Source organism: Ambystoma mexicanum, chromosome 3q (assembly GCF_040938575.1).
Source record: "Ambystoma mexicanum isolate Mex_15411 chromosome 3q, UKY_AmexF1_1, whole genome shotgun sequence".
In the NCBI taxonomy this organism is placed as follows: Eukaryota; Metazoa; Chordata; class Amphibia; order Caudata; family Ambystomatidae; genus Ambystoma; species Ambystoma mexicanum.
This window is the reverse complement of record NC_090926.1, coordinates 72,950,212-73,094,390: the sequence shown is the minus strand read 5'-3', so window position 1 is coordinate 73,094,390 and position 144,179 is coordinate 72,950,212. Positions and strand designations below refer to the sequence as shown.

At 46.5% G+C, this 144,179-nt stretch overlaps 1 protein-coding gene across 2 annotated transcripts; it reads right to left on the bottom strand.

The window, feature by feature from the left end:
• Positions 1-44,102: 44,102 nt before the first annotated feature.
• Positions 44,103-116,465, bottom strand: COL2A1 (collagen type II alpha 1 chain). Of its 2 annotated transcripts, XM_069653178.1 has the most exons (54): positions 116,238-116,465; positions 109,466-109,675; positions 107,306-107,322; positions 105,607-105,639; positions 104,594-104,626; positions 104,370-104,423; positions 104,123-104,215; positions 99,406-99,483; positions 98,711-98,755; positions 97,320-97,373; positions 95,166-95,219; positions 94,853-94,906; positions 93,697-93,750; positions 93,528-93,581; positions 92,280-92,324; positions 91,987-92,040; positions 89,840-89,884; positions 89,513-89,566; positions 80,962-81,060; positions 79,390-79,434; positions 79,055-79,153; positions 76,655-76,708; positions 74,472-74,579; positions 74,048-74,101; positions 73,310-73,408; positions 72,889-72,942; positions 71,864-71,962; positions 70,727-70,780; positions 70,396-70,449; positions 69,575-69,628; positions 69,022-69,075; positions 68,340-68,384; positions 67,745-67,843; positions 66,114-66,221; positions 64,637-64,690; positions 63,638-63,691; positions 62,134-62,187; positions 61,017-61,070; positions 60,554-60,661; positions 59,665-59,718; positions 58,486-58,539; positions 57,366-57,527; positions 56,178-56,285; positions 54,849-54,956; positions 54,358-54,411; positions 52,829-52,936; positions 51,764-51,817; positions 50,985-51,092; positions 49,514-49,567; positions 48,732-48,839; positions 47,255-47,543; positions 46,902-47,089; positions 46,425-46,667; positions 44,103-45,603 (listed from the first exon to the last, which is right to left on the bottom strand). In XM_069653178.1, exons 1-54 carry the CDS (start codon positions 116,329-116,331, stop codon positions 45,457-45,459), a joined length of 4,467 nt encoding a protein of 1,488 aa, XP_069509279.1. In that variant the 5' UTR covers positions 116,332-116,465; the 3' UTR covers positions 44,103-45,456. The 2 variants fall into 2 exon arrangements, with proteins under 2 accessions (XP_069509279.1, XP_069509280.1); XM_069653179.1 differs by lacking the exon at positions 109,466-109,675.
• Positions 116,466-144,179: the final 27,714 nt, after the last annotated feature.

Genomic DNA, 144,179 nt, shown 5'->3' with positions numbered 1-144,179 from the left:
AATATACAAGTAAACTGCTGCAACCAATTCATCCTAGGCACCTTGTACAATCACCAACAAATCGTTAGAGTATGTTGAGGGCCAAAAAACAAAAGGACCCCTTTGTGCAGTACTGTAACATAGATAAAAAGTTACCAAGAAATGGCAACATAGTCAAAGACTAAGGGAAACATAGTTTCCCAGTACTGACAGTCTGAAGTACCTGTCAGTTTCCCCATAACAGATGAGCAAAAGCTCAGAGGAGGGCAGCTGAAGGCTGTGCTCCACTGGAAAAGTCAGGTTAGGTTAGCCAAACAAAAGCAACAAGTTTGGGGGGGTTTATAACTGAAGGGAAAATTGCACCTAAGGGAAATCTTTCCTAACAACCGTTGTACCAAATTGCCATCCGTCCTTGCTCTCCTTTCCTCTTCAACATGAGCATTGTCGATCACTGCTGGCTCCCGCACACCTACGTCAGGTATCGGGCCCCTCAGGCATCGCTGAAACATTGCCTCTGCTGGTGCCACCCCGGTCGACGCATTAGGAATTGGTATAGTGCCTGATGAAGGCACTGACCTTGTCCATGGGCAATTCTGAAGATCTTCCTGAGAGCCACTGTGACCCTGTCAAATGACACCGACTCGACAAACTCCACTTCAGGGTACTATGACAATTCGTCCATCACCATGAGGAAATGAACATCCCTGCCAGTGGTCCCAAAGTCAGCATGTACGATTTCCCAGGTCCCTCTGGGCATGGCTTCACTTATGGGCTCCCGCTGTGCTGGGGATGCTGCCTTGGCACCACACACAGGCCAAGACAAAGTCTTTCACCCACTTCTCGAGGTCAGGTAACCAAACCCTCGGCCACAGTCTGGCTTTAGTCTTGGCCATGCCCTGGTGTCCCTGTTGTGCCTGCTGGATAATCTGCTGAATTTAGCTTGCTGGTACCACAATGTGGTCTCCGTGGAGGAGAAGCCCCGACTCCACAAACGTTATTTCATCCCTCAATCGCTGTAGATGTTCCAACGTCATCCGCATTTCTTGGGTCCTTCTCCTGAGGATTTCCACCACCGACCTCCATTCACCCTTTTTAAGAGCCCCTTTGAGCACCTGGAATCACTGATCTGCTGCCGCCGCACCCTCCAATTCGTGGACAGGTAGGGTGTTCGGGGTCACTGATTCAACGAGCAACTGCACATGCTCCTCAGCCTCGTCCTCACTGATTTGCTCCCCCTCTTCATTCTGGCTCCACGGATGTCGTGACAGGTAATCAGCACATTGTTGGTCCCAGGACGATACACCAACGACACGCCGTATTCAAGGAGTGCCAGCATCCACCTTTTAATAAGTGGCGGGGGTTTTGAGAAGGATCCAGCCATGATCAGCAGCAGCGTTTTGTGGTCTGTCATGACTGTCACCGGCCGGCCCAACACATAGAGCCAAAAATGGCAACATCCACACACCACTACCAGGACTTCACGCTCTATCTGAGAATAACATTGCTCAGTCTCTGACAGGGCTCTGCTCGCATAGGCAATAGGCCTGACCTCCCCTTGGGCATCTATCTGGGTGAGGACTGCACCTAAACTGAATTGGCTGGCATCCACTACCCCCTCAGATGTGAGAGAGGGGTCAAACAAAGCCATGGTATCATCTGCTGTGAGTACTACCTTTACGTTCTTGAACGCAGCCTGCTTTAGCGTGCCCCACTTCCATGTGACAGCCTTCCTGGTGAAGCTCCACAGGGGCTCTGACCTGGAAGTCAAATTGTTGATAAACCGACCACAGTAGGTCACCATCCTTTAGAAGCTGTGGACCTCAGTCATGTTCTCCAGGGCTTTTTGCCTCCATAATGTCTTTGACTTTGTGATGATCTGGCGACACCCCTCCTTCTGGTCCACCACGGCTATGTTGGGCCTGTGTTGTAGAAAGAATCCTGCCTGGGCTGGTCCTCTCTGTACCACCACCGGTGCCATCATCCTGCACATGTGTGCATAGTGATCAGCTGTTCCACGCCTGCCACATGCCTTTCCGTTTGCAGAGCACTTCACAGAATGCAGGAGATTGTATCCACATTTCAGGCACGGCCCAGGTGATCTGCCCCGTCTGTCTCGTGGGGCGCCAGTCGGCCAACATTTGGCCAACGGCGCACACTTCCTCTGCCTTTCCTGGCTGAACAGCCATGTCCATCTTCAACACCCTCACTTCTGCTACCTTATGGGACCGACCCAACTCCAGTATGCGGGGTAGTGCGAGGCGATGTTTACGCAGCACCTGACATCTGAGCTTCCCCAATGAACAGCCCTGAATACACTGATTCCTAATCATGGATTGTTTGTTGTCACACGAGACTGCCATGCACCGGAGGCGGCCAAAAAACGTGTCCAGGGACTCATCATCTTTTTGTTCTGCACTGCACATGATGAAACGCTCATAGTCCGCGTTGGCAAGGGGCATAAAGTGTTTGTGCATTCTTGGCCTCCACATAGGAGCCATTTGCTGGTTGCAAGGACTGGAAAATGTGATGAACTGCTGGGCCTGCAGAGTAGTGCAGAGTAGTGCAACATGGCCACCTTGCTCTCCTCGTCTGTCTCACCCGTGGCCCTGAAATAGATGTCTAGGCAGTCAATCCACTGCTTCCACCTTGGTCGTAGGCTTGATGGTGCCCACATCTCGCCAGTGCTCCGCTGACTCCACTGGCTCCCAGTGGTTCAGCGAGTTAAGTTTAAGTCACTGCGTATTGTCCATCGGGCAATCCATGGCTTAGGAGCTGAGTTCCTTCAATCCAAATTCTTTCGATATATTCCGGAACGTAATCTCTGCTCCTCGGCCTTCAATTTACTTATTGTTCCTAGGTTTAACTGGGAAAAGACCTGGCGGCAGAGCCTTTTCCATTGCTGCGGCCAAGCTTTGGAACACCCTCCCACTGCCACTCAAATCTACCTCCAACCATTTGGTCTCCAGAAAAGCTTTGAAAACCACTTTATTCTAATTCTCTGGCTCTCTACTGATTTCCTTTAGCCATCAGCTTCCTCACCAGCGCCATGATGCCTTTGGGCGACCGTGCGCTTTACAAATTCAGGTAACATAACATAACATAACATAACATAACATAACATAACAGGGCATCTCTTGTGGTAGGTGTCCATTGGGGAAGCAGTGGGGATAGGTGTAAGCTTGTACAATTGGTGGCCATATTATCTTTGGTGCTTCTTCCTGTTCGAGGGTCTTCTGGGACAGGTGGCGCATTCTGACCTTCCCTCTTCAGACCGGGCTTCAATTTTGTGCTCTAGCTCTCGACAACTAGCACCTAAATTGATCTTTCCCATTTCTGACCTCTTGCGCGTTTTCACCTTTTTTAGGACGTGCATGTCAACTGTCTGTACTTTTTTCCAGTACAGCCCTGCTCTGGTTGTTTATTGGAGTAGCTCATGGCAGAAATAGTATCAAAAGGAGACTTTGATTGCAAAGGGTGTTTAAAAGATACAGGTTTATAATGCACGCAAGTAGTTAGGTTGGGAGAAGGGGCTACATCAAAATGGTTGCTTTTCTTTAGAAGAGGGTGAGGAAAAGAGCATGGAGTGTTCCTAACGTTCTATGCTACACTTTGTCATGGTTGTCCCATAAGTGGAAGTACTAAGTCCAACAGTTCTAGAGAAGAGTGACAAATATGCACAGTTCCTTCGGTCTTGATCTCTGAAAGCAGAGGTTTCCACTAAGGCACTCGATTTCATGGGTTCAGAGGTCAAGGTGCTGCATTAGCCTTTTCTCATTCCTGAGCCCGATCAATGCAATCCCAATCATTGGGCAACAAAGGTTTTGTTAATTCTGCTGTCGCTGACAGTATTTTTGCTTTTTGAAACCATACCTTGAACTCTCCTACTGCTAATACATATTCTTTCCGTGTTCTCTCCCCATTCCTGATTCCCTCTGTCCTTCCACTTCATGTCCTGGTTTTAACATCCTTCATTTTTCTTTCTGTTTTTACCTTCTCTTATCCATTATTTTTCTTACTCGCCCTTTGTTTCTCCAATCTTCAGCGTTGCTCCACTTTCCTTCCTTTCTCCTGCTCTCCATCGCTCTCCTAGCTTCCTCTTTCCTCCTAACCTTTATCTCCTAATACACCTTCTTCACCATGTTCTTCTCTCTCTTGCTTGACTTCTCTCTCCTGCACACTCTTTCTTCATCTCCAAACTCCCATACCTTCTTCAAGACCTGGCACCTTTTTATTCTTGGGGCCATTGGATAATGGATGTGATGATAGATTTACTTGGTATTCCTTCGGGTAATCACCAATCTTAATTTCAGTGGTGGTCAGCACTGCCCCCAATCCCAGTTTAGCTAATGACTAATTGAGTGGTGGTACACCAGGTGACCATCTTCGGGATTTGAGTGGCCCATTCATCGTGGCTTCCCGATTCTGCCATGGGCCTCTCTACTCCCAGTGTATGCGCTCTCCTTTACGGTGTCTGATATCCGCTGTCCTTGCCACTTTCACTATCGCAACATTTTTCAGATAAGAAGTGGAGCATAAACATATGCAGGGCACCTTTCTGTGACGCAGGATCAAGCTTGCAGGCTACAGCTGCCACCTGGCTTTGGGCACAACTGGAGTCTTCTGCGGCATAAGCTACGTCTGCTTTGTTAATGGGAGAATGCTTGCCAGTCCCCATACAGACGCCTGGAATGGAGGAGATGCAACGCCTCGAAGTTGGCCTCCTCGACTGCCTCAGGCTCACTCTCTCCCCACTTCCCAATCTGAGAGACCATGCTTCGGTACTCAGTGGTTTTTTCCACTTTCTCTTGAGCCACGAGTCAGTGAGGCTGAAAAGGTGGGAAGCTGTTTTCTGTAGACTTCCTTCAGAGGAATTGAAAATGTTGTGGAGGAAAGGGCGCAGGAGTGTGGCAGCAACTGGACTCCAGCCAGCAACGTCCAGGGAAGCTGCCAAGGAAACACCCCCACACCTTCTTCAGTCCCGGACTCCCCCGCATGGTGAAGCCTGTTGGGGAAAGGGCACAGAAGTTTGGCATCCAGCACAGAGTTTGGTAGTTGTAGGAGGAGGTGGCACATTTCCTTTAAGTAGCGGAAGTCAACAGTAGAACCTGACCCCCAGGTGCGAAGCTTCTAACACTGTATCATGTTCACCAGCCTAAATGGAACCTTGCCACCCTGCAACATTACTAACATGGGGGAAGAGCAAGTATAAGGAAAGTGCAACATTTTGAAAGTCAAGAGACAGCAGGCACCACTTTTGAAAAGAAAACATTGCAGAATCCCACAATGCAGCATAGTGGCGGCCAGTGACTCAGAGCAGCAGAAATGGAATACCTGTGAGAATAGAGACCATGTGAATGTGGGAAAGATTGAAGGTTCACCCCAAGACCTCCCCGTTTGTGAGAATAGAGAACATGAGGCTGTGGGAAAGACAGTAGATTTGTCCAAAACCTCCCTGTTAAATTAGGGTGCTTTGGCAGTGGGGCAGGCGGACTACGGACAGAATTAGTCCTGTTGTTATTTTACCCACTTCAAATTATGAGGCCCCAAGTACTGACATAATGGCTAAAACTAGCCTTGAACTTCTGGGGATTTTTTTTTAGCAAACATGCACTACGACGGGTCAGGTGGTGGCACTGTTGGAGCTGCAACAATCTCGACCCCTAAAGTGCTGAGGTCCAAAGAATGGCTCCAAACCAGCTCTCCTATTATCTCCAGCAACATCAGTTTTAATAGCCCTCTTAGGACCTCAAGAAATGTAGTGCCCACGTCTGCTCCAGAATCTGTGCTTGCAGACTGGAACCACCCTGTTAGTCTATCTTTGAATTTGTAAGAGCCCATGAGGGGAGAGTTGTTATCCAGGAAAACTGTAACTAATGACCAAACCAATTTGGTGGCCTCAAAGGATGAGGATACCATGACTCAAACACCAGAGAATTCTAAAACAGACCTGAATCTATCAGAATTATCCTGAGATTTGGAGAGGGTCCCAGTATTAATGGACGCAATGGAACCTGAAGGTGTGGATCTCAACCATCATTCTGTTAATAACACTGTGCCCGTTACTAACCCTTTCCTTACAGGTTATAATCAAAATGCGAACCACTATGGTAGTAATTCTATGTTGAGCACCAATGACCTTTGTACCCAGACATCACCTAACCCACAAATCCAGCACAATATTGTTCCAATTGTTGAGGGAGCATGCACACCTTGTGGATGTAATTGTAGTGCTGTTTTGTAGGAATTAAGGGATGTAAAGTGGTTGTTATTGGTCCTCATTGAGAGTCAGAGAAGAGAGGAATCACTGGGGGTGGGATCAAACAGGTCTGATGGGGATTTTGGAGGGGGCAATCAACCAACCCACTCCTTAGCTACTTTTAAGTCGGATGTTGGTACAAATACCATAGGTCTGGGTTTAACTAGGAAGGCCCCATGTGCCAAAATAGCAATCTCGTTGGCTCTGATGGGACCTTGTTCCCATCTCCCAGCTCCAACTGCTCCAACTGAATGCACTGTGTTGATTCCAAGATCTCTGTGCCAAGATGCCCAATTGCTCAAGGAGCCTATATTCATGGGGGCAGAACAAATATCTGGATACACAACATCAAATGTCAAGTTAGCCCCTGGGACTGGCTATGTAGCACATAATCAAGCCAGAATTAGAGCCCGTCTTGGGGTTCGTAGAGCACAGTATGGGTAGTGCTCAAAGAGAGGAACGCTATACTTGTACCAGGTCCCCAAATTTTCCCATAATCAGTACGCACCCAAGCAAGCATTGATCAACAAAAGACTGCACTGGTTGTGCACGGTGCATGTTTGTTTGTTTGTATCCCAGGAGGACATTTTGAACTGCACCAGGATGCCTTACCAGGGGGAGAGTGTGCATGATTTCATCAGGATTGAATTCAGGGACCAGAAAACAGCTAATGGCATTTTGAGTATTTACATGAACACACCACCCCCATCAACCAGTAATGTCTGGATTGGCCCCCATCTTGCTTGTAATACTGATTTGCAACTAGGGCATCATATTCTGTGTTATCTGGGGCAAACACATTACCATTGGAGAAATGGCCTATGGGGAATCACAGCTGGACATGGGCATGTGTAATGTATTAGACTGATGGCTGTCAGCCCTGATGAATCCCAGGGGTGAATGTAAATGTGACCCCACATGATGGGAGGATGCACAGTTTGTAAATGTATTTCTGTCATGCTTTCCTGTGTTTAGGATATCATATATCTGTAGGGAAAACTATTATGATACTGTAGAGGAGCAGCCAAATGCCTCTGCAGGAAGTCCCGCCCCCCCATCCCACCTATATGTTGGAGGCCTGCGATTTTGCCATGCTTGACACCAGCAGTTGTGACCATTCAGCAGCGAATCTTCAAGAAAAGGTTTCCACTAAGAAAACCCTATCAGATGTACTCCTGAAGAGAAGCCAATCTAATGGAGGAAATCCCAGAAGGAATATGAAAAAGAGCAAGAAGAGGAGCTGGTGGCATCACAAAAAGCGAGGGTGACGCACAGAGAAGACTAGGTGAAGAAGATGTATGACCTTTATAGAAACTGATGAGGAAATAAAGAATCGAGTGAACTTTCATATGCAAAAAGAAGATTTCACGTGAGAAGAGCACTGCAGAAAATCTAAGTCGTTCAATAAATGTACAGATACTGTAATGCAAGTAGATCAAGCAATCTTAAAAGCTGGCTATGAGTAGTGAATAGACTGCAGGCAAAGCCGCCATTATATAGAAACTGGACATCAGTGACACAACTTTAGTAAGCTTAAACCCATGGAGAGAAGAGTCAAGCGCTGTGTCTCTGCAAAGAATTAACAGAGATCATGGATGAATCTGGAACGGCTGTCTGGCCTGGTGTCAAGTCTGAAGCAGCCAAGACTGGTTATCTATTCTTGAAGGCAGTGAACGCGAGATGCTGAATCATCCCTTGTTAAGGTGCAAAGAAAGAACACCATGGGTGTCAAGTTTTATTCATTTAAGACAAATAAATGCAGCAACATGGACCAGATCGTGGTCTCCTGGCACATGAGCCAAAGATGGAAATAGAAGTGGCCGAAGAATTTGAGAACAACAATAGTGCATGCTCGCACTCCCTTATATTCCCAGAGTCAAGGATACTTTGCAAGGCCAGGTTCAAAGACAATCTTCATGGCAGAAGTCATGGGTGATGAGAGACGTTTGCTTAATTGGGTGGGGAGGTACAGTCAAGTCCAATTCCTACCACCTGGGTTATGAGCTTACATGCTGCTAGTGAACTGAATGTTCCACACTGTCACAAACGTGCCAACCAATTGTAGAGGGCTTTATAACGAAGGGCCTTATAGTTTGAGAGCCAATTATATACTCTGTACTTAATAATGATGAAGTAGACTTGCACTAGAGGTGGAAATAAGATGTCCACCTGACAGTACAGACCCAATCACAACCCAAACCCTTATAGAAAGTATACTTAGATGTTCCCCTTGAGCGTATCACAACCCCCCGTAGGTTTCCCTTATTTGCCACGTAGTATGATGTCACGTATGACAAATTTTTGCACTATAAATGCAATTTTTTGTATGATGTGCTGCAAGAGCTTGTGCAACGTCCATTGATGTCCGTTGTAACTCCCTGTTTTAGACAATTGATATTAAAACAGAAAAACCTTTGCCATCTTCCTGAGTTGGTTCCGTTATTTGGTGTAAGAGTTACTCTGATTCCCATTCACTGCATGACATGCTACCCAAAGGGCCTTACGTTCAATATTTATGCATTCTCCATAATTGTCCTTACACTGTTGGGTTGTATATATGTGTTTTATCGTATTTTATATGCTTTGATGACAATGTGCTGAATGAAGGCTGTGTCGAAAACCTTGCTGTTATTTTAACAGATGAGTAGATTTCAATTCTTCCAGACATCATAGTGAAGTGACATGTTCCTTGTATGTCACTTGAACGGGTGGGGTGAGACTCCAGAATCCTTCCGTCACTGCAACTCAATTCACACTGAGGTTGGCCATGAAGTGTTTAATGGGCCTAAGGCCAGTATGTCTACTGAGGGGATTTGGTTATCTGTTATGGGACTTGTCCTGGAGTCTCATGCAAGCAGACTAACACTGGCCAAAAGGGACAAAAGGCTGATGGCCCCATCTCACTGCCAGTAGTAACCAGGCATACACCCAATAGTGCATAATATCACCAAACCGAATGTTTTATGTCAAAAGGCTATAAACCAGACAAACTCAAGCTCCCCTTAGAGAATTGGTCTCTGATGCACCTTCTCCCCCCTACCACAAGGCCACGCAGTTGCACAACATCTTCCCTTTTTGTCAGAGGGAGCTATCCATGACAAGACATCAGAGCACGTCAGAATGTGCAGCAAGATAAAGACCAGCATGCATGAGCACATTGGGAAGGAAGGTTCCTCTGAGCCAACCTCTATGCTGGGGAAGGGTACGGCCCCCCCATTCCTTCGAAGAACAAGCATGCGTCACCGGACTGATCATCTCCCTGTCTCCTGATGAGATTACATCACCTCCGCTAGAGAAGACGTCTTCAGGATAGGACCTTCATGACAATTCATGGGAGTAGGGAACAGGTTTTTTCTCCACAAGTCTGTAGTTGACACTGTGTGTGGCTTACTAAGGGACCTCTACTTCTCATCATTCTGTTTTGCCATGATGTACAAGTTGCTGGATCTGGGCCTGTGGAGGTAAAATGAGGTCCCCTTCTAGCTACTTGAGCAGGGAGCCCTCAAGGCGCTAAGGAAGAATCTCTACTGGCAATGTTCCTCTCCTTTAGGACATTGCTTATAAGTTTTTTTTCCAAGACATTTTAAAGGTGGTGATGCTGTCACCACCTCCTCCACCATCGAGACTATCACCTTCCCTGTTAATGAAGCCCTCTCCAACTCCTCATTTGGCCATGCAGTCTCCAGTACAGCAATGAGGCCCAGCCATCCCTCCTCTGCAGCCTCATCACAAACTCTTATGGCCGATATAGAGAACCTGCCATTGTCAATCACATTTTTTCACAATACGTTTTTGGGAATAATTCACTTTCTCTAGCTTCCTACCCTCTGTTGAATGTGAAGTCCTAGCGGCAGGGCTGACTTTTAAGTTGTATAAGACAGAACTGTACGCCACGAAGGTTTGTGGCACACCTCAGCAATTCAGATTAGGGTGAGAAATTATTAATGACATTGTGCAGAGAATGGGTAAACAAAAATATGCATTGTGCCTAAAGCAGATAAATACCATGTTCTATTCCAGAAGCTGCACATGCCTACACAGGGATTGACATTGTGCCATATGCCAATAAGTATGGTATAATTCGTGTTTTTTTTGTGTATCAGTGCTCAATTTCATTCATCTAAAATCCTGGCTGTCATTGCATACACAGTATATTCAATATTATTGAAATTGTAAATCAATATCTTTAAATTATTAGGATTATCTTCATACCTTTTGTGTCATGCACAAGTCTGCCAATGTCTTCAATACTGTTCAAATTTCTTACACTATTCAGTGTAAGTCACTAGCCTTGTATAACTAAGATGTCACAATATATCCAACATTATTCACTAGCCTGCTAACACGTGTTTCGATGTAACAGTTGTTTTTTGAAGGCTTTGGATATAGTAATGTCATGTCCTATTGATCATTTTACACCCAATAATATGCGATTAGAGATTGTTCCACAATTTATTTCATGAGTGACGCTCCTCAGTCAATGCGTAGAAACACTTAGAGGCCGATTCGTGGAATTAATGTGCGCTGAAATTTTCGGTGCAAGAGCGGAAATCGCAGCGAAACCCGCGCACAGCGATTCACTGAAGTCCGTGTGCGTGCTAAAATTCTGTGTGGCGCACGCTGGTGCACACGTCTCCAAACAGCGTGCGCTAAGCGTACAGCGAAAGCGCACATAGCGCAGTGCACACAACAAAAGTAGGCGGAACAGGGGGCGTAACATGCGGAATGGGGAACAATGTGTGAAAATGTGGGCGTCACGGGGGAAGTACAGGAGGCAAATGCGCGGAACGCCCACACGCGCGTCTACAACACGTATTCATGGAATTTAACGGGGCTAATGCGTGCGCCAAAAAAGACACGCTAATCCGGAAATACGTACGCCAGCAGGAGGCAGGCGTACGTGGACCCCCGCAGCATAAAAGTGCGCGCAAACAACAAACAAGCTCAGACGCCAAGATGAATATACCATTCCTAGAAGCAGTGGTCGTGGGATAACGCAGGAGGAGGATAGTTAGGCCCAGAATTTTTGCACCCAGAACCAGCCTTTTTGGGATGCCTGATTACCAGGTGTATGGGAGGTACAGGTTTCCACCTCACATAATACTCGACCTGGTGAGTGAATGGGAGGATGACCTCACATCACCCACCCTGTGCTCCCAAGCACTCAGCCCCCTGGAGAAGGTCCTCAATGTATTGCACTTCTTGGCTACTGGATCATTTCAGCGGACAAGTGCTATAGTGGGGGGGGGGGTGTCACAGGCCACGCAGTCACGCTGCCTACACCAGGTGTTGGCTATCATGACTGCACGCCCATCAGTCCGCAGGCACATATACATGCCCAGAACACCTGCAGAAAGGCAGGCTACCGTCCAGGATTTCTATGGGGTGGCACAATTTCCCAAAGTGCTATGTGCCATTGACTGCACCCATGTGGCTCTACATCCCCCCAGGGCATCAGAGCACATCTATAGAAACCGCAAGCACTGGCATTCCATCAACGTGCAGGTAGTATGTGATGCTAAGGGAATCATCACCTCAGTATATGCCAACTATCCAGGGTCCTCCCACGACAGTTTCATTTACAGAATGTCAACCCTAAACCGGGACCTAGAAGCTTGGCGGCATGGCGATACATGGCTGCTTGGTGAATATAAATGCCACTGCACCTGCATGCATGTCAGATACTGAATAATGTCACAACCCCACTAATGATACCCATCATCACCTCCCCAGGGGACAGTGCCTACCCTCTGAGCACCCACATGATGCCGCCAATTCGGAACCCCACCACGCCACCCGAGGTAAGATACAACACAGCCCATATTGCAACCCGGGGCATAGTGGAGTGCACATTCGGAGTGCTCAAGTCACGCTTTCGCTCCCTTGACTGCTCTGGTGGGCAGATGTTATATGCTCCCCTAGTAGTGTGCAGGATCATAGTGGCAGCATGTGTCCTGCACAACGTTGCAACATGCCGCGGCCTGCCCCTGGACATGGTGGTGCCCCCACATGCCCAACCACATGCACGCCCGCTGCGCATGGGAGGGGAAAGGGCAGTGGTGAGGCAGCCCGTACGCAGCTGGTGGCTAATTACTTCACATGAAATCACACCCCTGTGGAGTGCACACAGCCCTGGCACATACCAGGTGACAATCAATGATGATGACATAAGGGACACTCAACTGTCACAACCATACCATCCTGAGATTGGTCACCTGGAAGTGTTACATTGTGTGCATCCCTACCTACCCAAACACCACCAATGCTGTGTCATCAAAAGACATAAATCTATGCTGCTTAATTCATTACCCCCTTGCTAAATACAACATGAGAACAGTGCCATGTCACCCAACCCCTCCCCAGCTCCACCACCAAACACATCATGGCATGTCATGCAATGTGAAAGCAAACAAAGCAATGCACACGATCTGACACAAGTGTCACAAAGTACACTGTCCCTAATGGAAACTGCCCACACACAATATGCTACCAGTAATGTATAACTAACAGCACACCTTACCAAATAATTACCACCAAAACAATGCTGCAACACACCATGGAAAAATGCAAAAACATGACAGTACTAAGTTCAAGTAGTGGTAGCCTTACAACCTGAATACGCCAGCACATCGACCCCTTACAACTTTAGAGTGTTGCTGCCACGCAAATGTCTCAGTGTACTGCATACAACATGAACTGCATCTGCAAAGTAGACGGCCTTGTGAAGACATGAGGAAGGAACCTGCACATTAGGAGAAAGACATGGATGCATAAGCACATATCAATACACCATGCAGTGTACAATACAACAACAATATCCACTAGGGATGTCTACACAGTATTGACTACAGACTGCCCACACAGCTCATGGGAGCCCAACGTCACTGTGTAATTCACTGTCACTTGGTCACACCCTTTGCAAGCCCATGGAAATGGGAAGCAGGAGGGGTGTGTGTCTCATGAACCCAAGCATCTAACCCAAACTCAGGACAAGCCTGCATGTGCCCAGCCGGAATACAGTGGATGCCCACGGGAGCCACACAAGGCAACACACTGTACAAAAAATAAAAAAAATAAAAAATGGCCATGTGGGGGGGAAGGGGGATGGGGGAGGCCACCCAGGAGGTTCGAGGACAGGGTGCACACCAACAGCCACCTGCGTGGATGTTGCGGAAAAATAATACCTCCTTGGGCTCATGGCCTGCACGGCTATGCCATTGTGGGAGAACTACTGTCACTCTGCTCATCCTCTGCTGCTGCATCAGGAGGTGGTGGCACTATGGGAGGCATCCCACGCAAAGCCCTGGTATGGTCCTCCATGGCAGCAAGCATGCAGGTCTGGAAGGTCTGATTCTGGAGGATTAAAGTGCGGAGATCCCCATGCAGCACATCCCGGGTTGCCTGCATTTCTGCATGCATGGCCTCACGTGATGCCCGGATCTCCTCACGTGTTGTATGCAGCTCAGCTGAGAGCGAATGTGTGAGCTGCTCCAGCTGCTGTTCTGCCCTAACATTTCGGGAAGCCTCAAGTTCAAGCAGACTCTGCCTGAGGTTATGGAGTTCTACCCTCAGGGCTTCCCTGTGGCCCTGGGACTCTATTGATATGGACTTGCGCAGAGTCTCCAGTGCCACCCGTCTGTCCCTGTTGGACGCCAACATGTCTTCCCTGTGCGATTGGCAAATGGAGTCTGTTGCCTGCTGTTGTTGCTCCATCTGCCTTGCTGAGGGGATAATGGAAGTGGCACCCTCTCCATTCCCTGAGCCATCATTTCTACTGATGCTGCCTGTTGGGTTGCCATACCGTACAGGGAGTTTTCCCATACAGTATTGCCTGGTGGTGCACGGCCACCGCGTCGACGGGCACCACACCTGTTTGGGGCAAGGCGATCTGCACCTTGCTGTGCTGGTACTGCCTGAGGCTGCAGTACTGCATTCTCCCTCTGATCTGCTGGCCCAGGAACAGGATCAGATGCTGTGGAGTGTGGCCCTGCATCCGTAACCGCCAAAGGCGGACTTACCAACACTGACATCCCCATACAGGGTTCTACCCCTGGTGCAGGTGGGTTGGACAGAACAGAATCCCTGCCAGAAACACTTACCTGCGACGGCACATAAGTCTCATCATTCGACTCAGCACCTGAATAGAGGTCTGCAGTAACATTGGTCTGCAGTAACATTGGGTTTTCACCCACCACCACACCACGTCCCCCACTGGAGCCCGGTCGTGCCTGAGATTCCTCCTGGGTCTGCACCATCTCCTCAACCTCAACAGCACCAAGTGCGTCATCACCTGCAAAAACATGAAAGACAACAAATGGAAACAGGCATGAGCACCATGGCACACACATAGGCCGTGACAAGCCAGAGATTCAGTACATGATTTACACATGTCCCACATGACTATAACCCTGCCATGCATGCACTGTCAAAGAATTGGAAGTGGAGTCAAAAAGGCAGGCACTGGGGAGAGCAAGATGGAAATGCAACACATTTGCAGCATGTTGGGTAGCACTGGCATCACACATCAGGCTGTGAGTGGCATCTCCAATACACATACATGACACATGCCACCACACAGATGTCATGTAGCATAGCCACGGTAAATTACAAAACTACAGCAATATGTCAGTGAATGAGTACTATCACACATCCATGTCACATCGACATAATGCGAAGATTGATGCTGAATAGTGTTGCAAAATATGCATGTGCCACACACTGAAACACATCCAGTGTCCAATAACACAGTCATTGTGGGCTGATCAATGGTTGGTCACTTTAACATTACATGAAACATCTGTCATCTTCCACATGCAAACAGGCCCTAATAAAAAATGTCTGCAGCCCAATACTCTATCGGCCTGAACGGTGTAATCATTAACATAACCAGGTAAAAGTAGTGGCCCAGTGTGGGCTGTAAACAATGACCGAAGCATATAACATATGTTGCAATAGGGCAGAGTAATGTGTACTAAAAATGGGAGAGTGGAAACGTTCAGCCTGAATGAACACTTACAAAATCTGACCAATGTAGTTGCAAGATGACAGTTCAAGGTAAAGTGCACTAATCTGGGCGTAATTGGCAACTGTGGGCAGAAGGGATACAGTCAAACCCAGCTCCGAGGCACGTGAATGTATGGGAGGAAGCAAATGGGTGACCCATAACACTCAGGAGTACACACCCTCACCTGGCACTCAATCAGAACCCGTCACCCAAACAACATACACATGGATTACACACACACGCATGGGCACTCACCAGACAATGCCTCGTAATCAGGTAGTTCTCCCACACCTTGGATCTGTTCCTCTGTGATGAAGGTCCCAGCAACAGACTCATGTTCAGTGAGTTTGTTGTCCTCTTGTGGAGACCCACCGCCAGTCACCAGAGTAGCAGCATGATTTGAGGCCAGCTTGTTCTTTGCTCTGCGTTTCAGGTCATTCCACTGCTTGTGGCAATCATCAGCTGTGCGCCTCACAAATCCAAGGGCACTTATGCGGTACGCGATGGTCTGCCAGTGTGCCCTACGTTGACCAGGTGTGGTCTTGCACCCTGCAGTCACCAACATTTAGTGGCTATGTGCCGACACATAGGTCACAAGTGCATCCGACACATAGGTCACAAGTGCATCCGGGTCATTAAAGCTAGGCTTCCTTGACATGCCGGAGTGTGTAGCCGTGTCTGGGGTCTCAGCCTGTTGTGCCAGAGCACCCTTCTTCCTCTTTTTCAAAGGTGGAGCAGAGCCTGAGTGGCTTACTCCGCTCTGGTCAGTAGGGGCAGAAGCACCGGTGGACTGGGTAGTAGGAGTGTGCATATGCACAATGACCATAGGCTTTGGTGCAGGCATTGGCAGAAGTGTGATGTTGGCAGGGGGAACTTCAGTTTGATAGACATGGACCGACACTGTCCTGGCTGGGAGACTCAGAGCTGGGGTGGATGGAGCTGCAGCTGCCCCTGCAGCCTCCCCACCCTGCCTACTTGGGGCAGCAGATGACATAGCTGCCCCAGATCCACGTGGCTTGGTGACACCAACTTGCACTGCCACACGTGGCCTAGACTTGCTGAACTGGAAGTCAGCCTGGGAGTCATCCTGTGCCAGGTCAGGTGCCACAATGGGCTGGTCCAACAAGGGCTGAGCTGGGATGGTGTCAGCCATGTTTCCCTCAACCATGCGGGGGCATGGGTGTCCCTGATTGGTCCTCCACACATGGGGGTCTAGGGGCACCCTTCCAATCCCGGCCATGTCCCTTACCACGCCCACCATGCCCGCCTTTTGAAGGTCGGCCACCTTTGCCTCCCTTACCGCTTGGTCGCCTCCCAACCATGGCACTGATGTTGTTGTGCGTATGGGAGTAGCAGTAAACTATTGTCCTGGGCAATTGGGGGTAAAAGGGGTAGGGTACTAGATGGAATTCGTACCCTAGTGCTCTAACAAGGCTGTCTGTGACTCCTGGGGGAAGATGACAGGTCACGCAACGCACAGGCAACCCAAAATCAAAAAATAACGTACACGCAACCTCTCGTAGACCACGTGTGTGAAAAAATGAACCCGCACTACGCTGTGGCACCCAGAAACACAAAAATAAGCGTACGCATAATACACACAGCCTACAATGACCTCTGAAGGGGTACATGACACACGGGGCAAGCACAGTTGGTAAATATGTGCGCGACTCACTGTCTGCCTGGAAAAGAACGTGAAAAAGACACGCGTGTGCGCGTTGGCAACACCCTCACCAAAAGAAGAATTGTACGCTGTCTGAGGAGACAGGACAAAAGAAGAAGTGAATGCTGTTTGAGGAAACAGGCCCAAAAAAGAATAAAGAACGCTGTCAGAGGTAACAGGGAGTACGAACGCTGTGAAGTAATCGCGTGTGAACCGACAAGAAGAACAGAATTCACCCACTCGCTCTCCACGAAAAGCACGTACAAGGGAATGGGGTCCTAGACGTACCTTTTAAAGCAGCCCACACATACAGCGTCACTTACGTGTGTACGCGCTAAGGCCCTTTCCTCCAATTACACGAGCTGACACTCGGACGTGCAGTTTTTGGACGTGTACGATGAACATGGACCCGTGTTGATGGAAACGCCCGCGCGCGTCACGTCACAGAAGCGCTTACGCACTAAGGGCCTTTGGTCCAATGAAACCACGTAAGTGTGCTTATGCGCTTACGCGCGTATGGCCTTTCCTCGAATTACATGCTGACGTGCAAGATTTTCACGTGCCAAATCACTCCGTATCAAGCTGGCCACGCAACAACACACAGAAGACCATGCTCCTGCCCAGAAGGCCAAATTACTGCCCCCCAGAGCCCCGAGCACGCTCCCACCTGCCATCTGCTGCTGCTTGTCTGCCTGCTGCCCACGTGCCCTGCTATTTGGTGCCTGCACGTCAGTCAGGGTTCCAGTTTCTGTGTCCACCGCTGCTGGAACAGAAGACTCCCGACTGGGATACCATCGCTCCACAGCCCAGCCCCAGGACCCAGTTGCCCACCCACGCCTGCCTCGGGGGTCGCCATGTTGGGACAAACACCATCTGAGATCACTGGTGACCCCCAGACAGAGAGGCAGAGGGTCACAATCTTCAGTGTGAAAGAAGTTGCTGTCCTGGTGGAGCATGTCCTGGGGCATTTTGATGCCCTCTTCGGAACATCACGCGCCAACAAGGAAGGATGGGAGAGGATCTGGGACGACGTAGTGGTTGCCATCAACACAGAGGGGGTGGCAACCCGCGACATCAAGCACGTCAAGAAGCGCTGGGAGGACTTGAGGTCCAAGACCCTCTACAAGGCCCGGCGCCTCGCGGAGGGGGGCCGGGTCAGCATGAGTGACATCCAGATGAGGGTCCTGGAACGTGTAGGCCCAGCGCTCCACGCCCAGATCCTGCCGAGGAAGACCGGTCTGGAGTTGAGCGGTAAGTGGCCAAGCACTGGTGTGTGAGACAGGGCATGTTGCAGTGTGCTGGTAGTCTGATACTTGCCTGTATGTGTGACATAGGCCATGTATGGATGTGTGTGTGCAGGGACATCATGGTCATGCATGTGAGATCAGTAATGTGTGATCCACATGGTTGGTGCATGAGTTACAATGCAACATGGGTAGCTGTATGGCAAATGCACACATGAAAGCATGCCAGTGTCTGTTCTTGCACATGGTGGGGGTGTGAGGGATGGGTGCTGCTGTCATGTACAGTATGGTGCACATGTGTGTGTGTCTGAGAATTGGTACACCATGTATTCATGACACATGTATGTGATGATGTGTACATTCACTCATGCAGTGCGGTCACCGTTGTATGCACTGTGTCTATCCACTGTGTCTGTGGTGTGCAAGGCATGATGCATGACCCTCCGGTGATGTGTGTGCATGGGATCAATGTGAGCCATGATGCATGTGAGTTTGAAGGCAAGATTTTGGTTAATAGAGGCCCTTGTATATGGATGCTGGTGTTGATTGCAGGCGCCGTGCCTGTTCATGCATGTGTGTTGCGTGCATTCACCCACGTGTTGTGGAGGGACAGGATGGAAGTGACGTTAGACAATGCAACTCATGTGTTATTGCTTCCTGTCTAGGGGAATGTTGTACTGTTCCCTGATGCTTGTGTTCTATGTCTCCCTCTACGCAGTGTCAAGTGAAGAAGAGGGCGGAGACGGCGCTGTGGAGGCAAGCGGCGGGGATGCCTCCACCGGGCGACAACGCAAGGCCCAGCCACCCTCCCAGGACTTGCCATCATCTGGGAGCAAGGGGGCTGGTGCCGCGTCTGCCACTGCGGCTGTGGCGGAAGGGCCGGGTGAGCCCCCACAGGGGCTTGCAATGGCGGAAGATGGTACGGAGACATCCAGGTTGGTGGTCTCTACAGAGGAGGAGGAGCCCGCTTCTGAGCCGCACATGGGGCCTGGTGGGGGTAGTACCACTGGTGCAAGTGGTGCAGTCCAGGGCCAGGGTCAGGAGGCAGCACAGGTCACCGCGGAGGGGCCTGTGGATGTCCCTGTCCTTGATCCTGTGACTGCACCACCATGCACCAGCAGGGATGCCCCGTCCCAGGCCCGTCCGCAGGTAGGGGAGAGTGCCATGCCATCTGCCTCTCCACTACCTGCGGACGAGGGGTCCCATGAACGTATGGGCTCCGTCCTGATTGGTGTCGCGTTGCGCACGCGTGACATTCGTGATGACGTGCGTTCGTCCTGGGCGGAGAACGCACGCCATCACGAACAGCAGCGTCGCGACGTGGCACTGTTGGGAGGGGCCCTGGTCGATGGCTTCCTACATGTGTTGTGCACTCTGGTGGACCTCTCCTCCTCTGTGTAGACTATGCGCCCGTTGTTCTGCCTGCCGACTTCCGGCCCAGATTCCACCAGGGCCCCCTATGGACCTGGCCCGACCAACACAGCCAGATTGGTGGTGCTCACATCCCTGCCACAGTCGGGAGTTGGCGGTCCAGCAGGGGTGGACACCACAAATAGAGACCAGCTGATGGAGGATGTGCAGGCATCATCGGACAGGGCACATGGACAGCAGCAGCAGGAGCAGGCTGTAGGTGGGAGCAATGATGGCTCGGGGCAATCAACATCGGAGGGGCAGGCATCGGCTAGAGGGCAGGAGGACCCAGGAATGGGAGTGTCTTCCGTGTGGCAGCGGTTGGGCCAGCGGATAGATGCAGAGCGGCGGCAGGTGGAAGAGGCGCAGCTCACCAGGGTCAGGGCAGAGTTCTCCATGTGTCGGGCGTTGAGGCGGGCAGAGTGCCTCGAGGCAACTCACAGGGAGTTGGAACAGGCCATGAGTGCCTCCCTTCAAGACCTCGGGGCCAGGGCAGAGGCCCGCCTCCGGGACATGGACATGGAGTTTGATGAGGCCCTGGCCCGGGACAGAACAGAGTGAGACGCAGGACTTGCCCGCCGCCATTGTATATAGTTAGATAGTGTTAGGTTTCCTTTCTGTTTTTGTTTATTTTGGGGCGATTGGACAATGCACCACTTTATTAGGTAGTCTTTTTAGATGGTTTCATTTCATTTGTTGGGCTCCTGGACCCTGGATTGGTTATTTGTATATAGTCGAACAGTGGATTTATTATTATTTTTTTTTCATTTCACCATGGAGTAATGGATTTCACTTATTTTTTTTCCCTTGGATTTGCTTTGTTGGACTGAGACTTTGGACACATTTCATTTGGATTTCTTTGAATTCTTGATTTCATGTTTTTGATTATTTTCTGGACATGCTGCGTTTTATTTCTTCTTCACATTATTGTGTGTTTTCTTTTCATTACATTCATTTTGGGTTCAATACATTCTTGTTTCATACTTCGATGTGTGGTATTCTCTCATTGATTTCATGCATGTCATGATGTGGTTTTTCACATTCACTTGCATCCATTGTGTGTGTGAAACGGACATGTGTTCATTTACAAACTTGGGTTGTATCATGTAATGGGCATTTCTATGTGGGTGGATGCAATACTTGGTTGGGTCTTTGGGCTTGGGTGGCGTGGGGTGTGATGTGGCTGGCCATTAGGCCATTAGGCCCATGATTGAGGATCGTCATGCCGTGGGGGCGGGGGCACATGTGTGGAGGCCTGCTGGCAGGTGCCCCTGAAGGCTGGGGGGTGGGGGTGCTGGGGGACATGAGTGGGACATGATTGGGGGCCTGCTGGCAGGTGCCCCTGACTGCTGGGGGGTGGGGGTGCTGGAGGACATGAGTGGGGGCCTGCTGGCAGGTGCCCCTGACTGCTTGGGGGTGGGGGTGCTGGGGGACATGAGTGCGACATGAGTGGGGGCCTGCTGGCAGGTGCCCCTGACTGCTGGGGCGTGGGGGTGCTGGGAGACATGATTGTGGGCCTGCTGTCAGGTGCCCCTAACTGTTGGGGGGTGGGGTGCTGGGGGACATGAGTTGGTGATCAGTAGTGCAAGTTGACATGTGGCTTGGCTGGGGGGCATGCCCATGGTGGATGGGCTGCCTGTGGGAGATGACGTGGGGTGCAGGGTAGTCCCCTGTGGTGTGGGCTGCCTGCAGGGGCCGTGGAAGGTGTAGAGGGAACACCTGGGAGGACCCAAACTGCCAATTCACGTGTAGGACTCCCAGCGCACCCCCGAAAATCACGTACCCCACTCTGACAGCAAAATCACGTGTGAAACTTCCCGTGCACCCCAGGAATACACGTACCCCACTAACACAGGCCATATCGCATGTGAAACTTCCTGCGAACCCCCGATTTACACGTACCCCACTCCGATCCCATGTGAAACCTCCCCCGCACTCCAGGAATACACGTACCCCACTCGCACAGGGCCAATCGCGTGTGAAACTTCCCGCGCACCCCCGATTTACATGTACCCTGCTCCGATCGCGTGTGAAACCTCCCGCGCACCCCAGGAATACACGTACCCCACTCGCACAGGGCCAATTGCATGTGAAACATCCCACGCACACCCGATTTACACGTACCCCGCTCCGATCGCGTGTGAAACCTCCTGCGCACCCCAGGAATACACGGACCCCACTCGCACAGGGCCAATCGCGTGTGAAACTTCCCGTGCACCCCGATTTACACGTACCCCTCTCCGATTGCGTGTGAAACCTCCCGCCCACCCCAGGAATACACGTACCCCACTTGCACAGGGCCAATCGCATGTGAAACTTCCCGCGAACCCCAGTAATCCACGTACCCCACTCGCACAGGGCCAATCGCATGTGAAACTTCCCACGCACCCCAGGAATACACGTACCCCACTCGCACAGGGCCAATCGCGTGTGAAACTTCCCGTGAACCCCAGTAATCCACGTACCCCACTCACACGGGGCCAATCGCGTGTGAAACTTACCACGCACCCCCATTTTACACATACCCCGCTCCGATCGCGTGTGAAACCTCCCGCGCACCCCAGGAATACATGTACCCCACTCGCACAGGGCCAGTCTCGTGTGAATCTTCCCATGCACCCACGAATTACATGTACCCCGCTCCGATCGCATGTGAAACCTCCCGCGAACCCCAGTAATCCACGTACCCCACTCGGACAGGGCCAATCGCGTGTGAAACTTCCTGCGCACCCCCGAATTACATGTACCCTGCTCCGATCGCGTGTGAAACCTCCTGCGCACCCCAGGAATACACACATCCAACTCGCACAGGGCCTATCGCGTGTGAAACTTCCCACGCACCCCCGAATTACACGTACCCTGCTCCGATCGCGTGTGAAAACTCCCACGCACCCCAGGAATACACGCATCCCACTCGCACAGGGCCTATCGCGTGTGAAACTTCCCACACACCCCCAAATTACATGTACCCTGCTCCGATGGCGTGTGAAACTTCCCGCCCACACCCGAAATACATGTACCCTGCATTGATCGCATGTGAAACTTCCTGCGAACCCCAGTAATACACGTTCCCTGCTTGCCGTGTGCTGTGTGGCGGCCCTGTATACTGGTACAGGGTTAGTGCAGCCCTTTGCGCTAGATTGGGGATTTGGATGGCTTTTCCTTGCGCGAGGGGCGTTCTTGGGGGCGTAACTGGCGTTGCTGCAGGGTCGCTGCGCCACTGTGAGCCACGCCTGGTTTTGGTAGCTAAAATCCATGAATACGCTGTGCGCGGAAATGGATTTTAGTGCACGCGGCTGGCGCAGAGATTCGCACGCGCACACTGTGCGCCAGCTGCGTGCGCCACTTGTGCGCTAAATTCTATGAATTACCCTGTTAGTTTCATAATGAGGTGTGCTTCCGATAGATGTTTCAATTGATACCTTGGACTTTTGTCAGGAGTTTCCAGAATGCCCACATTCATATTTTTTACCCAATATGTGTTCCCTTCTGTCCTTGCCCCAGGTTGCTTTAGATTAGATTGTCATTTTCCTAGGAGCATTCGCTCCAATTCCTTACTTACAGCTAAAATTAGAAGCTGAACACAGCGAATGTTTATCATCCCATGATGAATAATCAACAATTACATGAGTAATCACTGTAAATTAAGGAACTGAGGAGACTAATTATAGAACAATTATACCAAAGGTATGTTGCTGGTTGAGGCCTGCCTGAGCCTTTGAAGGTGCACATGTATCTTTATTTGGAACTGGCTGAGTCAATCCTTTTTTCCAGAAGAAGCAGACGCTGGATTTGGTGTTTGCACTGGGCCGATGTCTCGAGGTCAAGAAATCTCAAATGCTCAGAAATCTCAATTACTTATGACCCAACATCTTCTGTACATTCTGTTAGTTTGAGACACCAATCTGAGGACATTCGTGGCCAGATGTGCAAGCTGACTAATGTGCTAGCAGTGACTTTTGAGAGGGCCTTAGTAAAAAAAAGTTGCTGTTGGCAAATCATTGGTCCCGACCATTTTGGGGACTGTTCAGGTTTTCAACCTGGAGACTTCCCTCATCGGTTTGTCACACAGAAGAGTCTGTGCGACAAGACAAATCATTGGTCCCAGGATACCAAAACCTCTGTTTTTCATTCCAATATCAGCTCAGGTCAAAAGAACTTGGGCTGAAAGACGGACAGCCAAAACCACCCAATGGCAGAACCCTTTCTTTTATTCTAGATCCTGCCCATTCGATTGCTACAGACTGATTCCTTTCGGGTTGGGCCACAACTCTAGGGGTTCCGCAGATACCAGATACACAATTTGAGGGACTATCAGGACATGGAAGCTCACATCATTATGCTGGAGCGTAAAGCAATCTCTCTGCCTGTAAAAAGCATTCCTTTCACCGTAGTTGCAGAATTGTCATTCTCATGTACTATACAACGCTCTGTTTTATGTGAGCAAATGGGGTACAGGATCCTCGCCTCTATGCCCTTTTTTCTCTTCTCATTTTGCATCGCTGTGTAACATATGACATATTTTCCCTTGCAATGTACACAATTAGTTCCATTTAAAGGTGGATTCGCTCAGCAGACAAATCTTTGTTCTTCATGAATAGGAGTTATTCTTGCTTGTTGCGAAACAGAGTTTTGTCATTTGGTAATCTCCCCTGCTGGGTCTTTTTGCCATTCAGAACAACAGAAAGCACCTCTTTTATGTTTTGCAGGGAGGCAAAGGAATGAATTCACAGGAAGATACAATGCTGCTTCCTTGGGAATAGTTTCTCTATTCTTTCCTCTTCTATCTCTATTGTTCACAAACTGAGACGCAGCTCCATTTATCACCGCTTTTTCACAGCCCCTCATTGGCCAAAACGGTTCTTGTTTCTGGACCTTCTGGAGCTGTTGATGGCCCCTTTTCAACCGCTTCCATTGATGAGATAACTGCTCTGTTAAAGGGATTGGCAACATTCTCCTTGCATTCTGTTCTTATTAGCCAGGTTCCTGAAGACACGGGGTCATTATGAGTCGGGCGGTAAGGGATACCGCGCACCGGTAAGGAGACCGGTTTCAGTAATCCCTTACCGCCCAATTCCGAGGTCCCTTAGCGGGAACCGTAAAGGACACGTCCTTTACGGGTCGCGCTAAGGGACCAGGGTGCTAATAACGGGCCTGCTATTCGCAGGCCCGTTATTTGCGCCTTTCCCATGGGAATGGGGAATGGTTGGTTGGATGGGGTCTTACCGGGTTCGCACAGGTCCGAATGTCCCGGTAAATCCCCTTTCAACCAGACCTGTGCCCGACCCGGTATTGGAGGCAACCATGGCGCAAATAGCGCTATTGGGCTGCCTCCAATCTCGGAATGAGGGTCTTTGGACGTTTTTGTTGAGGACCTAGATGTCATTGGGCTTGCCAGGAAACGATAAGCCAGGTTGAGCAACTGGATAAGGAACCTCTTGACAAGGTTGCTGGTAAGAAAATACTGCATTGCCGGTGCTACAGTGTCCGTGTGGCACAGCTGCTGGAATCTACAGTTGATTCCGAGTCAGCGTGCAAGCACATACCGGCATGCCGGTAACACCATCAAATGGCCCCAAAACCCCCCATACTGGCATCCTCGCTGACGCTGACTCCGAATCTGGCTCCGCGCACACAGACCTACCGGCACCGCTGTGACATGATCGCCGGAACAGGAAATGTACCGTCGGCTATTAAAAAAAACACAAACATTATGCTTTTGGCAAAGAGTTTATGAAAGGGGAATTTGAGTAGCAGATCGCCCTTACTGAGATGTAATTCCCTGCACCATCGTGTACTTAATACAAATCAAATAATCCAGGGCTTCTACACCTTTGCCAGATGGCAATTCCTCCCAGGGCCTTCATCTGTTCAGATTGCTAGGTTACTTCTCTGATGGTGAAGGTCCCCTCTCTGGAGTCACTGGACGAGGAGGAGGACCCAGGAGATTATACAGAATGAGTAACTTGTGGTTGCCCTTGTTCTTCCACACTACTACAGTGTTTTCCAAGCAGATGTAAAAGCACTTTTTTTCAAATATATGTATTCTCTTTTCACCCAACTCAGTGCAGGGAATGGACTGGAACAAGATGCAGTGGCGCTCTGGCAAAGAAATGTCTTTCCGGAGTGCTGCTCCATCACCCAGACCCAGGGGTCAGCACATGACTCGCTGGCACATCTCTCCTAGGTGCTGCGCCTTAATGACCAGACAGCCCTCAGAAGACTCAGCACAGGGCGCTGCATAGTCTTCTGAAAGCAGTCTGGTCGTGAAGGCTCAGGCTATGCCTGCTATAACTCCACCACGCGCTGCTTTTTCCTAGGGCCCAGGGGCTCCCACAGTCTTCCAAGCAGATCTGAAGCTGCATTCTCGCATGCAGAAGACCAGCTATTCAAAGAGTTTCAGCAGTCTGGGCACTGGAAACTGCAAAAGCCCCACAAACAGTGCTGCAGCTGTCCAAACTGATGTACATGTCCCGCAATTTAAAGACATGAATATGTGACCAATCAAATTAGGAGAGTCCATTATTCACCTAAAAGGGATTCTTGCTGAATGCATGTTTAACATTTATAATTGTGATGTTTCCATAATGCTCTTTGCTTTTATGCAAATCCCTAGGATTGGGTTGATGAGGAGATACTGTGCTGAGCAACCTGGCTGGGGGCCATGCCGCTTGGCCCCACCCCCACCTTCCCACAGCCCCGCCCTTCCAAAAAGGTGATGATTTCCCCAAAAATGGTTTCCATTTCCAGCACTGACCCAAGGTTTGAAGGGGGACAAAGTGAAGCAGTGGCTTCTGCAGGGAAACTATTATTAACATCACGGGAGCTTACAATCCACACAAGCATGCAGAGTATATGGGGGCAAAGGTGCCAACTGCCCTATTGTTCTGGAGCAAGGGGTATAAGAACATAATGTTGCCCTCGAGCAGATATTGAATGTTTCAGGGAGAATTCTGTTCAGGCACCACTTTGGCGAGAAATTAGCCCTTTTGGAGCTGTATATGGGGTTTTCAGTATCGGCATTTAGGTGGCTCCACACCCGTAAGAAGAAAGTATTGCACTTGAGAACAGCAGCTCCCTGGGCACACCTGACAAGTGATATCATGCAACGTTGGGCTTCTTTGTTTATTTCTGTGCGGTGCGCAGCAGCATTTATTTTAATTTGAAAAAATCATCCAAATTCGAAAATCCATCATTGCCCGCGCTGAAGATTTCCTGCAACGTTCCTCTGCTGCTGCTTGTGGGGCATAGGGGTGTTTGAATGCATTCCGCTCATGTTGAGCAGTACTCGGCCAGGCCTCCATCATGGCCGCCTTCTTCGCAGACACCGGAGTGCCTGTTTCAACATCTACTTCACTGCTCTGATTGGGCCAGAGGTAGTTGTATACCGCAGTAATATCAAACCTTGAAATAAAACTGGCAAGCACTTCAAGCACAAAGTAGTCTTCTCAGGGTTACTGGCTTTGTTTGAGCTGTAAATATGCTACTGGAGTAATAAAAATGCCTTACATAAGTGTGCCTTCAGCCACCTGATATGAGCCATATGCATGTAATTCACTGGAGGCCTCTTAAAACAAGCATTGACAAAGCCAGCAGTTTAGATAGGGATTTGCCAGGCACTGTTATATTCCCAGGTAATCCCACCATTGTGCAGATGCTGCCATTAGACGCAAGTTAATATCATTACTGCAGTGCCTGGCAAATGCCTACACAAAGGTCCAAGCTGCCAGCATTGCAAATGCTGGTTTATCCCAGCTGCTGCCTGCCCCTGAGACTCATCTGGAAGGCCAGGGATGTGTTGTGAAGTGTCTCGCCTGCTCTGCCTGCAGGCCTCTTGAACAGAATAAACTTTATTTTTCACACTCTGTGTTTCCAGTGGTGTTTGACTAATGGCCAGAAGTTAATTAATAGCTGCGGCAAACATCATGTGTAGGAGTGCTCTAACCTCTGAAATGTATTGGGTTAAGTGCTAATACAGATTGTATGTTGTGGAAAGGCTATGCACGCGTCACATAAAAAGATGCATGCTATGTCAAATGGTGACTTACAAGCAGAAATGTTAATCACAAAGGCCTTTCTAAACATTGTCTACTTTTTGAACTTTGTAAGAGCTTCAGGGTGGTTTAATGCGATCTGAAGTTTTGCACTGTCTGGTGTAAAATAATCAATCATCCTAGCTTTTAGGCTCTATCATGTTGCATTCTGGTACTTCTAGTCTAGCATTTCTAATGTGAAAAGCAATGCAAAATGAAATGCCACTGTTTACAGAGAACTACCTAAAGGCTGTTTCCACATATGTGTTATATTCAAGAGTGTGAATAATGTAGTGGCCCCAGATGACAGAAAGTGGGCAGTGATTGATTTGCTTTTCTAGCTTTGGTGCCTTTAGAATTCTGACATTGCTGAGATTACTTTGCATGTCAATTACTGTGTGAAACAGAAGGGAAAACATGACCTCTTCCAATCAAAATGGCTCATCCCATGGGGCTTATGTTCACATATATGTAGATTCCCAGAGATCTTTGTGCAACTTGCATGTATGTTAGAATTCATGGAGGGTCATCTTTGCACTTTTGTGATATTAACCCTTATTGTGCGGTATGCTCCTTTGGCACACTAAAAAGATGTCAATGATTTAACTACCCACTTTAAGGTTTTCAAATTGGTGCAGTTCATGATCATTTTACAGAATGGGTTCAGTTTGTGAACTGCATTAACAAATGTCACTCCCACAGTGAGAATCAACAGCCAGCACCCAGGCACCCACGTATACATATGTCAAATGGTCAAATCCCTCTGATCTCAGGAGATTGTAATTCCCATGAACAAGTAATTACCTTGGCAGAAGACGACTTTTTCACAGCGTGGGCAGTGGTTTGCGCAAAAGAGAAAAACAGCTCAGACATGCTGTTTCACGTCATGCTCTGCCACTGATAACCTGACGTCCTCTGCACTCCGTACACAGGTTTGAGAGAGACACATCAGGTCAGTCACAGGAGTGCAAGTGCCACAACCCATCAATCAAAACAAATTACTTAAGTTGACAGACCAGCCCAGAGGACAATCGCACACAGACTGATACCTATTTCACTGCGATCAGCGGTGTGTCCTGGGCCAGGCTCCTAGCAGCAGCCGGTGGAGCCATAAACCTGCCATTGTAAATCGGTAGGATGAGACCCTCCACTCGGTAGGGGGTAGGACTGCAAAAAAAGCAGTAGCCTACCACCTAAATCCGTAGGGTTGGCAAGTATGCATTCATTTACCTGTTGGTGGTACTGACCTTTATTGCACCAGGTATCTTGATGCTCCTGACACAGGCAACATGAGGGGACCTCCGGCTGACATGAGTATCACCATACTTCACCTGCCAGAGTCTTCCCTCCATGCAAGAGGCATAAAGAATACCCACCTAGGTTTCAGGCACATGCTGTAACAGAGAAAAATGCTATAGCTGGTATTTCAGAGAGATGGTCTCTACCCTTATGGCAAGGGTACCTCTACCCTGGATCACCCAACAGGCTTACCATTAATAAGCGATAGTGTCATAGGCCTACCAGCAGAACTCCTGAGATGCTGCTCTTTTCCCCCGTTTGTAACTGATGAACATTACATTTCATCACAGTTTCTCATATAACATAGGAACACATAGCAAATGCTCTCACATTCTATTTAGCGTATAGGTATTTCTCGTCTCATGTGAAGATAATATATGAGCATTAAAAAATGAGATAATCCAACAATAAGCAGTTCCCAATATATATGAATGTAATCCTAACATCTTATTCTATTATAAAATCTTAAAGTCTCAGAGCCAATCAATTGCTGTCTTTCCCTTCTCTAACTTAATTCTTTCATTTCTCCTTTCTGCCCCTGTCTTTCTCTTTCCTTGCTTTCTTCACATGCCTCTGTGCTGCCAAACTGTCTCCAGATGCCCTCACACAGGGATGGTCCCTGGCCGATTTTATACCCATGCTCTGTTGGTATTTGGGACCATGAGGGCTTTAGTATTGTGTTGTATTGTACTTGTCATTTGTATAGTGCCAATTTTACCATTGTTCTAGTTTCAATACGCTGTTAGTGGGAACGCCCTCGGAGGACCGAAGACCAGAGTGTTGGAGGTCATGGGTCATTATTATAATGCGTGTGTGCATTTGGCCGAAAAAGGCTAAGCAGGTCTGGCCAGGCTCTGGTAGAAATGCAACCCATGTAGTCAGGCATGTGGATGGGTGCGAGAAGAATGGGGGTGGCATTGGTGCTATTGACTCACTATGTGCCCAGTGTGCCCCAAATTATCATAGGACTGCACTGCATTCTGCTGTCAGGTGTTGAGACCACATTTTTTGTTGTAGTCCTGGCAGACCCTATTCTAGAAATAATAAACTCTAGAAATTGAGGAACAATGTATGCAAGACATCCATGGGGATGCAAATGAAAAATAAAAAATAAAACTATTGAAAAACACAGATAGTGAAGCGAAACATTGGATTGTATATCTTATTTCCTTATATTTCCTTATGGTTTATCCCACTTTCTGATTGAAACAAGGTAGTATGTTCCGAAGTCAATATGAACAGTAGGATAAAACCCAAAATCAACAAATTAGGATATATGAGTTGAGGTGGAATTGCTGAGAAACAAGGAAACAAGCTCCTTTGTATTCTATTGTACCACCGACTAAGTGATCCCTCTGTCTTCTCATGTCCGATTTCTTCTTTATTTTTTCTTTGCATTAATCTTGGCACCAAGCAAAATTTGCCAAGACTAAGGCCAATCACACACTGTGGGCTTTCTATCTATCTTTATGTAACACTCAAATACCCATGGTACTGGCCAATTTTGATACACATGTTCTATGCTGATCATGAGAATAAATAGTTTCTATTTTTATGGATTGCCGAACCAGTTATTGTTCGTGATGCATTTGTGTTTTAGGTGGTCATGCCAGGTTCCATGAGGTGTAGGTACCTAACCTTATGGAATTAAAATGATAAAAAAGTAAACTAAGTATGCCCAACAGTGGAATTTCCCCCTTTTTTGTACAAGCAGCCCTTGCTGTATACTAATGTGTGTGGTTAGCCATGCCTGGTGCCCGTGGGGTGGTGTATTATAAATTTCATTGCCTCCAATTGGAGGCGCTTTGATGTTAGGGCACCCGCTCAGGTTTGTGGCTTCTTCTGTTGGTTTATGCGGCTGTGAAAGAAAGGTGTCCCGTCAAAGTTTCGAAAAACATAGTTTCGAAATACAAAATTTGAATGCATTTTTTTTAATGTAATTTTCTTTTTTTGGTTCGTATAGTAAAATTAGTGGCTTTTCCCCAAAAAACAGGGGTTTGGGGGAAACCCCCCCCAAAAAAAAACATGCATAAAAAAAAATGCCATCCTTTTGTTTCGAAACACTATGACTGTCGAACAAATGAATATATACCGAAAGAAATGTTAAGCAGCAAACAACAGTCTATGTTCCAACTGATCGCCACAGGAGGCGAGATTCTTCTATATGGGTTAGGTGTTCAAATGCAGTGGAGGAGGCATTAGTTCTATGTCAAACCACTGTGCTGTGTTTTTTTGTCCATTTGCCGGGTGTGGTTGTTCCTGAATTTTGTGACTTTACATCTGAGAACGATGCTTTGAAGGAAGATGGGGTTGTGATAGGTGTATGAGAGTGTGTGTGTGTGTGTGTGTGTGTGTGGTCCAGGCAGCCGCAAACAAGGTGAGCACCGTCAGGTGTTTAGAGCGAAAAAAGGTCGGAGATTCCACAAACGTAGTCGGCCCTGCTTGGGGAGACAGTTCATACACTTCAGGTTGGGGTTTTCAGGATAGAGCGGTAAAGAGCCAAGTTTTGAGGGCTTTTTTAAAGGAGGGGTAGTTTTCGGTGCAGTAGATGTGTAGAGGAAGATTGTTCCAGATGGTGGCGATAGGATGGAGAAAGCTATGCCGGCAACTCTAGTGGAGTTGTGCGGTGGGATAGCTAGGAGCGGAGCTGAGCCCCATGGAGGTTTCTGAGGGGCTGGTAGTGGATGATTTGTTTCTGAATGAACCCAGGTCCCGATTGATGGAGCGCACGGTGTGATGCACATGGCTTTGAAGGTTGCTCTTATGCTAACTGGGAACCAGTGCAGGATTCTGAGTGTGGGGATGATGTGTTCTCTGGGTGAAAGGGCGAGGAGCAGTCTGGCTGCTGCATTTTGGATTTGTTGAAGTTTCTTTAGCTGGCATGCTGGGATGCCGAGATAGAGAGAGTTTGCGTAGTCCAGGCTGGAGGTGACAATCGGCAGTGTAGCGGAAACATTTTGAGGGTAGGTAAGGTATGGAAGATTTGTTTTAGGATGCGTAGGTGGAAGTTGCAGGTTCTGGACACAGAGTTGATGTGCTTGGAGAGGGAAATGTCTGTGTCCATGGTGCATCAGAGATGTTTGATGTTGGTAAAGGGGGGGCAACTGGGGCTCCCAGGGCAGGTGGCCACGGTAGAGGTTGTGGGATCAGAGCGGTTTTGCCACATATGAGGATCTCTGATTTGCCCTGATGGTCTAATTTGTAACTGCATATTGCCTGTGGGTCTGGGCTTGGGGGCCAAAGTAAGGGATTGCCCCGCTAAATGGATGGCCAGCCCCCAGAGGGGGCACTAGAGGGCCAGCCAGCATAGTGGGCCGCCCCCCTCCCTCTCTGGGGTACTCATCGCCTCACCACTCCCGAGGGCACGGCTTGGTTTTTGCCTTTAACTCAGTCTTAGAAGGAGGTCCCATGTACCTCCCACTATCCATATGGGGCCATGCTGTCTGTATGCCTTGTTGCCAGCCTATGCCTTCATATGTCAAGTATTCATAAGGGGGGCTGCCATATTGGAATCAAGCAACCCTGTCATGGCGGCCACCTGATTTTCCCATTGTTCCCTCTGGCTGGTGTGTGGATCACTCTCTCTCCCTGAATTTCTGCCCATGCTTTTTCATAGTTTTGCTGTGTTTCTTGCCACTGCAAGAGAAATGTGAGATTGGGTCAGCAGTTCAGGTTAAGGACTTCACTCATAAACCTTCCCTCTTCCCACTGTTCTTCACTATAACCTCGATCAGAGCTTGTGCATCGTGAGCATGACGGAAAACTTTAATTTCTATGTCCCCCTTGCATACATTGTCTGGTATCTGGCTTGGCAGAGTATGTGTTTTCCTAATGGTGAGTCTGGTATGGTGGGATTGTTATGGGGTATTCTCCATAAATCCGCAGGGTTTCTCGCTCCCTATTTCCTGGCCACACTATTTGGATTTTGTAATACTCACCACTTTACAAAAATAGCACATATTGTCTTGACACACACCAACTAAACCATGATGTCAACTACCATGACGCTATTCTGAATTATGAATCAAACGCTCTTGTTACTTCTCACAACTCGCACCTCTTCCCTATCCTCATATTGCACAATCTCTCTGACACCTTCAACACTGTGGCACATTCTTCAGTCAACCAAACCTTCCTCACTTGGCTTTGAGCACAATGTACAAGTGTGGCCTCATAGCTCTAGAGCCATCTCCATCTCCAGGAACTCTGATAGCTCTTCTGCGTTGCCACTGAGCATACAGGAAGGACCAGTCCTGGGCCCATTCCTCTTTTCTAAGTCTGCCTCTTCCTAGAGCAAACCCATGCCATCCTTTGGCTTCTTAAATCGTCACTTTGCTGATGATACCCAAATCTTCCTCTCCTTTTCCTTCCTGCACCTCTGACATCTCTGAGTGCATCAGACCCTAGCTTTCCATCATCCGATATTGGATGACATTGTGTTGTCTGATGCTAAACTTGCTTGAGATGAAAGTCGTCTTTCTCCGGTATTCAGTGCAAAACACTCTCCCCTCTCTCATCTATTTTCAAATTGATCTCTTCACACCATATACAAAGGTATCTGACCTTGGTGTTCCCATTGACACTGAACTCAAGCTAAATTTCTTCGTTGTTGCCACTGTCCTTTGGCTAAGTGCAAGCCTATAAATGTAAAGAAGCTGTGCCTGCACCCCCGCCCACCACACTGCCAAAGCTGTGATCTCCACTCAGATTCTCAGTAAACCGGACTACTACTCTAGCCTACTCACGGGAATCCCTCTCCCCTCTTTCACTCCCTGCCACATGCACACTCTGCAACCTACATAGATCGTCTCCCAACTCAGCATATCCCCCAGCATGTTGGGAGTCTCTCTATGCAGAATCACCCCATTTTAAAGTTTCTGTTCCTTTTTTCAAATCCATCCATCAATGGCCTCCACTGCCTGGTGGAATCCATATCTCTCTACTCTCCTCCTCAGCAAGCTCACTGTCCCACATCTACATTGCACTTCCTCCCATTTCTGCTCTTTTATTTTACTGGTCCTTCACCAATTTGAAAATGCACCTTCTAGCCAGAGAAGGTGCACCAACTATCCTGCTCTTCCCCCAGGTGACTTTGCCATCCAAACTTGATGGACAAATGTAGATAGGCTATGAACACACACCTCAAAATTGACTACCCATCTCTTTGTCCCCAAGTGGTCAACAAAACAGTGACATGTGTATCTATTTTCTTTCAATTTCATGAATACATCTTAAAACACATAAAACATATGATCAATCACATAATAAACACGTTAACCATGAATGTACAAAAATATTCTATATACAAGCAAAGTGTATTGTACGAAATATTATTTGAAAACAAAATTAGGGTAAATAAGTGACAGATTTTTCAACTTTTGAGGAAGTAGCAACATCCAGCTTCCTACATCTTGGTTGGAACACCATATTAGCGGTTTCCATAAAATGTCATCTGACACTGACTTGATTGAAAAGTGGGAATGGTAATTAGGAGAGTTGCTAATAAGTATTCTCTAATTGCATCCCCATCAACATTTATTAAAAATGGAGGGGACAAATCTATGTCACTTAGTTACCCTCATTTTTCTTTTCGAAAAATGGTGTGCCTGTGTCTCATTGGTATGTGGTCATTGGTATGTGGTCCCTGGTGTTCATGGGGGCCTTCCCACTGCTAGAGGTGAGTACATTTTTGTGTAGTGAAATAACATTCAGGTTTGTGGGATTGAGAATGTGACTCACTATTGGCTTGTCTCTGTGGCAGAGGGTGTAAATGCAGTTAAAGTTTAAGTTTGTGATTTAGTACTGCCTTGACTCACTGACTCTCCTATATTCTCGTATACTTGTGCTTTAGTAGCACTCAGTTGAAAAGTTCTTATTCACTGCAGCATGTAGTTTCTTGTCTTGTTGTTAGTCCTGGTATTATACTGTGAACTGCTGTCATTTCTCACGGTCTCCAGGCACTCAGGTGGATCTGAAAAGCAAGGGGGTTGGGAAGGTTAGTGCGGTTATGAGGGTAAAGCACAAGAGAGTTATTGGTAACTCCAGTTAAAAAAAAAACAGTCAATGTGTGCTGGTATGATTTGGTCGATTGGCATTTCTGTGTGGTTTGCAAGTATTCCTTTGTGTGTTGGGTGTTGTGGAGAGATGGAAGTGTTTGTAGTTTCTGTGTTTTGTGTCTGAGGTTTGTGTCAAGTCGGGTATGTACTGAGGTGGATATGCTGAGCCTTAGAGGGTTAGAGATTTATTAGAAGGGTTGGTTGTTTTTTTTTCAGTTGGTTGCAATGCGTTGGCCCTTTCGCTTAGTTTTGTTCGTGATTAGTTCGTGGTTGGCATCGGAGAGGTCCAGTCTCATGGAGTTATCTTGTGTTGTGGTGTGTGGTTTATTTGTTGCTCCAATGTTTTTCTTCAGCTCGGAGTGTTAAAGAGCCACATTTTGAATAATTTCCTGAACTTCAGGTAATCCACTGTTGTTTATATTTCCTTCAGGGCCGGGTTCCAGAGTTTCACCACTATTCAGGAAAATGTTTGTGCCCCAAATATTTTCTTTGAGTATCGTTTGTGTTCGAGGTGGATGTCGTTGCTGGATCTTAGTATTCATGTTGGTTTGTAGATGGTGATTTTCTGCTATATGCATTCCGCTCCATGGCTATGGATCACTCTGTGTGTTATGCAGAGCGCTTTGACGAACATTCATTTTTTGACTGACAGCCAATGCAATGTTCTAAGTAATGGTGTGATGTGTTTTCTTCGTGTGAGTTTAAGCAGTCTTGCAGCTGTGTTCTGTATTCGTTGTAGCTTCCTCTACAGGAATTCTGACATTCCAACGTAGGTGCTGTGGGTGTAGTTTGTTCTTGACATGACAAGAGAGATGATGGCAAGCGTTTTATGTGTAATGGAGAAGAAGGGAAGTCTTTTCTTTATTGTGTGTAGGTGGAAGACGCATTTCTTAACTACTTTGTTTACCTGTGGTTTTAGTGTTAGCTCATTGTCCAATAGGATCCCAAGGTTTTTGACCACTTCTGATGGTTCTGGTGGGTTGCCTAGTTTGGCGGGCCATGGAATGTGCTGTTTTTTTGCCAGGTTGTTGGTTGTAATCATGTTGTTGGGTTTGTCCGGGTGTAGTTTAGAGCTGTTGATGCTCATCCATTGTTTTAGTTCAATGAGGCAGTTGGTTAGTGTTAGGTTTTGCTTTTCATTGATGTTGATTTTATAGATGATTTGGGTGTTGTCTGTGTAGTTGTAGCAGGCGAGGCCATGTTTTTGGATGCGGTTTCTCAGTGGAGTCATGTAGATGTTAGAGTAATGGTGAAAGTGATAAGCCCTGTGGGACTGCACATGTTGTTTTCCGAGGTAATGATTTGAATAGCTCAAGGCAGATTGTTTCGGTTCTTTATGTCAGGAAGGATTTTAACCATAGGAAAGCAGTGTTTCCAATCCCAATATTTTCTAGTCTTTTGATGAGTGTCGTGGTTGAATGTGTCAAAGGCTTCTGAGAGATCGAGAAGTATTAATGCAGACTTAGTGTTGGAGTCTGCGTTGGCCTTTAGGTCGTAGCAGATAGATAGTAGTGCAGTTTCCAAAACTCTCATGGGTCTGAATCCTACTTGTGCATGCTCCAGCAGTTGGTTGTTTTCAACACATTCCAAGATTTGCTAGTAAATATAGCTTTCTAGTATCTTTGGCATATTTACTTCACTTTAATCCATTTATATTGTGCACCACGTGACCCGCATGCTTATGGGCACAGACAAATAACAAAATCAGCCAGAAATTATCTAAACAGTAGGGTCTTCAGTTTCTTTCTCAGTTGCTCAGTTGATGTCACTTTTCTAATATCTGGGGGTAGAGCATTCCATGCCTTAGGTGCAGCAAGATAAAAAGCTCCTTTCATGGCCTTTGTGAGATTGTGAGCTGGTATTACCAGCTGATTAGTATGATTGGACCTCAGAGATCTTGCACATGATTTGTGGATCAGTGATTCCCTCCGGTATAAAGGGCACACACCAGTCAAACATTTATGGGTCATAACTAGTAAGCAAAAGTGTAGTCTTGCTTCAATGGAAAGCCACTGCAGACTGTGCCTTGCATCAGAGACATGATCTCATTTTTGTAGCCAGTGATCACCCTGACTATGTTATTTTGTATAGTTTGTAATCTTGCACACTCAGAATTTGCTATGCTCACCAAGAGACTACTGCAGTGATCTATTTATGAGCCCACAATAGCCCTACCTAAAGTCTCACAGTTTACACACGATATATAAGGGCAAATCTGTACCAGCAATTGAATATAGTATGCTGTGGAGGAGTCCAAGCTACTGACCTGGGCTTTCATATTCAAATTCTAATCCAGATATATACCAAGGGTCTTTACTTTTTTTGTGTTTTAATACTACAACCTGCTACATTGAAGTAGTTGCATTGCACACTCAAATTCTGTATATTCAGATATATTCATTGCCTCCAATCATCAATTCTGTTTTTAATTTAAGTGCCAAGTCATTGGTCAACATCCAAGTTTGAATGAGTTCATAGGTTTATTTACAATATGTTCATCTTCAGTATGATTACCAGACAATGGGCCTCATTACGGGTCTGGCTGTAACCGTGTCGGTGCTACCAGCGGGTTGCTGGTGGACCCGTAAAATTGTACCAGCGCCTGTCTTCCTGGTGCCACCGGATCATTACAAGTCTGGCGGCCGGTAAATCAGGCACCAGTAATGTTGTTAATCCCCATTCCCATAGAGCCTACAGGATTCTATGGGAGTGGGGACATGGAAGAACCGGCACCGATGTTAACGGTGCCGGTGCTTCCGTGGCAGCTTTGCTTACCATGACCGATGCACCCGGCAGGGTCAGACCTGTAAGGCCAGTGTCTCCGGCAGGCAAACCCGTAGTCTGGAAATAAGGGTGCCGGTGAGCTTACCGGCACTCTTGTTTCCGGACCGGCAAACTTGTCACGAAGCCCAAAGTGACGACACGTTGTGTGTCATCTGCATAGTTGGTATTCGCTTCCAGAAGATCAAAAACTGGAACAGTGAAAATATTGAATAATGAAAAAGACAAGCAAGCTCCTTGAGGTACACCAAATTTGAGACAAGAGGGTTGAGCTTTGGCTTCCTTACTACACGATTACTTAGGAAGGAACCAATTCACAGTGCAGCATTGTCTGAGAAATGGGCTACTTCTTTTAGCCTGGTGACCAACAGTGAGTGGTCGACCAGATCAAAGGCTGCGGATACCTCTAGTAGCATGAGTAAAGCCAATTGACCCTTATCCATTGTCTTTAACAGTCTAGACTTTAGATCAAGAAGTGCAGTCTCTGTGCCATGCCCCTGTCTAAAACCTGATTGCCATTTATTTAAAATCACATGTGTATTCAAATAATATGACATTTGCAGGTAGGCTATCCGATCTAAAATTTTTAAAAGAAATGGCGCATTGGTGATCAGCTTATAATTTGTAGGTATGTCAGGGGATAGGCTGTTTTTTTTTTAAACGGGGGTGATCCAGGCATTCTTCAGAATATCTGGAACATGAATTTTCTTAAATGAGGCATTTATAAATTTACAGAGAACAGAGAGCCCCTATCAACCGTCGAGTACAGGCCTTAATGATAACTGCCGGGCCTATATCACCTTTACAGCTAGTTGGCTAATCCTTATCTCTGAAAATATGTCCCCCTGAAGATCTCAAGTAACATACCCACACTGTAGGGTCGATATAAAGCGCCCCTGCAAAGTGAGATAGGATACAGACAATTGGGTTGACTGTTATATCCTCACCCTGTTCCTGCTGTACCCTTTTGTTTACTAGGCTGGTTGAGGTAGCCTATGGGGTATTGCGTTTATTTTCCGACGTTGGAATTACTTCGAAAAAAACTCATCAAAATATATGGGGGGAGGGTAATAATGGGTGGGGAGGGGGATGATGAAGTCAATGGTTTTCTTTCGTAGTAATTCTGATGTCTGTATCCTGAGGCAAATGCACCTAAGAAACAGACTAAGGTTTTAATTACAATGAAAACCTACTATAATTATAATGTTAGTCCGTACAATTGTGTGTAGTTTCAAAGCACTAAGTCACATGATAAAATAACCTGAACAAATATAAGAGAAGTAGTAATTGAAACATATGTTCATAAAGCAAGTATGCATCACTTAGAAAAAAGAAATGGGGTGGAGCCAGTCCCACAATCAGGTCAGACATAGGTCTCAGCAACCCGCTTAGCTACCATTCCAAATGTGTACCTCTGTCTCATTTATCCTATATTCCTTATCAATTATCCTCTGGAGTTATTCCCTTGCACCACATTCTCAATGCCCCCTGTTTCTTGCTATTAACTTTCAGACCTTTGTTCCCCTTTTGCTCCACCCGTTAACTATTAACTCAATCCCCTTCTCTTAGCATGCCCACACTACTTTCCCATGACCAAGTTGCCCAGTCACCAATTGCTTGTCACTCATGCTTTTTAATTGCCCATTACACCACGCCTGTTCCTTGCCCTTCAACCATTCCTAATTTCCTCGCTTACAGTCAGACAGTAGACTACAATGATTTACCAGCCAGCCTCTGCAAACCACGACAAGAAGCCAAGGACGGGGTTTTGCTGGCAAATGTGGGAATAGGGTATGCGGAAGGACAATGCAGAGCGAAAAAGAGAGTAAGGGGATGTAGATTTATTTGTGCTCCCAAGTTGCAATTTCTTAGAAAGTTAACTGCATTTTGAACTCACAGAAGCAGAGAGAACTGCAAGGGGAATTCGCCTTGGACCTGTTGATGGAGAGGGAGCAAGAGCTGCCTATTATATGGATGTGTGTTTTGAAATAAGGTGGTGTGTGTTTCTATCAGTTTCTGTGACTGGGTTAATGTGTTTGAGTGTATTTGTGAGAGTGTAGTGTATACGTGGAAGCGTGAATTAGTGTCGAAATATCTGAATCTGGTGTTGATTTGCATGTGTGTTTTTTGTTGCTCACATATGAGAAGAGTATTCTGGACAAGGCAATGAAAAACATTCACAAACTTAGGGGGTCATTCAGAGTTGGAGGTAACAGTTAGATCATCATTATTTTGCAAATACTGTTGATTTTACCGTCCACCCAATACAGGATTTGATCAAATACCATCGGTGGTATTCCATGGGAATACTAGCGGTGGTATTTTAGGTGGGCTTTTGCAGTAATTCCACCTATTTTTTCTCCACCAAAATCTAAACTGGCCCCGTATTTATTAAATCTTTCTTTTTACTGTACAGAACCAAATCACAGGTGCTTCCCTTCAATGGAGTTAAAACAGGTTTTTATAAAGGGCCTTGTTGAGGGGGTAAAAAGGTGGACATCTCTGATTGCCTCCTTTCACCAATGTTCCCACATAATGCATAGAAGGGCCAGAATATAACCTTTTGTGCATTACAAAAATGAACAGTAGTGATATGAGCCACTACTGTGCATAATCTGCTATTTAAATGCATACATTGGCTGGTATGAACATGTCCCTGCGGTCTAGACTCTTCACCCCCTCACTCACTGTGTAGGCCCATGTGTGGGGGCCACCCAGGCACATCTGCAGCATTGCTGAAATCCAGACGTATGCCTTGCCCCATTTACACAGAATCTGAACCGGCTTTGCAGTACTCACTACCTCTGTAGCAATCTAGATTCTGAAGGATTTCGTCTTTTTCTATGATTTTTTACATTTTGGAGCTGTGGCCTCTGGGGTAACAGCCCAGCTAGCCTGTGGGAAATTGCCCCTTTGTCCCTCCGCCCCTCAGCCCCTGAGTATTGGATAGCAATTGCACAAGTCACTAGCTTCTGTTTGAAAGTCCTAGAGCCTAGTTGAGGCCAAAATGACGGAGCATGAGCGTGAGGGGTTAAATTAAAGGCCACAAAGGCGCTGTAAAATGTGATGGGATTTCTTATACATAAGAACTTACTATAGGTTACTCATTTTTAGTGAGGCTATTGTGAGCCCAAGAGATGTGAAAGCTATCATGCTACCTGGCAAGGTGGGAAGATGGTGGGTAGGACATAATTGAGCGCATAAATGACTTCATCTCTCTTCGTCCACAGATGCTTTCTGTTCAGTCTCCCAGGGCACATGTCATTCTAAGGATAGGATGTCTGCCTGCCTAACAAGATCAAGAAATTGATCTACTTTCCCATAACTTAGTGAAAAGGGAATCTGACCCTACCTACTCACAACCATGTTTAACTAGGTTGACTTGGGGTTGCATAGTACTGGGGCACAAATCATAAAAATCAGAATGCACCATCTTGGTCCTACCATCAAAGAAATCTGAATGCTGCATTCCGGTGGCTCCGGCTCCTACTGCAAATGGAAGCGTCTTCACCTGCACCCAACTTTTATCTGAGTCAGCTCACTTAGCCGCATGATACTCAAAGAGAAGAACATTCTGCTTTAGTGAATTTACACCGTACAAGAAATTCACGGATCTCCTGCCCAGAATGTGTACAGTCCTTTCCATTTTCTGCAGAAAAACGCCTGCTCATGTTGACTTTTCATTATTAAGTATCTTAGCATAAGGCAAACTAACATGGCTTCCAAAGTATTAGTGGAGCAAATTAAGGTTCTCGTGAACTGAATGTCCTCACCTTCTTTATAGTGTGGAAAGAGTTGAGGTGTTAAATGATGACCTGCCCATTACTAGACAGAGTGCCATGCAGTGGTGAGGCGCGCGAAGGAGAGGAAATAAAGTGAGTAGGTCTGAGCATAGGAGCAGAGATTAGGGGATCAAGCAGGGACACACTCTACAGAGATTTGGAGTCATGAATATAGAATGCACTCTACTATGTATTCAGAGCAATTACAGAGCCATGAGAAAGAAGTCGCAACATTTGACAGGAACAAAGGACAAGAACTTGTCACTCAGTTGAAGTATGAATTAGTACTAAGCAAAGAATTCGAGAATTGTGTCATGTACAGAGAAAACATGTTCAGTGACAAGAATTGTGGTTGTGGAGAGGAAATCAAGAGATGGGTGGTAGGAAGTTAGAAGCAGGCAGCTCTCATAATGTCAATGAGAATAGTAAAATAAATGTGGGTCATCGTCAATCAATATCAGCTGATCATTTGCAGAGAAAGCAGAGAATACATGTCTGGACAGAGATCACCGAAAGACCAGGAAGTCCTGATGGGGCGCAGGGAACATATGATTAAGTAACAATTGACCAGGAAGCCTAGAGTAGTGGATCCACTGTAGCAGGCAGGTCATCTATGTGTGGGGCGAGATGAAAGAGTAAACATTGTTCTAACGTTGACAAAATGGCATATGAAAACCCAAAAGAAGAAATGAGAGATCAGTAAAGGATTTTTATAAGGAGGGCATGAATGAGCCAGCCCTGAGCCCAGGTTAACCCCCACACTTTGAGTGATGCAAGAACGGGGGTAGGGATGTGTTACTCTGCCGAACACTTCTACGAAATGGTGGCAACAGGACGATTTCCACATGTTTTCCCCAGGTGTGGGCCATAGCTGTTTGTATTACCTATCTAATCAAGTTGGAATTGCGTGGAAAAAAGCATTTTAGCACTTTTCTTAATGACCTATGAAAAAACACAGTCCTGAAAAGATCATGTTCTAATCTGTATTTATATTTTGAAAATGTTAGATGCCTGCGCAACTCAGCAGAAAATGCCTGACATTGCTCTGAATTTTCCAGATGACACGTGTTAGACTATGATCGAGTCTGACTGGTAATATATATTGTAAGATATTTTTAAAAATCGCTGTACACAATTGCATGTTATACCTGTACTTGTGTGTACAAAATGGTCTCTAGCCTTCAATAGTTCCTTCACCACCAGCTGAATTTAAGTAACAAAATCTATTTGAACGTTATTCAAATGTCAATTTCTTTTTTGTCCAATAGCATTAAGTTGTGGCCTCTCAAATCAGAAGCAACTCCAGAAGAGCGGACCCAATGTTAGAGAACAAAACTCCTTAATTCATAGCTCAGATAACACCTTTGGAACTCTATGCTTGACAGAGTATGAACACATTAATTGCCTTGTCTAAAAAAGGTGTTTATGGTGGCTGCGAAATGCATTTGGACTCATTATCAAGTAAGAAGAGGGTTTTTACATTTGTGATATTTGAGGTTTTAATACTTAAGTCTGAAAGCTTCAAACGCTGGCCAGGGTCGGATTGGCCCCTCAACCATTCGGCCCGTGGCCAGGCTGAAATCGTCTCTGGGGAACTAGGGGACGGTTTCTGGCCATGCCTGGGCCGGTTTGGTAGAAAATAAAATAGAACAAAAAATATATATTTTTTTCTACCTTTTTTCTTTCAAAAAGCCTTTCATTCTTCTTAGGTCAATAAATGAGTGCCAGCTCAGGTTGGGTGATATTGTATGCATATTTGTTCTATAAAAAAGAGCTTAAGCGTAAGTGCTATACAGTAACACATTATCTTTTGGCCTTGGACGTCCGCTTGGATTCACAATAATTTAGTCTACTTAGGAATTATGCTATTTAATGCCATTTGCTGTTTCGTCAAGGTGAAAGATCGTGTTTCATCGCTTCCCGGGATGTCACTTTGAGGTGGGGTCAAATGACATCACTTCTGGTGTTGTCATCAGAGGTCAAGGGTCGTGAGGCAAGGGGTGGGCCACTTTTTTGAGGCGAGGGCTGGCCCACTTTTTTTTGGGTGACCGGGCCTGTTTCTTGTCCCATTCCGACCCCGACGCTGGCTCATGCCCCACAACTTTTGCCTGTAGTTGGCTCTGGTAAAAGGCTGATTAGCAAAACATATTTGGCCAAATTTGGTAAAAAAAAATCGAAACTGAGAAATTTCTAAAATCTCAGACATACCTTTGAAATAATGAAACGTTTCTTCCTCTAACCCATAAGTGTTGATATGTATTTGAATCCAGTACATTATAAATGATTGTCGTTTGAACGAGTCCCATACTACACCGAAACTAATGTACAGTCTTATCATACCACTTTTTAATTACAGCTTAAACCTGTACTCAAGTCAAAGGATGTAAGCATTGTATTCAACTAATTCGTTATGCATTTTTCAGTTGATATAAGTTCTGTTTGGAAAGTTTGATGAAATAAGAAGCACTGTTGTTAGTTTTTTAATTAAACATTTTTATTTGTGTTGTTTCGTTTTGTCATGAAATATCCAAGATAAAATAAACACCATTCAAAAAAGATTACATCGTAAGATGGAAAATAATACAAATAAAAAAGTTCAAACAAAAAGTGTTTTTATTTTTTATAGAAAAGCTTTCTACCTTTATTGCAGAAAATAGAGGGGGTCGAGAAAGACAGAAAACGTACAGTGTGACAGAATTATTTCACAAGAATTATTAGTGTTTGAGATGGGCACGTTTCCTATTCTACCACACTTAAAATCCGTATTGCAAAATATTTTAGAAAATTCTATTTTACATATACAAAATAGTACATATCTTCTTTTGATCGTCCTTGTAACCCTTTCCCCAGAATATGGCCTACCTGCTGACCCCATCCCGCCCACTTAATTCCCTTTAGCCCTCCCCCTCCCTCCTCCTCCAAAATGTTTACAAGTTCAGGCAATTTGAATAAAGAAATATCTAAAGGTTTGGGGAAAGGGTGTTATAAAATAGTTGATTCAGACAACATGCCTAGTTAAGGGAACCTTTGGGAGAATATGAATGGCTATAACCTGGAGCACTTTATACATTGTGTACATCATCCACTTGGCTACCGCAATGCTGAATCTATGAGCATCCACTGCTAAGACCTTGGAATGTTCCAAGATTCTGTGCCACAAACCTGCAGCCCTTCTGTCATGCGTCAGTGGGTCCTCAAAACGTCCCTTACTATTCAAGCTTTCACTAGACCTGCTTTAGAAGAGTGAACCCAGAATTCCAAGATGGCCACCATGATATCAAGGGAATCCAAAGGTTTTTCCTACACAAATCCCAGTTTCTGTTTCTGCTACTGTGTGATTACTTCAGCTTCAAGATTGATTTACTTTTTTTCACTTAGTGTGAGGTAGCTTAAACTAGGGAAGTCCAAGATTTTGTAGTAAACTTCCTTCATCTTGGTTGAGAAAAAAAGTTGAGGGCAAGTACCTTTAATGTCCTGAAATGATTTTATGAACAAAAACAAAAAAATAAAAAAAAGCCGAGATCAGTTTGTACTTTCCAAAAGTTTTCTTTATATTAATTGATGTTAAAAAATACACATTTGTTTTACAACAATAGCACCATTTTGTTTATTATCATACATAGTACTCCTGCTGACATACGCTTGGGGGTATTGTTAGACCTGCACTTTGTACATCCATTTGAGGGGGGCCTTCAAACATGCCAGTTAGTTTCACACCTTCACCTGACCCATGGGTCTTACAAGAAGACAATAAATAAATAACACCATTGTTTTACTTCGCAGTCTGCAGAGTTATGGTCTTCGAATAAAAAAAGTCCAGAATTGAAGCATGTGGATGAATGGGATTTTAGGGTCGGTTCAGCCATTCAGTGCAGAAGTCCTAAAAGTGATTGGAAAGTACTCAGGTCCTTAGGGTTTTTATTTAATTTTATTGGATTTTTAAAAGTTTTTACAAGAAGCAGACTGGGCCAATGTCAACGCCAAATTCCTGATCAGCTCCACCAATATCCATAGGTGCAATGTCCACGATAGGCAGACGAGAGGTCTTCTGCGTTCTGTATTCAATGACTGTCTTGCCCCACTTGCCAGTGTGTTTCTAGAAAGCAGATGAAAAAGAATCACATTATTAGTTGTTTTGCTAACATGTGCACTTAGCATGCATTCAAAACAATCTAAGACTGTTCCTGCGCTATAAATATATAAATCTTCCTAGCAGCTCTCTCACTAAACTGACTTCTTAGTCAGAACAATTAGAATGTTACCCTGTCCTGGCCAGATTGCAAGACATTGTGCATAAAGAGGGTGTTTTTCCAGATCCAAATACAACATTTGCATTTTCTTGCTCAATTTCCAAATGTTTAATTGTGCCCCAAACTATCTTACTTTGCTACACACAAATAATGTACATTTAGCTGTGGACAATTCCGAATGTCACAGTACAATGTCTTGTTGGCATTGGGTGAAGAGTGTGTACCTTCCCCAACTTGTACTAACTATATTATGGACTCATAAAACTATCATCTAAATGCTTAATTTAAACCTAATTCTCACAGAAGTGACATATTATGAACCTTTCATCATGGGAAGCTAAACCTTTTGAACATTGCAGTCCCGCATTAGCTGTAGCATTCATCTAAATTAAACATTATCATGTACTGATATCTGGCTTTTGAAATGTGTATATGATACTTATACTCATAGGAATATAATGTCTTGTGGTCCACACATTGGATTCTTGGAATATATCCTGCATCATTGCATTCCATTTTAACAATTCCATGTTAAGGAAACTGCCCTCTTATTCCTGAACACCAATTTTGATACTCAATAGGTTTCTCTTATCTCTTACAACCTGTATCATTCTTTATTTTAATGTGAAATTCTGAAGAAAAATGAATATGATGTATTGTGACTAACCTTGCATCCATCTTCCAAGGCATGATATGTAAATCGGCTGTTGCCCTCTGCCCTAATCTCCACATCATTTGATCCCTGTAGTAAAAGTGCCTTCTTTAGGTTGCCAGAAGCCTCGTCCATAAAGGCGATGCTGTTCTTGCAATGGTAGGTAATGTTCTGGGATGCATCTGTAGACAGCAGGCGCAGGAAGGTCATCTGGATACTGGCAGTGTTTGGTGCAGAGCTGTCATCACCATAGCTGAACTGCAAAGCGAAAAATAAGGCAGAGATGCGTGTTAAATACAAACGTGCACACATAGTTGATAGCCTACTTGAGTCACGAAAACTTACAAAATAACATCTAACCAAATTCATTATTTTCTTGTAAATGTAAACGTAAATAAATTAAAGCAAACAATAGTACCTTCTGCAAACGGGCACCTAGAAGTAAATTCAAAGTTTATAATGTGTAGTGGGCACTGGATATGAAATACTCACTTGAAAGCCACCATTGATGGTCTCTCCGAACCAGATATGTTTCTTGTCCTTGCTCTTGCTCGTCCACCAATTTTTGCTGGGAATCTGTGATGGGTTGGGATAGACGCATGTCTCACCAGTTTCCATGTTACAGAAGACCTTAATGGCATCCACTGTGCAGCCCTGGTTAGGATCAATCCAGTAGTCTCCTACATTGTAAAGACAAACATTAGTGCTGAGGCATTTTGCATTTGCACGTTCATGCTCCTATGACCCACTCACTCATTAACATAGCCCTTGGCAGATGAGAAACCGAAAAACATTTCCATTAAAATGATATTGTTTTGCAATCCTAGAAACCTAGAATCACGTACCGCTCTTCCATTCAGGATGGCACAGTTTCAGGTCACGGCAAGTTCGGGCTGGGTTCTTTCGGCTGCCTTCAGGGCTACGGATGCTTTCAATCTGGTTGTTGAGGGATTTCAGTGTGGCATCAACTTCTGCATCGTGCTGGCGAAGAGAACTGGAGGCCTGGTCAGCACGCATGTAACGGAGGGGATCGGGTCCTTTCTCGGGCTGAGATAGGCCAGCAAATGCAGACATGTCGATGCCGGGGCCGGGAGGACCAGGAGGACCAGGTGGACCAGGATTACCAGGAGGACCCTATTGGAGCAAGCATTGAAATAGGGTTACTTTCAGAAAGAGATACATATACCTTACAAATTCGTGGATATTGTGAACAAACATTAACTCTCATTAGTCATTGGAATTGGCAATTGACACCTTCCACAGTGGTTATCACAATTCAGAATAATGAAGCTATTATTCTTGGGAGTCTCACAAAGTGTCTTGGGAGGATAGCTCAGGGGCAACATGCTTGCCTTAGAAGCAAGAAGATGAGCAACACAGGTTCGATCCCCTGGTCCGCTCTTAGAAACCTCTGGGTATTAAGCGTGTTATAAATAACCAATTACGATTTGCTTGCTATCATTTGCCAATTTTATAAGTATTAATTCAACTATGCGATTTAGTCTAATACTTTTCTGTCAGTAAGTTATAAAGGCCACGGTATTCTACTGAATAATATGTAAATGGAAGTGTTTCCAATATGCATTCTTAGAATTATTATGAGTGTTTGAGATATTTAATAAATGTCTTTAGATTTTTCCCAAACATTACCATAGTGAAGGTGGCCAGAAGTTAATACAAGAAAGTAATTTTAGGATAATTAGTTATTAAGTTAAGAATACGTGGATTAACTGTAATGTAATCTAAAAACATATACTTGAATGAAACTGTTACGGGTGGATTGGACAGTCTCCTTCTGACCTCTGACCACATTTTTTGCAGACTCCATGTGTTTCATAATACATTTGATTTAAAATAACATTTTAATCTCAGATGAGATACTTTTTTGCATTATTGAAATGAAATGCAATGAACAGAAGTAGTCTTTAAGAGCACAACTTCATGAATATAGAATAAGTGTATGCTCTTTTGCCTAGTTCAAAATGGAAACACTGAAAGAACCCAAACCATAGTAATAACTCACAGATGTTAACTTTGGTGAATTTTGGAAAATGTTTTCGAAAGCTTAATCAATTTCTTTCTGTGTTTTGCACCAGTTAAAATGGAAACGTGCACTTGCATGGTGTGAAGCACAGATAGATTGGGTTCAACACACAAAGTAGTCATTTAATAATGGCTTTTGTGCCCTTGCAATTATGTTGTTTCACCGTAGATCAGAAGGACAATGTTTCATGAATGGTATCATGATTGCAACGCTGTGCATTATTGACTAACCATTTCTGTTTAACTTCACTATGCATTTAACATGACCCTTATACTTACAGCAGGACCAGTTTCACCACCACGACCTCTGGGACCGGGAGGACCAATGGGACCAGGCAAACCATTAGAGCCATCTTTGCCAGAAGGACCAACTGGGCCAGGGGGACCCTAAAAAGAATGAACAAAACTCTGGTTATAGCACAGCTCCAAGTGATGTAGCAATCCCTATTGGAACAGATGATAACATGTGAATGGCACACCGAAACCTAATAAGCCACCAAGATGACATGCAATAGGAGATACTAAAACAAAGGAAAGGGGCATATTACAGTGCTGATTTTGTTAATTGTTGGTGATTTTCTATGCCCAATGAGCTTGTAACTGGCCTCTTCTCATTGGCTATTAGCTCCATCTCACCCCTGAGGTGTAAAACAAACCCAAGCGTAGAAAATATGGATTTCTTTACCTATGGAAACGTGTGATCTTTGGTTGCCATTTATCGTAATACAAAAGGTAATACACTATCTGCTTTGTGTGCAGGTTTCCACTCGTGTACTCTACGTAATACAGAAGAGCTTTATTAAATCAAGTTAATTTCTGCAGTCTGTTCAAGTATCACATTTATTGCAAATCCATATATTCATTTTGAAGAGATGTCTTTCTATACTGGGATTCGAGCACAATAAATTGATTTTTTAAATATGTATGTATTTTTGCCCAAAGCGTAGTTGTCTGTTTAACATTTTTTTTTAAAACATTTCTTCTTGCTAAGGGCAGGTCGGCCAGTGGTTGGGACTGTTCTGGATATATTTGTGTAGTTTAAATGTGCACACAATACTTACTCTTGGACCACCAGGGCCGGCGGGGCCAGATGCACCTTGATCACCAGCTGTACCCTATAGAAAGAATAAAATCAAAACATCATTTTTTGTCTTCTTTAGACAGATAATTGTCAACTATTCATGATCCCTATTAGTGACTCAAGATTCCAGTGCAATGTAATTAGCGAGGTAGCCAGTAGCATGAGGACAGAAAGCATTATAGATTGAAAAGAAAATGTTAATATGCCCTTTACTGTGACAGTCATGAAGAGTGATTCACCCTACACAATTCACAATGGTTGGACATCTACTGGCTAAGCGGATGGATGTTTAATCAGTTTTTACATTTGCTTTCTTGCTAAGTGGAGTACTTTTAAAGCACTTGAGCATTTTAGGAGCGCAATTTTCAGCTGAGCCTTTGTGAACACACGAGATGCGTAGGCTGTCATTCTAACTGGCTAGATTGGAAGATGGTGGGTAGAACATAATCTAAGGCATAATTGACTTCACCACTCTCCATCCACACGTGCTTTCTGTGTAGTCTCCATGGCGCACACGCCGTTTTAAGTATAGTTTAGCTCACACACAAGATCACTACATGAGCTATCTTTCCCTTAACTTCGTGAAAGGGACACCCGATACTACTCACAATGATGTGTAACTAGGTTGTCTTGAGGTTGTATAGTAGTGGGGCGCACATCATCCTACTAAACTACTGGAGATCCCAGAATCAAAACTCCTCTATTTAATATTTTGTTAATTAAATACCTGGATTCTTTAGACATTGAAATTGCTCTTCCATATCTTTCAACACCCATGTCATTGAAGACACTTCAACTATATTTATTAATCTTTCCTTTTTTGTTGGTAAAACAGGCATGACACCATATGGATGATTTGGACTATTTGCATGGGCATGAACAGGAATTCTACTGGGTCCATAGGCTTAGCAGAACAAAAGGAGCAGGTTGTAGGAATATTAAACTCTGACCAATTAAATTAAAGCTTGCTGTGGAATTTAGCAACAGTGTTTCAATTCAAGGTCAGGTCGGTTCCTTGGGTTAGCTCTCAATTTATAAGGAAAGGAGCATGCATACCAGTCTCATAGTGAAAGCTGCTGACTGCTCAAAGACCTTTCTGGTCTTTCTGCTGTGGGTGGTGGTTGTAACACTTTAAGCTTTGATTATGTACAATACTGGTCCAGTGCTCAGACTTGGGCAGTACATGCAAAGCTGCTTAATTTAAAATATGTTCAAATTGACTTTTTCTTAAAATATATTATAAAGAACACCCAGGACTAAGAAGTGATCAGGTCCTTCATTATCTGGACATGCCTGTCTGCAACCTATAAAAATCTATTTGTGTGTTTGCAGATATGTTTCAAATCTTTTATTCACTGAAGCAAGTTAAGATTGTCTGCCAACATCCATAGCAAGGCATCATGCAGTCCCTTTTAATTAAGATCAACATATATGTGTATACTGTTACTTACAGGAGGACCGGGCAGACCCTGAAGACCAGTGAAACCTCTGTGACCTTTCTGTCCTCTCTCGCCAGCTTCTCCAGCTTCACCCTTATCACCACGAGGGCCTTGGGGACCCTAGAACAATACATTTATAGTGCAAAAATGAAAATGGGAGAAATGTGATAATACCAGTTTGTAAAGCAAATCAATCTCTGTTTCCCCTTTACATTAACATAGGACATCACTAATAAACGTACATTTAGAAAGCATATATATGCCTATAAGAAGGGAGTGATTGTGTCACGTTCCTTCCTCTTTCTTCAATTATTTTCAGTGAGACCAGGGAATGATTGCTTGATAATTCTGGCTAAACAGTGCCTTTTTTTGGATGCCTTAGAGCCGCCTCCAAAGGGCAGGATTATGACTCCATCACTGGGCATCACCCCCCGAATGTCCATGCCATGCAGCATCTCTCCACCACTCCCATCCCTGCCACGTCTTGTCCTCCACACTTCACCACCTACCTGCCCTGCCCAAAGCAGCCATTGTACGCCCTGTCTCCTCCAAGCCAACCCTACACCCCAATGCTCTTGTTTCCGCAAAACATACACCTGGACTACCGATGGCGCCCTGAACTTATGTCTTCTGCTCGCATGACACACCCCTTCCTGTTGAGGTCTTCAGCATTTCCTGTGTGGCCTCTTTTAGGGGGTTCCAGGAAAGACAGCCCAAACCCAAAGACCCAACACCAATCAACAAGATGATGTATGTTTTACAACTTGATATAAAACGCAAAAGATACTTACAGGCATGCCACGGGCTCCAGCAGGACCAGATGGACCCAATGGACCTTGAGGACCCTAGAAGGACAGAAGGTATGTTTAAGAGTACTGAATGTAGGAAGTAAATAAAATGATACATAGCAAAATTATCTGCTTATTGTGTTACTCCTAGTCTTGTAAACTCCCTCTTTGGAATCACGGAAAATGTGATAACTAAGTCAGATTTCTGAAGTCATGGTGAGATCATGAGAGAAATTTTGTTTGTAAATTAAAATTAACCTTTCTTTTATTTTCTCTCATTAACTGGAAGGCTTAGATAGATCTACTTCATTAAATTGGTCATTAAATTGTGATCACATGCAGAACCTGCACAGTACATTGGCCTTTTCTGCTCCAAATTGAAAAAGAACATTCTGTGTTATAAATGCAACCATCTGCGGGAATGTTAGGTCAGACATGTTCTTCCACATAACATTATAAGGCATCACCATTAAGTTCTTGGCTAGTTTCAATCATTTTGATTGTAACCGACATTTAAGAACCCTTTACTCGATTGGGGAAATGAATTGCTGAGAGGCTGTCTAAGAGATCTCTGAATATACTACTCATTGGAACATGAGGCCATCTGCAGGACTAGGGAGAAACCAGATGTGGTCACCACAGTCTTATCCTATGACCTCTGCATTGCCTTTTTGTAGAGAAGACACTTGATCATAAGGAGTTGCTAATGCACGCTAAAATGCATCCAGTACATGTCTTTCCTGGCTACAGAGCCTTTTCAATCTAGGTCCGCAGGCTGTGTAATAGCTTCTCACTAGGATTGAAATTTCTGCATTTCAGAACCATGGTTCAAATATGTCTTTTTGCGGCATTGTATGAACGATCCAGTGAGAGGATACCTGCAATAATGGTGTTTGGCCAAATCATGTTGACTGTCATTAGGTGGGCCCTTACACAAGTGCTAGTCGTGCTTGTACATTTAGCTAATAGTTGTAACCATATTTGCTATATTATTAACAAATGATGAATCCATCGACAAAGGTTCCCAAATGAGTAAGACGTATAATATATATATGAAACAGTACTTACAGCTTCACCTCTATCTCCTTGCTTGCCAGTTGGACCAACTGGTCCAGGAGAGCCAGGCGCACCAGGAGCTCCAGGAGAACCAACAGGGCCAGTCTCACCACGGTCACCCTGTTAAGAAATAAACCCATTTTAAGTCACACTGTAGCTTGTACTGGATAGCAGCTCAGAGAAGTGTTTTCCTATAGAGTTTAGCGATTCACTGTCATGAAGATTCGTACATGTGAGAAAGTATTCTTACACGATGATTGACCATCAAGATCAACCCCAACAGATTTACTGTACAGTCAATAGTCAAGCAGTCATTACCGATTCTTAATGCAGTGAAATGAGGCAAAACAATACTAGATCATTTGAATGGAAGGTAAACTGTTGAAAGTATAAGTGATTTCAATATATAGCATGTATGTTGCTTTCCCCAGAAATGGATCCTAGTTAATGGATCTGCATAAGCAAAGATATGGTAGGAATGATCCAGCCCATTGACCAATTAACTATTAGTCAACGAATTGGTTTATTGTTGCAAATGTTCTTGTATACATTTTTTCTAAATCCAGTTGCTAGGGGAAAAAGGTCTGGAATGAAAACCATACACATGTCCATTATAGGCATTTTATTAAACACCAAGTAAATAGCTTATTCCTGTGTACTGATTATATAGGTTAACTTTTTCTGGTTGTTTGAGATTTGAGGAGTTGATGGAATGATTTAACTTCACAAACTTGAATTCGGGAGATTGTATTATCTTGGAATCCTACTGCTTTTCAACAAGAGCATCAATGCATTTCTTTCTCAAGCTTCCGATTTATATGTAACTCTAATTAGTTGTTTTATTTTAGTAGATATCAATCATCAAATGTGGATGTTCTGAATACAACGGAACCAAAGGGAGGCAACTGTAGTATACAGAATATAAGACCACTGTGTACTATTTTGCCAGTCACCGTTTGCTGTGAGGCTGTGTGTGATAATGCCTTCTGTAAAACACACATGCGTGTCTTTAATACATTAAGGGTCAGGTGAACCTGTAATAATGGGAACTAATCTATTGTTCACCAGAGTCAAAGTGATTTGGGATTTTGACTGGAACAGATACAGATGACATGTTGCACAAAATGCAAAATGCGGATGTTCCAGGTTCCCCCCATAAAATGATGTAGTGACGGAGCACATTTCTAATATACTACCCATCTGACCTGTCCTTTAATTGATCTGAAGTGCCAATCAATGGCAATTGTAGCAGTGTGATACACACTGCTAAGGGCTCCCTGTGAGCTACAATCCTTACTTTTAGTGTTCCACCCTTTCTTCTTTAATAGGGAAGTTTCTAAAAAGAAAGACCACACAAGGAACAGGTGTTCTGGAATTCTGAAAGTACATCACTGCATATTAAATATAAATGCCTCAGAAATGTCTATTGAATCTTTATCTTATCTTTTCCCAGCTGTAAAATGTTGAAATGTATGTCACAACAAGATACATAATTGTATGTACAACTTTGACAACACCTGTATATGACGAAATACACCTACCTTAACACCAAGAGCACCATCTCTACCAGGAGGACCATCCGAGCCAGGGTTGCCCTGTGAAATAAGGAAACACAGGACTGTGATTTATAACATCTAATAAAGAACTCATCTTAGACTAAGTGTGGAGTGTTTCAATACATTTGGCATAAATTGTCAACATTGCTGATATACTGCCGGCTATTGTGTGCCACTGTCTTTGTCTTGCATGTTTACATTGCCTCTCCCTTGTATTGCATCCAGATTGTTCCTGTCATTCTTACATTGCATGCCAATCAGGGCCGCTAAGCATTCAAGCTGCTTCTGAGTCCATTAGAAAGAGTTGGCGTCTAGGGTTGGGACCAAGTACCTCAACAACCAGTAGGGAATGTTGGGATATGCTGCCCAATCTTGCATTTAGGGCACCAGCTGTACATTTAAAGGTGATTAAATATGCATAGAGAATGCGCCCCTAAAGTTCTTATGTAGTTTGATAAATTGATTAAATTTCGTACTTCGCGTCCAGGTTCTCCAGAGGGACCAGTCAGACCAGGTGGGCCAACGGGACCAGGGGGGCCACGGTCACCAGAAGATCCAGGGGACCCTTGTTTGCCAGGCTCTCCCTGCATAAAAAAAAGGTATTGGTTAGTCAAGAAAATACACTTTATTGAACAAAGTTAAAAACTATTCATGGAGGAATGTGAGTGTTTGATGGCAGATAAGAAATGGTAAGAACTAGTCAGGCTTCCCTTTTCCTAATTAGCTTCCAAATTTCCTAACTAGTCTTACCAAGCAAACTCTACTGACTAGTTCCATCCTACTTTTCATAGATTTATTGTTTTCATGTGTGGGTCGTCTTATTCACTGGCTTAATTTTTCCTTTCCATTCATATTTCTATACACTATTTTTTATTGTTTAGCCCTTTTTGATAGTAGTAGAATGTTGTTTTTTTTGCTAGACAGATATCTAAATTGGTACCTTCTTAGCTATAGTCACCTTTCTTCATCTGGAACTTACCTGCTTCTTTTTTCAACATTTATATCCCTGCAAGTAGCCATTTCTTAATCTTTTGTGGTAGAAAACATTGCAGTTGTTCAACCTTCATGTGACCCATTTCTCTCTTTTTTTAAAGGGTAATTTTCCAATGAAGGGATGTTCCAATCTTTCAAAGGGATTCTTTTTAAATCAAAGATGCTGATTGTATTCGGCACCAGTTTCCTATCTCAAATGGTGGAAAATGTAACTCTTTCATGAAATCTAGAGGGTTTTTGATACCCCTCCTTAATCATTAAAATGCTTGTCTTCCTGATGCTTTACGACTCATCATGAGCCATATCTTACGATGAACCCTATCTCATAATGAGCCTTACTTCCTGATGAGCCATACATCGTGATTAGCCATATCACGTGATGAGCAATAGCTCATGAAAAATGTTTACACATCATTGTTCAAAAAAAGCACAATGCCCCTAAGGTTTTACTCTCTTCTAACTGGCAAATTCTGGGCTATTTCCAGTGGTGCTCAAGATCGAAATGGCTGACACATTTCTAGGAAGTATTATTGACATTGTAATGCCCACTGAAATCAACAAAAAACAACACTAACAATGTTGGTATGTGTCTGTTGGCACAATACATTCGAATCACTTCAGTGTATGTGGCCACTCATCCAAAGCTTTTAATATTTCTTTAAAACAATCATAGCAGCTGTATGTATTGTATTTCTTATATGAAGTTAAAAGTGTTAATTTAATAGTTAATACTAAACTTGGACATCCTGCTACAGGCTGAGTTTAGGGTAATCTGTTGAACTGTGAATAAAGATTTACAAACAAGTACTTACAGATGGACCAGGAAGACCAGGGAATCCTCTCTCACCGCGCTGTCCAGGAAGACCCACAATACCACGCTGTCCAGCCAATCCCTGAGGACCTGGGGGACCATCAGGACCCTGAAAAATGTAAAGGGCAAAGGATGAAATAAACCTGTTTTATTTCTGTGAGACTGATATAACATGAAGGGAAGAACGGGATATTGCAAGCAAGGAGCTACTGTTAACACTTTACATGTTGTATTGCTTCATTTACAAGAAACTGAAAGCACTCCTCTGTGACGTGCCACTCACTTCAGATATCACTCTCTGGTGGCCTGTAAATGAGGTCATCTATCATTAACTGATGCCCTGTTAATACAATTCAGCTGACACTCCTTGGTCCCTGTCAGTGGGGTTAGGGTTCATTGTAGCCTGCCACTGGGGTGATAGGCCACTTATTGGTGGCATGTCAATGGGTTTAGAGATCACACATTGGCCACCTTTCAATTAGGTCAAAAACCACTCAGTGGCAGCATTTTAAATGGGCTCAGACATCACATATTTTTGACCTGCAAATGAGGTTAGAGATCGCTCACTATTAGCATATTAATGAGTTCAGAGATAACACACTGGTGAGCTGCCAGTAATCATTAATAACAAAGATCTCTTACTGGAGCCATGAAAATTAGGTCAAATTGCACATGCTGTTGTCATGCAGTTAAAGAGATGACTCCCCCCATCATTTGTTAGAGGTCGCTTTTATATGTCCTAATATCTGGCTGAAAGTGGTCTAGTTACTGCATGAGCATGCTCACTGATGGCCTACCAAATAACTATTTTAACAGGATTGGTCATTTGCACAGTAACCAGAAGTTGAATAGTTTAAATATGTTAACTCAAGTTTTAAAAAAGTTAGCCAGTATCTTAAAAGGATTTAATATTATGATCGCATCATGGGCATTACATGCCCTATCAATATTGTAAAGCACTTTTATTAGCTAATTCCTTATCTAAGTAATTCTATTAATCTTTTGATATCACATACTTCATTTCATCAATATCACAGTTTTCAGGTCAGAAGCCCAGGCAGTGTATGTTCCTATTCAGTTTGTCTGGCATGTAGAAGTCATGCAGACAATGTGCACTGTCAAGACTAGATATCGCAAACTTTCAGAGTCAATTATGGATGAAAATGATATTTTCATGGTTATTACTCACATTGGGACCATCTTCACCGGGTTCACCTTTCTCACCAGCAGGACCGGAAGGACCTTGGAGACCGGGGTCACCAGCACGGCCAGGAGGTCCACCATCACCGCGAGCACCCTTGGGACCATCTTTACCTGAGGAGCCAGGTGGGCCAGGTGCACCTGGGTTACCCTGAAAAAGCAACACAAACACTTATGATTGTTGTTCAGAAAGCTGATAATAGATCTGCACACTTTACAAAGGAGAATAAGAAAAGTCAGCATTAGTTCAGAAAGAAGACTAAGAACAATGGGTTAACAAGATGAAAGTGACGAATAGTGGGGTATGCATTGACCCTTCAGAGATCTAATCAGATCATTCAGGCTGGGGCATCCAAATCCTCACTGAGGTGAAAGAGCAAATTTAACATAGAGTTATCCAACATGAGGAATATATACCCAATCATCTTTAGTTAAAATGCAATTCTTGTCTAATAGTTCAATGCAATTGTGTAACAGAATGCTGCATAAACCCATTAGACTATTCAATAATATGTTGCACCAGAAGTATTATTCAACACTTGAAATCTCCCAGAGGACCAAATCCAATTATCTATCATTCTAGAGGGCAAGAACCATCATCAACTCCAATAGCAGAAATAGTTTTTTATTATGATACCAAATTCATAATCTACTGCACCAAAGGACTAGTGTTTTAGTAGGCCATATGCATCAGAGCAAATGCATATCCTATTATCATTAACTAGTTGCTCCTATGAAATTATGTGTCAAAGGCTTCTGGTACAAGAGTCCACCGTTGATTATAGGTCATTTTCCAGTACAGCCTAAGATATCAACCTACGACAACCATTATTAAATGGATTGCCACAATAAGTTGACTTTCAACTTCAAGGAGAGCACCACCTCTTTCTGGTAGCCAGTGTGCCAAGTGGAGCATTGGTGAGTGATGGCAGTGGGAAAACGACATGTAACAAAATCTCAAGGTTATTTGGGTTCTCTACGGCTTGGCTAGCTTCACTCAGGAATGGTAAATAGCCCAGACTAAAAGCAGTTAATAGCATCCTGAACACCATAAATATTGAACAGTATAGGCTTCACTTAAAGTAACAGAAATGCAGAACTGTACTTACATTGGGGCCAGGTGGACCAACTCTGCCAGCAGCACCAGGGAAACCAGTAGCACCCTGTATTGTGATAAAAAGAAAGGAAAATACATTTTAGTAAATCAGAAATGATCGGTATACACTCCTTGATCTTTATACATAGAGGGCGTTTAAGAGGTCACCATCGCTAGAAACATGTATAGATTATTTCTCTGCAAAGCTTTACACTTCTACGCATATGGTACTACACACAGCCATTCCTGTTTACTTCAAAGAGCGGACAACAAAATACTCTGATTTTTGAAGAACCTCTGTTCAAAGACATATGTAACAGAGACATGCAGGATGCACCCTGCAAACTAACAGGCGTCTTCATTTGTAAATGTCAAACTGGGCACATGTCAACCTAGTTTTTACACTTGCAATGAGAGAGCCTGACTAGAATCAGGAGGGTTCAAAAAGAGGCTGATACCTCATGTATATCAAATGCCTCTTTATTAGATGTAGAACATTTGCTTTCCTCTTCCTTTTAGGGGCATAGGAGAAAAATGCTTTTTTCCAGCTTCAAAATTCCATCTTCGACTACAGAGAGCCGAGAAACACCAAAATGGGCTTCCACATGGGCTCAAAGTCTGATGTAAATATCTGTATGCCTGGAGAGAATTACCATTACGCCATGCACACATAAGCATGGTGCCCACTCGTACACAACTGACGAAGGGCCACAAGCTTTTGACACATTCATTGTCATTATCTATAATGAAGACAGCGTGATTTCTTCTCAATTTCTGAAATATTTCATTTCAGTTGCAAACCTGAATTTTTCAAAAGGCCATTTATGACTAGGGTAAGACCTCTGATCTGATTTACCTCAGATTTCCATTTTGCTCACATCCACAGGCTTTAAGACACTACTGCTTGGACCACCTGCGTCCACTCAACACAGACACACATTTCTGAAAAATTCAGCTACTCGTTTTTTTTACTAATAACTGGCATCACATTACAAAATGATTTTAGTTGTTCATATCATAGCCCTCAAAGCACTTAGCAGGAGTTGTCTTATACTGTTTTCAGTGAGCAACGGGGGTTGCTGTCCCACTGCAGTACGCATTGGAGACACCATTCACCATAATGTCACTGGGGGCACAGCGTATATATCTCACTGGTTCTGAATGGGAGTGCTAAGGATCAGGCAATACTTACAGGAGGTCCCTGGGCACCGCGAGCTCCTTTGGGACCATTAACGCCAGTTGGACCCTGTGACAAAGAAGACAAGACAATGATTAGATACATCTTAAACTTGTTGATGGAATTACAGTGATAAAGACAATACACATGCTTATTTAAACTTAAGTTATTTAGTGTCAGATGTGAACTGCTTGGGATTTGTCATAGGCAGGCAAGAAGAAATCATTTCTGAGTGTGAGGTGGGGAATTGAGGGCAGAGCTGCACTAGGCCGTACATTTAATGTGGACAGCAATATGTGGTCATAGGTTAATACTAGTACATTATGGGCAAATGTGTGACTCACCAAAAGGGGTTGCCTGCTGGCAGAGAGGTAGCAGCAATATGTGTGGCTTTTGGAATAGGTAAAGCTCTCCATAAGGTCTTATATGGGTATTGCTCATGCTAGCATGTGGTCTACAGTGCTGAATGGCAGGCGTCGGACACGTGCATTTCCTACAACGAGTGGGCTGCAAAACATTGACCAGTGATTAACATGAGAGGGAATCTCTGCACTTGTCTGATATGCTTTCCTCAACCCCATGGTGGTGCAAAGGGAGAATTCCTTTTTGTTGATGCTGTTCCACTGTTTTCAGACACAAGACGAGCCTGAGCCAGCAACCCGGGGGTTAAAAGCTGCTGTTTTCCTCTTAGGTAGATAGCCCCTTCCTGATATCAGACTTTTAAAATCGGTGGAAAGAGGAGCATACTGGACATCTGGAGGGTCTGGGATTGTTATTTTTTGTAGGAGTTCCCTTTTCATCCATTCCATAGATGCATTCTTTTTTCCTCTGTCATGTATTTGATAGGAAGTTCATGTTGCACATTTCAGATCTGATGCATCTTGGGAGTCTGAACTTTACCAACCTGTGGGCCAGGAGCACCTGATGGACCCTGAGGACCTGGAGCGCCAGCATCTCCCTTCTGACCAGACTCGCCATGTTCACCTTTGATTCCAGGTTGGCCATCAGCACCCTGTGTGACAAAAAGATGGTGTTAGAGGTGACAGGTACTAACATAACCGGAAGAGTGCCACGTGGTTGGAAGATTCTGCTGGCTGCCTATATGATCAAAGCAAGAGATACACCAAAAAAATGGATATGAGACTAACCCTTATTATGTCAGTAAACCATGCACAAGCTCTCTGCTTACGATCACATAACATGAGAAGGCACAATCCCCACTATTTTGTTTCTTAAACTGATTGCTCATCCGCAAAACAGATGCACGTTGTGTAGACCTAAAAAGAGCAATCAGCAGTCTTCTATGCAAGTGAAAACTATGTTCAATATTGTCATGCGTGATGTGAAGACAGTGAATTATAACTTACAGGGGGACCAGCAAAGCCAGCAGGACCAGGAGCACCGGGTTCACCACGATCACCCTACAACAAAAAGGACTCTGGTTAACTATGATGTCTTAATGATGTACAATAAGATATCTATTAATTGACAAGCATGCCATCAGAAATGCATATGAATGACCACCAAGTAAAAGTCAACGGTGCAGTGAGGAACTTATTTTAGAGTGTGCTACCCACATGCATGGGATAAAGCATGTTATGGGCACGTGATTTGGGTTTATCAATGAGCCTTGAGGAGACCATGATTGCCTATTCTGAGCGTGCGGGCAATGATATATCTTGACTTCTGTACCCAACACATGGGCTTGTATGTTATATGCTTTGGGATGGTGGAACTGTCACCAGAGATGCATTGTCAGGAAAATGTGGCATTGCATCAACTTAGCCTGAAATTGATCTGTTGGGTCTGCTCAGGCCTTAGAAGAATGGGATTTAAAGACAAACAGGAGAGGCAGTGTTGTGTTTGAGAGAGGTCAGAGTCCTAGTGGCCTGGAGAAGAAGTTAAGTGGGTAAGGGCACACATGTGGATCAGTGATATAGTGACCCTACATGCACCGAATCTAAGGAGTAGCCGTGCAGTCATTTCTGCGCAAACACTGGATAGCGGCCATTTACTTTTGATCTTCCAAATAATCCAGCATTGGTGGTCTGGATCAGAAGGTAAGGATACTTCAATCTGCTGACGTGATAATGCGCTCTCCAAAGTCCGACTGTGAAAGGGCCATTAATGACTGTTTACTGATGGATTGGATGGAGTGAGACAAGAGACATAACAAAGCGATACAACAGGCTTGGATCTCATTGGTTGATTTTTAAATATGTAAAAAAGACAGATATGTAGATAAAACTAGAGAGATTCATGTTGGCAAACATCGGCCGTCAGACAGACTGCATGCTAGACAATGCAACAAGACACAAGTATGAACTGAAAAAGCTGCAATGTCCCAATCTTTTGGTTCTGTTGCTGGTTGATTTGCATGAATGCTTTTTATGTCGTCAGTGGGCAGATGAGAGCTGAACACTTGAGAGTTACATACACAACAGATATGCACAGTGATAATAAATAATAATATAACGATCTTACGGGAGCACCACGGGCACCAACAGCTCCACCAGGACCAGGAGGACCGGATTCACCCTGAAAAGAGAGAGAGGAAAAAATGTTGTATCAGACACATCTTTCACAGAAGGCGTCATAGAAATCCAAGGGTGTAGCCTGGTGAATGAATGGGTGAATAAATGATTGGATGGACTGATGAATGAATAAGTGCAGTCATTCTGTCCACCGCTCTAATACAGTCAGACTCTTGACAGCCACTTGCGTTTCCCTTTTCTCACAAGCTGCTCCTGTTGCGTTAAGCGGATCAATGGAGCATTCATCGGGAGCCAGCATACCTACCCAGCCTCATTTCTGCAAGTCCGGCACAGGGCTGCACTCATGGACACAGATGGCACTTTGTGCAGAGTGTAGCCTGTGGGTTTAAGTGATGTGTACACAGGAACCGGGACATTTGCAGCTTTCCTTGGACCTACAGCAGAGCAAGATTCCCTGTTTGACTGAGCACTGGATCTAGGCCAACACGCCTCACAGGGTTATTTGCATGGTCATTTGCAATGGATTCCATGAAGAAAACGTGACATTATCAGGGTTTCCTTAAGTGCCATGTCACCCGCTCTGAGCAAACAGATGGCATCAGGCCCTGAACTTTCTGAGATTCATTCATTTATCTTAAGTGTTTGTAATGTCTATATAAGTCCAAGTAGATGAGCACACTGCTCACTGGAGCATATACAGTGGCTTCATAATGTGGGGGTGGCTTATGCCTAGTCAAAGCACAAGTATTGCAGAATTATATTTAGTGCTATGAATCTTCTTTTCATTTCTTCACCGGGGATCTTGGTCATCAACGCGCACCACAGAACCACACCTGCCACAAACCTTTGCTGGTGGGCAAAGAGGTGGAAGATACAGTTGAGAGTTCTTTGATGAAGGAACCCATTCTCAGTGAGCTGGGGGTTCATCGAATGTTTGATATCTGGGGCTAGGCTGGGGTCTTGGCGAAGTGTCGGCAGCCATTATGAGGCCTTCCATTGACCTGGCTGGGCCAGTAATTGTCATTTAGATAGACTGAACCCAACTGCTTCCCAGAGATAATGACTGCTATTAGTGTCAATAAGGATGGCACCGAGGAAAACATTTACTAGTAGTATTATGGGTGAAAGGTTTGAGAGGGCTTTGCCGACAGAGTAGACATTAACTAGTAGTATTATGGGTGAAAGGTTTGAGCGGGCTTTGCCGACTGGAGTGCAAATATGCATACTGCATAACTGCTTAAGGCCATTGGCTGATCAGAAGGTGTTCCTCCTCCTCGTCTCCTGGCTTTCCCTTCTGCACACGCTGCCGCATGCTCTGTCAAATGGCCATGTGTGTGTCTGTGTGGCAGTTGCAGCTCCAGCCACTCGCAAGGACTGCAGGCGTTTAACTAGCAACAGCTCAGTTCATTCCTTCAAAGCAGACGGGCTCATGGACACAGACATATGTATGAAAGTACACGCTACCTGACACACTGTTTATTGGTGGATCTTACCTTCTCGCCGTTGGGACCAGAAGGACCAGGAGGACCAATTGGACCAGTCAGACCCTGGGAAAGGAGAGAAACACGTTAATACAGTACCTATTTCTGACAGAAGGCACATTCTCTCTGAAATATATGGCAGCAATCACCACCTGCAAGCTACATAAACTAGCGGGAATACGGACATAAGTGGCTGAATTGATGCCATGGGAAGAAGCGACATCGATGCATACTGCATTGTGTAATTCCCAACTCGCACTGCATACCCATTATATCCAGAGGGGACGGGAGTGTTATAAAGTTTCAGAGTTGCATTTCCATTGCCTGCATGTCCTGGGTATTGCCTCCACCATATGAATACCTCCATCGCTCTTGCGAGTGCAAACCTAAAATGTGCCAGGTATTTCGATCACTAGGGAGACAGTTAGAGGCGTGCGTGAGTTGGGGTCATACGTAACACTAGTGTGGCGATGGGCGGTTCCTGTTCAAGGGCCCATCATATAGGATGCCTTGTCAAGTTATCAAATCAGTATTCGGGCAGTGGAAAGTGTCAGTCATGGAAGCTGGCATCACTAGTGTGTGTCAAAGGCACATGTGAGAGGCATTCAAATCACTGGGCAGACAACGAGGATTGTTGGATGCGGGGGGGTCACGTCACTATTGTTACACAGCGTGTCGTGTGCGGGGTGTTTACCTCACCTCACTCGTGTGACATTAAGCAGTGTCTATAGGCTTTTCACGTCACTGTTGTGACAGTAGGAAGTGTCTGTACTGGGCAGTCATGTGCACGGTTGTAAAAGGAGGTGTGACACCAAGAAGGAGAGAATGTTATGGGGTTACTGGTGCTTGGCAATGGGAATCACTGGGGAGCGGTGCAGCCCCACAGTGGGTATGTTCTATCCTTGCAGTAAATCGACTTTATTCCCTTTTCTCTCCAATAAGGCGACCTCTCTGAGTGGGACAGAGGCTCAGGCCATCACAAAAGAATCAGAAATCCCCTCCAGAACTTACTCTTCCACCATCTTTTCCAGAAGCGCCCTCGGGACCTTTCTCACCAACATCACCCTGTGGCAGAAAACACATTATTATTATTTGTTAAAAGCAACAACGAAAAATATGTAATTCCTAATCGGCTCTCAGATGCGAGACATGAGCAATTGGCACTACAAATGCACGAGCAACAAGGAGCATTTCCAGCATTGGATCAAAGAAAAGTCAACAACCTTGATTTTTTCTGTGAGCCATATCTCATCTTCATACACTACAGCATCAAGGAGCTTTTATTTTGATTTCTTTATTTATTGTATAGATTTATACAAACCTTATACAAACAAAACGAGCAATACTACCTATACTTGAAATGTTACTAGTCTTGAAAATGTGTACTACACAATAATATTGAATATTTCACATATTTCTAAAATGCATCAATTAATTTCCAGTTGCTTCTGACTCAGTAAATGTTTACCTATTATCTCTTGAAAATCGTAGCAGAATGAAAAAGTCATAGACTGTAGAACTTTTATAATTCTGCTAAAGCGTCACAGGGATACCAACAGTATATTAGCCCAACAATCCATGATTGCCACATTCATTCTACATCTATTCTTTTTTTATCGTGCATGACAATTGTGAGATGCAACTGTTGAGAGCAATCCGGGGTCAGCGGCAGTAGATTATCCCTTAATCTGGAATATTTTCCTTCTGTGTGATCTCTCTTTCTCATGATCAGGTGCTGGACTCTGAAGGATGTGCAGAAAGCCTTCAAAGGAAAGGGTGTGGCTGTCGCACTGCATGGAGCACAGCTATGATGATAGGAGGACAGAAACCGATGTGCACTGCGGAGGAAGATCTCCTCAAGCAGATGTTAGGCATCCCAAATGGGACAACGCAACCATTTATTGGAGATTAAGTAGGAGTTTACAAAGTGGTGTCATAACACCCACATGTACATTGGCTAAAACTATGGACCAACTACTCTAGGTGCACCAGAGTTGCCTGGAGGAAACCAGACTGGTGTAGCTTTAGTACACAAAACCAACACTGAACCATAGCTGGCTCCCTAACTCCTGGGGGAAGCCACATCGCCTAAGCGTGGCATCCCTATCACGGATGAAGTAGTCCAAGGCACTTTACTGAATTGGCCACTAGATGATCTAAGTGGCCAGGCCACTAAGTGAAAAGAAGCCGCAGGGAGGGCCCTCTAATTAAAGTGAAGAACTCTACCCGCATTTCTGTATTGTGCAGCATGTATTGTGCAGCATACATCAAATGCCATTGCTTACACCTCCCTTCTGGTGGGACTTTTTGGATGCTAGTATAAAGCAGTGAGGATCTACGGTGTAACTGGGTTATGGGATCCACAGAAGACATGGGAACCTATAGCAGTAGGACACTTCTCTTGTGCTCTCTTCATTCTCCACCAGTGGCTTGAGTTTGGTGCCATTCTTCTCTCTCTTTGAGTAATTGGTGTCCTTCTCATACTTACTCTGTCTCCCTTGGGTCCTGGAATACCGGATGTTCCTCTCTCCCCAGGCATACCCTGCAGGCCAGGTGGACCCTGGGCACCGTTGGGACCGGAAGGACCAGAAGCACCCTATAGGAAAAGAACACAATGCGTTACTTCACAGGATCCCCGGTTGCCTGAAGCACAAGTCTCAGCACTCGGTGAACATGATGCCCTTCTGAGACAAACGTTCTTCGGAACATGCACTGGCAAAAACAAAAAAACAAAAATAACGATGTCACACAATGCACATTTCCTCATGAAGGTCATATCTAAGTGTTATATTCAGGACTTGTACCTTATGGCAGGTAACCCATGAGGTCAGCGTTTCTGTACTAAGGACACACACACCACAGTCACTACAGGAACACATGAGTGTTTTGAGGTGTGCGCTGTGAACTGAATTGTGTGTTGAGGCGTTTTTCACTAGCTCTATCGTGCACTAAAAAGCTACCAATGTTGCTTGAAGGAGGTTCATAAACGTTCACAAAACATGCCAGTTTAACTGCCAGGTGTTGTTTGCTTATCCTATCACTCAATGGAAGGAGGCTTCACCTGCTTAAAAGCAGTGATGCTGTCAAGAGAAGTGCTTCTTCTAGGAGAAGACTTCCTTCCTTCTGCAGTTCTCCTTCTGAGAGAAGCGCCCCTCCCAAAAGCAATGGTCTCTCTAAGAGCAGCGCCCCTCCCACAGCACTCCTCTTTTAAGTACGCAGTTACCTCAGGAGGCAGTTCTCCTTTAAAGTGCAGTGCTCCTTACAAGAGTCGCTCTCCTCACCAAATGTACTCCTACATCAAGCAGTATACATCCCACAAACCGTAGCCTTACTCAGAGCAAGACTCCTCCCACAAACAGTGGCCTTACTAAGAGCAAGACCCCTCCCACAGACAGTATCCTTACTGAGAGCAAGACTCCTCCCACAGACAGTATCCTTACTGAGAGCAAGACTCCTCCCACAGACAGTATCCTAACCAAGAGAAAAACTCCTTCCACCTGCCGAAGAGTAAGAGTCCTTCCACAAAACGTTCTTCTTCTAAAAGCAGACCTCCTTTCAGAGACTGTTCTCACTGAGCACTTCTCTATCCACGAGCACTGCACTTCTAGGTGCAGTGTTCCTTCTAACCACAGCATGGCCTTCCACTAGCAGCACTCCTCCCACGAGTTATGCTCTGTCATATAGCCAAGCTTCCTTGAAAAGCAGACCCCTTATGAGAACAGTGCTATTGCTAGCTCTAGCGAAAACCAACACAATGCTCATTCAATCCCATTTTAAGAAGGGGTTTAGGATGCAATATGGCTGCATTAGATTACATTGTTTTTCTCTTTGAGAAGAGATTTGATTGATCGGAAAGGGACAGAACATGACTGCTAGGCCTCCCTCTGACGGCTCTGTTCTGGTTTATTGTTGATAAATGTACACACATTATCTTCAATATAATGAAAAGAAGGAATATCACACTATTGCCTAACTCCAGGATGTGAGCTTTGGTATGATCTTCAGACCAACTATTGCAGCTCTCGGAAAATGTGATGTCCTTTGGTTCTTTTGCCCACCGCTCTCCTTGACATTGCAATGGTAGAATTATAGGGCAATTAGAATGAAAATGGAACATACCTTAGGACCATCAGTGCCAGGTGTGCCAGGTAGACCACGAGGACCTTGGAGACCCTGAGGACCGGAAGAGCCACGTTCACCTGGGAAACCACGTTCCCCCTATTCAAGAAAGAGACAAAGTGTTAATCCTCAGAATAACTGGTCAAGAGTGCAACAACAAAGCTAATCACAAGTCTTTCATGGCACGGTTTTGTAATGTGGCTAATTGCGGGCCCTGCAATCGATTTATGTAAATGATGGCACTGCCAATAATAGAGCTTTTAGCACAGCCTGCTTCAAACTGCATTACTGAAGAGAATTCACAAAAAGATGATTGGCGACAATATCAGTGTATTTACCCTTTGTGAAATTATGTTTTGAACAGTCCGGAAAGACATATTTAATCTTTTATTACACACTTGTCGTTCCAGATTTTTAGACTTCAATGCAGAGACTCTCAGTGCTTTGGGCCATCATTTGAAATCCATCCTCCTTCCCAAACCAATTCAATGAGCTCTTAGCATTTGTTAGTTGGATGCATATGTGCGTTAGAGGTATGTGGCCATGTATTGTATCCAAATGTACTTTGTTATGCCGAAAAACATAGTCTACTTACTCTTGGACCAACAAGACCTGGAAGTCCAGCTTCACCGGGCACACCCTTTCAAAAGGCAAATGAGAAAGAAGACATTAGAACAAAACCCACATTGGATATACTTGACACAGTACACACCTTGTGTCCACTCTTTCTACGGTAAATACACCATACACAAAATACACTCAATATAGAACAAGTAGAGAGGCACTCACTGGATACATGATGCACAGGAAAGGGAACACAATCGTCCCTATATATCTATAACGCGTGTTATTACCTGTGTGGTAACTTATGAATGGGGCACATTGTTTGTCCCAGTAGGGGCACATGTACTGTCCAGATAGTTTGTTAATAAATGGACGCATGGGATATTACAAGTGACAGCGCATTCAGGCTTCCTGTATTCAGTAAAGATGACCACGGGGACTGGGGATCCGTTAACACTATCTTGCTTATGGCTTTGGCACCCCACCATAGGAATCACCTAAGAAATAGTATTCATTATCTGACTTAATCCAGGAATGCATACCGTACAATACCAGTTTACAATGTGTGCTAGGGGCAGCAGTGTGTGCTAGGTGCAGCAATGCGTGCTTGGTGCGTCAGTCCCTGAGAATGGCTCAACTAAGGCCACATTGTGGGACTGTATTTTCAGACACATGCATATGACTGTGCATTACAAGGACAGCTTTTGACTCACCATGTCACCTGGTTTGCCACCTTCACCTGGGGCACCTGGAGGGCCAGGAAGACCCTGAAAGCAAGAAACACACAACCTTTAGTAAGAGGGAGGTTTAGTATCCAGTACCAGGCATTGAGAATTCCTGACCTGTCAAACACACAGTGGTGTTGCGATCCGATCTTAGACCCCAGGGATAAGTGATCCAGACTAATCATTCATAAACTTTCCCAAAGTTCAAATGATGCATATAATTTAGACCTCTATGTGCACTTTATACATCAATATATGGACTGTAAGCATTAATCTGCCCCGCCAGGCTTTATATCTGCTCAATGCTATAAACTCTATGATTTAACCTGCTAGATATTCACAGATATTGATTACTGCGGCTAATATTATTCTTAATAAACCATGGTATAGCATAACTACTGATTGTATCTATGAAGTGGGTTGCTAATGTATACATATTAAAGTTGCATCATGCATAATGATATGTAGAGATATTTATCTCAACTGCATCTAAACAGAAATATAATTGAAAGTTGTCACCCCTTTTTATACTTCTACATACCTGGAAGCCATTGGGACCAGGAGGACCTTGTTCGCCTCTCTCTCCAGCAGGACCCTGGGCAGGAAAACCAAAGGCAAGGATGAGAAGAATGCCAGCGTGCACTGTGCGCCATGCAGAAGATCTATGCCCCGTCCGCCTCATTCAAAGCTTCATGCTTTACTCCACATGTGTGTAACATAGTGCAAGTGCATTGCGCTGCAGCCACTTCACACCGCTCTGCCACAACAACAAACTCCCATAGATCCCAGATCTGGTTTGTTCCATTTGGTGGCTCGTTTCAGAAGCCCATGTGGGCAACCAGGATAGAGGCGCTTGGCTTGTGAGCAGTCAGGAGCCTGGGGAGTACTGGTCTCACCTTGGCATGCTCGTAGAGCTCCAGATGTCTAATGTGGCCCACAAACCATTAACGCTACACCTCTATAGTCGCTTGCTTGAAGCCAGTAGAACATATATTTTTTAAAGAAGCAATGGTCAGCCCCCTTGCAACATGCGGGCCAGATGTAGAGCCCCAGGCTTCCATTTTAGAATGATGAAAGTAGCTCCATCGTCCAAACCCCCAATCACTGTAACCCCATGTCCATAAGCAATTAGGATTTCCAGCCACAAAAAAAGAACGAAGAAAGCATTACTGCTGGCAGAGGTTTTATGCTTTCTTGACATTCATAATATGGAATCTGGACGTCTAAAATGAATACTGTCGGTGTCGCCAGGGGCGCTTCTCAAAGTCACTAGCTCCTCACTAATTAGGCATGCAGTTATAAGGACCCATCCCCAGCCTAAAAGGCAATTCTGCCCAGAAAACAAAATCTGCAAGTACTTACAGCTGGGCCATTTGGACCCTGGGCACCAGTTTCTCCATCTTTACCAGGCAGACCCTAGGAAAGAAATCAACAAACAATATGTAATGTACGCGCACGAGTACAGCATTGCAACAACTGTATGTGTCAGACAAATGGCTCTTTATCCCTCCCTTAACATCTGGAATGAACAGGATCCCCGGTAAATGAACTGAACAGCCGGATGTCCCTGTATGTAAGCTGGGATTTCCAGATGCTTTAAGCTAATAGTATTGAATGCACTTCATGGTATCAGATGCTCTGCATATCAGCTTTTTAGATATAAGATCTGAAGGAAGCAGGAAATCATGCTTACCCTCAGACCAGTTGCACCGGGCAATCCCTTCTCACCAGCTTTGCCAGCCTCTCCCTGGAATGAAGAGAAATGTGATTAGTGGCTACTGTACAATAGAGACATAGGCTTGAAATGCACAAAACAATCACAGAACACAGGTTCCCACTACAAAAGGACATGCACATACAGTGCACCACCCTTAGTTGAAAGTTCAAAAGTAGTCTCTGATGGTTACGGGTGAGCCCAGCGAGGCCCTGACTGTCCCAACATGTTCACGTGAGAGCTCTGATCGAAAATGCTTGCTTCTCTGAGGGTCGCTGGCTCCTGGGGAAGATTTGTATCAACAAATGGTGTAGTAATAATTGTTAATAATCCGAACCCAAGCTTGCCACCCCCACGCTGCAGTAAAAATGCACACTACGCGTGCAATGCTGAAAATGTGTGGAGACTGACTCTGCCAACGTTGACCACTGATGGGCATATTCTTGAGTTATACTCTTGTCATTTTCAAGACATTAGGATGAAGAAATGCCAGAGGGCCTATATGAATGCATGTTTGGGTCTGGCCACCCATTGGGCTAGCTGAGGGAATCCAATATGTCACCAAGTAATGGAAGCCACTGCAAGGCAAAGCGCATAATCCCCCAATCATGAAGCACATCATCCATGCCTCCCTCATCATTTCTGGTAGTAGCACATTAAAGTCATGATTTACCTCCTCTAGGCCAATCAGAATGTTCGGCATGCAATCATTACCTGCTGCTACTGCTTTCCTTCCAGACATTCTGACTTCTGAAGTTCTCTATAAAGCTATTACCACATAGTGCTTCCTCTCGGGCCAAAGCTTGGGAGCGTTTGATTATCCTGAAATAAGCACCCCTCCCTTAGTGTATGAGGCTTCAATCGTGAACAGCAGCAATGGCAATTATTCAAGCTGCTTCTTCACTTGAAGGCAAGGGCCAAGATCAAGACGCCCTGTGAATTCCTATATTCTGCCCAAAATGTTCCCATCAATTCCTAGATGTCAAAAAGTCTATATATAGCATTCCGTTGCTTCTATCCGAAAAGCTGTGTATTCAATGGGAGTAAATAACAGTGGTCATGACAGATGAATTTTGTACAATTATGCAGGAAATAAAGAATTGCAAATGTACTCACATTGGCACCTTTCGGACCTGGGAAACCCATGACACCGGGCTGTCCACGAGCACCCTGAGGGCCGGGGGGACCTGGGCGACCATCTTCACCAGAAGCACCCTGTCATGGATGATAAAAACCTGAATGAGCACTGTGTTCCTGAGCATGCACTCATACAACTGCCATGTACATGCTTGTAACAATGAGTATCATGCTGTCTGGAGGTGGCAACTACTCATACTATGATATTGGTTTCAATGTGGGCATCAAAACCAAAAAGACTGACATGGCATTTAGGCTATCATTGAAATGATTAATCTCCTCGCCAACTAGGCACAGTCCTATATCTTAACCATAGCTTGCCTTTATCGAGTCAGTTTGTGTATTTCAGAAATATCTGACTTGGGTGATTCTATGTGATAGCGCATAGCACAGCACTGCAATCAGAAGCGCATAGCTGGGCATTGTGACCAATGACAGCGAATGACCCAAGGCCATGTGGGGGTTCGATCCTGGGGTCTGCAACAAGGCTAAATAAAACTGATGGGCTTAGCACGGCGGGGGAAAGAATGGCCCTTTAAGAGGTGGCAACCACTCTGTTGCAATAAGCCTAGTTCATAGCATTTCCCATGCCGGTGTTATAGGGCATGGGTCTGGGTGAGGCAACAGCCTGCCCAAAGGCTCTGTGCTCATCATAGCTGGGCTTCAGAGGAACACCATAAAAGGGTTGCATTTAGTTTTTTTTTTAACTGCTTTTACTTTGGGTGTTAGCTTTCTTCTTCTATCTCCGATAGGGAGTCCTTCTGAAGGCAATATGTAGAAGTTAATTGGTGCTCCACTGATGGCGACCGCGCTATCCGCGGCCCATTGGCTTTCTTTGAATAAGATCACAACCAGGGTGGTCTGAAAGGTACCATTTGCAAACCCGCTGGCATCTTACAAAACAATGACCAAGCGTGTTGCTTACCAAACATGTCCTTGCGTGTTAAAGGTTTGGGATGCTACACTGACGCACATTGAAACAGGGAGGTAGACACTGAACTTACCGTAGGACCAACTTTTCCTTGGGGACCAGCATCACCAGGGCGACCGGTAAGTCCCTAAAGGGAAACACAAAAGATTGATTAACACAGATGGCACATAGTGAGGGAACTTTCAGTGTACCTCAGTTATCTGGGGTGCAGGCCTATAAACCTTGTGTTACTCCACCCACAGAGGGACACCCGTTTTGGTCATTAGTTAGCATTGTCGAAGGCTCAGGCCCACAAGAGTAAGGCGACATCAATGTCCATCAGTATTGGCCGGCTCCACCACCAATAATGCGGCAGCATGAACAGATGAAAGTGCTTTCTCTGAATATGTCACAGTGCATGTGGCATGAAGCAAACAGGTTTAATATTGTGCAATGGTGGTAGGTTACGTTATGACGTTTGTGGGTGACCGCAGCAGATGGTTTCTTAAACTTACTCTTGCACCAGGAAGACCAGGCTCTCCGGGGCGGCCGGGGTCACCGTTAGCTCCCTTTGGACCTCCAAGACCACTCACACCACGCTCGCCAGGGGCGCCCTGTGGAAGAAAGGAAAAACATCAACTCTAGGCCCGCTGCAAGGTCAGGCAAGTTTACTGAAGGCCTGAAACGGATGTGTCTGATATTCTTAGAGCATAAGCACATTGCAAAGCAGTGGGCAGGTGCATAGGTTTGCCATGTAGGGTGACCCACTGCTGGTAATGCCTAGAGCCCCAGAGAGGCACATCATTGGGATCAGCTGCGATCATAGATTACAAGAGCGAATGTTGGAGAAGTAACTTGCATAGGAAGGGTGCGCTGAGACCTGGCAGTGTCTATTTGTCTTCACAGGACATTGGACTATTTCATGGTGTGACCCGGTGTAATAATGGAAGACCCTGGTGAAGGCGCATGTCTATATTCTGATATTTGCATCAGGTGGCATCATTGATATCCGATCATGCTAAGACCACTGAGCGTGGACCTGACCATTGCTATGTGTGTGAATCCGAAGCTAAGCCGCTGCGCTGGAAAGGGGCGCTCATCTTCCCGTGGCACACTGCCACCTGTTAATTTGTGGGGTTGTCTCCAGGTGCGAGGGCCATGAGAATCACCAAATTACTTTGACCGTTCAATTCTCTTTCATTTCTAAAGGCTTTTCGTGTTCTGGCTGGTTTAAAGATGCTTGAAAGGCTTACCTTGGGACCTGGAAGACCATCTTGACCTGGGAAACCACGGTTACCGGGAGCTCCCTAGCAACAAGAAGAGATGCAGTCAGGATTAAAACCATTTGCAATAGCGATGGAAAAACATACGTCTTATCTGGGACATCTTTATTGTAAGCACTGCAGGCAGCTGCTCAGAGCTTCTTTCCAATCAAGTCTTAATTGTGCGTTAATAGCGGCGCTATTGCTCGGTTATTCTGCCCAGGAAGAGGGAACGAGCTACGCAATGAGCTTCCCCTGCGTTAGTAGGTGCCTGAAATCCGCATCCCAGACTGGCACCATCCACCCCAGTGCGTAGCAAAATGCAACCCCCCTGTGTAAACTTACATTAACCTGTGCTTAGATCACTTGATAATCTACTGACAACAGGGACCCTTCCGATATCAAATCCACTTACTCTTTCACCATTGGGTCCAAGTGGCCCGGCGGCGCCAGGCTCACCACGAGCACCTCTCTTGCCTTCTTCGCCAGCGGGGCCGGGAGCACCCTGGGGACCTGAGGGCCCCTGAAAGAGGAAGCACACACAATAGCTCAATACACAGCTGAACACAGCAGGAGAAATGTAATTAAGAAACACAAAAAACGTCTTGGTGATTGCGAGGGCATGGCATCGAAACCGCGGCTTCACCTCCAGGGAATTGCACTGCTTTAAAGCGATAGCTGTCTGTGTTGAATTGGTGGCCGAACTGATCAAATGAAGCCAAATACAAGTGCAGATAAAAGAAAACTTGGTAGTTATTGCCACATGGCCCAGTTTTGATGTGAAAAAGTCATGTGTCTTTAACACCATCTAGATCCCCACTTTCCTGGCAAAACCCCCATGTGCATGAATACTGGATGCCTGCTGCGCATGCGTGCAATTCTCTCCCTGACTTCTGTTAACACAATCTGTTGATGTGCATCGCATTGGAGGGAAATCCAGAGCGTGCAATTTTAGTTCAAGACTGCCTCCCAGTGGTTAATAGCGCGATCTGCATGTTACAGAAACGACCAACGGGAGGAGGAGAGTGTTTGGAGGGGCGGGACTGACAATTACATTAAAACTCACTAAAGTAATAATGTTACTGCCCTAATGTTCGCTCAGTGCTCAGTGCTTATATCACAATGGGTCAGGTGCATTCGTTGTCTCTGCTGCTGCTTGTTTGTATGTTTGATAGATCCATATAAAAAAAACCCTTGCAGCAAAAAAAAAACCACACAATGCGCATGGAGTGTGGGCTCTAATAGTTGGTGCATCCATGCCAAAATTATCCATTCCAATCGGGAGACGCTACCCCATTGCTGGTTTGACTTTTCATTCTGGTATTTGTAGTCATGGATTCATAAAAGGGAAATCCATGATAACAAGCCCCAGGGTGCAAACAGGTCTGGAAGGGTGTCTCTGCAACTGTAGGCAGGGAAACTATTCAACGGATGTGTCGGAATGCGAACCCCCTTTCGACTTTTCTAGGCAGCATGGGCTACCTGGTAATGTATTGGAGCTCTTGGGGATCCATGTCAAAATTATGTTTCTGGGCCCCTGGCCGAATTCTGGAAGAAACCCTCTGAGGCACCTGCGGAGTAAATAGATTGTAAAGGAGAGAGAATCGAATGGAGGGGGCGAGTAGCTGAACCGTATCCTGAGACAGGTTTATTGGCGTCTGTATAGAACAAAGAAAATCAGCCAGCAGGGAGCTAAACTACTACAAAACGGCAATGAGGTGATAATAACACTGCTGGAGACTACCATCCGAGGGAGATGATGGCCCGTGGCCCCCAGCATAGGCAGCCTGCAGTGCGCGCATTGCAAAGGGCACATTTAAAGTACTGAATGAAAAAAAAAATAGTATTTTGCTTTGTGATAAAACTGCCAACATGGTGGCAGCAGCTCGGGCACCACTTGAGGCCCTTTTAAACTGACAGTGTGGCAAGGCCATGATGCCGACCCTGCCCATGTGACCTTGGGTATGATTAGCGGGAACAAAGTGATGCAGACTGCCCTCCCCTTAGGCTTCCTTTTCAGCTCAACGTCACTTCCTTACAGAGCAGTGCATCATGGGTAGGTGCTGGCGGTGCCCTCTGAACTGATGACTGGGCAATGGAATCCGCCCCACATATACCTCTGCCTCACTTCCCATGACAGAGGGTTTTGACACAGAGGGCAGAACTTCACTGAAGTGCTGGAAATATGCCTCCTGGGTAGAGATGAAGCTGGATTTCCTTAATTCACTCAATGTTGGTATTAGTATCAAATGTCAGCGACTTGTTGGCTTGTGGTTGAGGATTGATCATAAAATCTAATCGGGACTATGTACTAATTACAAAAAAGGTGTTATTTAAAAATAAAGATGCAATGGAATTGATAAGGGGGTACATCCCATATTGGGATGATCAGATTGTGGAAGGCACAGTCTGGAAACAGCCCCAGAGTTTTCACAGTAGCACCACTTCGATTGTGTGGTGCACAGCAAGCAACATCTCGCACCCGCGCACCTAATGAACTGGCTATGCGCAGTGAGGTATGGCTATCCCGACTGCTAACAATGAGGTCACAACATTCTGCATGCAGCGAGGCCAGAGCCGGGCCGGAGAGGTACTTACAATTTCACCTTTAGGTCCTTGTTCACCCTTGAAACCTGCAACACCGGGGTCACCCTGAGAAGGAAAGACATGGAAAGGGTTTACCTCACACGTGGGACTTTATATAGTGACTATTTCAGGACAATGTAAAAGTTTTGAACGTGAAGTAGATATTTTTCGAAAGATGCACAACACTACATCCTGTTGGTATGACTGTGGCCGACACCTAACTGCTGCCTTGTCCCCAACCCTCACCTTCCCTGTGTAGCTGATGGGGCCAATACGGCTGTGTGCGTCATGTCTTATTATGTGTAACTGTGATCATGTCAAGATGCCAGATTTAATTCCGATATGGCTTGGGTGTCTTGGCTCCATACAAGCCAGTGATGGAATATGACATATCATGCCATGCCATGTGCTGTCACACAAAAGCCAATGATGGGGTGTGACATGCCATGTCCTGTGGTGTCCCAGTACAAGCCAGTGGTGGAATATGATATGACATGCCATGTCCTGTGGTGTCCCAGTACAAGCCAGTGATGGAATATGATATGACATGCCATGTCCTGTGGTGTCCCAGTACAAGCCAGTGATGGAATATGACATATCATGCCATGCCATGTGCTGTCACACAAAAGCCAATGATGGGGTGTGACATGCCATGTCCTGTGGTGTCCCAGTACAAGCCAGTGATGGAATATGATATGACATGCCATGTCCTGTGGTGTCCCAGTACAAGCCAGTGATGGAATATGATATGACATGCCATGTCCTGTGGTGTCCCAGTACAAGCCAGTGATGGAATATGATATGACATGCCATGTCCTGTGGTGTCCCAGTACAAGCCAGTGATGGAATATGATATGACATGCCATGTCCTGTGGTGTCCCAGTACAAGCCAGTGATGGAATATGATATGACATGCCATGTCCTGTGGTGTCCCAGTACAAGCCAGTGATGGAATATGATATGACATGCCATGTCCTGTGGTGTCCCAGTACAAGCCAGTGATGGAATATGATATGACATGCCATGTCCTGTGGTGCCCCAGTACAAGCCAGTGATGGAATATGATATGACATGCCATGTCCTGTGGTGTCCCAGTACAAGCCAGTGATGGAATATGATATGACATGCCATGTCCTGTGGTGTCCCAGTACAAGCCAGTGATGGAATATGACATATCATGCCATGCCATGTGCTGTCACACAAAAGCCAATGATGGGGTGTGACATGCCATGTCCTGTGGTGTCCCAGTACAAGCCAGTGATGGAATATGATATGACATGCCATGTCCTGTGGTGTCCCAGTACAAGCCAGTGATGGAATATGATATGACATGCCATGTCCTGTGGTGTCCCAGTACAAGCCAGTGATGGAATATGATATGACATGCCATGTCCTGTGGTGCCCCAGTACAAGCCAGTGATGGAATATGATATGACATGCCATGTCCTGTGGTGTCCCAGTACAAGCCAGTGATGGAATATGATATGACATGCCATGTCCTGTGGTGTCCCAGTACAAGCCAGTGATGGAATATGATATGACATGCCATGTCCTGTGGTGTCCCAGTACAAGCCAGTGATGGAATATGATATGACATGCCATGTCCTGTGGTGTCCCAGTACAAGCCAGTGATGGAATATGATATGACATGCCATGTCCTGTGGTGCCCCAGTACAAGCCAGTGATGGAATATGATATGACATGCCATGTCCTGTGGTGCCCCAGTACAAGCCAGTGATGGAATATGATATGACATGCCATGTCCTGTGGTGTCCCAGTACAAGCCAGTGATGGAATATGATATGACATGCCATGTCCTGTGGTGTCCCAGTACAAGCCAGTGATGGAATATGATATGACATGCCATGTCCTGTGGTGTCCCAGTACAAGCCAGTGATGGAATATGATATGACATGCCATGTCCTGTGGTGTCCCAGTACAAGCCAGTGATGGAATATGATATGACATGCCATGTCCTGTGGTGCCCCAGTACAAGCCAGTGATGGAATATGATATGACATGCCATGTCCTGTGGTGCCCCAGTACAAGCCAGTGATAGAATATGACATGTCCTGTCATGTCATGCGGTGCTACAATGCTTTATAATGGGAGAGATGTGGCATGGCTCACATTATTCAAACGTCCTTATGCAGGGGAATAAGACAGACATTCATTTTCCTACCACCACTGAGTGGGGCTTTCTGACAACCATTATCTACCCTCAATGAGTATCTTCGGATCAATGTCTTGTGTTGCTCAGATGTGTTTGCCCCATGACTGTCTGTTCAATTACTCTTGAACGACAGTCCAGAAAAAGGGAACACTGTTGTCATTGTCCCGGCCCCTCCCTGCCATGAGTGTTAAAATGAAACCCTTTCACATCTAAATGATGGCTAGTGTTGCGGTTCTTACCGTTTGACCTTTGGGACCCAGAGGACCAGTAGCACCCTGAGGTCCTGGTGGACCGCGTGGGCCAGGGAATCCGGGAGCGCCAGCAATACCAGGAGCACCCTAGAAAGAGAGCAGAAAGACACAGGTGATGTATGGCCTAGATGCATGCTCTGGATTAAGTCTTAACGACGAGTCCCTCAACAGCTGTCCAAGACATGAAGGTCAAAGCATCCACACCACGAATCCAGAAAGCTAACACATACTCATTGCCGCCTCGCTGCGGGTCCACTTGCAGCACTTCCTGTATTGTTATACTATCATAGAGACTTGGAAGGACAGATTGTAGTCATACTCACAGCAGAACCTTTGGCTCCGGGGATACCATCAGTACCAGGATTGCCCTAAAAGAGAAATAAAAGAGAGAAGCAATCAGGCTTAGATCAGGTCAGGTGGATTCCACTCTTCATGGAAAAGGGAGGGGAAAAGGCAGGTGGATTTTCTGTGACCATTTATATGGCAATATATCCTTTTGAGGCAAGATAACCTGAGAGACAATTTGTCATCCATTACATTTAACTGTGTTTTCACCCATTCAACAGAAGGTCCCACGAACTTAGCTTTTGGGGCTTGGCACAGACCTTTAACCAGGGTGCCTGAGTTTCTTGTTGGCATGGTAGCATCACCAGTGAATCATGGCAGACTATTACATCTCTGCCAGTCGTGACTATCTATTGGCCACTACCAGTTTGCAAAAGCTGTTCTGGTGGAACGACCTCACTCACTCCAGGCCTTCTGACAGAACTAGAGGAGTCCTTCTCCTGGGACTGGGGAGAAACCCAGGCCTTCCCTGGTGCTGGTCCTTCCCTGAGACATGTTTAGATTCCCCAGGAATAACGTGCTTGTTCCGGTTTCGGCCTGCACTGAATGCTACACTCCACTCCCAGGGGTAAAGTAAGGGCCATCCAGTAATGACTGGAGCCAGGCACGCAAATGTGACTATTAAACTTAATCCAAACGAGAAGCTATTGTTCCAGAGCAAAGAACTGTGCAGGGCAGACCATGCATACAGATGGAAGAGGGCTCAGTGGGCAGCCCAGTTTACTTCCCATGATGTTCTAGGCCCACGTCTCAACCCCTGAAATGTGCCCAGTCCAGTAGCACTGAAGACACCAAACAAGACTTCTTCTCCATCAGTGGTAAGTAGGCCGCAGACACCCACTGAATCTTATTCTACATAGCCAGGGCCTGAGAATAGTTCAGGTGCTGCAGACTTTCTGCTAGTGTGCAAGACCACTCCTGGTGGGGGAGCCCAGCAGCAGCGCTGCATGAATTGAGCACACGTTCTTCTTCCCACCTGAGGAGCGGCAACTGGTGCAGTGCTGCGGACACTATGTGCGCTCCTTCACCTCCTTCTACACCCTCCCTTTCACAAAGGAAGCAAATGCTCTTCCCCACACCTGGCCAGTGGTGCAGTGCTGCAGACACTACCCCTGCTTATCAAGGCCTGGCAAGTGACCCTAAATCAGAGCTGCAGAAAGTGAGTACCCCCTCCATCTGCCTGAGCTGATTACTCAGATGGCCTGGTAAGTGACCCTGAATCAGAGCTGCAGAAAGTGAGTATCCCCTCCTTCTACCTGAGCTGATGACTCAGATGGCCTGGTAAGTGACCCTGAATCAGAGCTGCAGAAAGTGAGTACCCCCTCCATCTACCTGAGCTGATGACTCAGATGTCCTGGTAAGTGACCCAGAATCAGAGCTGCAGAAAGTGAGTACCCCTCCATCTGCCTGAGGTGATGTCTCAGATGGCCTGGTAAGTGACCCAGGATCAGAGCTGCGGAAATTGAGTACCAGAAACCTTTGATCTCATCCCTATCCCTGAGCTGCCCATTGGCTCATTATAAAAGCCCCCTTCTGATGACTGTACTTACAGATGCCCCTGAAGGTCCGGGAGATCCTGGTGTTCCAGATTCGCCTCTTGATCCTTGGGGTCCCTCAGGTCCACGTGCACCGGTGGGGCCAGCTTCACCCTAACAAGCAAACAGAAAATAAACATTATTGAATAATTGCATGGTGCAAATGAACAGGCTAGTTGAAGTCTCACATGTGCTCTATAGTGCAGTCATGCCTGGGGCATGGATACATGACCTACATATGCCCTGAATCGATTTGTGCACCTGTTTCCAGCCTTTCAAATATCACCCAGGAAACGGTCTAAAGCAACACATTCAAGCACCCCCTGTAGGCCTCCTTGATGTGTCCTGCTGCAGGCAGTGATCCGGTGCGAGGCGTAGGAACCCATATGACACATCACGCTGTGATGCTTTCCACAGGCCTGGCCAAGATGGCGCCCTGTAGCCCTTTGCAGATCTTTCCAAGATTGAGGATTCACGATGATCCTGGCGCCCCTTTCACTGTGGCCACAGTTCAAGGCATAACCATTCACTCCCACTTACAAGGAAACATGACATTTAAGATATAAAAAGGATTCCCTTGCGCTCTTGCCCTATAATTGCGGGGGAAATGCGATGCTGGCAGAAAGGACAGCGCAAGGCCTGGCGATTTCAGGGGAAGCCAGTTCTTTCTCTGCCACTGTGCACTGGGAGGCAAATCCTCAAATATATGATTCAAATATACCCTTCTGCACAGTTCACTGTGGATTGCATATTGATCCTAATTATAGTGCGCGTGGTTCTCGCAGGAATGAATGAATGTTTACTGGGCACCGTGCAACGCATATATGCTGTCAGGCTCCTATGCTAGCTCCCATATGTTTTCATTTCTGCAAAGCTTCCATGGCAGGTTCGTGGATAGCAGTCTCAGAGGACCTAGGCTTTTGCGAGAATGGATACACTGTACCCCTGCAGGGCATATACAGAAGTAGTCTGCTGAGGGAAAAGAAGTAGGGTAAAGGGAAGACTGGGGAATGGCAGAATCTTGAGTACTGAAATAGAAGAACGAAAGGTCTGTGCCTGGTGGGCATATGCACAAACAGCCTACAAAGAAGACTAACTGCAAGAGACATACTACTGGTGTCACTAGGCAGAGGTCAAAGTGGGTGGGAACTAACAGGTACAGCGTTTTACTTTTTGGTAAAACCAGCCCCCATTGCCTAAGTTTTTGTGGGCTGAGAACCATTCCAGGATGACAGGCAAAGGGTGTTTTTTTTTTGCTTTGCAGTCCTTTACTGGGGATTCGAACTTGAGCACTGCTGAATTGCTGAATTTGCTCCAATGTCCCATTATGTTGAGCTATCTTGCAGCTAAAGGCTTGTTGTTGTTTATTTCAGGAGCCCATTCCAAAGCCCCCTCATAGCCCTGCTCCCGAAGTGATCAGCGTTTTCTTCTGCTTTTGGGCAACCGGTTAATAAGTCATTTCTGCAGGCACCTCTGTGTGTGTAGGTATTGGGTGGGTAGCAGGGGTGGCTTCCTTCTCTGGCTTGTCCCTTAAGAGGTGTGACTGGTGGATGATCAGAAAGGCTAGGGTGTATTAAGTTGTATGCTGTGGGGGACAATGACTCAAAATAATGGCGATCGTTTAAGATTTGTTTTCTTTGACTGAGTTTCTTTCAGTCTTCGTAGTACAGTTGTAAAACATAGTGGTTGGGGGTGGAGTGGAGGAAAGGCATGACCCAGTTAGCACTCGTGTATGGGGTTTGTGGGTGATTATGGGGTCGGTGCGGTGTGGGGCGGAAGGAGACAGGTCAGCGGGTAACACAGTTCCACACATTTAATTTTTGTTGTACACTTTGACCCCTGTGACTAGGGCGCAATGATATTCGTGTACGTAGGTAGGTGGCCATCGCCCACTGTGCCTGGCAGGATACCACCGGAACCACTCAATGAATGCAAGGGCAGGTGTACGAGGTGTGGGGAAGAGGAGGGCAAGAGGGATGTGTAAGCACTCATGAGTATAAACTTGGAGGGGTTGGCGAAATCTCACCTCAAAGGGTTGAAAGGAAGAGCCTCGCTGCTAGAATTGACATTGAAGCAAAATGGTGTTTTTTTTTTCCTATTCATGGGATGGGTTGAAATTGTCATCTCAAAGTATCCATATAGGGGAATATGGTAGATTGCTCACAGGATAAGTACGTATTAGGAAACCATTGTATGCCCACATAGACCCCATTTCCCCCTACCACAGTGGGGCCTGAATCCCAAATACACACTCGAGATGAAAGAGGGCGTTCACTCTGGATACCAATCAATAGCGGGGGCTGCCTTTTTCCAAAGCCAGAGCCATGATTATTGGAAATCCTCACTAGGGACCTGAAACCTTACATTTCACAATCCCTGGAGTAGCACTCTACCAGACCGCAATCCCACAAAATTCCCGCATATTCTGAGCAATCAGTGAAACTCTTGGTTTTCCTCCACCTTTCGTCTCTTTGGTGCCCACACTTGGACATGTGGGATTCGTGTACAGTTGGGGGGACCCTGCGCGCCTTTCAGACACGCCACATACAGTCACAGTCGGTCAGCGGGAACGGCCTAGAAATGCAGAAAGTCAAGGAATCCAGCGAAACCTTCATGAAACAATCAAGCTGACCCCGCCCTCGCTGAAGGGGGGCGCCTTCCCAATTCTGAATTCTTTGGGGGTAAATCTCAAATTTAAATGATTGCGCTGTGAGCTGGTATTCTCTTCTTATTTAGGGACGAGAATGTCTCCAGGAAGTAGGCGAAGAAAGCCACTTAGAGTGCAGAGTTGTGCGTAAACCATCTCAGCTGGGACTGAAGAAGTTAACCTTGGGGCTGCAGTGCGGGGTGTGTTTTCAAGGACCCAGCACCCGTTTTTAATTGCTCGCTTCTGAGTGCCAAGGTCAGGCAAGTCAATCTGCTCTCGGGACCAGGCGCTTTGATCGCCGCGGGGCTCGCTCTGGCCTCAGTCGGGTGTAGTTACTTCCAATCTGTCGGGCAGAACTTGCACGGCCTTTCTTGGGGCTCTGCGGGTAACCGCTTGAAGCACCCGCCTTCTGCGCGTTCCAGTGGTCACGACAAGAAGGCCCAATTCGGTGGCTGGCTAGAAGGACGCCAGGGGCAGCTGTTTTGTCCCTAGAAACATGAAATCTGCACCAGTTATAAAGAGTGATGGCGCCAAATAGGCACTTTCTCTGAGCTGCCCTAAATCCTTGCACTGGCTCTGCAATTAGGTGTTCATCTTGGCTGCCCCAAACCGAAACACAATGCAGAGCCTCTATCTCTCTCACCCAGATACACATAGTTCCCTTAAACCCCATGTTAGGGGATTAGGGAATTGTGTTATTTGGCACCAGCCATGTTATGTGACACTGGTTACATTTCATATCACAAGAACAGCCCATGCTGCAGAGTTTCTCAAAATGTGGAAACCGAATCCATCGGCTTGAGTGCTGATTAACAGGGACAATCATGCACGTACTGACAGAAATACTGCAAACATCCCAGCATGGTGCTGTTTTACTGTGCAGTTGTCTGAACTTTAAATAAATAGAACTGCACAGAGTTTAAACACTTTTTGATTGGATTTGGCAGACATTGCAAACATTTGCGAGTGGATCAGAGGCCGTGAGATTTTACGATTTCCTTCTTTTTATTCTATTGTTCCAAAGTGAGAATGCCTGTATAGTCTCACAGCCTTGGGATGTTCTGGTACAGTGTGGGGGGCTTTTTGCCACCTTTAGGGGATTTCCTAGCAGAGGGATGGAATGTTTCGGCATATAGGTGGGATGTTCTGGCAGAACTATCTGGCACTATCTGGCACAGTGCCTGGATGCTCTGGCTCAGTGATGGGCACAGTAATATACCTTTCTGTGGCAGGGATGGGCTATTCAGGCATGGTAATGGCGATTTCTGGCACAGTAAAAGGGCGCCATGGCACAGTAACAGGGTTTTCGGCACACTAAGGAGATGCCTTCAGACACTGGTATGATTTTCTGGCGCTGTTCCAGGGTTTTCTGGCACAGCAATCCGTTTTCTGGCACAATAGCACAGCATCTGTAAGGGGTTCGGGTCTTTATCGCACAGTGTTGGAATCCTTTGGACGGATCCAGATCCCAAGGGGAAGGTTGACTTATCTGAAAACTGGACTATGCAGTCACAAGTTAGCATTTTCTTGCACATTATTCGAGTGCCCTGGTTTAAGAGCCAACACTTTTGCCACTTTTGGCACATGTTGTCAAACAAGTTTTGAACAAAAAATCTCGATTCAATTCGATTCAATTCAATTCAATAAATCAAGTCTAAAATAATCCACCGTTGAGAGCACTATGAGGTTTCTACTGAAATGCTAAATTAGGCTGATCAGACGTCCTGGTTTTGCCGGGACTGCCACAGAATTGGGTGCTCTGCCCCCCCTTTCTCAAGATTATGTTCCCATTGGAAACTGCAGTGGTTTTTGGTAGTAGGTCTTCAAGGCTGGCAGGCAGGAATGCACAATCTCGCGCAGAAGAAATGCTGCATTTTACAACTTAAGATAGTGGTAGTTTTTGATAAATTAAATACATATGTTTATCCCACCAGTAACACTTGAACCTCCTTCTCTTCCATCCTCTAATGAAGTGTAGTGCCTTCACAGCCACTTTCAAGAGTTAGTCCTACTTTTATGTCAATTGGCCTGCCTCGGGTATTTTACTTTTTCAATCTGGTCACCCTGTGCTAAGTGGGCCTAAAACGAAGAGCGACGTGCATAGCGCACGTACAGGCCCAGCCGTTGTGGAAGCAAGCCCCCACATGTGCCGCCTCTGCAAGTGAAATGTGTCTTTCTTTTATGCACCGGGTCAGATTTCTGAGCATTCCTTTCATCTCGTCCCAGACCCCCCTGCTTAACGTGTGTAATTATTTGTGTTCGGACAAGGTCAGACTTATGCATTTTTCTGTCCCTTTTGAATGGCCCTTGTATTTTCGATCCCCGGTGGGATTCCCGCAGATTCTGGTCACCATGGCAACCCGTGAAACTGGACCTCGAAGAAAATATCAACCTGAGGCCAAAAACAACATGACTTCCATTCATCCACGAGCTGGAGCCCAGCGAGTAACCCGAGCAGCAGATCTGCGGGGCCCTTCCGCCTCACAGAAGCCTCTCTCTGAACTTCCAGACGCTCCCTCTGCCTCCCCCCCACCCCCCCGCGCCAGTGCCTAATAAACTTAGAGGGGCAGGCATAGTTGAAAAACATTGGGGCACCTCTAACTCGTACCATACTGAGGAGCACTTCTTACCGAATAATTACCAGGGGAACCTCGTGCTCAGTAAAATTCCTATGTGCAGCTCAGGTAACATGCTGCGAAGCGGTCTTATATAAGGCAACAGCTCCTAAACAATACATATTGAGGCACACTGCAAGTTAAATAAATGCAGGAGGGTCACACGAGCAACAGGCCTGCTGGCTCTCTGTGCGCTCAGTATAGGCGCGGGAACAGCCCAGACTCAATAAACATTGAGGGGTCCTCAGCCCCAGCTAATCCTGAGGCTCAGCTCACACTCCATACACAATGAGGGACACTTCAAGCTGAATAGACACAGAGGCAGCGGCAAACTTCAAAAACACGGAGGGACACTCGACTCAACAAGCAGGGAGGAGGCCCGCAGACTCAAAAACCCTGGCTGAGGGCCAGCTAGTATTCAATAATCATTGAGCGTTGCCTCAAACTAAATAAAAAAAGACTATAGCAATACATTCCTAAGGGCCGCTCATGTATTCTAAAGTGGTCTTGTACAGTGCAACAGCTCTTAAACAGTAAACATTGAGGGGCACTACAAACTCAGTAAACGCAGAGGAGGGACACATGAGCAGTAAGCATGATGGGCCCCTGTGCACTCAACATGCATGGAGGGAATCCTCCAAGTCAATAAACCTTGATTGGCAGAGGATACTCCACGAACACTAAGGGGGAGACAAACACTGCAAATGATGAGGCACAGCACATAGTCGATGCACACTGAGGACTCTTCCATCTGAACAGACCAAGAGGGGGTGCCAAGCTCCAGAAACATTGATGGATGCTGTAGGCTCTGTAAGCACAGAGGAGCCCCGCCCCCATACTCACTGCAAAGTGGATGGGGTAGGGATTCGGATAGGGCCAGGCTCCTTATAAAGTACCTGACAAATAACATTGGGGGCCATTTGGTACTACATTAAACTCAATTAATACCCATGGGCAGCACCTACTCAATAAACACTGAGGACACTTTGAAAGTCAATAAAAACAGAGGGGAACCCCATATTCAATAAATAAATAAATAAATAAAGATAGACACTGCATACCGAACAAGCATGGAAGAGCACCCCATACACAATGCACGCTGAGGGACGGGAGTACTCAAACACTGAGGGCTCATCAAAATCATCCACCATAGAGGGCCATCAGACAGTGGACTCCAAGATACTGAACATCGAAGGTCACAAAATGTGCGAATATCACAGAAAGCAGCTCCCGCCTCCCGCTACTGCAGGTGTGTGGCATACTACAGATGTGTTGGCCCATCTCTAATGCCTTGGGACCTCTGCTGTGGGGTTTTGGTGCTGGAGCTTCTTTACTGTGAGAAGTGTAACATGCAAACACCTTTGGTGCTGACTGATGATAAGCGTATTCTTAGGCAATGATACCCAATCCTTCCGGCCCGATTCAGGTGACAACGGCCCAGGAACCAAATTATAGGCCCACAGTGCAGCGATGGCCTTAACTATGGGCCCAGGTGCCGTTACCTGGCCAGATCCGGTATCATTACTATTAGCACCATGGGTGTGCAATCCGCAAACCGGGGAGCTGACAGCAACGTATTTTGTATGAATGAACAGGATTCCTCGAGGCGTCCCATTCCTTCATACAAAATACTTGGCTAGGAAGATGGCCACAGAGCTGGAAGACAGGGTTCCAAGCGGAGACCCTTTTCCATTTCCATGGTGGCCCAGTAGGCTGGAGTGACAGCAGTGGTTGAGCCACCGCCAAAACAATAAGGTAAGTGGGGTAGGAGGGTGGGGAGGGCAGGGAACGGTGACCAAGGGAGGCGCAGGGTGGAGGGAATATGGCGGGAACAACCATCAGATTGCTTCGAACACGGGCTTGTATTGTTAGATTCAGCCCCTGATCTAAGCAACCTGATTGGCTGGCTCCCACACCCCCGATGCAACATTTTAATAATCTTTCATCGATTGGATTTTGTCTGCTCTGGCCTCCATTTTTCTAAGTGTGTTCATCCTGATGTCAGAGGGATGCAGGATAAGTACATTATTCCTATGTCCGGTATATGTCATACACGACTTAAAGCCATGTGCATACATAAGTGTATAGATCACCTGTCATTTATCCTCGCAATAGGTGCGCTAAATATTGTGATGCAGAGCGTTGAGAACTTCAGAGAAATGCCCACGGCGGGACATGTTACTTTCTAGGCTGGGCACTATTGTTCTATATTTGATAGCCAAAGTTAACTAGGAACAGCTAGGAACTTAACTGGTGTTTCGCTCAATATCAATGTCTTGTCCACACCTTCATGCATTCACCGACTCAATCTTTGCTTCCTTCATGCAGATCTACGTACGACCACAGTGCCGGTAGGAATGACATGGCACGGGCGAGTCCAGTAGCTGCCACTGGCGCTTTTGAGTCTGCAGCTTGTGGCTCAGAGGACTGAGCATGGCACCACGGGAAAGTCTTCCATGTTCTCCTGGCCGTTATGAAAGGCATGCTCGCCTTTTCTTGGGGCTTCCCAATCTGCTCCCACACTGCCTGCCAACACAAGGCCTAACAGGGTACTGCCAAGTCAAACCTGACGAAGCATCACCCACATCCCTCAGGTAGGCCCTCCCTGGCATGGTGCGGCCCGCCACTTCAAAGCATTCTTCAATGGACACTGCCAGGAACAGCTCACTCTCCCACCTCATTGGAAACGCTCATCTACATAACATATAGTGGTGCACTGATGCCAGGCCATGTTGCGCCAGTGGGAGGACAGTTTTCAACTGACACTGGCATGGAAGGACCGATGAAAAAATGACATTTGCACAGACTGGCCAATACAATGATGGCATTTTGCACCAAATCACTGCAAATATCTGTGCTCAATATTGCCTGGCGCAGAGCAGAACTTCCTGGTGCCAGCGCAATTAATGTATTTTGGCCAAGTGGAATCAAGTGTACCCCAAAACTCTCTTCTAAGCTGACCAGCTATTGAAAGATATGCAACCTCTACTCATAAAATAACTTTCCTTGAAAGCCCTATGTGAACCTTTTTTCCTGGAACTTTGATTTCCAGACATTATGGGAGCTATTATGCCAGTATAACTCATATTTATTCCCAGGCCTGCCTGCTACAAAGTTCACTTCCTTGCTCTCATTACTACATATTTTTTTAAATATAAGCAGCAGAGTTTAAAGGAGGGGGGCATGAGGGAGCAAGCAGGCACCAAAAGTGCGAGCCTCTAGAGCCTGGCTGAGAATTTCCAGCATAATCTCTGCTGCCAGCAGCCGGTTGGGAGGGGCTGCCGTGCACTACGTACATACATACCTTCGAGCCTGGAGCGCCAGGGAAGCCAGGAGCACCAGCAGGGCCGACGGGTCCCTGGACATGGAGAAAGAGAGCAGAGTTAGCGAGCTAGCTCGGCTTTCACAGCCTTCAAGAAATAATGCAAGCACCAGACTGCGGCCAATGCGACTGTTCGCACGGATGCGTTTTTTTAAGTAGGGAGCGAATTCGCAGACACATGTGCTCAATTGCAAATATTACACAGCTCTATTAATTGGAATCCACTTTGCCCGTCCCCATTAAGTTTTAATTTTTAGAGGAAACAAAGCGCTGTCTTTAAAGAAAAAAAACAATATGGAATATACTTACGGGTGGGCCAGCTGGGCCAGGAAGACCATCATTACCACGAGCTCCCTGTGGAAATAAAAACAAAAAAAGTTATTCAGCACAACATAAAAGGACGTGGACGCTTAATGCTTGCCGCCTCGCTGAATCTGAGCTGGAAAGGAGAGTTCTTTGACGCCCCATTTTGTGACTTCGGCCCCAGTGTGCGGGAAATGAAGGCCACGGGAGGGTGGCCCAGGAGGAACGCGGGCCCTACCCCGAGCGAGCTCGAATGTGATAGAAGCGTCGACTCTGGATGGCGTCCTGGGGTTTTGTTCTCTTAGAAAAAATGTGTTTGTAATCTTTGTTGTGCTAGAGCTGAAAGCGAGACCTGAAGGGCGGTAAAGCCTGCGCCATTGTTCCTTAAGCCTCTCTAAACAGTCGAGTTTCGCACAGTAGCTTGGAGGGCTCAGACCGGTGCGCGCAGAATGAGGGCACTTTTATGGAACAGTAACTAGGCCGGCACATGACCGCCAGCAGCCATAGTGAAGAGGCCTGGAATGTTGGCTGCGTGCCCAGACACCATGCATTAAGCGCATTACGGCGCAGACCAGTGCGGGGAATGCTGCTGTGTGTAGGGGGCGGGGCCAAGGGGGGATCCTTTTACAATAACATTCTTGGGCCACGTCACGTGACTGGTAAATCTTTAACCACCCGCTTCTGCGATGGGCTGGGATTCGGGAACAGGCAGGATACAATTAAAAACAAATCTGCTTCCATGAGGGTGTCTTCTCACAAAGTAGCTCAGCCACACTTGCAGGTGTGGAAGTGCACCCCGTAAAGCAAATCCCCTTAGATCTATTAGATCTTGCGTGGGAATGGTGGGGGGATTATTTTCAGTTGGGGAGTCATATGTGAACCACCCATTAAAGCTCTTCGTGGCATATGGAGAGAAGGCACTAAATAAACCATTGTGAAGATGGTCCCTTTAAACTAGTCTGGTCAACACATTGGCCGGTCAATAATGCTGTAACTTGTTTAACCCAAAGCAGTGATTTAGAGGGTTTTAAATCAAGAGCGAATTCCATTACAGAGTCGAGTGGTGAAGTGCTCGATATAAGAACCGATGAACGGGGCAATGCAAGAAAATGTCCAACTCAGGTGTCCTGCGTTTAACTGGTCACTCAAAGAGGTGAGTGGTGAAGTAGCGGCTAATGGGACAATGTTGGAATGTACATGCAAAGATTACCTTGTTGGGGCAGAGTGCGAAGAGAGGAGAGGTAAAATAGGGCAAGCAAAGAGTGCGGTAGAGGACTGGCTAATGGAAGAGTTTTGTTGTCAACTAGGCCAATACACTGTTCACTGCTAAATTTGTTGATATAAAAGTCGAACAATGCGTCAGATATACAACAGAGCCCGTAGATAAACGGGGCAATCGAACCCTGCGACTGTGGCCTGGATAACCCAAATAACTCGTACCTGCATGTGAAATCCCGAGCTGACCAGCTATATGAATCTTGAATGGAGGGAAATACCTTGTCCTCAGCCCCGTCCCCCCAGGGACACAGTGTGGGCCTTAGTGAACTACTGCATTCAGGGAAGCTAGATTAACATCTAAGGCTCAGGCCAGCATGAAGTTCCAGGAACTTTGAGGGTTCAGCAAGGCACCCCTGTCACAGGGACTTCTAGGGTCACTCGGGTACTTGCCTTGCTGAGGGACTGCAAGGCCACCTGGGCGCTGATTCTCAGCCAGGTGAGCCAAGGAGGGCAGGCCTTTGCATCCTTATAGAGAGGGAAAGGCCTGTGCTCACTGGATCGTCTGTTAGAAGGGCAATGGAGCACAACCACGGGCAGACAATGACAAGTTGTCCCAAAGGCCCCGCCTCACATCTTCAGCTTCTAGAAGCCCACACAATAGGTAGCGAGGGGCCAAGTGACTAGGGCAGGTGGACTAAACACAAACATTGCAGGAATTGGATATACATCGGAGAGTACCTGAACCAAGGAATGGTAACATAATGGCTACGCGGCTCGTTGAGAGCAGTTTCATGATGGGGGAGGTATGCAGCTTCATATGAATGGGTTTTGAAGGTGTGGGACATTGCCCCAGTTTATATGATTTCATGTTTTTCGGAAAGAGAAGTTCCTCATTTGCACTCTCGTGTGACGGCGCAGTGAACAGGGATACTCACAGCAGCACCGGAAGGTCCAGGGCGGCCTCTCTCACCAGGCAGACCACGGGGACCCTGCCAAGAAAGAACACACACATTGCAGATGAACATTCTGATTAGCTCTTTGAAATCTACCATATCATAGAACCAGTACCCTGAAATTAATAAATATGTTTCCCAGTGAAGTGTTAGTAAACGACAGCTCTGATATGTTGTATTTCCTTGGCATTCATTCCAAAACTACTAGCAATGCTTAGAACCTTAATCTTTTTCCTTTATTAATCCCATATTATATCTTCAAGGCCAATACTTACCATTGGTCCGGGAGCGCCATTCTCACCAGGAGCACCACCTTCACCCTAGGAACAGAAGACAAAAGACATTTTAGAGACAAGCAGAGACATTGCAGCTCTGACTACCAGAAGTCCCCGATTTTAGATCAAAACTAGACAAAATGGCCGCTAACATTGGCAGGTCAGAGCTATACCCTGACACTTATAGGAGAGCAATTTAATTTGGAGTATTGCAGTCTGTTGCTACTGTTTTGTTATGCTGAAAATGCACATGGGATATGGTAGCTGCAGCCACCAAGACTTGCGTGTTAGGTGGTCGACTGCTTGTACGTTGACGTGCATATATTATATGGCCAACGACCGTGCCATATAAAATACTTACATAATAAAATGGCACCTATACAACCTATTGGCGTCTGTGGATTTCATCATATCAGAGATGTTTAGCAAACAGCCAGGTCTCTCCTGGACCCTGGATTTTCAGTAATCACGCTTCACTCTCTAGACTAGTGGAATCCGAACTTGAATGCTGAGCCCCCTTGAGTAAAAATATTGTTGCCATGCACCCCCTAAGGCCAGAAATGCTTGTATGGTCTATTAAAGACAGTCACTGTATTCCCTTTTTAAAGCGGCTTAGGACCCACTGAACATTCTCCCGCCCCCCCCCACAAAGATCGGAGTTCTGAGATACTGCAAAGCTCGGGCCAGGGACGCCCTTTTTTCAGTCCTGGCCACTACTCTGTGGAATTCTCTGCCTGTGTCCCTTCGAGACATTGTTGATCACTTTCAGTTTAGGAAGACATATCTTTCCTAATCTTTGGGTGACATGGGCGGCTCTCTCACCTCTATCTCTGTTCTAGCACCTAAACGCCTTCTGGACTTAGTTATCGCTTTCCAAGTCCCACTACCATACCATACCACTTTAGGAGTGGCAAAGATCCCGTGTGCACAGAGCGGGTCACAGCAGGCGTGGGAGGGTTATAACTAGTGCATTAATAATGAATTGGAAATGAACCAACCCTTAATTGTGCCTTCCACCACAGGATCAGTGCATCAACTACTTGAAAAGTGTGTTTTCTATTGAAACAAGGCCTGAGTGTTTGGAGTGCACAGCGCAGCAGACACAGTGCAGTCCGGCCTTTATTCAAGGTGGCACTGTCCCCACAGTTTGTCACAAGCATTCTGGTTGGAGTACTCCAGTGCAGGCAAGCAGATGTAGCCCCCCCTCCCTTCTGAATTATATGTGTGCATTAAGTGTGTGGACAATACCTTAGCGCCTGCAGCACCTGCTTCTCCCTTTCCACCATCAAGACCCGGGTAACCCTAGGCAAGGAAAGACAACGGAAAAGAAGCAATGTCAGTACTTCGAACAAGAACCCATGGCAGCGGCAAACAAAACAGAATTATAGAACTATCATTTCAAGCAGTCAAAACCTACTCTGTGTCCTTTAACTCCTGGAAGTCCGGGGGTTCCTGGGAATCCACGAGCACCCTAAAATCAAGGGGAATTGAAGCAAACATTAAGTTCAGTCTAAAATGGAGGGCACCTTAAAATGCCAGGAAAAACTGGTCAACGAAAACAATTAACCTCACAAATGTATCAGTATTTAGATGGCCTTTAAAATCCAGCATCGAAACCAGATAATATCAGACAGGCATTTCAAGAACACATGTATGCTTGTTTTCATCCTTTTCCGTTTATATAAGTAGTCAGCACTCCTGTTCCCTGCTATACTGAACAAAATGAAGTGAATAGTTGTCACATTCAGATGTTTAAAGTTCATTTTTGTGGCCATGTCTAGATTTGTTTTGCGCTGGACCTACACATTTATTGTGCAGTGCCCCAAAGTTCCAACACTTCTCCCTCTGCTGGTGAGCTACAAGCATTGCATCCGAAGAAGCTGCGCAGCAGCATCCTTCCCTAGCATATCCCATCAGCCCCTGGCCATTACCACTCTTATCTCACCATCTGTTTTAAGGTGGGCTTGAAAGGAAAAACACAAGAAAGAGGCAGACTAGTCAATTTCAGCTAAAAGATCACGATTTAAACAGATGAAGCAAAAAGCAAGCTTTCAGCTTCTTTGCATACCCATAGTGCACTGCGGTGTGGCTCTGATATGGAGGTGAACTTCCAATGATGGCTGCTAGGTGGCACTGTCCATGTGAGGCTTTTTACTTGAAAGCGCTGGTTCTACTATCTCTTATCTGAATGAATCCCTCCCCATGTGCTTCTCAATTCCTTCTAAGAACCTGCCATCCATCTATGAGCCCAATCACAAGCTAATTACTAGGAATGGAAGTAACACATATGTGGACCCTGCACTGCAATAGACGTGAGAGCTGGAGTTAGGAATGTATCTTGCAATTATTTGCCAAGCAAGGTTAAAGGGCTAATGGATCCGTGTTGGTGTTTCTATTTTTCATTCTAACTGAAAACATAACACAAAAAGAAGAAGCGTATTCCTCCTTCTCCTGCGGGGTACTAAGAGCGGGAAGAATTTGAACACATGCAAACACAGCCAGGGTCAAACACAAGCCCTCTCCTCTGGATTGTGGCCATCATTGCTTGTTTTGGTCTTGCCCCTGAGTTATACCTGAGGGCCTGGGGGACCACGTTCACCATTCTTGCCAGGTTTACCAGCTTCACCCTGATGAAAGTAAAACAAAATGGTTAGTATACTTGTTCTAGTCTCATCTTTATTGTCACTCAACAGGTGAACGCGCAGTTAATGACTAAAATAGCATCCTCTTAATGCATACTGCATCCAACACTGAACATTAGAAAGAAGCAGTTTATGTAACCTGAAACTTTGCAATGCATCTTTCGCAAGCTCTAGTTTTAAGGTTATTTTGTATCCATTTTTAAATCTGAAGCAATACCAATATATTGAGGGCACTATTACTTACATCATCGCCAGGTTTGCCAGCAGGACCGGGAGGACCACGGGGACCCATTGGGCCCTAAAACAAAGTGATAAAGAAACACTCATTAGCATTTTTATTTCCTCCCATTTAGTGCATCATTGAAGTAGGAAGTGAAAATCCTGCCCCAATACTGAATTTCCCATAATTCTTGTCCCCAGAACACAGATCTAGAAGTTGGGGAAAGGCATGCAAGTTGAAGTTTAGGTGCAGCTACACTGAGGGCGGCTGAAGGCGTGTCAGGGTTAAGTGCCCCCCCCCCCCTTGCCTACAGCTGGGATAATCAGACTGAAGAGCCAGTGGGGTGCTTATATTATAGTGGAGTCAAAGGAATGCAGCAAAGGAGTGTATAACTGCAGATTCTCACAGGACAGGCAGCCAAGGGGAGCTGAAACACCACATGTCCAGTCTTTGACAGCAAGGGCCTAATGTAGGTGAAAACTGAGCAAAAGGGCAACCATGTGATAGGAACACTGCTGTCGACTGCAAGAGGCTGGGGAGGGTGAGGTCCTAAGTGCACTAGCAAAAGCAGCCTGTAAGGCGTTTGCCGAAAAGCACGCTTCCGGCCACATGCTAAACACAGCCCTACTGCAGGTGTGGGGAGAGCGTGAGTTACAGACCAGGTGCCAGATTGGACATGACTATTTCGCCATTGATGGCACACACATGACTTCTATCAGCCTATTTGGAACAGAGGTATGGGGCATCATGATATCAGTGGTGCTATGTATTTATCACAGGGCAATTACGTGCTTCGGAATACATCCCGACACCACACAGATACATCCTAAAAAAGGCCTTATATCGCCGATAGTGTTGGGATCTTATAGAAGGCTGCAGTGTTAACTCCAGCATAAATGTGTGGAACAGAATATACCAGCTAACATGGAAGCCATTAGCTAATGGGGCTTTAATGTGGATCTTTAAAAAAAATAAAAAAATGAATCTGAAATAGATGGTGCCAGATTAATGACTTAAGTGACTGTAATCATTCTTCGACAGTGCTGATGTAGATCTACAAGAGGGGTGGGGGGGGGGTTGAATACATCTGATGCAAGTACACCCCCCCTCCCGCCCCCGCAGCCCCTTCAACCGCCACCAAGAAATGAGCAGATGTTGTTACTCAACCATTGTTTCTCAGATCAAGCATTTGTAAGTGGAGTTTTTGCAACACAGCAATTTTGGTTATCAAATATGTTAGATATGCCAGAGAATAAGGAATAATTATTTCAACGTTCATTGAAGGAAAGTGCAGTTTTATTGGAGGTAATATTTATTGATATAGTGTTCAAACTGAATTTGGAAAGGGCACCAACTTTCAGAAGAAACTTTCCTAAGTGAACTTTCAAAAAAATTATAGCTTCAGAAGTCAAACCTTGCAACAGAAGCTTGACTCGTTCAAAGGAGATGGTAAAACACCCGGGTTTCACATTCAGAGCCACTGCTAGATCTGATCAGGGGCGCTTTTGCTAAACGCAACAGAGCAAAGGGTTGCCGACAGTGCATAGGGGAACTGTAGAACTTTGCTGAAATGTCCTAATATCGTTTCGGGAAAGTGTTCTGCTCTCTCCCTTTCTCTGGAGAAGGAGCATGGGGTGCTTTCAGGAAGTCGAGTGCAGGGAGCAATCAGAGGGGCGGCAGTGCAGCCCTGGGTCACACATCCCTCTTGGATGCCGCTGGCAGCATCTGAACATCATTCGCCTGGTCCCCTCTGGAAGGCCAGCATCCCGACTGCTAACAAACACAGCCACGCTGATGGATCCTGGGTCTTGAGGGATCAGGCGTGTGTGCACAGCTGGGGCACTCCCTCTACCTTACATGTCGAAGTCTGGGATTTACCATCTGGATGAACAAGAGCCCTGTTCACGAAAGCCAACGTTTAGACTTCAAACTGCACAGAACAAATGCCATTTCTAACTGGGACCCTCCAGGCAGCTGGGCAAGGAGTTGGGGAAGGGAAGTCGCTCACAAAGGAGCCTTTTGTCCCTAACTTTGCCATGTGAATTTGACTGACCATCTCTTCGTGGTGGGGGTAAGAGGCGGGTTCCGCTATGTTTCTCCGGCACCGTTGGCATGCAGGGCCCGAGCAGTGTGAAAGACATGCACAAGATTATTGCTGTGTGGAGTCAGGCTACTTACAGCAGCACCAGGTTCGCCAGGTTCGCCGGGGTTGCCTTGGAAACCTTGAGGTCCCTAGAAAACAAGTCAGAATAAAAACATGATTACCTTCCTATTGATCTCTAAACAGTTGGAGTCTAGGCCTTGGCTCATTGCCAGTGCTGTGGGTTTGCCCTCTTGCTGTCTTGGTTTGGTGGGGATTGTGTGTTGTGCTGATGGTGTAATCTCTGGTGTGGTTATTTCTGTAGAGAGGATGGCGTTCCCTACACATACTAGGGGCTGGGCTAACAGCTACTTTATTAAAGTCTATTCAGAAAGTTTTTAGCATTACCCTGTGTTTCTCCAATGGAATGAATCCCCTGTGGGTCAACCCCATCTCACAGCGCTTGAAGGCATCCTTAAATCAACGGAGTTATAATGATACAAATAACAAAGAGAGATCCTAAAAGCAGCGTGCAACTCTTCTCTGCAATAGGGGTCACGCACCATATGCATAACTTCGTGGCTTCTAGCCGGGATCGGGCGATGCCCAGATTGAGCTTCTACGTCTTCTGTGCAGTCGCTTGCTTCCCGGAAGCATGCACAGGCGTCCTTACCACACAGTGAAGCCGGCCTGCAGGCTATGTGCCGGGGTTTCATTTTTTGGTGTACAACCCTGGGGCGCTGCTCTGGGTATACCAAGGCCATGGCCATTAAGGGTGGCCAATGGCTCTCATTGTAGTCCTCTTTCAATGATACTGCGCCTCTTTATACATGATCTATTTCCTGCACAATGACTGGGTCCCCCCCCTGCAGTAACATCAATCACAGGGCAATGGCGAAAAATGAAAAGGAAGAATGACAGGCTGTGCTGGTCTTGCCAGCATTCAAACCTGCAGCATGCAGTTTACAGATGGCAGCAGCGAACGCCGAACCCTCTGAGCAAAGGGTGGAGAGCACTTACTGAACAGAGGGCAGTATGGGCACACTGTGTGATCCACACACATTAGATGCCGTGTTTAGCAAAGCTAAGGAGATCTCTACAAAGCATGGGCACCCACATTAAGAGGTGCATCATAATGATTAAGATGTGGGCACGCTTAAAGCCACACATATGGCGGATTCAAGGAGGCAATACATCTATAATTGATGATTGGATAAAGGTTTAGTCAGTACATGTGTTTTGTGTGCAGCAGGTTTCTGAATGAGAATACCCAGTGTTAAGAAATAACCATTATTGTGTTCCAACCTAATGCATGGATTTACCCCTATGTCCACAGACAGACCTGTCTCTCTCTTTCTCTTTTCCTTCCATTGCTTTCTATTTGTGGTTGTGTAGCTGTCCATTGGAGTCATTCTGTTTGTCACTGTTAGTATATCTGTGCACTGTACACACAATGACGCGTTGCATATTGGCATCGAAATATACTTACGGGAGATCCTGATGGGCCTGGTGGTCCTCTTGGTCCCATGGGGCCCTGAAAAATCACACAAAGACACCGTTAGTAAGGTTGTGTGGGTACACATCCATTCATTGTTCGTCAAGCCCAGATCCTAGGGTGCGAAAGGAAGAGTTGAATCCTCCAGCCGCGCAGTAACTCATGTGTGTAACTGAATCTGTAGCCTCAAGCCTAGCTTGAACTGCAACAGCAACAAAGAGAGTTTATTTAAATAAGCCCGCTCCTGGAGGGCGGCCATGTGAACCAAACTGGAGTTTCATTTACTTCTTGCCAAAAAAGGCGGCATCAGGGATATTTGCTTCTGGGGGCCATCTGGGATTCAGTAGAACAGTAAGTGCTGCCTAAATTACAGAGTTCCGAGTTAGGCCAAGAGCAACAGGCTGCGGCCTCTAATTAAAGGACTGTAACATTTCTTGCTGCTGTGTTAAAACATTTCAAGTATTTGACATCTGCACTTGACTACTGGCGAGGGCACAGGCTTAAGCAATTATCTCAGCTTTCTCTTGAGGCAACCATTAGTTACGTAAGTACTTTGGGTTACTACTAGAAGCTGTGCGTGGTGGCTGTAGGGGGAGCATTCCTGGCTCCAGTTTAACGGAAGCGCTGTGGGAGCCTCGCTTCCTTACACGATTGTATTTTTATTACAAGCCATGGGAGGGCCGGCTTACCATTGGTCCTTGCATCACACCCATTTGAGCGCCACCAGCCTTCTCATCAAATCCTCCGGTCATCTGAGCAGCAAAGTTCTGAGAACGAAAAAAAAACCAACAGGTCGTTAGCCCTGGATGGCCATCCCATCAGCCTCACCATATTTGCCCAATTTCACTTACAACTGTTCCCATTCCAAGCCTTGAAAACACATAATCAAAATGGAGGCACAAACAGATGAAGTAACCCCCGCCTCTTCCTCGGCTCTCTGGGACACTACTGGTGTGAAATACATGCTTGTGTTTTTTCACATTTAGCCATCCAAGTAGTACTGACTACAAAGAGCAACTGGTGGGACCAATGTATATTTAGGTGCATATGGCTGTAACACTCATGACTTGACGAAGGACTCTGGCGGTCCACCTCTTGTCAGTGCAGAAATTTGAAAGTGCGTCATTTAGTGGCCCAAGAAATGCCGCTATTTTACACCATTCTCAACATCTGGCCCTCGTGAAGAACCCAGTCCCGTTGGAGGACAGCCCATGCCATGCACTGCTCTCTTTCCCGATGGAACAAATGGATAATATACAGGAGCCACGCTTGCTTTGGGGTTCACTCATTGACTGGCTGCCTTCATTCCATTGTGCCTCCCGACTACAGCAACAGCGTTGCAGTGCAATGGTGGCACACACTCGATTAGCGCCACACTTAAATAACCATTTCCTTTGTGCTTAGGGGCCTTCAACCAGATGTTGTTTTGGTCTAGCACTAGGGCCAATGTGCACAGATGTTTTCTGTAACTCCTAGAATTGGGTTCAGTGTTCTGCTGATCAGTCTACTGAGCAGCAAAGTCAAAACCACTAAAGTACATTAGAAATGAATTTTTTCCTTATATATTTGCCTAAACTTGTCTGAACTTTGTTGTTTGGTGGTAAGAGCCCAGGCCTAAGTATGGCGAGTTGCTCTCTAAATGCATCATATTTGTACCTGGCAGCAACATTATTATAGTTGCTGATCATGTGTTCCATTTTTTAAATATTTTTAATGTATAGTGAAATTGTTAAATGGAAAGAAAAACGTCACAAGGGGAATCTTTTCTGTGTTTGACTCCAAATGAGGGTTTTCATATCTAAGTTCATAATGATTGGTTCTGTTGACTCACTGTGCATTCTGAAAGCGGGTCCTGATTGCCTCGGAGGGGCGAGCTCTTTTCAAAGGGTACACATTCGTGATACCATTAAACACATTCCACGTCGCACAGGCCAGCAACAGCCATTAAAATGAGAGCAGAAGCCGAGGTCTGGAACAGCGCTTTACTCTAGTGCAACTCTGTCCTGGTGGCTATTTCCACAGCTGTTTTTGAAATAAGAAGGCCTTTGCGAATGTCTGAACTTTAATAGGTTCTGGTCCAGTCTCAAAGACATGGCTGGGTATTCACTTGTTTTGGAGGGGGACCACAAATGCCATGAAAAGGATTCCGTTTTTTTTTTAATGTTCTAGGGAGGTTGGAGTCCAACAATGAAATCTAAATTCTAAGCTTCATTTGCCCACCGCCCTCCCGCAACTGCCAGCTGTGCTGCAAGGGGAAAAGCCCTGCTTTTTGGATCGATCAATCATTTTGAAAATGAATGCACCGCCCACACTGCAGCCAGCACAGGGATTTTAATGCTGGTTGATAGAATGAGACACTGAATGTTAATAACTATGCATTCTGTGACATGGGCCGTTGCTTTCCAGGATACCACCTCCGCCGCTATAGGGAGACCTGCCAACACTGTAATCCCAGAGCCTACTCTGGAGAAACCCAAATCCTAAATCACCATTGTTGAATTGACCTCTGTAATGCAATATTTGGCTCCAAGGAACCTATGGACTCGTGCCAGAGAAGATTGTGTTAGCACTTTAAAGCATGTGTGAGTGTGGCACCCCATCCAAAGCGAAACCAATGGATGTGGCATAACAAAAAGGGAATGGACTGAGTGGCACACTGCCTGTTAACATGCCAGTTACAGTACATTGTTAATGCACATGCTGCGCGTGCGGTGTGCCATATTGCCTAATGAATGGTAGGATCTGATAAACGGGTGAAACCTTCTTGGCCACGATTTGGCCTCCACACATTTGAAAAGCAACAGTTTTGCTGACACATCAATATGTAAACCCAGAGGCCCCTCCCCCTGACCTCTTTGTAGGAACTTGAGGGTAGTGAAGTCACTTGGTCCCACGCCTTCAGGACCCCCAACTCAAAATGCTATCCTTTGGGATGCAGCCCATAGATACAAAGAGCAGCGCTTCATAACTCTGCGGCACCCCCTGTCTGAATTTGGTGAAGAGTCAGTGATCCCCCAAAGGATTACAGTCTCTGACTTCACATGTGCTGAGTTCATGGACATCTCTGGGTTACTAATCAAAGTCCCAATCTGGGTTGATCATTTGTAAGTCACTCACTGTGGATAGTCATTAGGGCATTAGCAGTGCCAAGGGTTAGTCCTGATTTTATATTTACATTAGAATTGGGCATCACAGGCATGCCAGTATATTGTGAGGCCAGAGTGTGCTATGAGATCCCACAGTGGCCCCATTAGTCTGCAGGGCAATACTATTGCACAGTGAAGATCCCATGTCAGGGAACCAAAATATTAAGGGCCAAATTCACAAAGCAAATGTTCAAAAGGAAACGCTTTTATGCTTTGACAAATTACAATTTGCGCAAAGGCAATGACAGAAAGATGGCTGCACTGGAAAACGAGCATGCATTTGTTGGTGCTTTGGGTGACAAGAGTGTGCACATGCAAACAATCTCACCTCATTTGCATATGCACAGTAAGGATGTTCACTGGACTGGCCGTAGACGCAGAACGCAAATGAGGGACAGGCTTACAAACACAGGCTCACTCTATTATCTGGAATGCCAATCTAAGTGACAGCTGCCATTGCCGAGGAATGGCTCCCCCTAACACCTCGGTTCACACACCCTCCAGTCACCACCTAACCTAAGAGTGGGTGATCTTCTGCCTCCTGTTTCCTCCCCTGGATGCTTGTAGATCCCTTGCAGCCTAATTGTCCGCCACCTCCAATTGGAAGCTCCACGCTCCCTTGCGTCTCTGCTTCCCTCACTGTGCATGTTCCCTTATTATTTAGAAAATGCTCTGCTGCTTCCCGAAACTAGATCTGCACTGAATACGTACCCTAATATAATAATACTAATAATAATAATTGGCAGTAATAGTAGCAATTGGATGATAACACGATGGATAACAAAGTTTAAATGTCTGGGTAATGGATAATTCTACATGGTTGAGTGCTGTAAATGGAGCGGGGGTACAGGGTGCCTTATCATCTGGCTTTTTGCTCCATTTCCTGTCTCACTGAAATTCAGGATACATGCATTCTGTTCTCTATAATGTTTCTGAACAGTTAAAAATCTGCACTCAAATAGGAGCAAACAAATCAAAGGTGTGCTTAATCATGGATGATTGGTCTCCCCTGACCCAGTGAGGTAGGTACAGAGAAGCGCTGGCTTTGACATATTGCTTGAAGGCTGTTTGGATGTCAATATGTTTTAATTCTACTTGATGACAGATTTCAGAAGAAAGACTTCCCCATTTGTGTTACAAATGAAAATGTATTTTTACAAATATAACAGCTACACTATTCTAAATCCAGTATCATCTATCAATGAATGTTTGGTCTCATTGATTTATTTCATTTTTTACAGTTAGACTAATGTTTTTGGGCATGTTTAGGCAAAGGCTTTGAGCAGCAGAGAGGTACTTAAATGTGGCAACATACTTTCCTAAAATAGACAATGAGCAAAGGAAACTTGCTATATCAGTGCAGTGAGACCACTTTGCAGACTGCATTTTCCATAATGTTGTTCACATCTTAATTTTGTTATGAGTGTCAGATTAAAAAAGGGGCACCTTCTCAATCTTTTGTAGATAACTAAGCATACAACCACATTCACTTCTTTCATTAAGGAACAATTTAGATGCGTTTAGGTGATCAGGATAAATATTTTAAGTAAAGAGATGTAGTCTGCATAATCTACAAATGTGCAGGCATTCTGAATTGTAAACTCTGAAGAAATGTGCAGGCATTCTGAAGACTGATTTACAAAAAGTTTTTCAATCGGAAAATCCCATTGAAAAAAGCTTTGTCAACCAGGCCCCTAGACTTCTAATACTACTGTTCACAATTTGAGCGAGTCAGTGATAGGACAAGTTGGCAAACTATTGGCAATGTAATTTTCTGATTCCAGCAAAAAATGAATACAGATATTCTAACCAATTAGAACCCCTTGAGTACCTGCATAGAAGTGAGACTCTCTTTCGGGGGTGACTTCTACACGACGAGAGACTCTCTTCGGTTTTGATGATTGGAGATGCTATTTATTAGGAGAATCTTAGTTAAGACTCAATCCAAGAGCTCAAAGACTTCATTTTGCTGATTGCAGTTCATTGATGAATTTCACTGATCTGACCCTGCCTCTCTTTTCAACTAAAAATAATTCTCTGGCAATTTGTGCAATTTGGAGCATTCTTTGTGCATTTTAGGTGCATCCAATTGATGTCTTTGTATTTTTAAATGCATTGACTGGCCAATTAAATGATCTGCTAAAATGCACCTGTTAATGGGATTCCCTTCCCTGGTTAAAGGACATGCGTGGGTTTAGGTTCACTACTCTACGTGTATGAGTGCGTCACAAGAGCAAAGGTTAAATAAAGTATAACATACTCCGCCAAGTCCGGCTGGTCCAGGGGGGCCAGGGTTGCCAGGGTTGCCAGGAGTTCCGGGTTCACCATCTCTTCCGCGGGGTCCAGGTGCTCCCTGGATAAAATACAATAGACAAGAGAGAAACAATGTGTCTGTACTCAAAATACAAAGGTGATGACTGCAATGTGTGTGAAATGAGAAGACAAACTGAAGGGTGCTGAATTTTTTTAAAAATGTGACTGTTGGTTTTGACAGAAAATAGACTCACCTTTTCGCCCTTGTCACCTCTGTCGCCTCTTGGACCTTGTTCACCAGATGGTCCCTGAATAAAAGGAACAGGATATGCCATAAGACTATTGACTAGTAGGTTGTCCTCATTATTTAGAAATGGCCACTATTTTGTTAACATGCAATGTAAAATGAAAGGTGCATACAGGTGCTTATCATGATCGCAACATTCCAAAAACTAAGACCATAGGTTTGACTATTTACCTGTGGTCCTGGGGGTCCTTTTGGTCCTACAGCCTACATGAGAATAAATGGAAAATAAGAGTTCAGATTCATGCTGTGGCAGTAGTGATTTCACACAGATAGTTAAGTCATACATTTTCAAGTGAACCTGTGAGTCTAATTACTTCAGATAGCTGCTTCATATCGACAGCAGCCACATTATTGGACTTATGCACTTTCTAAATCCCAAACCAAATATTTCATTGGGTGTTCTCTTGCACAATGCATGTATCATGCAACGCAATAGACTGAACCCATTGTCCAATTGGACATCTTGATTCTTTGCTGACTGGTTTATCAGGCTTGGTTGGCTCATTCAGTACTCAGACTTTCTTTCTTCGCCGCTTGTTTCAGCTACTTAGAGTGGATGATTGTGGGAGTGGGTGGGACTGTGCTAACTAATTACATGTAGAATGTTTTGCATTTGTATTTGTATCTGGGGTTTATACAGTGGGATCCTAGCTAGAAAGCAACAGAGGGCTGTGCATGGTTTTGAGGGTAACATATGAGGTAAGGAGCAGGGGTTACAATGTGTGGTATGGGATGTCCCGGCCATGGGGGTGGGATGTGATATGGAATGCAAGAAGCCTAGGTGGCACCTGGGTATTGACTGAGGAGTACGTTCTTGATCTCCTTCCTCAATTGCTAGATCATTGGCAATGTCCGGATGGCCACCGGATCGGGTTCCAGTAAGACAGGGTGTATCAAAAGAAGGACTGTTTCCCTTTTTTTCTCTGTATGCCAGTTTCATCTCGAGCCTAGTGATGGCCTGGCTCCTGTTGGAGTCCATCGCACCAGAGCTACAGAGTTTTGCAGAAAGTTAAGCAGGTGTGCGAGCGGTGGTTGCTTTACAGGAATGCAGGCTGTCCTAAAGAGTATTCCCAGAGTGCAGCTCCCTTATGGTCAAAGTTCTTATTTTCTGTAATGAGTTGTGCCGCGACATGTTGGGGAAGAATTAAGCAAATCATAACTGACATAAAAGAAGCCAAACTTACATCTTTGATGTCACCGGGTTCACCTTTTTGTCCCTGAGAAGAAAAAAGTAAAAAACAATCTCTGTTAATAGATCATTTTACAGATACCCAGAAAATATTGTCACCAACTGAAAGGTTGTGGTGGAGGTGCAGCAAGAAGCATCTGGCTCAGAATGTGGGTCTATATGGGAAGATAATGTAGCATTCACATTCGGAGCCACCTGATTGGCTCAGCTGCGCCTCTAGGGTGCTAATACTGGTTAATTGGTACAAGGATAATCTCCATCCATATCCACTTTAGAATACATGCCAATGCACGATATGTGTGCATGGTTTATGTTTAATGGGTGTGGACCTGTGTGTGCTTGTTTTTGGCAATCAAATTGGCATATGTTAATATATTTTCTGCCTAAGATCATAAAAAGGTGGGTGACTATGTTTACCTTTGTTTGTGTAGCGGGACATTGTATATGGAGGGCTTCAAGAACCCAAGGTATGTAGCTATCACTGGAAAGGCCTTACAACTCTCATAGCATGCGCATTGTGTTTGACTGAAGAGCTTGTTCCCATGATACTTATGTTAAAGGTATTAGTAACTCAGCATTTCTCAGTCGCTTGTAAACAATCGCCATTCAAAGTCCTGAATGCAGGGCTTTCTTTCCCCTGCCACATGCTCTGTGCCTGCTGATGGGGCATCTCGCCTCCTGTTCTTTTCTATCCGGCCCTGTGCCCTGCTTCCACTTCCCCTTTCTCGCCCTCGATTCTATTATTCACCCACTTGTGGATATTTGAGAGCAGGTTGAATGCTAGCACTAAGCATAAGCAGTGTTCACAGTGAGTGGACACACTAAGGAAACAGCAGCAAGACTTTGGACATGGCCAAACGTCACGTCATTAGACTTCATCATTGAATTAACGCCAGGGTGCAGGGCACAGATGGGCCCATTCTGCTTCATTCTATGCACATACCAAAAGAGACATGCTTGCCAAAGTCACGCGACTCTAACATAACGCCCAGAGGCCCAACAAGACATTCAACACATAGCGCCTGTCTGTTGGAATACCCTTCACAGACCACAGAGAGCTTGCGTGGCCTCTATCTGTACCAGAGCTGCCAACCAACTCCCACTTGCCAGTCTTAAACATTAATAACATGATGCTGTTTTCTTTTCTTTTACATTCACCTCAATGTCACACCTAACATCGGATCTCGTCTACTAGGCGAGCCAAACACCCCTGTAGCTATTATGAAAGTAAACACTGGCTGGCCAAGGATTCGCCAGCTGCCTGCCCATGTGCCAGGTGGGGTGGTGCCCTGTGAGAAGAAGCCAGAAAGCAGGCCAGATCTATCACTCACTGGTTATGTCCCCGCCCCAGCTCCCTAACTCCCCCAACAACCGACCTTTAAATGCGTGTGGCCATGTTTAAAAGCAATGTAAAGTTGCATGTTCTGCTTCGCCAATCAACCCAGCAGGCATGTGCCACCTGACTCTTCCTACTTCTGCCCGCCATGCCATGCAGCCAGTGCAGGGCCTAAGCTGCTAATAGTGGTGTGTGCTTTGTTAGCAACGGAAGGCCTTTGCATGCTCAGAATCCGCACTGCTGAACTCTGCACACAGAAACATGACAAAAAGACAGTGCATGCACACGATTTCCACCACAGATTCTATGCACACTTCTTATGAACACATAGGAAGAATTAACTTAAAAAGGGATTTACCTTGGGTCCTCCTTGCCCTGTGAAAGTAGAGAAGAGTTGGTCAGATACGTGGAGCTGGCCCGGGGGCACACATAACAGTTATCACACTATGATTTGACCCAAGACAGTAGAAGGCACCCCCCGCCCACCTCCCCCCAAACACAAGAAGGCGAGTCTATTCGATGGGGCGATGTGCAGTTATCACCAAACGCAAGAGGTTGGGCAGTGCGGTGGCGGGTGTGAGGAGTGGGGGCACAGCTGGCTACATCTGCAAGGGCTGCATGTAAGAAGCAGCAAGGACGGGGATCCATGCACTGGAAGTTTCATATGGGCAGTGCGTTCAAAAGCGCCTCTGCCAATTGCATCTGCAGGCCAAAGGCGCGGTTCACAGAGCAGTTCCGCCTAGCCACAAAAGAGGTATTAATTTAGCAGGCCAAACTGAGAATTATGCGACAGGAAAAGGCTTATGTTAGACACCAACTCTTTCAGACGAATGCGTTGGGAGGAAGCATAAGAAAGCATTCACAGCATCACTTATCACAATGTAAATACATAGTGCAGTTAAGAAAACAGTTAATTGCATGAAGTTAACTCTTGGCTTACTCTGTGCCTATATTCTGCAAAGACAATATAGGCAGCTTTTTGTATCTTGAGTAAGGAAAGGGTTAAAAAGGCCACCGCTGGCTTCCCTCGAGTTCTGTCTCATAGATAAAGGTGCACGTGGCTTCCACCCTGAAAACCTGAGGGGGGCGGGTGAGGTGTAGAGTTTAAATCACCAGTGTGCGCGCAGTGGTTGGAAGTGGGGTGGGGAAGCCTGTGTTTTAGGCTCTTCTGATTGTATGTGCAGAAATGGCCGCCACTCCCCGCTGCGCTCTTTTTGTACGCGGTTAAGTTATAAAAAGAACGCTTCCTCAGAGAAGGCACGCTATTGACGCAGCGCGACGCCGCCTTGACTCCGATGGAGGGGCGGAGCCTGGAGTGGCGGGGATCTGATCTGCGGCAGGGCAGGCGGGGATGCGATGGGTGAAGGCGGCCGTGATTGCAGGAGGTGAAAGGGGATAGGCAGCATGCGATAGGCTGGCGGTCATTTTGGAGCGATAACGGACACTTTGGGGGCAGCAGGCTGTGGGTGGTCGCTCGAGAGACATGTCACGCAGTGTAAATAAAGGGCACCGAATAGGCCCCAGATGTAGGGAGGCCATTGTTTGGTTTTCCATCATGTGGTGAGAATGCAAAGTTACAAGGCTCTCTCCAGCCCTAATAAAATGCAAACTGGCTTCTTGAAAGGTTGGAGGATTTATTAACAGGCTGGTGCACCTGGCAGGTGTCTGATTTCGCCTCAGCCCCATCATACTTTCTTGGGCAAACTGTCCCTTTTGTAAAATCTCCACTATGGAGGACCAGTTTACTCTGTAAACGTCAGTGATCATTTAGAAGGCACCCGTTACCACCGTAGAGGCCTCTGGGCATCGGGGCTTGTCCTCAATGTACATTAGGCTCCTGCATGGGAAAACATGACCTCAGTCTGTGGAAGTGACAAGAAAATGGTGGAAAAGAGAGGGTGGGCATGGAAAAGAACGAACCAGTAGCACATAGGTTTGGAAGGTGGGGGATCAAGGAACGTGCGCTTTTCCGTTTGGATGCGTGGGAACTCACAGTGGATGGATCCAGAGAGATCCATCTGGCTGAAGAATTAAGGTAACCAGCGATGAGCCTTTGGAAGATCAGTGTTTTGAGGTTTGTAGGTACTTCTTCAAGTACAAGCAGAGTGTATTTAAATGCGTGATGGGCTTGAGATGTGCTCAAGTGGTCTCTTAAGGTGTGTACCCTGTTAAAGTGTGGAAGTGTCGATATTTCCCAACTCAACAGCTAGGTTGTTAAATCCTGAGGCTTGTGCTGTCTCTTGCATAGCAGAGTGATTGGTTTACTGTGCAGGTAGTGGATTGGTTTTAAGCCTATGGTTCAGTCCTTAAAGCGCTGTGTCACGGGGCCCAGTGTGCCGGGAGCCAAGTGTGTGCGTGGACCTTTGCATAGGAGACAGAAGAGGGCGCAGCAGGGTGGCCTTCCCGTCTCAGCAGCATCCAATGAATGTGCAACACCTGAGAGACAGACATCAGGCACATCCTAGCATTGGAACATTCTGGTAATTTATTTATGAAAGAGAAATAAATAAATTACGACCACTGGCGGTGGAGGACTGCTCGGTGGGGCAGATGGGGCAGCACTCTCCGAAGGGGATCTCGGCATTGGGGCAGTCTTTGGCCTCCTCGCAGATGATGTCGTCGCAGAGAATAGTGCCCGTGTCACACACACAGATCTGGCAGGGCTCAGGCTTCCACACATCCTTATCACTATAGCGTTGCCCGTCCTGCACGCAGCTCACTGCGTCCACTGGGTAGGTGGCAACCAGGTGGGGGAGAGAAAAAATACCATCATCGCCTTAGCACACATCTTGTAGACTTTAGAGTTGCTTGGCATATGCAGGATAAGGGCGGTAACAAGCAGGGTTATCAGATGGCTTGGTGAGACCCGGGATGCACCGCTCCAGTCTTGGGATTCCAGGCAAATACTGTATGCATTCTGGGAGTTGTAGTATTGGTTGGCATCACACCAAAATACTGCAGCCCATCACTGCGAAGTCCAAAATACAGAATTTCGAGAGCCCCATTTCACAGTATATATATGTATACATATATGTGGGGCGGGGTATTAAGTTAATAAAAACAGTGGAGGGTTATGGGGGGCTGCAGAGGTTTCCCTGCATACATTAGCAGTGAAATGGGGGAAAACATGTATTTTGGGCTTCAACGTTTTATTTTCGCAGTGATCGCATAGAGCCGTATTGTTTTACGCCAATGGAATCAAGTGGAGATCGTGGACAGATTTCAATGGAGAGCCCGAGAAAGGGTCACGGTGCTCCCGTTCCAGACCGTCATGTGATAACCCTAGTGAAATGACATCATTGTGCCCCCCAGACATGTGCCACAAATACACCTTCACACGTGGGCTGCAAAAACACCTGTTGGCACAAGGCAGCTGCCATCTCGTTACCACTCGAGAAGGGAGCGGCCTGAAGGTAAACATGGAGCGTTTGCCGATAGACGGTGCCTTGGAAGAGCTGGTGGGATTTGGTCGGAGTCTGACAGTTCTTGCTGATTCTGACCCAGCCCTACCAGCTCTTCAGAGACACCGGCGTGTGCTGATTCTCCAGATTTCACCATGGATGAGTCCATCTCCCCTCAAACAGGTTCATCATTTTTTTAAGCGACTGCATAAGTACTCATAATTAGACAACATACATAACCTTAAATGACTGCATATCATAAACAATGTGATCAACTACAGTTCTGCATCTCCAAATATTGTGAACAATAAACACTTTGGCGAATATTACTAGAAATCCTATTGTGTGGTGTAAATTAACAACAGCACTTCTTAAACATGTGAACATGTGAACACTCAGTCTGTCTCTAAACTCTTGCACCGCACCAGGCACCGTTCAAAAACATCCTTCCGGGTGCCATGAGCAAAGAAGTGACAACCTTCTGCAGCAATTACCAATACTGCCCACAAGGGGCGCTGCAACTTAACCACTGTTTGCCTGAACTTGGATCAGCTCAGGTTCTCCTCCGTGGTTACATCCCTGGGTCTCTTCTAGCTTCCCTCGTGTTCATGCTGGATTCCGTCGGCCACCCTGCCACTGTGCTGTGCCAAAGCGTTTCAATAAGCCATGTGTACCCCCAGCACTCTGATGCAGGTCGGGGGCAGAAGCAACAGATGGGATGACAAACGTGCCCTCTGTGAAAACGCTCTCACAGGAACAGGTGCTTCTTTTAACATACTCTGACTGTGGGGTGGTGAATGTGAGGAGAATGAAACTACTTTTAAGTATTACGTTGCACGTGCTTTTAAGCTGGTCCTATGTATGTTCTTCGCATTTGCAGAGATTCGTGAATCTCCCTTCCCAGGTGACACAGCTATGCAGGCCTTATTTGAAGACACGTGTGATATGGTGGCGTAGGGTTCTCCTGCCTTCCAATAGCACGCGTGAACAGTGCATTCCTGAGCCTGGCGTGCAATGGACGTTTTAAATATCATCATTTAGACCCCCTCTTGGAAAGGCGCACACAGTAGCTGTATGTTGGATTTGTTTTCCCCCTGAGCCTGTACGTGAATGATGCATTTCATATCTAGGGGACCCGGGCGAATAAAAAGAAAGCATTTAAATACGTTCTTGGGTGAAGTTTACTAAGAGCTTTCCTATGGGTGGCTTATCTCATTTTATAGGCTATATCATGGGAGAGCTTGTGCAAATTCGTGTTGGGGATGGCTTTTGAAGAGTGCTATGCCAAGCACGGGATGCTTTCTTGCTAAAAGAAGTGGCGGGGTGAATTAACATTACATTGTATTTGCCAATTAGGTAGCTATGCAATGATATGTTTAGTAAGTAGAAGAGACCAACTCTTCTGTTTGCCATTGGTATCCAACTTGTTCTAGGGTAGGAGAATACTAGGAGTCCGACTAGGGCGCCCCCAATGAGGGGTGCACGTTTTCCCCTATACTAAATGCAGCAACGATTGCTCTATAGTGGTGGTGGAAGACCAACAAAATGCCTGGTCAATTTTCAGGGGTCTGTGATCAAGCAAGGGGTCTGCTGAGCCTTCTGGGTGAAGCTGAAGCTGTGCTTGTAGGGAGAGGCCCTACTGGTGCTCCTGTCGGTGGGACCTGGGGTTCTGTGCCTCACTACTGCCCTTGCAGGCAGGGCATGGAGCTCTGTGTCCATTGCTACTGTTGCAGCCCGTGAGTGAAGGGCCTGAAGCTCTGTGCCCCATTGCAGCCCATGCATTGACAGCCTGAGGCACAGTGCCCCACTGCTGCTCCAGCTGGGAGAACCTGAAGTTTTGTGCCCCATTGGTGCCCGTGGCACACTGATGTTCCTCCTGGGAGCGCCTGGTATGGCTGTCTGGCCTGGACATGACCAGTCTTGGGTAGCCCAGCGGACCCTTCCCCTCATGAATGGGCCTTTTCTCAAGCACACAGTGGACCCAATTCAGAGCTCTCCTCCGGGGACCGCTTTAAATAAACACGGGCAACATGTCCGCTCCATCTGGAAGGCATTGCTGCCAATCTTCCCAATGCAAACAGACCGCCACAGTGGTGAATGGGAGCCTTTCACTGGAGGCCACAACACCCTCCCTTGATATATTTTGCAGCGGGGGGGGGGGGGGGGGTAGAGGACGAGGGCGCTAAAGGTAATATGCATGTCAAGACATCAGAGCAGAAATTCATAGGCCTCCCTGAGGTATTTGTATTGAATAAAAACATTATGCACCCCCTTTCTCCACATCTTCAGGCACCACTTTTCCTGTCCCCCCGTGGGGAGCCAACCATGCACATTCACAAAATTGCAGCACACAACATATGAATAATAATCATCAACTGTGTGACAGGAATTATTCGTCTCAGTTCTGGCAATACTTGTTCATTTTAGTCGTGCCAACAAAGCATTATTGTAGGGTACAATATACAAGTGGGCTCTTGGAATTCAGGGGCGAATTTATAACACATTCCAAGTTTTTTACCAGCGCCAACGTATCTAGCGGTTCTGCGTGTGTTTCAACACGTGCCTTCGGTACCACGTGACCGCTTCACGAGCCAGATCAGCTGATCTGCTGAACAGCTCCGCGCGGAAGAGAAGTACCGACGTGAGGCCAAACGGCCCTGCTCGCGCACGCCGCCCTGATCTCTCTAGACGTCCTGCGCGCGCCCTGCCACTGTCGGGTCAGTAGGGGGGTGGGGACAAGGAGAGAAGGGGGGTTCTACAAAGACTGCATTTAACTCTCTCCCCCCTGTCAAATAACACGATGTGGCTATTGTGGCGGGCTACCTCAGTGCAGGCCTAGAAACCTCTCCATCTTACAATAAGTCACGAGGGACAAAATACTTTTTCCAGTTCACCTTAAAATTGATTTACAACCTTTAGGGGGAGCAAGCGGGGAGGAATGTATATGTTACAGGCAACCTGTCCAAACAAGCCAAAAGAATTCTTTAACTCGCCAAATACCTTGGAAGAAATACCTCAGACTGAAAAAAAAACGCAGCGGGCATATTATGCCTAAAAGTGCACTTTCAGTGTGGGCAGCGGTAGCCAGAAATGTGCGTGCCCCGGCACGAGCTGCGGTCGGAGCGAGCGGTATTACTGCAATCTAGGGGGCGTGGAGGGGTTAAAGGGCGAGGCGCGCCTGTTTCCGCAAATCTTAAAATACCTTTTATTTTGTTTAGAATGGGGTCTATTTTAAGGAGGCCGTGGCATTCTTGCCCTCCTCAGGTGGCCTCTTCGAGGTTGCCCGCCCTCTGTTTCGCTCACAATCTGTTGCCCATCAATCTGCCATGGACAGACGTTCCCAGTGAAGGCTCCACTCTCAGCCTCTCCAAAACACTAGCCCTCTGTGGACCTGCCTTTTCTGGTGCCCAGCCTCTGAACGCCCCAGTGCCCTAGGTCCGGGGCCTAGTCCAGAGTCACCCTATCCCTAGCTCACACCCTTTTCTGTGCTGGCTCTGTCTTTCCCAATGCCCCTAGCTGTGCCTTCCCAGGTGCCACTAACTCCTGGGAACTTGCTGCCTATCCTTTGCCCCTGCTTCTGACACGGACCCTTGTGCCCAGGCTCTTGTGTCCTCTCCGGGGTCTCGACTTCTCTGCCTAGCGCCCAGGACCTCTAATCTGTTTTGACTGGCGAAGATCCGGATCTTCTCCAGTGCCCACTGCCCCCAGACCTGGACTTCTTCATTGCCCACGCCCTGCTTCTCTGCCCCATCCGCCTCTCAGATGACCCCCACCCGCTTCTCCAGCGGGAGGGTGTCTGTGTTGTGTCTAGAAGTGACACCCAGTGCTTCCTACTGCTGCCAGACTGCTCATTAATGCTGCTCGACTCTGAAGGCAGCCTGTAAATAGTCTGGGAATTTGCAACACCAAAGCACCTCTGAGTGTTTCTCTTTGAAGGCCCCTCACTTTACTTTAACTGTTTCAGATCCCTCGCGTCCCAGCAATCAGCTGGGATGCATTAACTCCTGTTACTGGCCCAGTGCCTCCCAAACGCCAGTCGGCATTTGATAACACGTCTTGCAATATCGCCTTGAATATCCAACATCGATGAGGGATTTCAATGCAAGCTAAGCAAGCAGCATCAACACGAGCACTGGAAAATATGCATATTGAAATAAAAGCATGGTAGCTGACAGGACCCAGAGCATCGCGAGACTCGCGAAGCAAACTAGAGGGCTTAGACCCCGGGTCTCCCCTGCATTGACCCTCCCCGGGGCCCTCCCCCTGACCAAAGTCTGAAGCCTTTATGGACTTTCCAACCGAGTCCAAACTTTTCTAAAAGAGGCGAGAACTCTAGTGCGCAGGAAGACAGCAGGATAACACCAGATGTCACCTAGATTCTAAATTAGGCCCAGCTCTCCCTCACATTAGGTACCCCTCTGAAGGGTCACAACTCCCTGCGTTGGGTTTACGTCTCTCCTAAAATCCGGTACACGTTACCCATATCAGGCCATCTGCAAAAAAAAAAAAAGGAACCAGCCTATCCCCACTTTCGGTGAAACACCTTCCTGCACACAATGCGTGCACTTCTCGCCCATATCAGCTACACCACTGCACTGCATACAGAGTACTTGTCTAATCCCACCTTAGTTGAAATACTCAACTACACTTTTTACACTTCTACCCCAAATCTAGTGGACCTCGCCCGTATGAGGCCCATTGCTACCACCACAGTTGGGGGCTCATTTGCCCACATTACGTACACTCGTTTACAATAGGCACACAACTCGCACCCATCAGGTACATTACTGCCCACATTCTCTACTAGTCCCCGGACCTAACTTATTTTAAGTACGTTAGTAGGTAGGTACACTTTTTCACAAGCATTTGATAATTTCGTCCACCCCACAATTGCCATCTGTCTGTGGACAACACAATTGGTATAGTCTGCGTCCCACATTTGATAACCGTCCCTTCCCACACATGGGCTACCCGTGTACCCCCCACATTCTATAGGGACCCTCCGTACTCCTCAACTTTTCATGCTTTTCCCAAGGTTTCTGGCACACTGGCCCAGGTGCAAAATGTGAGCACCATTTTCCTCACCCACTTGCCCCCATTTTGTAACGGCTGTATGTGATTTTACCGCTAGAAAAAACACTGTTAGGTAAACAATATATTTTGTCACCCTCTAAACGCCGTTCCCAACATACTTTAGGACTGGTACAAATCTATAAACACAATCCAGTCCTAGAATGTGTGGAGGAAGTGCTGGATAGTGGGAAAAATATTTCAACAACGATATTTTAACAGTAAAATCATTAGCATCCTTTTGGTAACAAGTTCAGTCCAAATCTTCCCTTTCACAGTTGGCACAATTTCCCCAAACACTGTTAAACGTGTTCCCAAGTAGCTACAACCGCCTTGCCCCAAGAACAGCCACTCTTTGGGTAGACTGTGTGCTGCAATTGTGCCCACGTTTGCACATCTGCCTTTAGTACAAACAGCCCCTTTAGGGTTGCTTCCCTTGTTAATCACACATTGTCTACAGCGAACCCCCACATTTGTTAAACCGTGCCTCAGATTTGCCACACCTTCCAGACTTCAGTAGCTGGTGTCCCATCTTTGAAACACTACAACCGCAGCACCTGTCATCTTCTTGGGGCTTGCTCACCCCATCACCAGACATTTGCCCCCCTACACCTGCCAACCCTCATAAGTAACACATTGCCCATAATTGTGACTCCATATTTCCCACACCTGGATCCCACATTTATCCATGCGCCCCTTGGGCCCAGCGGCGGACTGGCCTGTCGGGGTTGCTCCCGGTGCCCCAGGAGGCCAGTCGGTCCCGCACGCCGGTGCCAGCCCACCCCGCCGAGGCGCAGAACACGAGCACACAGTACTTACGGATGTCTTCATCCTGGCAACTGACAATGGCTAGTAAAATGACTTGAGTGAGTGCGAAGAGCACCAGAGTCCGAGAGTGCACGAAGCTGAACATGTCTAAATATTAGACATGCAGGGCCTCTGTGAAGAAGAGGAGGAGGAGGAGGGTGGAGGCGCGGATCTTCCCCAGTGGCTATCGAGCCTTCATGCAGCCGACCCCTCGGAAAAAGACGGTGAATCCAGTGCCGGCCCCAGCAGAAACTTCACCCCGTCTGCTCTGGGCCAAGGCACCGCTGTTATATGTCCCCTCCGCCCTACAGGAGCCGGCGTATATCTGGGCCTGGCAGCCCGGCCCTGCCCCCAGCGGAGCTGCAACCTGAGCCCCTCCAACCCTCTCACCATCCCATCAAAGCCCCGGCCCCTTTCCTTTCCAAACCCTAAGCCCTCCCCTCTCACTATCCCCCCGAAACCCGGGCCTCTTCCCAGTCCAAAATCAGTGCCCTCCCCTCTGACTATCGCCCCAAAGCCCTGGCCCCTTCTCTCTCCAAAGTCCCGAGGCCCCTCCTGCCCTGTGATTCCATCCATCTACCAAGTGCCGGTGCCCTCCCCCCCAGCTCTCGCAGCCCCCCTTCACCTCCTGAGCCACTTCTCTGCCAGTCAGGACCCCACCAGCAGAGCCAACAGCCCTCTCAACACCCAGCGCGGGTGGCGGGAGGGTGCCCACGGCAGCCGGGGTAACTTTCCCGGGAAGCAGCACGGGGGTCTGCCAGGGACGCTGGGAGGACGCTCGACGTTTTTCTACTTCTGGAAAATAGTTTTTAATGTCCGCTGGGCATGACTGGATGGTGGGCACGGGGGAGACTTTGGTTTTGGAGTGGGGCGCCCTGACTATTGGGACAACTCTAAGGCCATTATCGTATCCACCGGCGGCTATTTTGTTGCATAGTGGAACGCCAGCCACAGAATCGGGTGTTCAATTAGAGGGGGGTCCCCCGGCCTCGCCTTTGAGTCGGGACTCTGCTCGGCGAGCAGTAGAGGAGGGTTGCCCTGGAGAGGGTTCCCGGGCCCCTGAGGTGCCCGTGTGCAGAGGTGATGCGCTGCCGTGGGCACATGCCATGAGACAGTCCCACTGCTGTCTGTGGGGCTGGGCAGGTAGGTCAAGCAAAGCTCTGCTCCAGTGCCCCACGCACATCAGCGAGAGCTTGCCCGGGCAGTCTGTCTGGGGGGATTTAGGTCGAGCTCAGCTTCACACATCTACAGGTGGGAAGCACTGCTGCGAGCGCTTCCCGTCACTCTCTATGGGGTACATGTAGGTGCTCCTCCAAGCATCTCTGCGGGGCACCCTTGGGTGATACTATACTCCAGGCTCCTCCGCGGGAGTCCCCGACACTGTCTGTGGGGTAGAGTTAGGGGCAGCTCTGCTCCGAGCATAGCCGTGTGTAGATCTACACAAAACTCTGCCCCAGTGGGAGCCCCAAATCACCGTCTATTGGGGAGATGCAGGCGAGGCTGTGCTCCAGGCGCACCGTCCGGCACTGTGTATCGAGGGGGTTGGGGGGGGGGCTGTACAAGTGAGGCTCTGCTCCAGCTTCATCCATGGGAGACACCACACCGCTCTCTTAGCTGCAGCTGTACTCGAGGCGCACCTGTGGTCTCCCCCCATCACTTCTAAGGGTGGATTAAGGTGAAGCCCTGATCCAAGTACAGTATTACAGCACTGTCTGTGGGGGTAGATTTAGATGAAGCTCTGCTCCAGGCACCTCGTTACCGTCTACTAGGTGCAGGTGAAACTCTGCTCCAGGCACAGAGAAAGCTTCCCATCCCTGTATCAGAGATGGGTTTAGGTGAAGCCCTGCTCCAGGCACAGAGAAAGCTTCCCATCCCTGCATCAGAGATGGGTTTAGGTGAAGCTCTGCTCCAGGCACAGAGAAAGCTTCCCATCCCTGCATCAGAGATGGGTTTAGGTGAAGCTCTGCTCCAGGCACAGAGAAAGCTTCCCATCCCTGCATCAGAGATGGATTTAGGTGACGCTCTGCTCCAGGCATAGAGAAAGCTTCCCATCCCTGTATCAGAGATGGATTTAGGTGAAGCTCTGCTCCAGGCATAGATAAAGCTTCCCATCCCTGTATCAGAGATGGGTTTAGGTGGAGCTCTGCTTCAGGTGCCTATGTGCGAGCTCCTCGTCACTGTCTACTAGGTGGATGCAGTAAAGCTCTGCTCCAGGCACACCAGAAGAAACTTCCCATCCCTGTATCAGAGATGGATTTAGGTGAAGCTCTGCTCCAGACAGAGGCGGCTTCCCATCCCTGTATCAGAGATGGATTAAGGTGAAGCTGTGCTCCACGAACCTCTGCGAGAGCTCCTGGTCACTGTATACTAGGTGCATGTAGGCGAAGCTCTGCTCCAAGCAGCTTCGTGGGAGCTCCTCGTCACAGTCTACTAGGTGGATGCAGGTAAAGCTCTGCTCCAGGCAAATCAGAGGAAACTTCTCATCCCTGTATCAGAGATAGATTTAGGTGGAGCTCTGCCCCAGGCACACCAGTGGGACCTTTCCCACCAGTGTCTATGGTGCAGGCAGGTTCGGGTGGAACTCTGCTCCAGGCTCACCACTGCGAGCTTCCACAGCAGTCTCGGCGGGGGGTTCCAGAGAAGCTCTGCCCCAGACACCCGCTTAGAATGCCCCACCCAGAGTGGCCGAGGGTGGGAAAGCTAGGGAGACAGGACTGCTGTCACGCCAGAACCAGCATCCTCCGCACTGCCTCTGTGCTAGGTTTGGGCGAAGCTCTGCTCCAGGCACCTCGGAGAGCACTCTGGAGCAGGTCCAATATCATGGCCCGGGAGCCGGCTGCACACTCACTAGGCTGTTCTCCCAGCACAGTGTCCTCACGACCACAGGAGGCTGCTCCGGGCTCATTCCTCCAGCACCCCCCGAAGCTCCCCTTGGACTCCCGAGAGCCCTCAGCACCCGAAGGTGCCCAGGACTCCCCCGACCACGCTGCCCACACGGGCACCTGCATACCAGGACAGCTCTCGCAGCTTACACTTCTCACTCGTTTTTCACAGTGAAAACACTGTTTTGTAGCCTTCCTATTTTACAACCCTCTTCGTGTGTTGTTCGTGCACCTTTCCCTCGAGGGACCCGTCCCCTTTGTGCCAGGTGTCTTTGTGCCGAGGTGACGACGCGTCTTACAGAAAGGGGAGCCTGGCAAAAACGACATGGCGCGGTGCCCACTCATGCAAGTATTCTGCGAGGCAGCGATACAGAAACTGGGGGGCACCTTTTGGGCCTCACCCAGACGCAATAGCGCAGTGCACACGCAGGCAAGTCGTGTTCGAGCTCAGAAGCTGGGGGCACGAGCGCCTATTTTGGCTTCCCCCAGACACCGTGGCGCAGTGCCCGCTCATGCAAGTCTTGCGCGAGCCCAGGAGCCGGGGGCTCCACTTTGGCCTCACCCAGAGCGCTACGTCTATGTGGTCGACCCGTACCGTATGCTTGAAAGCAGAGCAGACCGTTAGGCACTTTAACCATTTCTCCCCCTGGGCTCTAAGTGCTGCAAGGGAGGCTTTGAAGAGAAGCCACCTCTCGCCCAAAGAGGGCACCCACACTCGCCTTGCTAGACAGCGGAGACGCTTGATTGGAAATGCCACCATTACCGCCTTTTCTTGACGTTCTATGGCGCTGCTCTATCCGGACCCCAAGTATTGCTTTTAGCCGAAAGAATAATACAGTTGAAACTCCTGTGTGGGCTTTTCCGACAGGCGGGGCTGGCTGCACGGGAAAAGAGGCTGCGTTTGAACAAGAGCTATTTGTTCTGCTGCCGGAATCTCCATTCATTCTCGCCTGTTTGCAGTGCTGTGCATTCAAACGGTTAATTAACTTTATTTATCGTTTTTTTCCTCTGCGAGACAAGTTACAAAAAAAGGGGGGACTTTCGTGCTCGGCTAAAGATTTCCAAGTGTCTGTTAGCACAGTATATGCAGCTGGGTCGCCATCCGTGTTCTGGAGTGCACTAATTCCAGCATTGTGTAGGGCACACATCTCGCCTTCTGTGTGACAGCCGAGCTGTACCTGAAGTTAAAGCAATCGAACGTTCATTTGTGGCGTGGGTAACATACTAATGTTTGCTGGTGCTCACTGGTTCACATAGGGTGCCCACTGCCCAGGGCTGCCAGTCATGCGCCGCCTCACCAAGGGGTGCGTGCGTCAGCTTCCGAGTCAGATGCAGGGGCAGATTGGGAACCAAAAGAGGCCCATGAAATAATTTTCAAAGTGGCCACATACTACGCATTTTCAGCAAGCACCCGCCTCTTTCCTATGAGAAAATGTGGAAATGAAACAGGTTATCAAACAAAAGAGGTCCAGGGTGCAAAGGCCTTACAGGAAAACTCCAGAGTTCCCTATAGGCCAGTCCAGCCCTGGTCAGGTGGTGTCTTTATTTTTTCAGACAGTGCCTCCACGCAATGGCCGTTACCAGCTCTCGTCAACGTGACCACGCACCATCAAGTGGACTGGGAACCAGTGGCAGAATATAAGGCAAAGGGCCCCGTGGGCAGCACCTGATACAGGGCGGGTCATGGAGGCGGAGCTTTGGGTGGGCGGAGTTAATTGTGGTCACAAGTGCACAATGGCAAACTTTGGGGGCAAAAGATATTTTTTATTACATTGTTTTTATTACAGTTACCTGTGTCTAGGGATCTGACTAACTGGAAACAGCTGGGCCTCCTCAGCAGGCTTTGCTATCAATGCTAAATATTGTAAACCTAGAGAACATACGCGTCCTTGTAGCAGAAAAGTGATGTTATTCTGTTTGTGCGGGCGTTGCTGCAGTCATGCATTGCGAAATGGCAGAATTGCATAGTGTTAAGCTTTTCTGCACGGGTTGGAGAGTGACAACTTCAGATCTGTATAGCGGTTGGTGTACTGTAGAATATGGAATTACAGAGGCCTTTACAATATTCTCATCAGTTCGTTTACAACCTCTCTGCTCCTCCGAGTGTTCATTCACCCACTCACGGACCGGCCCATACATCTGCTCGCCCATCTCTCCCTCACTGGGAGCCATGCAGAGGTGCTAGCTCTCGGCAGGCAAAACATGATACCGCCTGGCGGGAATACTCTACCTGGCTCACCACTCATTGCATCTAACGGCGGCAAATCAGAGCACCCATAGTTGCTAGCACCCCACCCCTAGCACCACTCCTTCCTTTCACCTCCCCATTCCCCTCCTAAGGACCAGGGAACTCGCCTCGTCCAAAAATAAGTGTGAGGAAAGGGGGCGAGGGGGCGGAAGGATGAATGGGTGGCATTCCAAAACCACCTGTAATAAACCCATTAAAGAGCCCGTAGTGCTCGTACATACATCCATAAATAAATAGGCCGAAATGTGCCGCTCAAAGAGCGCCGTCAATGTTCATGTCCTTTCCCAAAAGGCTGATTCATCCTCTCCACTTACCCTTTTCTCTTTCCCTTCCCCACCTCTTTTGCCCCCTGAAGCAACTTGCATGCATGCTGGTCCTTACAGAAACCAAATACGTATATTGCAAAGTGGCATTGCAATGGCAGGGCTGGCAGAAATGCTGTCATTACAAACCGGAGAATGTGTTCTTCTCCATTTTGCGCGGTGGGTGAAATCAGCAATTTCATGCATTTTCGTCAAGGGATATTAATCGTTTCATGTTTTTTTGCATCAGGCAAAACCGTGTCAAAGATCATTTTGACCCAAAGCAGCTAACACCGAGAACAATTTGCCTGTCTGCCGAAGTGTAGCATTAGGCGAATGTTGGCAATTCTCCTTCTTTTGTGAATACTTTGCCCACCTTTGGCCTGGACCACAGTCTACTTAAGCTGATAAAGCACGCTGGCACACAGCTGGTCCACACATGCATATGGGCGCCTGCGCAGCACCAACGGCCGATGGCTCACGGCCCCCCAGGCTCGGACCCGGGCCCGCTGGGGGCGGGGTGGGAGCAGAGGGGGAAGTGGATTGCAGCTCCTCTTTCCTGAAGCATCCGAAAGCGGGAGGACATGCGAGGGGGGACGAGAAGGAGAAAAGGATTGAGGTGGGGTGAAGGTGCCCACAACCTTTCCCAAGGCGAAGTTCCTATCACGGCTTGTTAGGAGCTGGACTGGCGTCACAGCAGAAAGGGCCCCGTGCTGTTTGGAAGGGGCGGGGCCTAGCACAGGGGCCCGCTTGCCGTTTGTCTGTCTGGCGACAGTTAAGTCCGCCTCTGCTGGGAACCAAAAGAGGCCCTGGAAATAATTTTCAAAGTTGCCATATATTACACATTTTGAACAAACGCATTAGTTTTCCCATGAGAAATGTGGAAATAAAATAGGCTACCACACAAAAGAGGCCCAGGGAGCAGAGGCCTACTAGGAAATCTCCAGAGCTCCCTACAGGCCAGTCCACCCCTGCAGCACGCACGCCATCTATCATGCAGTATCATAGCATGATATGGGGCCCTTGTAGTTGCTGAACACTGCAAATGTCCTTCCACACATTATCCCTCTACACAGGACGCCGTGATGCATTTTGCTGTATGCACCAAGCTCGTGATGTGTTCACAAAGGTCTTCATATGCAGTGCTTGACACATGCAAGTGGTCTACAATGATCTCATCAGTGCTTAAGGTCACCCCCAATACCTGTTGCATGTATGTGCAATCTATTGGGACTCCCAAACTGTGCTGCCTTCACAGTGTTTTCCGGGGAACGCCCAATATCCACCATAAATAGAGTGTGGTTCAGGCCTCCGATACCTGCTAGCCTCTCTACAGCACGTATTCATTGGAGCTCACCAATCATTTCTGCATATATTGAGTGTGTCTAGCACTGACACCACTCCAACTCCACTCAGCACTCATCCACATGCCTGACTGCATGGGTTGCTTCTCTACCAGAGCCTGGCCCGCCATGGTAAGCCTTTTTGGCCAAATGCACACATACATCCTAATCGTGCTCCATGACCTCCAACACTCTGGACTACGGTCCTCTGAGGGCGTTCCCACTAACAGCGCATTGAGACTATAATAATAAAATGGTGCTATACAAATGACAAGTGCAATACCATACTATGCAATGCTCATAAATAATGTAGGCAAAGGGGTCTTAATATTTGCTACATACACTATGCATGCATTATGTATAGCACAGGACCCCTATACCTACTGAATACTCTTTTGTGTGGTACTGAACCCCAAAAATCTGTTGCATATGGCTGGGAGGATAGATCAGAGGCAACAGGCTCATCTTGAAAACAAGACAATGCAGCACAGTTCCGAATCCCAGTCTCGCGCTTAGAGGCTGCAGTCTAGCATGAAGGGCCTTATAAAAAAGCAATGACATTTTTTTTACAGAAAGACCCCCAATATTTGTTGCACACCCTACATAAGTCAAATGATAAAAAAACGTATAGAAGTTTACATTGTGTGTACTGTAGGGGAGGGTTGGTCCAAAAGACCCCCCTTGCCTACATCCCTTCCCCAGGTGAGGGCCATGGCTCATTGGGCGTCCCCTCATACCACCAGGGCCCAGGTGGTGGGGGGCTCACCTGCTGAAGACATTGCCCACACATATTGAATTTAGCTGGGCCTCAGAAACCATTTTGTCTAACAAAGATGGTGTGAGCTCAGCGCACTGTAGCGCGGCCCCCACCCTCGGAGAGTTTCAATTATCCCTGTTGCCGCAGCTCCCTGGCAGATCCGCTGTGAGCCCGTTCCCACAAACAAGATGGACATGAGCTAGCATAAGATACTAAAACTGTAACATTTCACCTTCCACAGTGTATCACTGCTCCCAGCATGACCCGGCCAGCGAGGCCTGGATGATGGAGAGAACTGTAAAATGGTCATCGGATGAAAGCAGAAAAGTCCCCAAATACTAATGCCAAAACTACCTGTAATACGCGCATTCTCTTCACAAAACATCTTCTATTAAAGAAACCTGTAAAAATGTGTAATTATGGTAGACCGCATGTTCACATGACACCAGCAATGAAGGACCCACACCCCTGCAGTTGTGTGGGAGTAATAAAAAGCTTTCCGGGGGACTGTTCGTTATATGTATCATTGAAAAGCTTACACTCCACGGTCCCACGGCATAACCGAATTAATGCTGCTAGAGTACAAGGGAAGACAAGTGTAATCATACAGAGGGCTCATGTGAAGGACGCGCGACAATGCATCCGTCATGTGTGTATGTCTAAGCCCGTATGTGCCACTATCGCCACGCACGGTGGCGAATCCCTTTCTTTGTGCTCCACCAACCACACTACTACCTCACTTACTGCAAATGTATATGCATATAACTAAATGCTGTAGTTGTTAAAACATAGTGTACAAATAAGGTGCTCAGACTGGCTATATTTGAGAGACATTTAGCAAAGTTGAAATGTATACTTTCGAGTGATCCAAATGAGTATTATAGAGTGTTCAAATGTTTGTGATGTTTTCACCTATAGTCGGCAACACACGAGGAAGATACCCTTGTGAATATGTGCAAGGCCATTCCCCCTTCCACCCTGCGAAAGCTGCCAAACAAGAGAGCAGAGGCCCGCGCCGCGCTGCTCCACCTCCCCCAACCAGGCTGGAGCCGCTTCAAAGATTTGTAGTCCCCTCTGCAGCACACAAGGCCACGGCCCGCCACCTGCATTATTTACAGCACAGCAGTAAACCTCTGCCTGAATACACAAATCCAAAGGCGCCCCCTCTTAAACCCTACAACCCACCGGATCACCTTAGACTTATGGCCCTGTGCAATTAGGACACCCAATACTGTGGCAACATACAGCAGCCCATTCATAACGACTTCTAACAAGACAGAAAGGCATGTACCGCCCGTCCCATGCCCTGAGACTTAGCCCCTCGACCTATGGTACCGGTCAATAGGACACTGGTAACCATGCACTGATGAATGACCATCAAACCCCTCACAAGGTGCATTCCTCCTGTGTTGCATTAACCTGTAGAATAACCTATTGAAAGATTTACTAAAGAAGATAATATTGCAATAACTGAATGACTGCGGTGTGCATGGCCTAGGGCAAATAAGTCAGGAAAAGACATTCATCTCTGACATTGGCCACAATGGCACAACAACACCGCCCGGATGAACTCATCCGACCCGCCATGCCCAGCCCAACCCACGAGCCTGACCAGTGACGTCCTCCAGCCAAGGCCAACACATCTCAGCAGCGCCTATAGCTAGTCATCACCACCCAATCCCATTGAACTTGTGCCCCTTATAGTATGTAGGTTCTGATGACGTGTTTTGTAAATATATACGCCTGTCTTTGCTATTGTCAGACAGAGCGCTCTTGGAGTTTGCAGAGTACTTTGCATGCCCTATTCTGATTGATAAACTCCCATTTACGCTCACCCGCACTCTGTCTTGGCCTTATTCCCATTCTGGGAGAGTCCTTCATTGTCTCTCATTGCGGGGAGGATCGTGCTGGTTGGGGACGCTTGCCTTCAGTGTTGACCCTGAAAGCGTGATTATTATTATTTTTTCCTAACCTATCACTACCGTCCCCTTTTGGCACGAAAATCTCCGGTCGAAAAGGGATACGCACGGTGCGCCGGCTCCGGGAGGCTGCCCGCCAACGGCGACCGGTGCGCTCAGAAGTGCGCACTCAACAGAGAGAGGGTACGGGATCCCGGTTGAAAAATCCCCTTTGAGTACCGCTCGCCGGAGCCGGGGCTGACTGTTGAGCGGACGGCAACACTGTCTGGACGGACCCAGTTTCGGAGACTATCGGTTCAAGACGGGCATGTGAGTATTGAGTGCGAGCGATTATAAAGGGAGTGGAAGAGGAAATTTAGGACAGGGAACGAGGAGGGGTAGAAAAGGGGACACATAGGTCTACTAAGGACCATCTTAAACTTTCTTTGCTTTTTCTTTGCATATGGCCATTAGGATCAAGAGGTGAGTAAGAGACAAAAGTGACGGGAACCTAGCTCCGAGAGGGGGTGGAAGGCGGCGCCGCATAGTGCTATCTTGACTAGTACTGGGAATATATGAAGAAGTGGATAATAAGATAAAAGTGTCTGGCAAAAGGTGACACAGAGAATATATTAGTGACTGCTATTCTTTCTATTCTTTTCTTTAGGGTTGGGGGAAAAATAAAAGTGAGCTTAGTACAAAACCATAGAGATAAAGTAAGAGACAGAGAGTTCTACTGCAAGAGTGAAGATCAAACCTATAAATATATATATGTGCATGCATATATCTGAATAAGACGGACAGGGACAGCCGGCCAGGGAGGAAAGGGAGGGCAAATTGAATTGTGAATAGAGTGTTACAGAGAGGTGTGTGCACATCGTATGCGTCAGGAGATAATTTGGTGTGATGGGTGTGTAAAAATGGTCATAAATGTATAGCCATTGAGTGGTCATGGTAAGTGTGGCCGGACAAAGCTTCATAAAGACAAAAATAATAAGGTGAAGTGAGTGTGTACCTTTTTGATTTTTGGGTTAATATTGTCGAGATCATTGATGGTTTGCTCTTGTATGTGCCCCCCAAAGAGAATAGAATAGAGACTGCGTACAGCCATTCTTATGGTGTGCAGGCAGGGGGAGGAACACAAAGGCGCCCATTATTGAATAAGACATAGAATACGAGGACTCACATGGTGATATGTTTACATTGTAATTTTGCGATACACAGAGACACACAAGTACCAGGAGGGCACAAAGTATGGGGGCAGAAACACCCTTATCACATATTTGTAAGAACCTACCGGGGTACGCAGAGCGAATTAAGAAATATCATGACCAATGGATCACAGAGTTGAAGGGAGAGGGGTTGCCCCAGATATGGCCCGAGGGGGGGTCATTTGACAAAAGTGTCCTAGGTATGGTAGCCACATGCATTTGTTTGAAATACAAGGGGAAGCAACTGCATAATAGGAGAGAAATATTAGATCTCTGGAGGTTGTTTGAAGAGATACCACCGCCTAAAGCGCCAGAATTAAATCCCGACCTACCATCTACTACTGACAATCCACTAATGATACAGAGAGATGCTAAAAAATTGCCAAATGTAGAGCCACCAATAGAGGTAATAAGTTTGTACCTGATACTAAACAAGCCTGTGCCCGCAGAGGGGTACAGTGACCCCACTTATGTGCCTCCCCCGACAACTACTACACCCCAAAGGCCAACGGCACCCCCGCCATACGAGAGTACTAGGGAGCGAGCCCAGGTAAGTACACAAAGGGTGGACATAGAAAAGCTAACAGACGATCTGGAGTCAAGACTCTCAATAGCCAAAGATGAGCTCTCGAGGATAAAAGGCATATGTGAGCGAACAGCACTTAATGCAGCGAGATCAGAGCACACGTCTAGAGCGCCGAGTGAGAATAGAACACTTGAAGACGGGTGGAAAAAAGGTGAGATACTGTTCAGAATTCAGGAAGAACCAACACGAATAATTGAACTAGGGACAAGAGAGGGATGTACTGACAATGAAGAAAGGCCTATAGGGGACAGGGAAGAACTACTATGTGATATAAGGGACGATTTGGAGGAAAGTGACAGGTTGAGCATGGCAATGGGAGGGGGAAGTGAAGGGTTGGATGGTGCATGTTCAATGAGAACACTGGATGATGAGTGGACGGGGCGATTAAGGAACAGGGTGGGGAAAATGCCATCATTGGGAACATCCGGAGTGAAGACGGGTACAGATGCCACAATGAAAGGGAAGTTGCAGCTCCCGCTAATACATAGGGGAGGAGGGAGGCCGAATTATATACCCTGGGCTCAGATGGACAAGGCCAACTTACTAAAGTTATTGCCCCCATTATCGGGAGGGGCGAGCAAGTGGATATACGCCTTTGAGAAACACACTGCCGGGGTACCCCTAGCAATAGGGGATGTGAAGAGCTTGCTTGTATCAGCAGTGGGGGATCAGGCTGATAGAGTATGGGTAAAGGCTGGGTTCCCAGGAGTAACATTAGACTGCGACCGCCATGATGGGGCCTCCTTTAACACAGTGCATGCGAGGGTGTGGGATGCCTTGTGGGAAACGTTTCCAGATACGCCAGACTTACAGTCAGTCATGCAGTGTACAATGAATGACGGAGAAGATGCTATGGATTACATTTTTCGGGTACAAGAGATGTGGAGAGCAGAAACGGGCACGCCCTGGTATCAATCGACATCTTTATTTTACTTCATTATAAAAAGAGGGCTCCCAAAAGAGGTGCAAAAGGCGCTCGACAAGATAGCAGGTATTGAAGCGAAAGGATGGCCTGAGATTCAAAGCATAATAGTGCACCACTGTAAGAGGATAAAAGAAAGGGAGAAGGAGGTGGCGCAGAAAAGATTGGCAGACGAAGCGAAACTAGTGCAGACAAAGTTGGTGAAGGTCGCAGCAGCAGGAGCCGCGCTCCCACACAGCAGGGAGGGAGATGAGGAGGAGGAGGGGCTGGTAGCAATACAAGGAAGGATGGCAACTAATTGGGCTGGAGCAGGACAGCGGCAGTGGAACGAGCAGGAGCAAGGCGGAGGTCCGCAGTGGCAAGAGTGGGCCCCTCGAGGGGGACGAGGTGGGTACAGGGGCCGAAGAGGAGGTGGACCGGGGTACGGGGGAATGGGAGGAAATGGATGGCAGGGTCCTAGAGGTGCGCAAGGGAGTTGTTGGAACTGCGGAAGATGGGGACATTACTCTAGGGAGTGCAGAAGCAGACCCAACAACGGGTTCCAAGAGGCAGAACATTATGGCCATCCCCATCCGGGGAGCCCATATGGTCTCCCAATGGGACAACAACAACAAAGAAATCCAGGCCAGGGGCACAATGAGCAACAACAGGGGCATCAGTATAGAACACAGAACCACCCACAAAACAATGACAATATGCAGTACACGCCAGGCAACCCTTTTGCGACAACAGCAAATGGGGCCCCCGCACCAGCCCCCTATAGTGGCGTGTCAGTGGTTTCAGGGAGCGTCTTCAATCAGGGGGGGGCAATGAGACACCCCGCATAGGACAGCCCACAGAGAACACTTGCGTGTCCAGTTCTATCTACCACCTACGATGCATCAGAGGAACCATAGGTAGGGGCGCAGATAGGAGACAAGCAGTTCATATTCATGGTGGATTCGGGAGCGGAGAAATCATGTATTAGAGAGGGCCGGTTCCCGTTATCTAACCGGAAGTTAGAGACGCAGGGGTTCTCTGGGGCTGTAATTGAAGTTCCTTACACAGAAGCATTGGATGTAACAGTGGGGGGCCAAACTGTAAAGACACCCTTACTGTATTATGAACACTCACCAATACATTTATTAGGGAGGGATCTCCTGAGTAAACTCAACATGACCATAACCTTCACTGAGAGAGGTATAGTGTGTTCAACACCCGGAATATGCCCATTACGTGTAATGTTGGTAGTACAGGCTCACACAACCACACAAGAAATATGAGGTTTGCCAGAAAACGAAGAAATGTTTATTGAAGGACTAAAGACACTGGCCCTCATAATTCCAGAGCTGAGAAGAATGGATTGGAGGATTCCAGCGGAGTTCCTCTTCCGCCCAATAGTGTGCCCTGACACAGCACCAGGATCAGTGGTATCGTTAGATTTGCACGCTGTACAGATATCTGCGAAAAGGATTTCTGTGATTGGAATAGATATCGAAGGATGTGAGTGGCGTACAGTACTGTGTACAAATGCCAATATCGCCCTAAGAGACTTAACGGATGAGGATCTCTTCTCAGATGCAGAGGGGGATGGTGAAATAGTAATGGAAATAGCGATGCCCTGTGACATTTTGATTCAAGCCAGGGAAATCCCCGTTCAGCTGATGGCAGTGGTAGGAGCACCGCCGTCATTCTTCAATGATGACATGAGGCTCGTACCAAATAATTTGTGGACAACAGGCCCCCATGATGTAGGGTTGTTGCATGGAGTACAACCTGTGATAATAAAACTAAAACAAGGAGCAATTCTACCCCGAGTGAAACAATATCCATTGTCCCGTGAAGCTGAAGAAGGGATAAAAGAGACAATAAATGCACTACTAGCACAAGGGATAATAGTGCCTTCAAACTCCCCATGTAACACATGCATTTACCTAATCAAAAAAGCGAAGGGAGGGTCTTGGAGAATGATACAGGATTTACGCCCCCTAAATGATGTGATTCAGAAGGAGTTCCTTTTGGTCCCGAACCCTGCATCAATATTATGCAGCATCCCAAAAACAGCATCACACTTCACGGTGGTCGACCTGAAAAACACATTTTTCTCCATCCCTCTGGCTGAAGAGAGCAGATACCTGACAGCATTTACACTAGGGGGAAAAAGATATGAACATTGCAGATTACCGCAGGGATACTGTGAGAGCTTGAGCATATTCAACCGCATATTACATGAAGACTTAGGAAACTTATCAGTTGAGAGTACAATAATTCAGTACGTAGACGATTTACTCGTCTGTGCACAAGACGAAGAAACATGCAGAAAAGATTCAATAACACTCCTGACTCTATTGACCAATAAGGGGTACAAAGTAGACAAGGGAAAGCACCAGTACTGTTTGACAGAGGTTCTATACTTGGGACAGCTAATATCAAAAGATGGAAAAAGAATAATCCCCAATAGGGTAGAAGCAATAAGATCAGTAGGAGAACCCACAACAGTGAAAGACATGCAGAATTTCCTGGGAATGTGCAACTATTGCCGAGCATGGATATTAGATTATGCAGCATACACCAGACCCTTACTACAAGCGCTCAAGGAGGCACAACAAGGAGAACAAAAAAATAGAATGGTCAGAAGGAATGAGTGCCTCCTTTAAATCATTAAAAGAGTTAATTTCAAGCGCTCCAGTACTCGCAAATCCTGACTATGGACGCGAGTTTTACCTGTTCTCACACTGCAAGGGAACACTCATGACAGCTGTACTGACACAGAAGACGTCCCTAGGACACAAACCTTTGGCTTACTATAGTGGCACTTTAGATGCTGTGATGCAAGGACATTTCGCGTGCGAGCAATCACTCGCTGCAGCCACGTTCGCAATTGAGAAAAGTGCCACAATAGTAATGGGATGCCCTGTGACATTGTTTGTGGAACATTCATTATTTGCAATATTTGAGAGGTCCAAAAGCACACTGACAACACAACGGGCAACCGCCTATGAGATAATATTGTCCAGCGCTAATATCCATGTGGTGCGATGCAAGACAGTGAATCCAGCAACATTCATTACAGAAGCATGCACACTAGAGGACATGCAGGAACACGATTGTGCAACTTACACAGGAGAAAGAGGGGAGGACACAGTGGTGTGTGAGAATGCTCTGAGCGAGGGGGAAGTGTACTTCGTAGATGGGTCAGCATCAATTGATGTGGACACGGGAGAGAAACATGTGGGTATGGCAGTGGTGAGATTAGAAGACGGTGAGTATGAAACACTAGTGCAGTACCGCCTCCCATCACATTACTCCGCGCAAGCAGCAGAACTGATTGCACTCATAGAAGCACTACATGCAGCTAAAGGTTGTGCAGTGACAATATACACAGACTCAGCTTACATGAAAGCAGTACATGGGTGTCTAGCAAGATGGGGACGGAGGGGGTTTCAACGGGCAGATGGAACCCCAGTACAGCATGCAGAATTGCTAAAGGAGTTAATTGAGGCCCTACAAGACCCCACAGCGGTAGCAATAGTGAAGTGCCAAGCACATACATCCAACACAGATGTTGTGTCTTTGGGAAACGCGGTAGCAGACGCTGCCGCCAAGGAAGCTTCCTACTTTCAGAAATATGAAGCAGGTGAGTACATGCTGCAGAACAAGATAAACGAAGAGCTCCCAGAAGGTTACAATATGATGCCTATATCACAAATACTAGAATTACAGGAAGGAGCAAGTGCAGATGAAAAATTGATGTGGGCGAAACGAGGGTGCAACAAATCGGCGACAGATTTACTGTGGCGACAAAATAACTCAGGAAAAGTGGTAATGCCATTAAAGTTATTGGAAATTGCGTTCCAACAACTACACTTCCCAGCACACAATACGAAACAACACATTGCAGCAGAGATACAGGAGGAATGGTTCGTGCCCTGTCTCCAGGAGCACATTTCTCGATTAACACTGGAATGCACAACATGTCAGATATACAATTCAGGAATGACATTACGTACGCTCCGGGGAACAATTCCAAAACCAATTGGGCCATTCAGAGAGCTACATATCGACTACACGGACATGGGAGAAAGGTGTAATGGGGCACGTTACATGATCGTGGTTGTATGCCCATTCTCAAGGTGGATAGAAGCAGGCCCATGTGCACGACCTGATGCTAAAAGCGCTGCAAAGTTCCTAGTGAGGGAAGTGTTCCCGCGCTGGGGAATTTGTGACGTGATTGGCTCGGACAAAGGCACTCACTTTGTAAACAAGCTCTTCAAGGAAGTAACTACATTGTTGGGAATAAAGCATAAATTGTGCTCGATTTATCATCCTCAAAGTAATGGCGTAGTGGAAAAGATGAACGGACTGTTAAAAGGGAGGTTATCAAAACTATGCTTTTCATTAAAAAAGAACTGGATTTACTGTTTGCCCCTTGCGCTATTTGAGCTGAGAAATCAGCCAAGCAAAGACCACCATTTGTCCCCGCACGAGATCGTGACTGGGAGACGAATGCACACAGCACACTCCCCACTGCGCGAACACTCAGATGCACACAGGAGCGCCGCGATATTGGGAGACGAGTTCACAGACTATTTGAAGAAATTGACAAGGGCAGCGCGCGCAATATCAAAGCAGCTCTCTCCATCCTTCACGCGATAGGAAGGAGACACAACAGGGTCTGTTACTGAGCCTGAACCACAGCTACAGCTGATGCCGGGTGAATTCATATATGTCAGGAGTTTTGTGCGTCGGTGGAATGCACCACGGTTCCATGGCCCATACGAAGTAGTGTTTTGCACGCCCACAGCAGTTAAAGTAAAGGGCCTGAAGTATTGGGTGCATTTGACAGACGTACGAAGGGCATATAGTAATGTGCAGGAAGAGGTGGATGAGGAGGCACAGACAACAGCAAACAATGCAACTGAGCAGAATGTCTGAATATGAACTTGTGTGTGTGACGGTAATACAGATGAATGAAAAAATGGCTGACAAGTATACTTGCATTTTTTTCATATTACAAAAAAAAGAAAAAAAATGTTTTCCACTTGTGAACGTATATGTAATTAATGATATGATAAAAATTATGAAGTGTTTACACCCTTGTTTGTGCATCCCCGTCCCTACAACCCTACCCACTTCCATTCCCTTTCAATATATACTGGCACTGGTAGTGCCAACAAAATGTTTACATTCATGCACTTAATGCACTTTTATATCTCAAACAGGAGCTACCATGGCATCTAACGGGCAGCCTGCAACGGATAGATTTACTAGATTTAGAGAGTGGTTAACTGAGAGATGCAGATATTCGTATGAGTGTGGATTATCTGTGTGTATTACATTGTTTTTTACAATAATGTTTGGCCTGGTTACATATTGGTTCATAGCGTTCATCTCTATTGAGATGAACGAGGGGGGAGGGATTAACAGCACTACTGGGACCAATGCAACTGCAAGTGTAAATACTAAGGAGGGTGATTTTTTGGTATGGGACGGAAATAAACTTGTATGGGGTTATTATACCACACCATCCAATGCTGTTGTCTCAAAAAATGAAGGGCTACAGGGTGAAATGCAAAATAACACAGTGTCTCCGCCGAAAATATCTAATTACAATGCCCATAGTTTAAACGACCGAAACCCCTCCGCCATATCCTGGTTGTATAATACCCCCACCAGCCAACCTGCCACCATAGCCATAGACACATTGTCAGATAACAGAATGGAAGAAAATGAAAGAATGAAAGCAACACATGAAATATTATATGATGATTGGGTAAAGGGGGGCGGGAGGGAGAAAGGGGGGTCTACTTTGTCTATCGCCCATGAAGCCGGGAAGTACATTAGGAAAAGAAATAACAGACGAAAAAGGGAAGCGGAGAGGAGGAAGTATGATGAGTATTATGGGTTAGGGCTAGACAAACTGGAAGACCCACGACACCCCCACCAAACAAATACATGGTATGCGGATATGCGTGCAACAGCTAAACAAACAACAAATGAGAGCTGCTATGTCTGCTCCCTCATTCCCCATGCTTCAGGCACACCCAAGGTATTGTTACCCAAAGAGTTGCCTATTGTAGATGCCCAATGTCTCCTTCATCTCACGTTATGCAGGATTAAGAACACCTTCCAGGCACATGAAGTTACTTTTAGAATGCTGCAGAACAAGAAAACTTGCTACCCAAAGACGGTAGGAGTGGTATGTCTGGAAGAACCATTTTTTGTGATACAAGGGACACTTTTTTCGGACAACAAGTGGAAGGATGAAGAAGTAATGTGTAAATCTGAAGCGCTGAGGAGTGTGGCACCAGGGAAATTGCAATGGATAGAAGAAACGTGCACACCAGTATGGAAGGAACACATTTCAAAACTAACTTGGGTAACAGCCATTGAAAAACCCTTCAAACTGCAGACCGAAATAGACTATGAACTATGTTTTAAAGGAGAGGGGAAAACCTCCATGGGGACAAACAAGAACTGTAACAAGACCCTCACCATCCCAGATCTGAGAAAAGGGACAGCGGCCCTGATGGACACGTATTGGGTATGCGGCAACCAGGCATACCTGCACCTCCCCCAGTCATGGAGTGGCAGCTGCTCAATGGCCACTCTGCACTCAGCCCTAATGGTAATACCAGAAAGCCACATTGATGGGAGCAAAAGAACACGAGAAAACACCCAACAGAGCGAGGCCCAGCTGACTGCACAGTCACAAATCTATGTCCTGTCTTCCGGGAACAAGGAAGAGGTGCTGTCCCGAAACAGACGAGCATCAAACTACATATCAAAGGCATCGTCGGAGTTGCTGGCACAGATCCCAGACAGATATCGATTATTCAGCTCGGCAGAAACATTCTTTGTCTCACTCATCCCAAGTATCCAAGCCAGAGCAAATGCAAAATGGCTCCAGATAACACGCTGAGAGCTGATCCAGCTGGCAAATGACACTGAAGAAGGGTTCAACGTAATAAAAGTGGAACTAAGAGCTTTACGGCTGATGACCATGCAAAACAGGTATGTCTTGCACCTGTTGACGGCGATGGATGGAGGTGTTTGCCGAAAAATCGGAAGTGCCTGCTGCACTTTCGTACCTTCTGAAGACACAGAAAACGGGTCCCTGTCCCATGTGATCGAAGCAGTACACAACCTAGGAGAAAGGATGAAAATGGAAGGTGGAGCAGAAGAAAGCACATGGTTCGACAATATCTTCTCCTGGGTTCCCTCATGGCTGGGAATGACTGTGAAATGTTTGATGCCAGCTGTGGTGTTCCTCCTCTTTATTTTTTGCCTGTGCCAGGTGGGTCTTCGGTGTTGTGCTAACGCAGTACCTAATGGTGCAATGATGATGGTGACAATGGGCAAAATCCCGTGGTACAATACAAACTATGCAGGAAGTGCAGGTACAAACAGGAACTGATGACACACCCAGGTATCAGCTAGTGCCCAGGTATCATGACAAGGATATCGTAGACAAATTGTGGCATACCACCATCAGAGAGCCCCGTATACTAGAATGGTACCAGGAGGTGTGGCTAGACTTGGAAGGAGAGAGCGGATGTATATACCTGACCTGTACCCCAGATGAATATGCTAGGAGGGGTGAGAGTTTAAGGGGGGTGTGCAGAGCATGGATGCCCATAAAAGGCACACCAGAATGGGATGACGCAATTATTGACGAAGAGGAGTGTAAGAGATTGAATGAGTTAAAGAATTTGTTACTTAAGTAACGAAAGGGGGGAAATGTAGGGGAGGGTTGGTCCAAAAGACCCCCCTTGCCTACATCCCTTCCCCAGGTGAGGGCCATGGCTCATTGGGCGTCCCCTCATAAAACCAGGGCCCAGGTGGTGGGGGCTCACCTGCTGAAGACATTGCCCACATGTATTGAATTCAGCTAGGCCTCAGAAACCATTTTGTCTAACAAAGATGGTGTGAGCTCAGCGCACTATAGCGCGGCCCCCACCCTCGGAGAGTTTCAATTATCCCTGTTGCCGCAGCTCCCTGGCAGATCCGCTGTGAGCCCGTTCCCACGAACAAGACGGACATGAGCTAGCGTAAGATACTAACACTGTAACATTTCACCTTCCGCAGTGTATCACTGCTCCCAGCATGACCCGGCCAGCGAGGCCTGGGTGATGGAGAGAACTGTAAAATGGTCATCGGATGAAAGCAGAAAAGTCCCCAAATACTAATGCCAAAACTACTTGTAATACGCGCATTCTCTTCACAAAACTTCTTCTATTAAAGAAACCTGTAAAAATGTGTAATTATGGTAGACCGCATGTTCACATGACACCAGCAATGAAGGACCCACACCCCTGCAGTTGTGTGGGAGTAATAAAAAGCGTTCCGGGGGACTATTCGTTATATGTATCATTGAAAAGCTTACACTCCACGGTCCCACGCCATAACCGAATTAATGCTGCTAGAGTACAAGGGAAGACAAGTGTAATCATACAGAGGGCTCATGTGAAGGACACGCGAGAATGCACCCGTTATGTGTCTATCTCTAAGCCCTTATGTGCCACTATCGCCACGCACGGTGGCGAATCCCTTTCTTTGTGCTCCACCAACCACACTACTACCTCACTTACTGCAAATGTATATGCATATAACTAAATGCTGTAGTTGTTAAAACATAGTGTACAAATAAGGTGCTCAGACTGGCTATATTTGAGAGACATTTAGCAAAGTTGAAATGTATACTTTCGAGTGATCCAAATGAGTATTATAGAGTGTTCAAATGTTTGTGATGTTTTCACCTAGAGTCGGCAACACACGAGGAAGATACCTTTGTGAATATGTGCAAGGCCATTCCCCCTCCCACCCTGCGAAGACTGCCAAACAAGAGAGCAGAGGCCCGCGCTGCGCTGCTCCACCTCCCCCAACCAGGCTGGAGCCGCTTCAAAGATTTGTAGTCCCCTCTGCAGCACCCAAGGCCACGGCCCGCCACCTGCATTATTTACAGCACAGCAGTAAACCTCTGCCTGAATACACAAATCCAAAGGCGCCCCCTCTTAAACCCCACAACCCACCGGATCACCTTAGACTTATGGCCCTGTGCAATTAGGACACCCAATACTGTGGCAACATACAGCAGCCCATTCATAACGACTTCTAACAAGACAGAAAGGCATGTACCGCCCGTCCCATGCCCTGAGACTTAGCCCCTCGACCTATGGTACCGGTCAATAGGACACTGGTAACCACGCACTGATGAATGACCATCAAACCCCTCACAAGGTGCATTCCTCCTGTGTTGCATTAACCTGTAGAATAACCTATTGAAAGATTTACTAAAGAAGATAATATTGCAATAACTGAATGACTGCGGTGTGCATGGCCTAGGGCAAATAAGTCAGGAAAAGACATTCATCTCTGACATTGGCCACAATGGCACAACAACACCGCCCGGATGAACTCAGCCGACCCACCAGGCCCAGCCCAACCCATGAGGCTGACCAGTGACGTCCTCCAGCCAAGGCCAACCACATCTCAGCAGCGCCTATAGCTAGTCATCACCACCCAATCCCATTGAACTTGTGCCCCTTATAGTATGTAGGTTCTGATGACGTGTTTTGTAAATATATACGCCTGTCTTTGCTATTGTCAGACAGAGCGCTCTCGGAGTTTGCAGAGTTCTTTGCATGCCCTATTCTGATTGATAAATTCCCATTTACGCTCACCCGCACTCTGTCTTGGCCTTATTCCAATTCTGGGAGAGTCCTTCATTGTCTCTCATTGCGGGGAGGATCGTGCTGGTTGGGGACGCTTACCTTCAGTACCAAGATACGCCAATGTCCTTTGCATAAACCACATATGGCTCTGCACCCCAAAATAAGAGGGACATTCTTTGTAGGGCATTGGTACTATTGTGTAAGGTGACATCTCAATATCTGCTGCATACCCAGTGAATGGCATGAGGCACCATCATTTGCAGTATAATCTGTGTGTGGAATATGGATCTCAATAGCCTGTACCCACACTATGCATGTCAAGGGATACCCAATAACTGTTGCACATGGCAGGAGACTATGGGCCTCATTACGACCCTGGCGCTAAGGGGTCTGCGCCAGCGTTAGCTGCGCGGACCCCTTACCGCCAACTACGAGTTCCTGGAGCGCCATGGTCATTTTTCCGCCCGCTTTTTGCGGGCGGAAAAATCCATGGCGCTCTGGGACCTTGGTGTTAATTACGCCACCGTATTTTACGGTGGCGTAATTAACTCCTTCCCCACTCCCATTGAGCCCTATGGGGCCGAAATGGGAATGGGGAAGGGTAAATGGGTCAATGGGGACTTACCGCCCCGCCGACCTCGGAATGGGGCGGTAAGTCCGCCATCCGCCATGGCGTAAAGGGACTTTGCGCCATGGCCGGAAAGTCCGTCGATGGCGGTAAAAATCCGCCAGGGTCGTAATGAGGGCCTATATATTTTATAGACTCAACCTCACACACTCTATAGCTAAGCTGTACCTGCGTTGAGAACCCAATACACGTGCATAAACCAAGTATGGCAGTAGACCCCACCATCTAGTGCATACACTGCGTGCATCACATGACCCCAATATCTTGAGCTTACACTGAGTGCAGCACACAACCGCCACTTTCTGCTGTATACAACACTTATGTAATGGGATTTAGGCCCCATACCTGCCGCATTGGCGGGGCGTTGTGTGGCATAAGAATCCAAGCATCTGGAACATATGGAACTGGACCTCACGTTTTTGCTGCATGAACCGCATTATCTAATATGTAGACTGTGCCTGAAAGGGGTCTCACAGTATATGCTACTTAGGCTGTGTATGTAATTGACTCTTGTGGATATGCAAACAATACCAAAGAGCCAGCACAAATGCTGCATGGTCTATGCTTGACATAAAACACAGAGGGCCCGATTCTGATGTGGGTGTTAAGTACCGAAAAATGTCAGAGAAAGCATTAACAACCTTCTCGGTAATTAAGACCTATTCTGAAGGTGGCGCATTTTTCCAAAGTCGGAATGAATGCACCACTTTTGGAATACATGTGGCGGTTGCTTGGAGGGGTGGGAAACCAACCTAGCAACCGCCACATTCGTTACCGGCCATATAACACAGGTATTCTTGTGGCACTCCTCCACTTTATAATGTGTATTAAAGTGGCGCACATATACAGTACCCTTTTGGTGCCGGTATTGTGGAGGAGTGCCACAGGAAACCAGTTGCTGAGTACAGGTGGGTATCTTGTCATCAGATGCCGGTAAATAACTAAACATTAGGGAGGACGATAGAGACATGAAGTTATATAGAAATGCAGTTTTGTGGAAACATGACATCTATCCACTTGCATCCTTCTCTCATGTTGCACTTATTTTAATCTTACAGGTGCTCTTACAAAGACATACCATTTTTTGTCTGATCAGGAGCCACAGTTTTCCAGTGCGAACAGCAACGCAGATGTAACAATCATCACAAACTCAATTCTGATCAGTCCAGCTCCTTAGTTTAGCAGGTGGACAGTCACATCAGGTGGCCTCAAAGTTTATGGGTGCTGCCGTGTTCTCGGCAGCACTTTCATAAAATAACGAATATCTCGTTATTTAACGAAAGTACTGCCGAGAAATTCTATGCCGCCCGTTGTCGACAAAAACAGGCGGAATGCAGGCGGTGCACTGTTGTGCACCCTGAGAAGGCTCAGGACCACTTGAGAATAGTGGTGGAGCCTGGCCGTCCAGATTTGGCGCATTGATTCGTGCTCTTTAGCACGCTCACTGTCCCAACATCAGAATCGGGACATAAGCGCCCGATTCTGATGTGGGTGTTAAGTACCGAAAAGGTCGAAGAAAGCGCTAACAACCTTTTTTGGTACTTAAGACCTGTTCTGAAGGTGGTGCATGCACCACTTTTGGAATATATGTGGCGGTTGTTAGGATGGATGGGAAACCAACCTAGCGACCGCCACATTTGGTACCTGACATTTAACATGGGTATTTTTGTGGCACTCCTCCACTTTATATTGTGCGTTAAAGTTGCGCACATATACAGTACCATTTCATTGCCAGTATTGTGGAGGAGTGCCACAGAAAGCTGCTCGTTGAGTGCAGGTCGGCGGGCAAAAATTAATGGGTGGGGAGTGGGTAAATATTAATGTAATTTGTGTGGAATTGGTAATGTTAGCATACAGCTGGCACATTATTGTTTTAAAGTATGTGCAGAAATGCTGTAGTTTCGGTGCCACAGTACGTGGCAGAAAGGGTGCTCTGTAGACTTCTTCATTTACACAAATGGCAATTCTAATTTAAAAGTCTACACAAGTGTGTACCTTGTGTAGTCTGTACCACAGGAGTGTGAATGGAAGGGTGTGCTGTTCTCTGCAGCACTTTTGCAAAATAACAAATATCTTGTTATTTAACGAAAGTGCTGCTGAGAATTTCTATTCCGCCCGTTGTCTACCCAAACAGGCAGAAAGCAGGCGGTGCACTGTCGTGCACTCGGAGGACGCCTGGGCCCACTTAAGAATAGTGGTGGAGCCTGGGCGTCCAGATTTGGTACAGTGAAGCATGCTCTTTAGCATGCTCACTGCACCAAGATACGAATCGGGCTCTCAGTATCCGCTGCACAGTCATTGCAGACTATCTGAACCTCAATATTTTCTGCATGCACTGGTTGGCATGCAACCCCCATATTTGCTTCTTACACATTTTACAGTACATGACACACAATGTCTGCAAACTACACTGTTTATAGAATGGGACGCCAATATCCGTTGTGTGCATGATGCAGTACACGGGACTCAAACATCTGTTAAATACATTTCGCTTGATATAGGAATCACACTATATGCTACCTTTACCAAGTAAATAATTAGAACTCCATACGGGTTAAATACACTAAATGAAACAATATTTTATATATACACTACAAACCTTGTGTATTGCATTGGAGCAGAATGTCTGCTGCATACACTGTGTTGGACACAGAACCCATTAACACCTGCTACATACACTATATGGCACGGTGTGCTTGTATTTGCTGCAAAACCTATCTATTGCACAAGGCCAGTAACGTCTACTGAATAAACCATCATATATTACATGTAACATCAAATAACTACTGAACTCAGTACACTTTTTGTTTATCATAGGTCATAAATGTACTCAGAATCTACTGGGCAATGAGATCTGTAGTATCTGCTGTGTACATTTAGTTTGGCATGAAACTACTACAATCTACACAATAAACAGGGACGTCAATATTAGCAGCGTAGCCTGTGCATTCTTTGGTATCCCAAATATATACTGTATACATTACATTAAGTACGGGACCCTAATTATCCACTGCATACACTAAGTAAGTAAATAAATAAATAAATAATTATCTGATGCACACACTGTTTATGCATACTGTCCCAATATTTGCTGCATTTACGCTCTGTACTAAAAAGACATAGATGCAAAGCTTTGGAGTATTCATAACCACTGGAGAACTTTTATTCCATTCGTTTTTTAACCTGACCGCTTCATTACACAATGTGACTAACCAGAAGCAAACCATTCTTTGTCCTGCCACCAATGGGAGCAGGCCAGGCTGAACTGATAGGCTACGAGCTCACTGCAAGGTGACACAGACAGCCACAGACCTGGACAATTTTTCTGGGAACCTTCCATTCCATCTCTTTTAATACGTTTGCATATCATAGAAAGGGACCATGCATTTAAAAATCAGTTTTGGTCCTGCCACCAATGGGAGAAGTTGGACCTACGCTGAAACGTTCCCATTGAAAATGAGCACATGCAACCACAGACATGTTTAGGTGTTGTGGGGCAACATCATTTAGGTGCTGTTTTCTTCCTTAAACATAGCTAGCAAGGCGCCCACACCCTGTAATTTGATATGATATGATATGGCATTTATAACACACCTGTACACAAGTGTTTCTAGGCGCGACAAGACAAGGGGCCTCATTACGAGTTTGGAGGCAGCCATGGTGCTATTAGCGCCATGGCTGCCTCCAAACTCGGGTCCGGGTTCCTTCAATGACGAATTACCGGGCCATTCCAACCTTGGAGGACCCGGTAATTCCTCATTAAAGGAAGCCATCCCCATTCCCATTTGAGCCCGATAGGGCTCAATGGGAATGGGGAGGGAGCTAATAACCGCCCCGTTAATAATGAGCCCCTTACTATGTTCCCTTTTTCCAAAAGAACATTAAAAATTCTTCCCCAAGAGGATCCTGAAACTTCAATTTACATCAGTTCAAAAGGAGAGTTTAGCACATACAGCACACGACAGCTAAGACTTAACAGGCGACATCCCTAGAATACCAATGGCACGTCCACCAAGATGCCCGTTATTAGCTCCCTGGTCCCCTAGCAGGACCCGCAAAGGACGTCTGGTCTGACCAGACGTTCTGAGCGGGTCCCGCTAGGGAACCTCATAATAGGGCGGAATGGGTTTACCGACACCATTACTGTCGCTGTTAAACCCATTCCGCCCACCTCGTAATGAGGCCCAAGGAGTTGGAAACAAAGGGAGGACAAAACAACGATCTTACTAGGCCTTGTGTCATTCAGATCACGCAAGTGTGGGGAAGGGGGAAGGGGAGCTCTGCAAGGGGGGAAGGGAGAAGTGCAGGTAAATCAATAAGTGCAGCCAGCAGGTGGCTCAAAAGTGCAGAGAGACAGGACTGCAGGGTTTCAGGAACAGACCTTTAAGTGCTGGGGGCGCACAGTGGCAGTGCAAGGGTAACTGGACATGCAGGAACCTGGTCCTGAGTTCAGAGGATATCCAGATGACAAGTGCACAGAGCAGTCAGGAGCATCAGCAGGGGAGAGGAAGAGAGAAAGTGGAAGCGAAAAGGAAGGCCTTGAGTTGCTTCCGGAACCACAGGTGGTTCTGCTCAAGTTTGAGAGAGGAAGGGAGGCTGTTCCAAAGGGAGGCCCCCGCCGAGGAGAGAGATCTACCCCCAACTCTCTGCTTGGAGAAGCGTTTGACCCTCAGAGAGTTGGAGGTGGATGAGCAGAGAGCTCAAGAAGGAAGATGTTTTGGAAGGGAAAGCTGGAGGTAGAACAGTTGCAGGCCCCAGAAAGCCTTCTGGATGATGCAGATGGTCTTGAACTTGATCCTTGCAGCCACTGGGAGCCAGTGAAGAGATTACAGTGCTGAAGACATACAATCCGTGGGCTTGAGGCCAAGGACAAGTCTTGCAGTCCTGTTCTGGATAAGTTGTAAAGGTCGAAGAGCAGAGGCAGGCAGATTAAGAAAGAGGCTATTGTAGTAGTCCAGCATAGAGAGGACCGCAGCTTTGGAGACAGTGAGCTTCTGGGGGAAAGTGAGAAAAGGAAGAATACCTCTGAGGAGGTGCAGCTGATAGTTTGACTTTTTAGAGACGTCGGAAATGTGAGGAGAGAAGGAGAGGGTGGAGTCGAAGATGACACCACGGTTCTTAGCCTCACAGGAAGGAGCAGGGAGAGGGCCCAGAGTGGGCGGCCAGAGAGAGAGAGAGGAAAGGAGGGAGCAGGTGCCCCAATGAGGAGGATCTTAGTCTTACTGGCATTAAGGCAGAGATCGTTGGTGGCACACCATTGCTGAATTGCGGCCAAAAAGTCGGGTATGAGAGAAGCAGCAGAGGTAGCTGAGGGAAGCCTCAAAGAGAGCTGGTTGTCATCCACATAGCACTGAAAATTGGAGCAGAAAGTAGTGATGAAGTGGACAAGAGGTGACAGGTATTGGTTGAACAGCCAGGGAGAAAGGTTAGTCCCCTGGGGAACACCACAAGTAGAGAGAGAGATATAAGAGAGAAAAGACCCCAGTTGGACCTGAGAGGGCTTGTCAGAGAGAACAGAGGTCAG

Excerpts from the sequence above, each read along its gene's own strand:
- COL2A1 (XM_069653178.1), bottom strand. The coding sequence starts at position 116,331 with ATGTTCAGCTTCGTGCACTCTCGGACTCTGGTGCTCTTCGCACTCACT. Across the intron at positions 79,435-80,961 it reads CCGGACCTTCAGGGGCATCT|GGCAATCCTGGTACTGATGG; the intron begins GTAAGTACAGTC and ends TTTCTCTTTTAG. Across the intron at positions 47,544-48,731 it reads GTGGTGAAACTGGTCCTGCT|GGTCCTCCTGGTAATCCTGG; the intron begins GTAAGTATAAGG and ends TTGCTCCAATAG.